The following is a 142,045-nucleotide window of genomic DNA, read 5'->3' on the forward strand; positions in this document are numbered from 1 at the left end:
TTTATTTTGCTAGTTTTCAAAATGTTTTTAAGGAAATCTATTTTTTCACCTGCTATTTATTACAGAGTATATTTTGCATATTTTCCTGTATAAATTATTTTCTTGTATGCCATTTAATAAAATAGATACCATAAGCAGACAAGCTGCCATCGCATTTTTTACTATGCTTTGCTGTAATACAACAGCAGAGGTATTGCACACACATCCTTGCAAGGACATTGTCCAAATGAAACCTCATTCCGTTTAATCTGGGGACAGGGAGGGAGAAATGCCTGGATGTTGGGCTCTTTGGGGAGCTTTAGTAGATTTTATCTCCTGGCCATGCCCCATCTGCTGCCACCTGATGACAGGAGCAGCACCTGAGGCAATGAAAACCCATCAGGAGGGAAATGCCCTTGGGCCAACACTACAGACAGGCAGGGAAAGCCCCAGAGGTGTGTCTGGAATTGCACATGGACTCCTGGATTTGGTTACAGTGAGGCACAGCTAATCTCTCAAAAACAGCTGCACCAGTGTTTTGCCTGTGTGGCCACAGATTCCCAGGAACAGGAGGATGCCATCAGTGCCTGTTTGGGATCCAATCCCCTGACCCTGCTCGCTATTTGACCCCTCGGTTTTGAAGTCTTGCAAGAAATCCCATTCTCTGGAGCCTATGTATAGTCAACATCTGGCAGGGGAGGTTGTTTCTAGAATATTTCTGGACTAAAGTGCTGTGCTGTGATAGCCAAACAATACATGGATCTGGAGAGAAAAGCCTAAGGAGGCAAGATGGTGTTTATTCATCCTCCAAAATAGATGTATTTAGGTTGTCCTGCTCTCACTGAGGTATCTATCAAGGCATTGTTCCTTTTGCCAGGCAAAGGCTGTAGGCTGTAGTGATGGGGCAGCCAGGCTCCTCAGGAGCTGGGAGCAGGAGTGGTGGGGACAGCTGGGAAGTGCAGCTGGCCAGCATTAGCCTAATGCCCCTGCCAGCTTTTTGTAGCTCAGGGTAAGTCCTCTGTTTTTCCTGGAGGGTGACTGGAGGTGGGCAAGGAGCACTTTAGCTTTCCCTGCAGACTCACAGAAGGAGTGCCAGGAGGGAAATACTGGGGAGTCAGAGCACTAAGCCAATTTAAGGCCTCTGAGTACGGATTCTATGCTGGTTTAACTAGATTTCAGTCAGCAAAATTCCAATTTCTTTTTGGGGAGGAGGTGGTGGTATCATTCCAGTGAAGGTTTAGGACACAGTGAGTATTTCAACAGCTGTCAGCCAAACATTCCTTGTGTTCGGTCTCCAGCTTTGCCTTATCACACCTTCTAACCTGGGTGCTGCTTTCATGCCTGGTTCCCTTATTTAATGGAAGTCACCAAATGGAAGAATTTAACTTTATGCACCTATTTTACAGGTGGAGGGGGCTGATCTAACACAATTGTTTAAGTTTCTAAAGATTTTGGTCGGTCTATTTATGATACCCAGGTAATTCACTCTCAATTACTAAATGTGCTCTTATGATCATTTTTTTACAGAGATTTCATCTGATTCAATGTTGCTCCCATTTGATTCACTATTGCTTCCATTAATCTGCTGCTGGAATGCACAAATAGTCTATTAATTTAAGCAGGCACTAAGGCAATGGTTGCAGCAAGCCTGGTTATGTTCCACTTGTGAAACCACCCTGACAGTTGTTGTTTTTTTCCCTTCTTGCTGTGTTGCTATTTGCCACAGACTCAGTGTAATTTATATTGTAACTGAATCACCGCCTTTTCCGCAGCTCTATGAGGGAACTATAAAATAATGGAATGTATTGGAATGGGCTGCCCAGGGAGGTGGCGGAGTCACCATTCCCTGGAGGTTTTTAAGGAAAGACTGGACGTCTAGGTGACACGGTGGTGTTGGGTCGTAGGTTGGACTCGATCATCTCACAGGTTTGGGGTTTTTTTTTTCCAACGTATTTGATTCTGTGATCCCAAATCTTCATTCGCGAAGCCTAGCCATGATGATGATGATTCTGTGATTCTGCTTACAAAAGGTGAGAAAATTGAGCCTGGGGACACATAACTCAGTCGGAAGACCTCAACTCCCCTCGGGGCACTGGGACACACCGCTCCCGCTGCCCCTGAGGGGGCGACCCAACATGGCGCCGCCCTCCCGGCGGACAGTGGCCGCCCAGCGCCGCCGCCACCGCCGCCAAATCTCGCGAGAACCCCGCGGGCGCACTGCCCGGCCCTACCTCGCTCTCGCGAGATCTCCGCTGAGGGAGGGAGGGAGGAGGAGGAGGGGAGGGAGAAGAAGGGAGAGAAGGAGGAGGAGGAAGAGGAAGAAAGAGTCCGAAGGAGCTGCCGCTCCTGCCCGGGCCGGCGCCGGGGATGGTGTTGGCCGCGGCAGCCGGGCCCTGACGCCGCGCTCAGGTACGTGCGAGCCGTCCCCCTTCCCTCAGCCCTCCCCGCCCGGGCCTGGCCCCTCCCGGCGCCCCCACAACTCCCGGGGCGGTCCCGGCCCGCCGGGCCTCGGGGCACACTTGTGTCCCCCGGCCCAGCTCTCCCGGCCCTCGGAACCCAGCGATCCCCCTGCCTCTGCGGAGGGGCTCCCGGGCCGCCGCTGCCTCCGCTCCCGGCGGAGCTGGGGAACTCCCGGGGCTCTTGCGCCCTTCCCTATAAATAAGCAGTCTCCCCTCCCTGGCCTGTTTCTCCGGGGTCTGCAGCGGGGAAGCTTTGCTTGAACTGTTGGGGGCTTCCTTGCCGTGCTCCGCTGGAATTTGGGGTATAGTTGAAGCGAATGATTTCTTTTTCACAGTGATCACGCTTCTCTTGGGTTTCCCGGTTTTCCGGGACAAGCTATAAAGATATTTGGACATTTAATGCCTGTCGGAATTGATTTAATTTGGAATTGGCACCTAAACGATGGGGGTTTTTTGGAGTGGAGAGGTTGCCGGCAATTTACAGATTTATTTCTTTTCATGTAGAACGCCGTTCAGTACTTCCCAGGCTCCCCTACTCCCCTCCCCTTTTTTTTTTTTTTTTTAAGCAGCTGTTGGTTTTCCCTCCTCCAAAGAAAAAAAGATCTGTGTTCTCTGCTTATTCTTCCTTTCTCTGGGGTAGCAGGATGAAAAAGCTTACTGTATGTTTCAGTTGAGCCAGCTGGATTTTACATTTACACCCTAACGTTACTTTTGTTTTTAAATATATTTTGCAGCTGACACACACATTTGTCAGCTCCAGAGAACTTGACCTCCTTGTAGATCTCACCAGAGTTTCATACTGTTAGGGACTATTGTGAAATATATGTTTTCCTTTTTTTAAGTCTTTTTGCTCAGTTATCTATTATGTGTTTCTCAACCCCCAGGTAAGGATTATACCGTGACTTTTTGCAATTTTTCCCCTTTATTTGGTTGAATTAATTAATATGATTTAAAGGATAAACATTTCTCCTACCATTTTAGTGGCAGTGGGGCCTGAAGGGTTTAGATCTTGTCAGCATTATGTTGGTTTTGCCAAACTTAAGAAGAATGAGTTGCCTTCAACTAAGAATAGTTACAAAATGTATTAAGCCATGACAGACTGGATGCTTTGGTTTAATGACTTTGGCATTCTGTCCACCTTTTATTGTAATTATTTATCATTGCAGTTATCTTCTAGAGTGGCTGGGTAACACAGCAAAAGTGTATCTTTATTTCACTTATTGAGTCTCAGAACTTTTTACACTGTGGAGAGTTCCTGTTGTGCAGCTGCGTGGATCATTGCACTGTTTGCAGCTTAAGTCTTTTTTCTGTGTCCTGGGAGCTGCCTCAGAGCTTGCTTCCCAGGGTTAGAGAACAGTTCCAGTGATCCCTCCCCTTTCTCTTTGTTATTTCTTATATTTTGGCCAACTGAAAAGCGGCTCTGAACACTGTCCTGGGAGGTGTGGATGAGGAGGCTGTAGCAGACTGTCTGGCAGGGGTATTTCCACAGCAGCTCTTAGGAAGGAGCAGTGTCAAGCAGTGAAATTGCATTGTGAACACTGATGTAAGCCTGACCTTTCTCCCCCTGCAAAACTGAGCTTCCCCTTGGCCTAACAAACTGTAGCTCTTTCAGTATTCGCAGCCCAAACAAAATCTTTCTCTGAGCCATCCTCATCTTTAATCCCAGTTGTGTGAGCTGTGTGCAGCGTACTCTGTGTTTGACTGCTGAGAGAGAATGTGATGGAAGTTCGCTCCTTATTCAACAGCTGTGAGTTGTTTTCATGCTGCACCCCCAGTGCTTCGTTTCTGGTGATGGGCTTTGCTCTCCCTCTGTGTTCCAGGTGGAAGCAGCAGGAATGCTAACACTGGCAAGCAAGCTGAAGCGGGATGATGGTGTCAGAGGACCCCGTGCGTCCAACCCGGCGTCGGACTCTACTCGGAGGGTGTCTGTGCGGGATAAATTGCTTGTTAAAGGTGAAAGGGACTTGTACTGAAATATTTTGGGGGTTACGGTTTGTGGGTGTGGTGCCAGTAAACAACACTAAATTGCACAGGAATTTCCAGAGGTGTTTTTGAAATGGCTTGTGACTTACCTCAGGTGATGTGACTTACCTCAGGATTGCTGCTGTAGGGTGTACATTGACATACATCTCATCTCCAGCAGCTCTTTGCCTGTAGGACACTTGTTTTCATTGAATAGTGAAAACCAAGACAAGTGTCCTCCTTACTCTGCTGAAAAATTGACACATTATAAGGAGCTCTGTCATCAATTAAAACGTGATAAAAATTGCCACATGAGTATCTAAACATGTAGGAGGAGAATATCAGCAATAGTATATTTGTCTTGATAGGAAGGTGTTTTTTGAGCAAAAACATAACTGCCTGTGACAGGAAAAAACATCCTAAGGGTAACAGCAGTGTTCCAGAGGTCTTTAATGGTACAGGTCATAGGCAGCAAAGTTTAAAAAAAGCAAGGCAGGGAGATATTTTTGTAGGCCTGGAGTCTCTAGAAGTTAAGGATGAAGCTGTGAGTTAAAAAAAACCAGTGCTCGTTTTTGTATTGCAGTAGGGTTTGTTCTAGGAGGGCTGCTGTAGGTTGTTACTGGTGGGGAAAAAAGCTCCAGACTTTCACTTTGTGGCAGTTCTGGATAAATGGGGTATAATTAAATAATTAAACTGTTTTATAGTGAAATCAGGGGCAGCTCTTTTTTGTACCTAATTTTTTTTTTCCTGTAACGTAGACAATATTAAAAATCCGTAGGTGCTGACACTTTGCAGTTACTGTGGCCTTAAACTCAGATTTACTCCCTCTGGTAGTAGTTGAGTGTTTTAATGCTCGAGCCGTGCAATGCTCTAGTGGCAAGGAGTGTATTGTTTAGGTGGATGTTTCTGCTAAAAATGATCAATAGCAAATATACTGCTGTTGATGTGTAAGCTGCCACTATTAGGGTTTGTGCCAGTCACAGGAAACTCACATTTCCTGGTCTTGTTTTAGAATGATTTGAGACTGACAAGGGTGTATTTACCTGACTGGTATTACCTAACTAGCATTGCCTATGTTGTTTTTTTTCAAATTAGGGTAAATTCTGTCATGTGACTTTGCTGGAGCAAGGTGTCACTGCAAATGCTGCTGCCTCAGTGCCCTGGGAAGTGCCACAGGTAGACTATAGCAATGGTATATTCACCATTTTTTCTCTGTACAGTTGTAAGGACAGGGACTTTTAATAACTCTGATGTGATCGTTCTTGAAAAGAAATTGCTTTAGACTTCCAGTTTGGAAATCCTTAGTGAACTTCAGTTCTGAGGGAGGAAGATTCAGGTAGAAGAAATAAGCTCTTTAACCAGGCTAAGCTACAAAGCCAAATGACTAAATAATCTGAGATTTTTGCTAAACCTACAGGTATAGACTCGAGAGGAAGAGAGCAGTGCAATATAAATGCACTTCCAACTGCAATGATTGGTGTAGTGTGAGGTGCCATAAGACATTTTACTGTACCCTTAGAGCAGTCATGTTTTTCATTTTTAGAGCTAAAACCTTCCCAAAGTCTGCAGGGAGGAAGAGAACATGAGCTATAGAAAATTAGTATTGACACTGTAATTGCTATGGCTGCATTAGCAAACCAGCACAGACTTGAGTATTGAACGAGCTGAGTCCCAAACTGACAAATGGTGAAAGCAGGTCACTGCTCATGTGCCTCTGACAAGTGCTGGGTGCTGGATCCTCCTCTGATTGTGCATGGAAGTTGTATCCCTGCTGTGGAATGTGTGGCTTATGCCACTTAAAGAGTCACTGTCAAAGGTACAGTGAAAACGTCCTTAAATATAAATTTGCAGAAGAAGTTTGGGAAGGTTTCTGCTGCTTCTTACTGCTTGGATAATGCATATAAAGGGAAATCAAGTTAGAATCAATTAAGAGTTATTTCTGCAGAGGCTGGAATGGAAAGAGTGAAGGGGGCAAGGAGACCCTTAGTTGAGTCAGTTGAGTCATGAGATTCAGAGTGAACCCCCTTTCATTCTGGACTCCTTTTCAGGGATGAGTCTCAGTGTGGCTGGGTCCAGTATTAGGGTTGGACTCAGTCAACAGTTTGTCTAAAGAATTTAGCAGCGCTTAATCATAAAAGCACTTAAATATTGGACTAATCACTAACCAACTGTAAACATAACAATATTCTAGATTCAAGATAATAACATGTATAGTATGTTATGGGGTGTTCAAGTCAATACACAGATACACAAAGATACAGAGAGAGAGGGACAAATGTGTAAAGGTAACACACACACGTATGGATATGTGTGCCTACAAGTATATTCCTATTGAAAAATTCCCCTCCAGAATCAGTGAAATACTCATGTTTAATGCCTTTTTGGGCACTACTGGAGTTGTCTGTCGTTCGAGTGAGGAGGATACCATTTCACTTGGACTATGATTCAGATAAGGAATGTTCCGAAGCTGGGGATGACTGATTGGTCATCCTCCTCTCAGCTCCCACCTTGTTGAGGCAGCAGGAGTTCCTGGTATGGTCAGTGCTGCTCCCACCTTGGCCTGGCAAGAGTTCCTAGAAGAGTTAAGGAATGCTTCACCACTGAGCTCTTGTGCAAAGGCCAAGGCCTGACAAGAGTTACTGAAATTGTAGAGCAGGCCAGAGGTAGGGCGGGGAGGGGAGGGTCTCCCAGTCCTGATGCTCTCCCAGAAGAATTGTAGGAACAACTGTCAGTGTGTTAGAATGGTTTCTGGACTCAAATGGGAACTGACAGTAGAAGCAGATCATCTTAGTACAACTCCACTGAAAGTGAGAGGGAAATTCAGTAGCTAGTGTGAAAGATTTATTGGGGATATTCTCTTTTAAGCTGCTTTTAGCTAAACGTGGACCATTTGTCTACAAAGTTTCTAGAATTTGCTCCAGCACTTTAAGATAGACCAACTGCAGCAGCATCTACGATGTTGAGAGGCTGAGGGAAGGTGAACTTGTGATGCTGACAGTGTTTTTAGGTCACATAAAGATGTGCAGGAATGAGTTTGGTAGGGAGGGCAGAGCTGTCTGCTCAAGGTGTGCATACAGCAGTGATACTCTGCATCTAGACTAGCACCAGTGCCTTTTATTGCCTGATTGTCTGGAACTGTAGTAGCCCAGCTGCACTTCAGGCTGCTGTTTTGCATCAACAAAGTTACAGGAGCCTGGAAGAGTAGCTGTAAGTACAAGTTGTTACTGGTGAGTGTTTAGGCCGGAGTTACCAAACAAACAGATGACAGTTGCAGAATGGGTGAAAGTCTCAATCAGTCTCCTGGCAATGGTGAATTAAAAAATAATCTGTTCTACATAAAAGAAGAGAAATCCTGGCTATCAGCAAGGGAAGAGGAGGAGATGAGAAGAGGCCCAAAGTGTTCTGTCAGCAGTGAAGCACCACTGTCCTATTCTTGATCCACAGTAAATTGGTGATAGTCTAATAAATTCTGCAGACAGATGCCTGCCAGCTTTGCTCGGGGTATTGTCCAGACACAGACAGTGGCTGGTTTTTCTCTGGAGTTAAGTTAAAGACAGCCTTGTTTGTGTTGATAGAGTCCAGTCCAGGAGGGCAGTGTGGGATCTCTTTGGAGGATGTGCTGTCATGCTGACAACCTTGCAGTGCTCAAATGTGTTGTGTGCAGAGACTGGTAAATAGATCAATGCCATTTGATGAAGGGTAGATGGCCATGACCCAGCCCCTGTTAGTGTTGATGATGCTTGCAAACCTTCAAAAATCTGGCACAGACCAACTCCATGCTGCCTTAAGGTAGGAAGAATAAGTAATAATTTAGGTATGATGTTGGCTGTTTGTACCATATGGATGTGAAGAAAATCTCAGTCAGCATCTGAAATAGTGTTGCCCGGTGCTGTCCTTGACTTTAGTGATGGCCTCAAGTTAAACAGGCTTTTTTACACTTCTGTGAAAAAGCTACTCTTAAAATACTGGCACCCTTTGTTAGTTTTTCTAAGCCAGTCCTTTGATTTTTGTCCAGTGTTGTGTTATATTCAGTTATCAATCACGGCTCAGGGCACTTGCTTTGTTGAGTTATTTCATGGGCATATTATGAATGGAAATATCTCTATTCTTAAAGTTTTGTTTAGGGAAGTAATTCTGAGGCAGCTGATTATTCTCTTCCAGCTGTTTTTCCTCTGGAGTGTTAAAATTGTGGCTGCTAAACAGGATTTGGCAGCAGCCTGTCCCCTGCAGGCTAACGGAGCACGTTTGGGAGTAGAGCAGGGCACATATGTCTGTGATGTGGAGTGTGCTGCTGGTTCTGATCTGAAACCCTGGGAAGGCACAGGAAAACATCCACCAGTTGGGAATCACTGAGGGCACGGGTTTCTGAGGGCGTGGGGGGGCAAGGACTGGTAATTCAAGCTGCCAGGTCATGGAGAGAGGCTTTGTGGCCCAGGACAGAGGGGTCTGGAGAGAGACCAAGCAGTGGCTAACATGTTTCAAGACAAGTCAAGTGGAGGACATGCAAACAACTGCAGAAGACAGAAAGCAAATGCTGATGAGAGGAAGAGGAGCAGACAGAAATGGTGCTTGAAGGGGCTCTGCTGCCTCTCTCACCTGGGAGAGAGGCTCTAACAAGGCACACCTTTGTTGAAAGTTCAGCGTGACTTATCTGTACGTCTCTTTTCACTGGGTTTTCCATATGGGCCCTGTGGGAGAGTAAGGCCTTAATTCTATAGACCTAGTACCCAAGTTAAAATAGAGCAAGCAGTTCACTTGCTTTAGCACCTTTCATTTTGTTCTGTGCTGCAGAGACAATTTTTGATGTTCTATTCATCTCTAAGGGGCACTTCATTAAGTTGAGAACAGGGGCCACATGACTGCTCCTCCAGGATGCTGAGAATGCAGTGCTGAACTTGAAAGGCAGATCCTTTCTGGAAATTTGAAAGAGACTGAGGACAAGCCAAAGTGGTATTTAAAATTAATATTGTGTAATGAAGGTGACTACGAAATTGAATTCAAGATAGAGAGTGTGCCAGGGTGGCAGGAGTAGTAATGCATGTGTGCTTATGGATCACAAAGGTTGTCCCTTAAGCTGTGGTTTTTGTAGTGCACCTGAACATCATCATTCAGTTTTAAATTATCAGTACTGTGACAGTTGGAAATTACTTAATATATAAGAAAATGAGTTAACGTGTTTTACTCCTCAGTTGTTTTCAGCATCTGTGGCTTTTCCAGCAGATTTCTGTAGTTGGAAAATGTTTCAGGTGTGCCTTCGTGTATAAGCCTGAGAGAATGGAAGTGGGAAGCTGATTATGAAAGTGAGTTTCATGTGCATTGAAACTAAAAATGAGGAGAATCCATGTATTTGCTTTCTTCAAACTATGAAAATTGAAGCTAATTTGAGAAGTTATTACTGAGACATTTTTCCAGGGCTTTGCTGACAAAGGGAGGTGCAAGGCATTGCTTCACTTATGCCTCAGGTTTTCAGCACACCTGAAATATGAAGTGATATATTGCAGACTTGGAGATTTCCAACCACAGTGGCTTTTGGTAGTTTTTGATGTCAGGATAATAAGCTTTGTTATAGCTTATGGAAGCTGAAGGTGTGATTTGATAGTGTCTTGTTTAAAATAAACATTTGGAAGCAGAAGGAGAATATACATCTTTTGCTCTATTGAAAAACTGGTGATATTAGTTGGCTTGTTTGACTTCTAATACTGGTCTGTGCAGTTCAGAGGAGCTAAGTAAGGAAAGCTATAAAGAGAGGTGAGAATTAGGAGGCATAGACCTGTAACAGGGCAGGAGTGTGCTCCTATTTCTGTCTTGAGAACTGTCAGGGGTAGGGAGAGTTATTGTTTGTGAAGTCATTTATAAATAGCTCTGGTTGCTTGTGTTAGGCTTAGCTTTTCTCTCTTCTGTAAAGTTCCTAGGCTGCTTCTGAGGCATAATCAGTTTGCATTCAACTCTTCCAAAGTTTGTGGTAGGTTTAACTTTAAGCCTTGCTTTTTTATTCTTTTTATGGTTTCAAATAGCATTTGGAACTGTTCAAGCAAGGGCATAGTGGGGCAAGAGCAGGACTCTGCAAGGATACCACTGAGGTGTGCTTCTGCACCAGATCACAGGGGGTTTTAAGAACACCAGACTGGCTGTTTGGGAGCTAATGATACTTCCTGAGACTTGGATTTTCTGGTTGGTTGTTTCATCTTAATGGTGTGAATTGAGACACAGATACTGATTTTCCACAAAATGACTGTGAAATGTAGTCAAGTTGAATTTTCTTTTCTGTTTATCTGTAGTGACAGTCATTTTTTGAAAGAGGAGGTCAGAAAAATTGTGATCTTAAGTTTATTCTTTAATTTAGTGAGGCTTTTTGAGCTCTTGGAAGTTCAGTGCATTGGAGCTCTAATTGTCACTTCCATGCTTTGCTTATTTACAGATCTGTTTAATAACTTGGCAGCCTGCACAAGGGGAGACTTCTTACAGAGAATGCTCTTGCCAAGGGTGTTGCTTTATGTAGAAAATGCATGACTTAAAACATCAGAATCTTAATGGGGTTTGAATGATGTGGCCAAAATATTTGCTTTTTGAGCAGCGACATACAAAAACGGTTTCTGTGTCATGACTGTCACTATCAAAGAGTCATAGAATTTGGAAAACTCACAAACACTGTAGCTTTGGCCCATTAAATGTGCATCTTAATTGGTTAATTACCAATGTTTATGTATATTTATATGGCACAGTTAATAGTAACATCTGTTGCCTTACTTGATACTACTTTAAACATTCAGGTTATTGAAGCAGGTCTTTACCTGCATTTCTGTCTTTATGAAGTTGTTGCATTCTTAGTTTGTGGTTTGTTGCAGAGGGGGTTAGAAACCTTGATTTTGGAGGACTTGCTTTTGTGTGGATTAATTAGCATAGCATTCCCACCTGTTTACACTCCTGTAAAGAAAGAGGGAGCTGTTCTCTTCTCCCAGGTGTAAGCATTTTGTTTTCATGTTTCCAGAAGAAAACCCAGTCATTCTTGTACCAGGACAGAGGGAAACACAGAAGTGTGAACCCATTACAGGAAACTTCCACACTTCAAAGGAATTATGGTGACAGTAAACTCTCTGAACCTCGCAGGAGGCAGAAGTGAGGCCTTGGCTCAGCAGAGCTGCTGCAGCTCAGCCACTGCTGGGACTCAATCTGCTCTGTCCTTGGGTGTCTCCCTTTTTTCACCATCGAAGCAAAGGGCAGGCAGGATTCATTAAGCTGAACAACACACAAGCAGAGAAAGCAATAAGGAAAGCAGTCAACACCTTCAAATAAGAGCCAGGTCCTAACCTTTAGCCTGTAGTGAAGGTTGGTAGTGCCTCCCACTATGACAGGCTGGTGAATTTAAAGAGAAAGAAAGGTTTGTATAACTGCAGCCTTCAGTTGTTGGTTGTCGTGTCTTCTTTTATCAATCAGGATGGAAAAGTAAAGATAAAGCCCTTGATTATAGCTGAAATTAGATTTATTTTTTTTTTATATTGTGAAGACAGTACTCTTTCAAAACTTCTATCAAAAGTATGGCCCCAGCACTGGGTGTCTTTTGGTGCACAGCTTTGTTAAATCAGCTCGGGCTGCTCCAGTGTGGCATTTTAAAGAGCGCAGTCGTGAACTTTTTAGGGAAGTGTGAAACATTGCTTCTCTTTTGGTGGTATTTTTCTCTTGGTGTTGTAGGCTGCAGGGACACCAGGGCTGTGCCAGGCAAAAGGGAGGTGGAAGTCAAATAACTATCATGCCCCCTGCAGAGACCAGCCAGGTTCGGTAAGCATGGATGCAGAAAAAGTTCTGGAGAGTTATTGTGATGAGCAGTTTGGATTCAGTGCCAAAAAATCTGAATTACAGTTTTCTTTACATGTATGTTTTTGAGAGTTAGTACTGAAATCCCTTACACGTTGTTAGCCCAAATAAATGGTCTGTCTCTCTGCAGGCCTGAAAGCAAAGTTAGAAGTGGAAAAGAAAGACTACAGGAAGTGCAAAAAATAGATTTGATGAGATTTTCTAGAACTCTATAAGTGAAAGGGGGAGGTATCTTCATGCATCTCATTCATACTTCTGTGAAATACAGGTAGTTGAGATTAAGACTTCAATAAAATACACAAAAGAGAGACAAAGCAGGGGCTCTTCCAGAGAAGGTAACTTGACAGGAAAAGGTCTGAGGGGCTATGCAACTGAATTAGGTTGCTTCCTTTCTTTTAATAATTACTTTTAAGCTTTATTCTTGGGAAATAAATAAAAAGAAATTTTAATTGAGCAGGAGTGTGTATGTATATATAGCAGACTGTGCTTTGGAAATGCCAGTGCTCTGTGTGTGAGCAGCCCTGGCAGAGCTGAAGTCCCCATCACAGTAGGATGTGTTTGCAGCATCTTTGGGGCAGGTTTCTAGTAACAAATTGAGTGGCTTAAAGAGGAATTTCAAGGTAAACTTCCACTGCAGCTTAATTATATTTTTAGGTAAAATTGGATTTACAGGGCGGTTTCAATTAGATCTGCCAATCTGGACTTCAAGAATGGCTTTATGCTTGTATAAATAATGTATTGTTTTGTTTTTTTTTTTCTTTCAACAGAGGTTGCAGAGCTTGAAGCTAATTTACCTTGTAAGTATAGCATTTAATGGTATGCATTTTAAGGGGAAAAGGACCATTGAACTGAATGTTTTTACTGAAGTATGAATGCTAATGATATTTGTTAACTTTAGGGAAACCTGTGCAAAACTCCACCACTTGAGCTTGAACAGGTTTTCTTTGTTGCTCCCTCTTAAGGGGTTGTAGAGAGGTGGACCCTCATTATTGTCCTTTGGAAGGAGAATTGATAATTCGCCTCCAGAATTTGATTGTTGGGGAGTGGAAGCTTAACTTCCATAAAACACCCAAAAGGTTTGTGGGACTGAAGGGTGCATTTGTTGCCTCACACCTGTTTTTCCTCCATTCTCTCCTTTCCAAAACAGGAGATTCTGATTTAGGGGCAAAGAAAAATAGCTCAGTTCTCAGGAAATGTATTAAGTTAACCTGCTGTTTCTCTGCATCACATGCAAGATGTAACCCGATATGTTTGTTAATAGTGAACATACTAAAGAAAATTAGTTTTGCAAAATTGATCCATATTCCTTAAAACAAAAAAGGCAAATTAATGTGGTTTTAGCTCTGGAGTCTTACTTATGATATAAGCAATAAACAGCTGAAAATATTAATGGCTACTTTAAAATAGGCTTTAAGTGGGTAAGTGGCTTGTGGCTTCTAAAGCTTAGAAAGCCTAGTTCTGCGAAGGGCAGCAAAACACAAAGCACTTTTACAAGAGGAGTAGAGTTCCTCCTGCTCTGTATTTGTTGCTCAGGGTGGGTGTTGGCAGCAAAGCCAAGTTGTTGCTGAGCTCTTTGCTTCAGGTATTGGCCAGAACAGCATCATTCTGCCATGAGCTCTTAGAGCACAGGCAAGCACAGCACGTTACTGCCTGGTGAGCTCAGAGGGACGTTCAGAGCTCATCACTGGCCCTGCATAGCTTCCTGTGGTGCACATTCCTCTCTGTCATCTCAGACGTTTTGCTGCAGGGAAGGAGGTGTGAGTTGTGTGCAGTGGGCTGAGAGTGTATGTGCAGGTGGTTCCTGTGCTGTGCATCCATACTGACTTGTCCATATGCTTATCCTGCAAAGAAAAGCGGTGAATGTTTGAAGGATTATGTTTGAAGCTTTGACTATATTTTTTTCTCTCCAGGTTAAACTTCTGAGTGCTGGTTGTGATGAGCATCTGCTATTTGCTGATGATTCTAAATCCAGATAAATGCTCAGATTTAAAAAGTCAGGCTTTTCAGTATACAGACTGCCTGATGGGAGGAAAAATGCAGAACAGAAACAGGAAAAAGGGAGGGCAGGAAGAGGCATTATTTTAACTCTTCCTTTCTGTATGCTCTTCTTTCTTAAAGGTGATTACAGAGAATTTACACAGTAATTTTTATTTTGGGTAAACTTTTTTCTGTAGATTCTTCTATAGGATGACAAGCACATGGGAAATGTGTATTTTTAGTTACTACAATGTGAGTGCATTACTAGGGCTTCTGCACAGTTCTAGTTGATTTTTTTCAGGCAAATAAGGTTTATGTCTCTGATACTGTTTAGCTCCTTGACTACAGGAAAAGAACAACCAGCTTGATGGGTTAAGAAGCTAAGGACTACCCAGGGTGGATAGCAACATATCTGTGGATATACATATCTTCTCGTGCCAGCTTGACAGCTTGTCTCTGCCACAGTCATGAAAGGCCAGTTTTGTGCATGGGAAAGCAACTTGGTTTCATAGAATCAGCTGGGTTGGAAGGGGCCTCTGAGATCATCAAATCCAACCCTTGATCCACTACTGCCGTGGTTACTTGTTTGTGTCATCAAATGCAAACAAAGGGCTGTTATGCTGTGAACTGAAACTATTTTCCCCCATACTTGTTCTTCATTCTCACTGTTCTCATTACATTCATCTCTTCTGAGAATAAACCCATCGTGTTTGGTTTATGCTGCCCCATAACCTCTGCTGTTAAAGCACATAGTTGGTTATGCAGCAGAAACTTGTACAATGTGGCAGCTGAACAGAGACTCGCTGGCATTTGGATGAGGCTTTCAGGAAAGCTTGTATCTCATTGTACCTTAAAGGTGTTAATAATCCCCTGTCACCACATCTCCCTGTGGTGACTTCATGCAGGTCACAGTGTGTGATCAAATGTTAATACACAGATTATTATTAATAATGTTACAGAAGCTTGGAAGGCAGAGATGCTCCTCTGCATGCTGTCACCTTCACATGTAGCTACTATGCAGGAGAGCAAATCCTTTGGATTTTTAAGACCTTTGAGACAGTATGGTTTGCTGAAAGGGAATGACCTTCTTCTTTACAGCTGAAAGAAGTAGAATTTCCAGGTGACTCATAACTATTGTATAGAGTGGAGATGCTCAAAGTGTAGGAGGAAATCACTTGACTGAAAGGTGGGGATTAATGAGAGAGGCAATTTGAAGAGTATAAAGGATGATACACTTGCTTTCCCAAGAGTGGAGAACTAATTGTCTGATGTAAATTATTCTTTTGCTTCACAGGTACATGTAAAGTGAATTTTCCTGACCCAAACAAGCTTCATTACTTTCAGCTAACTGTAACCCCAGGTAATTTTTTAAAGCACATTATTTTTCTTCGTGTTGGTGTTTAGGAAACTAATTCCAAGAGATTGCTTGGACTCCAGTAAAGTTTCTACTCAAAGATTGGTTATAATACAGTGATTATTTTGTTAGTGGGATGGAGAAACTGGGCTGGACTTTGACAATCAGATTCCAATAAAAAGACCATTAAAATTGAGAATGTTTAGGAAATATTCAAATCTTGTTTGCTTACTTTGATTGAAAGCTTTTTTTTTTTTTTCTCTCAGCCAGTTTCAAACCATCTTGTTTTATTTGCTGAGAAAAATCTTGGTCTGTGTCTGGACAAGTTATTGTATTACAGCCCTGTTATGTGCATGTGTAGTGTGTTCTACTAATTGCTTGATTCTGCAGAGGTGAAGAGATAGGTGACACATCACTGGTGGAAATGTTCAAATCTGTGCATGAGTGAAGATGCTTAATGAGTAGGGGTCTTAGTCTTTGAATATTCAAGTATGAGAAGGATCTTTTACTATTAATACAATTGTACTGTGAAGCTCCTGCTGGCACGCTGGTCAATGGAAACATTTTCAGAATTTATAATTTCCACCAAATTGTCTTAATAGCCACCTGACATTACAGAGTTTGCTCACATAGCTGTCCATTTTAGAATAAAAAGTTGTGTTTTATGGATGAATTTGCTTTTGGAATATTATTTAAATTTCACGTGCGCTTGGTTATGTTTGAGACTGTGCAAGGGCTTAACTGAGGACATTGCCATGTGCAGTACACTGAGCTGTTTGAGTTAGATGTGCTGGGATTGGTGTCTCCCTGCCAACTGATCCTCCCAAATACATGTTTTCTGTATTTGACAACAGCACTTGGGTGAGCTGTCAGTCATGCAGATGTATTACCTGGAGAAACAGTGGTTTGCACTGATCAGTGTGGTAGGAGCGTCTCTGCTAATCCCGGATTTTGAAGTCAGGGAGGCACTAGATGTCACTGTTGCTGCTTATTAGCCAAAATCGACTGGCCCTTCCTTGAACTAGAAAATCTTGGGTGGTCCTTGTTAACATGTCCATTCATGTGTCTCCTTTTTGTGATGGAAAAGTGAGTGTAATTAAAAATAAATGCAAGTGCTATTCTAGAACTTTTAACCTCTCATTCTGTGAAGATGTGCTCATGTTTACTCAGTGGGTGTTAGTCTGCTTGCACCAAATGTCCTTCAGTTTATATGATACTGCTTTATTATGTTTTGGAAATGAGTTGACTTTACAAGAGCATCATTGTGTGAGTTAGGAATGTCTTGAATGTGAAGCAGTGGTAGCTTCTTCGTGCTGATTCCAAGATGTCTAAATCACAGTACTGGTTTTGTCTGTTCACTGCTGTGCAGCAAGGTGCTGCAGGCAGAGTGTGGTTTTTGTGCTGGCTTCGTTGCTGAAATGATCTTGAAAATGAGATGGTCTTAATTAACATTTTGTTACTCTAAATATAGCTGCACAGCTGAAGTCTCTGCAGTTGCAGTCTGACCCCAAGTAAACATCTATTTTCAGCTGTGCATAATTCAGGTATAGAATCTTGTGATCAGCTGCAGCTCAGCACAGCTCTCTAAAGGCAGAACATAACACAGACCAAGAAAATCTTTGTAGTTTTCTGATTCTCTTAAAGACTGAGGTTTTCTTTACGGTGTGCTAAATCTTAGTTTCCTCTGGGATAGCAAAGAGGCAGCTAAGTGGTTGTCAGAGAATTTTTACAGCTCAAGTGGGCTCGAGCCAACTATTCTTGTAGTGTCTAAACATTATTGGGTGAAACTTGACAGTCTGGAGGAAGAGCCAGTTTTCCTTCTCCTGCCTAGAACTGTCTCTTGCATTTGGAGCTGAGTTACTTCTAGAAATCCTGCTTGTGCTTTTGGCTTTGCAAATCTCCCTGCAGCTTTTTTTGTGGAGCAAGGGCTGTGCTCAGCTAGGGAATATCCAGCACTGCCTTGTGGGTCGCCCTGTTAGGACTGATGAGGTGCATAAACAGGAGTGGGAGCCTGCACAGCAAAGGGCTTCATGGGCTCACTTCTTAAGGCTCTCAGTTTAAGTTCTCTTATTTTCTAACATTAGAGCTTTAAATTCTGCAGTGCACCATCAGTGGAAATATAGTAGTGCCTGCTAGAAAATGGGCAAGCCTTAGATTTTACTGCCGCAGTGGACAAAACTCTGTGTTCCCAAGGCACACACTGCTGGCTTTCTGTGCTGTCTGAAGCTTCTTTTTCCTTTTGTCATCTGAAACAATTGTTCTGTCATTGAAAAATGCCCTTGTGCCACACTTGCCTCTGTTCTTATTTTTCACCAGTACCACATTGGATTAAAATCTAGGGAAAATAAGGAGATATATGCTTGTAACACAGGCAGAGTCCTGCCTGCTGCACTGATATTTGGAGCACAAAATTGGAAGCTGAGACTAAAACATGGTAATGACCTGGAAAAAAGTAAAGGAGGTGAGTTTAGGTGGCTTACACATGAAGAACACTAGAAGAGTGTGTGTGGTTAATGCAATTTTCCTGCAGTTCCCAGGCAGCTGGAGCAGTGTAGGGTTAGTGTAGTTATTTTAGAGTCCCATTCTGGGGGGATTAATAAAGAGCCTGTTTTCTGGTTTGCATGCCGTAGAATGAGAAATGTCTGTGAGCATGGCTGAGCATTTCAATGCTGCTGGTTCAAGGAGCAGCTATCCCAAGTGCATTCTTTGTGGCCTGTCCTAATTATCTTGCATTTTCTTTTAATGTGGTGAAATAATTTGGTTTAGTATCTTCCACAGCACTTTCAGGCATCAAAACACCTTACAAATGCAAACTAAGATTAGAGTCTGGTTGTTGGTAATGAAAATTGAGGCTGAAGTGTGTGGGATGCTTGCTCTGCTAATGCAGAGCAAAAAGACAAAAATTTAAGCAGTAGGAGGAAGACTGGAACTCAGATATATTCCCTTTTAGCAAAAGACTCTCAGTGGCTAACTTCCTAAGTTATGTGCTAAAGCTGTTTCAGTTGATGGTTTTATTTATAGCGCTTTCCTCATTGGTAACTCTGCCAGAACTTCAGTTTTTCCCACCACTTCTCTCTGCCTAAGAAAGCTGAGGGTCTTTGTCCCAGTCTGAGAACTTATTTCCTTGCTTGAGATGCCATAAGATGACTTTATCATGAAAGCTTATCCTGTTAATGCAGTGCAAGATTTCTGGCTGAGTACTGAGGCCCTCCAAAGTATGAATTGTTGATACACATTTGAGTGATTGGTAATGAGTAGCTTTATTGGTACTTTGGTGAAAAGATCACTAACATAAAGGGAGAACTGTAAAAGGAGGGAGGAGAGATGCCTTGCTCTCCCAATTGGGTAAATATGTCCTTGCTTATTTTACAACGAGATCAGTAATGTGACCAGTGTAATTTTTGGTTAGTGCTAGCATGGATTGATGTCCAGGTAAAACCAAAACAGAAAATGAGTTGTAAGGCAAGGCACTGATGAGTATTGTATGGTCTTTGAGGGAGACTTGATCTGAAAGGATGTAGAAGTGGCCTGCAGCGTGAGGCACACACAACATGTAAGGTGCTCCAGCTCTTCCAGAGATTTCTCAGCCTTACAGAGAACACGGGAAAACAAATACAAGAAAGCTGAGTTAATAGATGAGGTATCTCTTAGAGCCTGTGGAGGTGTAAATATACAGTTTTGAAAGTGCTTGACCTCACCTAAAATATGTTTTTAAGGAAAACGGGTGTTCTTTCACCATCTGGTCCTGCTGCTTCTATTCTGCTGACACCAGTTACATCCTGCACATGGACACAGGGAGTTTCTCCTGTGACTGGGTGGTATTGGAGCTATCCTGAGCTAGGTCTGCATGGTGGAGAAGGGCAGAGAAAATGAAAACCAACTGTTCAGCTTTTTTTCCCCACCCCATGTGTCTCTTGAGCAGTGTCAGGCTGATCTTGTTGTCTGTGCTCGGAGCCAAGGACGTACCTTGCTGTTCCTGCACTCTGCAGTGGCTGTGGGCCTGGTGTCTCCAGTGTGCAGACCCACGTGGAGCGTGGCTTTGCTTTTGCTGCTTGACTGGCAGGAATCTGACAGTCTTTTGGCCAGCTCTCCTCCCTTGGAGCTGTTCTTGGATGTTTCTTTGGACAGCTGAGGATTCATTAAACCGGAGTATTTACTTTGACATAAGGCACATGTAGATACATCCCTCAGCAGGCATCTATTCCATTTTAGCAGGGGTGCAATGTGAAGAGCTGCAGCACACTTTGCTCCAGGCCCACAAGATCAAGGAACTAGTAAAATTAAGCCAAGGAAAATAACTTTTGTCCTAGGAAATAGTTAGAATTCCTGACAGTTGGTTAAAATGCTATTACAGTGCTGTTATAATGTGCTAGACAGTGGATAAAGTGCTGTTAGCTGTGTTCTGTGGGATAAATGGTGGTGTTTGAGCTCCTAGGGGGTATTAACTCACCTTTCACTTCTCATTCTTCAGTAATGGCTTTCTTTACTGATTTTTATCTCAGTATATATGAAAACAAAAGATACATAGAATCACAGAATCAACCGAGTTGGAAAAGACCTCTGAGATCATCAAGTCCAACCCTTGATCCACTACCACCACATACTTTTATCTTGTTTTTTTTTCCTGTAAAAATCAGTGCATGTCCATTGATTTTCTGGTAAAGCATAATGTACCTGAGCAGGCTGATCAATAAATCCACCACACTTCAAAATTGAATTGGAGTGGAAATGCAGAATGGATTTGAAAAGTGTGTGTTCTGGACAGGTTATTCCAGGGAGATTTGCAGAGGCTGAGGGCTGCAGCTCTGCTGTGCAGCTCAGCGTGGAGGCAGCTGCCAGCAGTGCTGGGTGGGGTGGGGAAGCCAACCATCTTCTTTTTCCATACTCTGAACCTGTCCCAGAGCTCTGGGGAGAAGCTGGGCCGTGATGGACTTCCCAGCTTCAGGCACAGTCCTTTGGAGGGGCGCCCTGGACATAGTGTGCAAGTTGGGGGTGATCTCTGGCAGCATCAGCTTTTACTGGCTCGCCCCTCTCCAGCTGAGGGTTTGCCTTATTGAATAGGATGATGTCCTCTCCTTTTCTGTTGGTCAGCTGCTAAAAGATGGCAAAGAGCAGGAGGGTAGGAACTGACTGTTCTCCTGTGATTATAGCAGTGTGGAGGCTACAGGCTGAAACCAGAGCATGTGGTTGTGGTGCATGGGTTGGTAGGAGAAGACAAAAGATCTGTGTAGGAATGGGGGAGGCAGCAAGTCCAGGAGACAGCATCTGGAAAGAAGATTTTGACCTACAGTAGAGAAGCTAGTTTTTTGTAGTTTGGAACAAGCTGGATAGATTAAAAAGCGTTCCCTTATTTTCTGGAAACTATGGATTTCTTCACAGAACATTCCTTTGCAATGTTGGTTTAAAAAATATAATTCCTACAATGCTAACCAGCCCTCCTGGCCTTCAGGCCTGCACTGTGGCTGGACCGTGTGGTACAGAGAGCGAGAGTACTCAAAGTGGTTTGAGCCTGAGCATTCCTGACATGTCCCAGACCCCCAGAGCTGGGTGTGGGCTAGGTACCTGTTTCCCTTTATTTAATGAAAAGCAGTGGCAGTGCCAGGCAGACATTTCAGATCACTTTGCAAGCATTTCAGCTTCGAAGGACAGCTGCCTCAAGAGTTGCAGGCTGATTGTTACCCGATTATATTATTTCTGGTTCAATGTAACTAGATATTTTAAGATGTCATATTATAAAATGTAGCCATTTTAATAATTCGGTATTGAGTCTGAGATTGACAGAGAGGCAGACATATTTTCCTAGCTGATGTATCATCCTAAGATAATTACAATAAAAGAACCTGCTTGCTCTTTTATTGTAGTGCACTGAAACATGCTCTTGCACACATTATTCATACAGCTCATGATACATGATTGCTAGCATAAGTTTGGGAAGATGTGCAAAGTCCTGGAGCAGGATTTAGCATGCACTAGCAAGTGAAGTATTTCTCCAGCTCATTGCAAGGGTTGGTAAGGTGGTGCTGTGTGCCACATGGCAGGATGTTCTTCATACAGATATGAGAAGCTCAATCCAAGGTTTCTCTAACTTGGTATCACCTGTTACTCTGCTCAGGATGGTGGATTTTTATGGGACTGTTGACACTGACTTCAAATTTCTGCTGTAAAAATGTTGGGAGGGGAGGAAAACACTGCTCACACGCTGTTTGGATTAGGTGGCAGCTAGTGGTGTGGTGTAACTAGGTTAAGTGTTTGATAACCCTCTGCCATTATTTTAGTCTTTGTAGTTTTTTCTTATTTAACTGTTTTCCTTGTTTTTCCTTTTCTAGATGAGGGCTATTACCAAGGTGGAAAGTTTCAGTTTGAAACTGAAGTTCCTGATGCCTACAATATGGTGGTGAGTATTTGTCATTAGTCTAATGGTTGTCAGTTTAGATTTTCTTTCCAGGTGATGGGACTTCAGAGAGAACTTGGCATTGAGACTGAGAAAGGATCTTGTGTCTGTTACTAAAGTACCATGGGTTTATAGAAAAATCTTTGTTGCCTGGAGGTCATCTGAACTCCTGCTCAAATTTGGGCTAGTGTATAAAGCTGGGTTTGGTGGCTCAAGGCCTGGGCCAGTTGGCATTTCAAAATCTCCTAGGATGGAGATCTCACTGCTTCTCTGGGCCTCTGTTCCAGTGCTTAATTACCTTTGTTGTGATTTTTTTTTTTTTTCCTATATCAGGTCAGAATTTTCCTTTTTGTCTGTGGGCCTCTTGCTTTTATCACTGTGCACCTCTAAGAAGAGCCTGACTCAGTCTCCTCTCTACTCTCCCATCAGGTAGTTGCAGACAGCAGTAGGGTCCCTTCAGCCTTCTCTTCTCCAGGCTGAACAAATCCCTGTCCTTGACTCCTTGCCCTGTGTGTGTTAATCCCTCTGGGACCATACAGTGAGGATGTGGAATGCACAGATACAGTGACAAGTGGCAACTCCAACAGTTTTACTCTCCCAGGCTGTTAAGTATCTTTAAAAAATAACAATTTCAATGGTTATTAAGCAAGCAGCTTTTCAGGGGACCAGGAAATAATTGCGATATCTTCTTGTAGGTAAATGGAAAGCTCCAGACAGCTCGGCCTTTTCAAGTCTGAGACTCAATATTTCATGATTGTACTTTACTAAAATTGCAGAACCTTGCAAGGGAGGAGAGATGCAATTACAATAAAAATAACTTCAGTCATTGTTTTCAGAGTTTAGCTATCAAAAGAACAAGATTGTCCCCCAAAATGGAAAACAATTAAGGCACATCTCCGATTCTCTGGAATTACAGCTGCTGTTATGTATCCTGATAGCTTGATACATAAGGAAACTAGACTCATTTGAGCAACTGAGTTGCAATATTTGCAAGTTAGGTATATGAATTTCAGGAGGAAGGAAGTGTCATTTTCTTTTAGTTTGAATGCTTTTGATAATTTTGTAATTTTTTTCCCCATCCTTCTGCTTTGTTTCCTTACTTTTGGTGTTGATAGTTCAGACCCCTTTTGCTTTCAGAGAGGCTGAAGAATGTATAGGTGAGGATCCTAGGGAAATGTTTTTGGGAAGACCTTTGGCTCATGTTCAGCTGCACCAGGCCTAAATTCAGCATTATGTATATGTAAGAGTCGCAGTCACAGCATTGTTTGTGTAAAAGTATGAAGGAGGTGTGGTGGCCTGGAAGGTAATAGCTTGAGTTCCCAGGCTGAGCTTGGAGAACAGTGCATTAGCACTGCTAGTAGAGTAGAAAGGTTATGTTTCTGAAAGCATGGTTGGCATTCCAGAAGATGCCTTCAAGTTCCTGATATTCCTTTATAATCTATGGATAAATGGGATGTATACTGTATCTTATGTATAAAGTTCATGCTTGCAGAGGACTATAGCATTTCTGAAACAGCTTTGAATTTTCCCTTTCATTATTTTGATCGCTTTTCTCTCCTTTTGTAGTAGAATTGGTCAAGAATTATCTGCTCAAGCTGTTTTGTTTTTACAGTGTTTAGGATCGTGTCTGTCTTTATTGATACACTTCTGCTAGTACATGTAGGTGCTTTAGGTAGTGTTTGCAGTGGGATGGTTTTGGTTGTGGGGTGTTTTAAGTCCCCCTTACCCTCACCAAAGACTTTCAGACTATGATACAGGCCACCCTTAGTAGCTTGTTGTGGTTATGCTCATATATAATAAATACAAAGGTGGTCATTTAAGGTTCACTGCATCCTTGTTCTAACTTGAATAAATAGTGTCATGGCCAACATGACCTTCAAATAAAGGGGGAAACCTTCTCAGATTCTCTGCTGTCTAATTTTTTAGTCATCTTCAATAATAACAGTTTAACCCCCTGTGGTAATTTTAGGCACAGGGGAACACACACAATATATACTAGTTTTATTTTCTTAAATTACTGTATTTCAGTTGTTCACCTGAAAAACACTGCTTTAGAAAAGTATTTGCTATGTATAACTGGAGAGCCAAATCTTAATTTTGGTCTGACTATTTTGATTCTTAAATTCCAGAATTAAAAAGTCTCTGGTTTATGATGGGTTTCCTGCTCAATACTGGCAGAAAAATCTACAGCAACTGTTAATTAGATATTTTACAATTCTAACACCTCTCATCCAGTACAAAAGAATGCTTTGGAACTAGCTAGTGTTTAGAGAAAATATTCCAAATAACATAGATTCCAAATTTCTCTTAGGAACCACATCCTTTCTCTAGGGAAAAGATTGTGAATTGAAGAACTGGAGTTACAGGACAGATACCTCTAAGTACACGTGTCCTTTTTAGAGTGCCAAATTATCAGGATCTGAAACTGCCAATTAAGTTCATTCATTGATTAGCAGTTTATAATCAGTCTGTCATTTGGGGAGAACAGTGGAAGGGAGAGATTATTTATTACTTTCATTTTTCAAGAAATGAGACAAACTTAAACTGAAGCTTGCTCTGCAAAGCTTCCACCAAAACTGAAGTTGGAATATGCAGAATTCTCAAACACCTGCAAAGCTTTCTTGTACCTTCAGCATGTGTTCATGGGTATGTTGAAGTGGCCCGAGGATGGATGGGAAAGGCAGACAGTTTCCACTGCCAAAACTAAAGAGGGATCCCAAAACATTGGGCTGCTTGGAAATGGAGGAGGGAACTGATGCAGTCACTGCTGTGCCCCCCATTTGAGATTGGATCTACCTGTGCAACTTCTGGTGTCTGAGGTGAAGGAGGAGTTTGAGCAGTGAAATAAATGGATTTTGTGAGCTTTGTTGTGCAAAGTGTCACATGTGTGACCTGGAGATGGTTGGAGGTGTTGAAATGAAACATCATCTTGAGGAAATCTTGTGGGGATTTGTTGGGCTAAGGAGATTTGGAACAAGCTCGAAGGAGAAGTTTTGTCTGAAGATGTATTTTATGACAGTGCTCCACATTGTCCTGTCTGTCTAACAGGGGAAAAGGAGAAGGGAGAGAGAAAACCTTTGTCTTACTGTCAAAAGTGGGTTTTTCTAATTTTCAGCAATGAAAAAGACTTTGAAAGGATAAAGAAATTCTTTTGTTTTCATGATACAAAAAAATGAGACACCAGTTAATTCACTATGACTGTGAAGATTTGGGGATTTCATTTTTTTTTTTTAAAGAGTTTCTATAAATCTTTTTTCCTACTCATCAACACACTCCCTGTTTGAAGGTACATATGGTAGAAATTCACTCTTTTATCTTGATCTACTGGCATGGGATAAATACTGCTGCTTTCCTTTACTTGAGAACCAGGCATAATCTTTCAAAACAATGTGAAGGTGTAGCTAATATAAAGCTGTGCTGTTAGGAAACTTCTAAAACCAGCATTTGTTTTGAAAGGAAAGAGTTTGAGACTTTTTTCAGTCAAAATCTGTTACAACTTGCGGATGAGTTGTGGTGATGGGTGTTTCTTCTTTTAGAAGATATTTTTTGGATGTTTTTTTGGTGTCTCAGTGCCATGTGTATTTTCTTACCTCTTTTTCCAAGGAGTCTTAATTAAAAAAATATTTAATTAAAAAGATAATTGGAAAATTGAGAACAAAATGGTGACACAAAACACATCATGCTGCAAGTATAACTGTTTGGCTGTTTTGTCTCTTGACTGAAGACTTTATGGGACACAGTGGAGGAAAATAGCTCCACATCTATAATATGTGATTTAATTGAAATTATGCAAGGTGCTGGTCTGTGCTGATGTACTCCAGTGCACTTCCTATAAGGAATAATCTGCCTGATGGAAAGCTGCAAATCCTAATGGGGAGAGCATGGATGGAACAACGTGCTGTTGCTAAGCTACTGAAATTTTTATGACCCACTCTTTATTTACTTCACAAAACTAGAGCAAATGAGACTGTATTTTAAGAATCTGTGTTCCAAAACCCACTATGTAATTCACAAATTTGGTGATCTTGCCTGAAAATAAGTTTGGTAGCTTTTTCTTTTAGTGTCTTAAATTTGAATATGACCAACTGTGAACAGGAAGGTCTCTGTTCAAAAGAAGTTGTTCTTTTTATGTAGTTATCATCATAGCATTCTCTCTGGTTTAACAAACCCCTGACCTGGATATGCCATCCAGGAAAACACTTTGCAGTTTCTTGGTTTAAATTTTTGTCTTACTGGTTGAGTGTTAAGAATGTTGAGTGTTAAGAATGACTTAGAATGTTTTCTTTCCACTGACAGAGTTAGGAGAAGAGAGTAAATTTTCTTGCCTTTCTTTAAAGTTATGTTTTTCTGAGGAAAAGCCTAATAATACCAGCCTAGCTCTTGTAAAGAGTTGAGAGAAGCTGAAAGGGGAGAGAAATCTAGTTTGACTCCTGTAGGTTATGTATCAGTGCCTTTAACATCCAGACCTCGACTGTGAGTATCAAATATATTTGCATTTCTCAGTTGTGTGAGTTGTAACAGTGATAGAGTTTTATTTCAAGGGATAACATGATAATTTGTTTTCTCTCCTGGCAGCCTCCAAAGGTGAAGTGTTTGACAAGGATCTGGCATCCCAACATTACAGAGACGGGAGAAATCTGCCTAAGGTAGCACCAGCATGTGGTTTGGGTTTTTTTAACCTTGGAGGTTTATCTGCTTGATAAAATATTGTATGGAATTGTCATGGTGGTGTTGTTTTCCACAGATTCTGCAAATCAGTGGCATGTATAGGAATATAGGAATCTGCTGAAGGGATCATTCTTGCTGTGCATTAGAGGCCTTGTAGAGCCAGGTTTAGACTTAATGCTTTGTTTTACTTGGGGTAAAAATGTAAACTCCAATCTAAACAAAATTTTGTTTTGTTTTGGTTTTTTTCTCCCTTATAACTGAATATCCTCAGGCCCTGATGGGACTCAAGGCTTTACTGTTTAATGCCTGAGTGTGTAAAGTGCTTGAAAAGCCTTCATATTTCACAAATGTTCCTTAAACTTTGACAGTAGCTCTTCTATACTTGTCATTTGATTATTTTAACATTTAATGTCCACTAAGACGACACATGTACCAGTTATAACAAAGAAGATTTGGGGTCAAGATAAGTCTGAAAGCTTTACTTTACCAAAATGAGAGGCTTCTGTTGCTGGGTAGTTTTCCTTGATAGTAGATGTTTCCTCTCAAAAATCGGTTTCTGAAACTTTGATTTCAGTGTTTCATCACCAGTACCTGATGGTGAAAGTGGCCAGGAGCCAACCATAAACAGAAGTGAGAAACATAACTGTCATTTTTCAAGTTAGTGGCTCGTAAAAGAAAATGTAGATGAAGCAGATGCAATGACAATGTGAGATTGAAAGCTGTTCTGAAGATCCAGAATGGTTGTTGACATGTGTAGCAAATTAGCACTTAAAAGAAAAAAGCTGTATTTTTTCTGTAGATTTAAAATCATTTTAGTGCCGTGTTCAAGATCCTGGTGAAAGTGAAGTTTTCAGAGGGCAATCTCTCACACTTTTTAGGCAGGTCAGGCTCGTCAGCCTTAAGAGAACTTAGATTCTTTGAGTCAGGTAGTGCAAGTAAGGGAACAAACAAGTGAGCTTTGTGGAACCAGAAGTACTAGACACTAAACAATAGCTGAAGTTGAAGTTCCTCTACAAAATCTTCCGATTAAATAAAGCATCACATCCACGTAATCCCAGAATGGTTTGGGTTGGAAAGGACCTTAAAGCCCATCTCGTTCCAACCCCCTGCCATGGGCAGGGACACCTTCCACTATCCCAGGTTGCTCCAAGCCCTGTCCAGCCTGACCTTGGACACTTCCAGGGATGAGGCAGCCACAGCTTCTCTGAACACACTCTTCTGGGTATTTCACTGTTTCCTGCCTTTAAATGGTTCTAATTATGAGAGATGAATGTAGTGTTGGAACACTGTAGTTCTAATGAAGTGAAACAGTTTTTTCAGCATCTGCACTGAAACATCATCTTTATTTGATTGTTAGGTACCTTAACATATCAAACCATTTAGATGGAAAAACTAAAATAACTTAGATTGATTTATGCCTGTTATAATGGAGAATGCATTCTATATATAGTACCTGCAATCAACTTACACAGGAATCTTTGCATTAAAATAGCTTCAGTTATTTTTAAAAGCAGGGAAAAAAATCTTCATCAGTGTCTTTCCCAACTACCTTTTGCTAAACATACATCATGGTGTTGCTTTGATAATCATCCCTGGATTAAAACATACCAAATGGTTAAGATTGGGGTCAAGTGTAATAGTTTTGGGTAGGAGAAGTGTTATTTCTCTGTGCTTTATGATTGCAGTTACTCTGGACCATATTATTAATAGATCATATTAATTAGGTCTGGACCACACTTGTGGATATTGCATCCACTGCACATGTGGATAGAAAAAGTCAAGGTTTCTCCAGGACTGATCTCCTCCCCATTACAGGAATTTTTAGTCACTTAAGCTGTAAGTCAGGTCATGTCAACTGGAGTTTCAGAAGGTTCCCAGGTCAGTAGATGTTTTTGCAAGATCTCTTTAGGGTGCTCTGTATTTAACATGAAAAAATTCTTTAAAGCCTTCTTCCATGCAGGAATTACAAACTGAGAAATACTTGATGGGGTGAAAGCTGAGCAGCTGACTGGTCATATCAGTGATGATTTTTGCTACCATAGCTTCAAAATGGTGATTTTGCAATCTTCCCACAGGAACCCAAATATAAGGATTTGAAATTGTATCCTGGGAGGTCTCTGTAGATACAAACCCCACATGGTGAGGCGTGGTTATAAGTGCCAGTCCCCCGTGACTGAGGACACACTGGTCTTTTCTTAGCTCCTTCTACAGCTGAAGACAAAGCAAACTAGATGATCTTTAAGGTCCCTTCCAACTCAAACTGTTCTATGATTCAAATGGAAGTGCTGTTTTATTGTTCTTCCCTCTTCCTGGTGAAGTCCCCCCCTGACAAACTCACCCTCCTGTCAGCCCAGCTCCCCTGTGGCAGCAGGATCCATGGATGGCAGGTCTTTGAACAGGAGCTACATGCAGATGCCTCTTCATTCAGCAGACTAATTCGTGTTTTTTGTGTGTTTCTGCTCATTTGGATGTTCATTCTGTGTGTGTGATGCTGAGAGAGCCTCTCACTATTCAGACCTGCTTGGCTGGCTCTTATATCTGGGTCATCCCTGTGGAGAGCACGGGATGCAGCTTCTCTAGTCACCAGGTTGTGGGAAAAGGTTCTGATTAGGGGCTTAATGAGCATTGCCAATCTGTAGGAAGAAAGAGGATACTGCTCTATAAATTACTTATATCAGCAAATGAGGAATGACTATTGAGCTGAGGGACACTTACCTGTCTTCACTGCTTTCCTGCCAGAGCTCTAGGAGTGGTATGAGTGTCTCCTCAAGTCCTGGCTGCAGGTGTCCCCCACTGGAGAGAGAGCTCTGAGGGCTTGGGAAGCTGCAGAGCTGTTAATGAGGCTTAACTGATACGCTCAGGCACTCTGAGCTCTGTCAGTGAATATTTTTATGATTTTTTGTGTGTGTTAGCCTACTCCTCGCTTTTAAGTTCCCAGTGAGTTATATGAAGAGACAAAGGGGAGTACTGCAGCACAATTTTGTAGGGAACAGTCTTCTTCACTTTCACTTTTGTTATATGAACAAAAATTTCAGCCACAAGATGTTATTTTTAGTGTTCTTGAAATGAGTTTTGAGCTGCACTGGTGGCAATGGCATATTTTACCTTTTTAAAGGCACAGAAATGAGATTAGCAGCACGGTTAAGGTGGAATGGTCTTGTCTGGTGTGATCATCCTGTTCCTAGCCTCTCTAGGAGGACAAGGGGTCAGTGGACGAAGAGTGTATTTCCTTGGATTAAAAACTCTGTGCATTCAATAAAAACTACCTGGATAGCTTGTATGGTCTAGTGGTCTGCTGTGATTTTTTAAATTACTTAATACATGTCACCCTGAAAATTGGTAAAACCTAATGGTTTAAGACTAGTGGGTTTCACTTTAACCCTGTCATTTCAGTAGCAGAAGCTGCTGCTGGTGGTGAATTTTTGTGCTTTGCCACTTTGCTGTGTTGAGATTTCAGTTTTATATTGCTTCTTACAAAGGAAGGTATGGTTGTGGAATCCAGACTTTCTCATTCATATTATTACTTTTGTGAGCAAAACTTCAGCTTATTTCTCCACTATTCCCTGGTCTCCAGTAGTTTTCCTTCTCGTAACTGCTGAGGTTTGGACTGGAAAGGTCCCGAAATACCTGAAGAGCTGAACACACCTCTATGATTTCAACTTGTAAATAGGTCAGCAGCTTCACTGACTTAATATGCAGCATAATATGCTGGTCATATAAATTTCCATGCTGGATATCTGCATATAGGGAAGTCTGTATCTTATTTTATGTATTCATATGTGTTTATACCAGAATTCAAGAGCATGTATTACAGTTAATAAGGAATTTTTTCCTCCTGAGCAGATAGACTAAAACTATTTCACTTTCCTATCCCTGCCTCTAGGAAGCTAAAGTCTTCTCAGAGAAGAGAGGATGATAATCCTCTTTTTGCTAATTAGATATCCCTCCCAAATACCCTTTTCTGGATTGGATTGTGCTAGTTTTGGTGAGAGATGCATTGCTCTGCAAGTTTGTCTCTCCACCAAAGTTTACCGTGTTCTAAAATGTATCTGTGTGCTCAGTGAATAAAAAAAATGTTCAACGTAGAGACTGTCACAAGGATTTCTGTCACACTTACTGTGCTCGAGGAAAATTTATTCAGGTGTTTTGACAAAGGTTTTGCTCAGGTCGGGAGTTCTGTTATGACACTGTGTGGAATGTAATTTTAGGAAGACATGCCAGCTCCTGTGGTTTAAAATTCCACTATATACAGTGAAAGAAGTAGATCTTCTTTTGCAATTACTTCCTAAGTTCCTAATGTTTTCTGAGAAGATTTCTGACACAGTTTAACTAGAAGTTGCACTGTATAATATGTGTGTCTTTTTTTTTCCCAGTTTATTGAGAGAACACTCAATCGATGGCACTGGCTGGGCTCCAACTAGAACATTAAAGGTACTGTTTCATTTTAGATGCGTCCATTGAACTAGATATAGTTTAAAAATCCTTTTATGGACTTGGAAAGAGACAGATAATGTGGTTTGCTCTGGAAACAACTGAGATTTTTGTCTTTTAACACGTACTGGTGGCAATACTAGAACAAGTACAGTACTGACTGATCAAAGAAACATTTGCCAGTTTTAGTGTAGCTGCACAAATCCTGCTGTGACTGCTAAAAGGGTTTGCAGCTTGGTGGGACTGCAGATGACCCTGAGACCCCATGGTTGGTAAGGGGGTCTGTTGTTTTTTTGCCCAGGCAGCAGTTGCCAAGAGCAAGAGGATGATGTGAGCAAGACCAGCAGTAATGTCTGCTAATTTCCATTGATATTCCTGACAAATCAGTGCAGAGCACTGAGCTCTTCCTGTTGCTGGAATTGTGCTGTTTATGGACAGTATGACCACACGGTCCAGTTACTTGTCAGTGCATTAAAGATTGTGGTGGGTGTGAGTTCACTACAGAGCACAGAATTCCATGGAATGGGGAGTGACCGACAGCAAACGAGAGCCATGAGCTGGGACCCAGGTTCCTTTTGTCTCTTTGTGCTAGCTGCCCCCACTAATCCAGCCTTCCTGAATCCTTTGTTTCCAACCCCCTGGATGGGGCTTTGAGCAGGAGCCTGGTTTAGTGGAAGGTGTCTCTTCCCATGGCAGCAGGGTGGGACTAGATGAGCTTTAAGGTCCCATTGAACCCAGACCTCTGTTGAACATTTGGAAACTGTGACTTGGAGCACCTGCTCGTCTCCATAATACTGTGTGAGTTTGCACAGTAGCACTGTGCATGGCATCCATTCTTGGCCAGTGATGGACTTGTAAATTAGTATTTCGTATTCCTCTCATCAGTAATATGAAGGCAGACTGGTTTTCTGGAGGAATAGTACCCAAATTTGTCCGATAAACACTGAACCACTGCTAAGATATTGAATTTGAGAATGGGCATGTACTGTACTTCTGCAACAAAAATTCCCAGGAATTACTAATGCAGCCATTTCCATGGTTAGTAAAACCATTCCAATTAGATAACACACATCAAAAGCCACATGCACAAACCAACTCTGCTTTATGCTGCTGCGTGCATGGAGCTTGTGTGCTTAAACCTTTAGAAGGCTGAAGTTTCACATTATGTCTCATCTTCTGAATCCTTGTGGTGGCAGCAGAGCTCTTACACGAAAAATCCTTCAAAATAAACTGCTGTGACCTTTTTGGTAATTGGTTTCGGTATCAAATGGGTAGAAACTTGAAGAAGCTTTTTGAAATAAAAGCAAAACTCTGTTAAATAATCTGTAGAAATTATCTGATAAAATGTATTTTAACAGTGTAGAGAATTCTTAATTGTTAACCTGGTTATGAGTTAGCAACAGGAGCTTATTTATCTTTCAGTCTCCATTCTGTTATGTCCTGCATCATTTTATTGTATACTTTCCTCTCCAAAACAGATAATTCTTATGAATTAAGGCTGAAGCTGAAGACTGTTGCGTTATTTTGAGCCTCTGCTCAGAGTGTCTGAACTTGCTTTTCTCCTGCTTTTAGGTTTGATGATCAAAATGGAAGTTTTCCAGACAGAAAGCAAATAATGGCTTTAATTCCAATTCTGTTCTCAGATTTTATGTCACTGGAAATACCAGCTTTTAAATATCTCATATGAATTAACACAGTTGCTGTTACACTGATACTCTGCTTCTTCCCCTTCTGTAATCCCAATTTCACACTCAAAAGTGCTTTAGTAGCTTCTGTTATTCCTCAACATTCACTTCTTTGTATCCTGTTTGCCATGACTATGACCTGCCTGGTTAAGATACTCCTTGGTATTCTCCAGCTTTCTCCTAAATGCCCCTTTTCACTTTGCCATAAAAATATCTGGAGTGATTGATTTTAAAAACGGAAGAAGTGGATCTGTGTATTGTGATTGCAGAATTGGTTCTAAAAGTCAAGCTGTTCCTTCTGCAATGACCTCTAACCAACTGCAGCTGGAAATAGGTCCATAAATAAGTGGCTGTTGCTGCTGTCAGGAGACACAGGAGCAGGAATGGGAAGTGTCAAGGTGGTCTTAGACTGTAGATCTGCAGACAGCTTTTCATACCCACCTATAGGAAAGCGCTGTTTTTTTCAGGAATTTGTCTCCCATAACTTCAGATACAAGGTTAATAAGTATCTGCCTGTGCTATTAGATTATCTAATCTAAAAGGAATTAACTCATTTTCAATAAACTATTGCTGTTTGGAGTTTATCCTTAAGAGGCTTGCTTATTTAATTAGTGTTTAATACTAAATGGGAAAATTTTGCCCTCTTTGTTGCAGTAGTTCTGCTGTTGTCTTCAGGCAGTAAAATTACTTTATTTGAAATCATGCAAATGCCAAACCTAATCTCTTGGAGAAATAAATCAGAGGGTTGTGACTTAACTTTTCCAGTTAACTTTACCTCCATGTTTAAGCATCAACCTGAGTAGTTTTGAAAGTACAAAACTTTGATCCATCATCTTAAGGAAAATAGGTGGTCTGCTGTCAAAACCATATGTAATCAGTGCAGAGGAGTATTTTAAACAGACAATAACTGTCACTGTCTTCAGGATGAAGGGAAAAAAGAAAACCTGTATGTTCTGTGTCATTCACATTAATTCTTGTTGCTCGTTTTTTCTTAGTGTTATGGTGCCATTGTACAGCTATTGATTTATTCAAGTTCTGTTTTGGAATGGGTCTCTTTGTCTTTCTTCTCCACCTCTAAAAATTGAATAAGACCCAGACAAAAAAACTTCAGACCTACTATTTTGTGAAGAGAAGATGTAAGCCACTAAAGACAATCTTCTGTGTAGATCTGACATTCTGTTTTCTCTGAAAATAAGCTTCAGGAAATTTTTTCTGCAGCATTCTACTGTGTTGTATTTTGATTTATAAATTGGCTTTATCAGTTCTGTAAGAAGTGATTTATTTCTTTCCCCTCTGTACCTGCCCAGGCTGGTGAAAACACACAGCTTATCGTAGCCTTTGCTTCATAAAACATTTGCAAAAGTTTTCATTTTCTCTCTTTTATATCTTTCTCTCTTTAGTATCTTCTGGTAAAACCAAATCTTTGGTTTAGGTATAGTAGCTGTTATTGCTGGCATGTGAGTCAGGAGAGCAGGGCAGTACATTAGTAAGTCTGATTAAACAGTGGTTGTTTTCACCAAATTGTTGATTTCTGAATATGCAATTTGTGTCAACTTTAATCAGTTGAGTAGACTGGTCTCCTGAGGGCATGGCTTTAGTGTTCCTAATCACTGCAGTGTAGTTCATTAGGGAGCTATCACAGAATTCCCCAGGGAACAATTTATACAAGACTATCTGCCTGCCCTGAAGTACCCTCGAGGACAAATGTCAAGGAGGCAGTGACAAAAGTGAGGGATTTTACAGGAGTGCTCCTGCATACTTGGCAATTCGCAGCTGGCTTGGTCTGGGAGAGGAACAGACTGGAATTGTTCCTCTTTTCTTCCTTCTCATATATTTAAGCACAGAAGAAGTCGTTTTCCAGCCTTCCTCCTTTTTTTGTGTTTGCTAACTGGAGCAGTTCATGCCATTTAAGTTCCCCCAAGCCCTCTGTAAGCTGCTGCTGTGCTTGGGTGGGAAGCATGGGCTGGGATGGCAGGCACATGAGAATTGAGATGCCCTTTGTGGGTGACTTATTCCAGGTGGAAATAGTGTTTTTCCTCCTGCAGGAATTCTCCGAGATGGGAGAGGAAACACAAAACAGAATTTTATTTGGGAGAAGACTGTTTTGGAGGGAAGAGATTTTTTCACAAGCTAAAAAGTACCTACATCTCTGGAAAGAAAACTTTTTTTTTTTTAATCCCAGGATCAGTGATAAATTTTGTGTACTCAGGTACATTTTAGGGGTTGCAGAGAGGTGGTTACTCCATGGGGGGAAATTCCAGGTGTTTGAGGAGGAGAAGCATGACAGAGCCTGGTTTGGTGGGATGAAGAGTGCTTGGCTTTCTAGGCTGCAGTGAAGGGAGGAAGAAGCTGGACTTGTTTTCAAGGTATGATGGAAGAGGAAAATCACTTGGAGCTGGTGCATAGGCAGACAGGATAGCAGAGAGCTGCTCCAGGACGCTTCTTTTATCGTTGTTGTTGCTTCAGTTTATAAAGCAAACCAAAAAAACTTGCTTCAGACATCTTGTATAAATGACTACTGCTCCTTTCGTTCATCTGAGTGGCTTAAATTGTTTGTTTATAAAAAGTGGTTTAGCAACGAGCTTTGATTTAATCAATCTATTAGATCTGAAATGCTCCTTGGATCTCTAAAGGAGTTTCTTTAATTGGAAGTTCATTAGCTGCTTTTGTCTGGCTTTCTCTCTGCTTAAATTAATGTATTAAATATAGTTTGCTTGTTAAAGGAAAATCTTAATTTGCAATTTACATGTCTGCCTTCTCTTGAAAAGAAGTGCTGTGGTTGTGTTTTTGAAACCCTTGTTTGTGTCATGGTTTCAGTGGCATTGCTTTTGTGAAGTGCTTGTGAGAACTGTCACTTGGGAAGGGCTGGTGACTGAATTAGGACCTCCTGCAAATGCAAAGCTTTGAGACTCTCTGGCCTCTGGAGAGGCGACTTCAAAAGCTGTATTGAGGATTTTGATTCATTGCTTCTGAACTTTAAACACTGCTGCAGTGGCAGGTCTTTTTCTCCTCATTTGGCATGCTGTAAATAAATCTGTGGGCAGGGGTTTGATGTAACTTTTCACTCAAGTGCAACACAAAAATACTCCAGAACGAAAAGGGACCATTATAAAGGGTTATTTACAATTGTCTGATCTTCTGACTTGCTTGTGTTGACTTCCCCACTCTCGACCTCAAACAGGTGATATTGCCATGGAGCAGAGTGTGTTTCCCTCTATTCCCTCTTCCACTTGCTGTGGATTTAGCCAGGTAGTGCTCTGCTTGGGAACCCTGGTTATTTAGCTCAAGTATCGTACTTAAATCCTCTGAACTAACAAAGTAGATGTTAATTAAACTCACTTGCCTTCCCGAGACCTGCTGTTGACTCCCAAAAGCATCTAACCCCATGGGTGTCATCTGTGCTTATGCAAAGCCTCTGGGACACTGGACAGAGAATAGGGACCAGGGCTGCCTGGGCAAGGCTGGAGCTGGAGCCAGGTAAAGCAGCTCAGGCAATTCAGCAGCTTTGCCTGCAGGGTCCAGCCTGGGCAGACCTGAGTGCTTCGGTCCAAAAAGCACAGGAGGTTCTCAGCTGTGCTCTGAAGTGACCCCTCAGCAGTGGGTGCACTTGTACTCTCACTTGGATGTCAAGCACGGAGAAGAAAGTTGATAAAAAGCAGCTTTTTAAAGGAAAAAGCCTTGTCAGGTGTTACCTTGTCAGGTAGAGATGTCTGATGCTCCTCTTACAAGGGAGTTCTCATTGAGGTGCAGCAGCATCAAGGTGTGCACTTTTAGCATTTTAAGTTGCCATCTGTCCTGCTCCTGCCTGTGGAGATAACCTTTAAAAGTCCTTGTACTATGCCCAACTTTCAGTTTTCAGAGTATTTAAGCAGAAGTTTGGTAAATGTTTGAAACCAAGGCTGATGCTTTATTACACTGAAAGAGAATAGAAGTTTTTGAACTGTTAAATCTGACAGGATCTTTGGTGGCTCGTGCATCCTTTAGTTCCATCAGAAAATGCATTCAGACCAGTGCTTATCTGCATGCAGCAGGCAGCTCTGCAGTCAGTAATGCAAAGGCATTCTTTCTGCAATGCAACAGTGTCAAGTTTCTCAAATACAAAGTATTTGTTTCGCTCTTGTTCCATCCCATTTCCCTTTCTCAATATCCTAGATTTAAACCCAAGCTAGCCTCAAACTCATTACAAAAAGCGTTGCCCTCTGGTAGGAATTTAGCATTATTTTTTTATGGAGCCGTGCAAGGATATAAAATGAATCCAGCAAGTCATAAAAGTTGAATAGGTGGAAACATCAAAAATTATATTAAGAATTTCACACATAAGTTATTCAGTAGTAATAATAATAATAATCCCGTTATGCGTTTTGGTGTCTAGAATGGCAGTGAAAATGTACAGCATTCTGACAACTTGTGACCTTACAAAGTTTTGCTGGGTTTTTTTCTTTTTGTGTTTGTCATTTTATTTTTTTTTTAATTAATCTCTGTGCAAAGCCAGACTGAACGAGTCAAGCATCCCAAAGCCCTAAAACCAGGGCTCAGCAAATAAGAATTTGGGAGCAATTTATTATGTAATGGGAAAACAATTTGGTATCACATTTCTATTACCACCACCCCCAAAACATCCCTGGAGGGCAGTAAAGCCTCTGAGGGCAGCAGTGGAAGGGGCTCCTTGTAATTCAGTGTCTGGGTCATTCCTTTCATGCAGTTTGTGTCTGTGCTGCCACTGAAGGTCATGAGTACCTTTAAAAGTTGCTGGTTTTGCCACACATGTCAAGGTGCTGAAACTGGAAACACAATGTCAGCTGTGCTGGGCAGATTCACATTTTTAAAGCAAATAAACTGAGTAAGGTTATTTGTGCAAGATCAAAAGGAAATTGGATCATGAGAGGCTGTTTTCCACATAATGCTGACATCATGTCTTTTTCATTAAGACATAATTGCATGGTGTCCTTAAGGGATATGGATTTCTGTGATCCACCACTCAGCAGAGGGCCCAGAACAGGAAACAAGCTGAAATGCACTCAGTTATTGAAGTTCTTTACCATGGATAGGAAGTTTTAACTTTCAGGCTTTATCTTTATTGTAAAAGGCGCATTTTAGCCATGAAATTATTAATGGGCAGCCTTTGTCCCACGGGTGGAAATGAGGCAGTGTGGTTTCCATGGGCAGGCAGTCCAGTGCTCGCAGGCTGTCACGAGATCAGCCCTGATCTTTACTGAATTATCTGGTAGGTGTGAGCTCCAATGCCCACACTGCAGTGGAATTTTGCAGTAGGGAGCCTGGTTATGTTGCTCCTAAAAGAAATAATATTTTCTGTAGGTAGAAAAGTGTAGCCTCTGAGTTGGTGGTAGATGATTCTTTTAGATCTCCTTCTGTAGTAATATTTGGATGTTGTGCGTTTTCTTCCTCTTTGAAGGTTGTCAATGGACTCTGAGGTCAGAACCCCAAAATAAGCTGCTTGGTAACACTATTTGGAGGCAGGTTCCCCTGAAACTTCCTGTTTGCAGAAATTGCAAACCCTCTCTATTCAGTGTGTTTAAATAGGTACTTAAAGGTAATAGAATTATCTGAGACATATTCTTATGTAAGAACAGTATTTTTTCATACTCATACTACACCTAACTCTCTTTTCTCTGATATTTTGACAGTTTCAAGTATTTGTCTGACACCATTTTAATTTTTTCATTTTAAGAAGGCATTGCTGAATTAAGTTTTATAGCCATCCTTTAAACTAAGGAATGCAGTTTTCAGTTGGTGACATATACTAAGGTATTATTTCTGTCCTTGAGTGGAGAAGCAACAGGAGTAAGGCTCCTGTACACACAGATCTGAACTGTTATTTGAATATGCAATATTCGGTTTTTGCTGACTCCTAAATATCAAGTGTCCATGAAATGGGAAAGCTTTTTCAATATTTTGATGTAAATTAGTTAAACATCACCCTTAATCTAGATTTAATTTCCAGTAATTTAGTGATTAATATAAAAATTAAGTATGTGAATGTGTTCAAAACACCTGAAATGCACGTCTAACTGACTGTGTTTTTCCTTTGCAGGATGTTGTCTGGGGATTAAACTCCTTATTTACTGTAAGTAAAGGAATATTTTGCATATCCACTTTTCTTTTTCCTGCCTGGTTTAGCTTGAGCATCTGCTAATGTGAACCCTGTGTGTTGCCTCTAAAAGTTTAGGTCATTATTTCCCTCGACTTCAGTGGAGGGTGTACAAGTATGAAATCAGTTTGTGCTTTTTTTTTTGTGTCTAACTGCAAGACTAGTACAGATGGTCTGAAGTGCCAGCTTTTTGTACATCCATTTTACTGTTGGTTAGAAATATTGTGGGACATTTTGATAACATGTTACTTGATATCTTCCATGCAGTATGAAATTCCTTCCTTGAAAATGGAGGAGAGGGCAGGAAGCTGTAAGAGGCAGGCAGGATGCAACAGTTGCTTTTGTCCTAAAAGTGGAGAAGCTAAGTCTTTACTGTAAAAAGTTGCCTCTTTTAGGGGTTCCAGGGTTATGGTCCCTTTCCACAGCCATTGCTGCTGGGTAGGAAGGTCAGGAGAAAGCAAAGAGCGGCACTACCTTGGGGGCCACATTTGTCATGCCCTCTGGCTCCCCCAGCCACTCCAGGATGTAGAAAGGAGGCTGTGAAAAGCTTTGGATGAGGAGCATTGCTGTGGGCTTCCCTTGTCTCAGCCTGTTTTTGGAGAGAGGAATTCCTTCCACCACTGCCTGCAGGGACAGAGGGGTGACTGTGCTTCCAGTGCTGTCGCTGGGATCGTGGAGAGTTTCTGAAACTCCAGCATAGCCCAGGCCAGTGACTGACTACAATTTGCTGGGATTTCCTGGCACCCCAAGGCTTGATTTGTTTCAACAACTTCTCTGGTAAATTGATTTTAGGAGATTGGAGAGCATTTGCCTTTTTAATAAAAGGTAATTGCATTTCACAGTCAGTCTCCCACTGCATGATGAGTAACTGGAAGGGAGTAAAATCCACTGGAAGTACAAAGGAATGCCTTCAGGGGCAGAACTGCACATAAAAATAATCTGTAGGGCAAACAGCTGCAGAGAGTGATGGTTGTGTGTTGGAGACCACAGGGATTTGTCATGACCAGTAAGAGCCGTGCTTCCCAGCTTCCCTCTTGGATTTCCCCCACAGCCACCTTCTTATAAATAAGTAGGCTTCAGAAAGCTGGCACTGGGATCACATGGGTCTTCCAGGTTCTTTTGGGACTTTCTGGAAGAAAGAGAGGGGAAAATGAGGTGGATAGGTGTGGTGCCTTGGCTGCTGCCTGAAAATGAGTCGGAGACTGACAGGAACCTTTCACACTTGTGGAACAGCAGTATTCCACTCTGTCATAGACTGAACTAAACTGGGGAAAGGATCTGGGCTGCAGGCAGAATACGGATTTGTGGTTCAGTATTATTTTTAATGACGATTCTCTTTCCAGCAGCATCGTGTTCTCCGTTGTTTTTAACCCTAGACCCTCTCTCCTTCCAAAGTTAGTATTTGAGATTAAACTGAGAAATAGGAGGTTTATTTTGACTTTCTGCTCCCTGACCCCACATGCCTTTAGTTCCTGGGCTCTTTGCAGTTCTTTTCCTCTTGTTTTTCTCATACTGCTAGAACATCCCTATTTCTCATGCTCTAGGTTACATAGTTTCTTCACAGGAGGGAATTAAATTGCTTTTCTATGGAGATGGCATTAAGGAAACTTCTACCTTATCACCATGATGTTTGCAGAGTTTTTTGAAGGGTTTACCTTTGAGCAAAAATCAACAAGAATTGTGCCTCCTGAAAATTTGAATGTTCCTTCAAAATTGGGCTTAAAACTGTCTCAGTTTTCAAATAGAAATGCGTCACTGCCAGGGAGGAGTGTCACAGGGCCATGTGTGGCCTGCCACCAGAAGGGCTCAAATGCCTTGCTGCTGTTGTCCTTTAATTGTCTTATGATTTGGTTTGCAGTCATCAGACTCATTTGCGGTTTCCTTTGGCAGGGACACCACCAAGGTAGTGAGAAAATGGCACTGGGGTTGCTGGTCCTCTTTGCTTTGTTTTGTTCCGTTCTTCACTGGGAATTTGGGTTCTGCGTGTGATGCAGTGAGTGGGAAACCTGTCATGTTCTCTGTTTTTTTTCCCAGGATCTTTTGAATTTTGACGATCCCTTGAATATTGAGGCTGCAGAGCATCATCTGCGTGACAAGGTGAGTCAGTGGTTTATTTAAAGCCCGTTGTTCCTAAACAAATACACGTTCTGTACTCGGATTCCCAGTCAGTCCCTTTAAAGCGCTCGCGCTGGTACTTCAGGCAGTCGAGTGACTCATTGTATCAGCAACCAGTTACTCAAACAAAAAGTGCTTTCTCTGGGAAGGTAAACTCCACACAGTAGTGTTAGTCACCATATGCTGGAATTGTTGACCATAATGTAGTCATGTCCCCAAAATAGATGATCTTTTCCTTCTCGTTTCTGAGATTGTTTCCCTGAAGTTGTACATGTTCTGTGCAGCAAGTGACAGTGGGTTGGTTTGTCTCAGTGACGTGAGTAGCCTTTACCTTAAAACACCTGTGAAAAGATCTCTTTTTCTATCTCTTTCCAAAGGCAACTTTTTTCTTCACAGCTCTTACATCTGTCGTGCTTTTATAAAGCCAGGAAAACCTGGGCATATTTAAAGGCCAGGAGAGGAGTGGAAGCTTTATTTTCTTGTTACTGCTCCTAATTTTAACGTGTGCATTACGGACTGGGTCAAAACGTGTTCTTGCTTAGTGGCCTGGTGAAAATGTACTGCTCAGCTTGAGAGGGTGTCTGGAGGTAGAGATGAACAAAAGTGCTAACTTCTTCCTTGTATCAATGTCCAGAATGGCATCACATTTTATTATATAGATTAATTCCTCAAGCACACAGAACTTACACTTGGCATGCTCAAGATCTCCTGTTTTAATTAAATCCTTCTGATACTTTTGTGGGGGTTAACCTCTAAGATGGAAGAAAGCTTCCAGGTAAGTGTTGATTTGAAGAGTTCATTGAAAATGCAGTCAGGCAGTGCACCTAATTTATCTCATTTTTTCAAGAGGAAATATCAGGATTGCAAGTTCCATCTTTCCAGCTGTTTTTTGATTAATGAAATGTTGTAGCTATTCTGGTATTTATCAAGGTTTGTAGGGCTGGGATGAGACTGTAAACATATATTGAGAAAAAATTTCTAGAAACCTACCTTGAAAGAGAGGGTTTTTTGTGGCTTTGTTTTATCATAGAATTGTTTGGGTTGGAAGGGGCTTTAAAGACCATCTTGTTCCAACTTCCCTGCCATGGGCAGGGATACCTCCCCGTAGACCAGGTTGCTCCAAGCTCACGAGAGCAGAGTAGAGGGGGAGAATCACCTCTAGGACCCCTTCCAAACCATAAAACACTGAACTGGTCACTGAGGGGGTACAACAAAAACCAGTGTAGGGAAACAAAACCAGTGTAGGGAAGGCTGAATAATTTTCTTTGGTTGCATTGTTAGCCTGAATTATTCTCCAGTCTCTTGCTGGGAAAATTTGTAGCTTATCAGTGCTTTGAGTAAATTGTTACACCTCAGAGTAGCCAGACTACTTCCCAAAGTGTCCACTCCCCAGAGGGTGATGAAATGCTATGAAATTGCTGTCTTGCACCTCTCAGCCTTGCTCAGATGTTGGAAATTTTGGGAATCCACAGGAAGGAAGAATGTTACCCGATTTGTAAAACACACCTCCCTCAAAAACAGAGGTGAGTGCTCAAAATAGGTCCTGCTACACTGATAGCATGAGAGTTGTTTGGCTTTTTCAGGTAACAGCAGCTGCGGAAGAAATGAGAAGGAAATTGAGTGGGTTTTTGACACTCTTCTGAATTACAAATATTTTTGGAACGAGCACTTCTTATTTAGTAAACTCTAAGGGTTCTCCTCCCAGGCATCTGTAAAATTCATATTCTGCCAAGTTAACTCTTTTTGGGAGCTTATTTGAATTTAGTGGAGGTGTTTCATTGGTAGTGACAGCACCAGGTAGTGCTTGGTTTTCTGTAGTACGTCTTACAGCAACATCAATAAAAACCAGTGATGCCTGTGTGGAGAGAATAAATTATGCAAGGGAGAGAAGAGGCCGCTCAGAGGATGCAATTGCAGCCTGAGTTAGCATGTTGTCTTTCTCTGGTATAGATGTCATGTAGCATATAAACACTTTGTTGTAGAGTCAGACTGCAGTGGTCCCATCCTGGCTCTTAAGAAAATACTTGAAATGCTCCATATGATTAATATGGGAATGCTAATTAATTTTCTTTTCCCTGAGGTGTTTTTACATGTGTAATCAATGACAGAAATAGTGTATATGTAATGCATGTGCTCACATGCACAGTGTCTGTGCAAAGATATGTGCAAATGTATCTATATACAAATAGTTTTGTACAGAGACATCTGTGTCTGACAGATCCTGCAGGAGAACCTTGACAGCACGGGAGTGTGTGGCATGGAACAGCCAAACCACGTGTACCTCAAGCTGTCTCCTGTGTTCCTCCCAGAGGAGATGACTCAGTGTTTCACTGAAGTCATTTCAGATTTGAAATTGTGGAGTCCCTCTGCTGACATTCCAGGCTAAATGTGGCTGCCCCAGAGGTTAACAGTTAATCCAAGGCCTTGCCTCTGGCTATTGAAAATGCTGGGTTTTGTTCAGTTGCACAGGCTGGTTTTAAGTCATCACAAATGACTCCTGCCTTGCAGATGCTGGAAGAAGTCACATCAGAAATATCAAATCCTTATTACTGATTCTTAGAAAACAGCTGTGCTGGGAATGTTTGTGTTAGATCAGGCTAGAAGGGACACTTGTGATCCCTTCCTGTGTAAGGGACCTCTTCATTTTTACATTAAATCTGTGGCTTATAACTGAACTCACAGTTGTGACTTTTGGGAGAGCAACCTTGTTCTAAGATGTAAAAATGATGCAAAATTCAGAACTTGAGTTTTATATTGCATTAACCTCTCTCACCTGAGATCTGAGTACACCTTCAGCTTCCAGCCCTCCAGGATCAACTTCAGCTCCAGTTACTGAACTTGGTCCCTTCCAGCTTCCTTCAACCAGGGAGCATCAAGTCTTTTATACAAATTATTTTTTAAAGTACGTGTGATTGTTTATGTAGCTTTAGTCATAAACTTTTTTGCCAGGTACCAGTGACTTTTTGGAAGGCTGTACAACAAATTTGGGCAGAGTCATCAACATTTGTTTTCACAAATGTTGGACAAAGAGGTTATCTCAACATTCAGACTTCCTAGCCCTCTGTATCCAAAAAAACTACCTTCTTATCAGAAGTGTTCTAGAGACCTATGTTGTAACTGGTTGTTTTTGTCAAAAAGCCTTTTTGGTGACAGCTGGTGTTATCTGCCATTTTGTGTGGCAGAGTTTTGCAGAGGTAGGACTCTAGTTGTCTGCATTCAGTGGGACTGGTCAGGTGATTTCCTCATCATTGAGATCCAGTTTGTAAGGCTTCAGTTTTGCCCATTGTGAGCTTATTTTATGGTTGTCATCGAGGAATATTGGTGTTCCAGAGTTTAGGTACCCACATGGTAATATTTCTCCATGTAGGCAGTGACATGTCCCCCCTTCCAGCTTATGAACTCCACCTCATGTTCTCTTGTCATCTTCTCATGTCTCTTGGTAACTGTCTCATCACTACAGGGGGGCTGTTTTTCAGGTCCCCCCCAGCCCTTCTCCTCTTTACCACCAAGCCCTGTTGCTTCAGCCTCTCCTAGTGCTGAGGATAGAGCCTTCCTTAATCTTTGTTCACGAAGCCTAACCATGAAAGTGCCAAGGCCTTCCCAGCAGTGCTGGTCCCAGCCCAAGCATGTGGGACTGTCCCCATGCAGGCTCTGGGTGTGTCCCAGCAGTGGGCCTTTATCTTTGGCCTTGCTGGGCCTCCTGTGGTGGCTGTTGGCCTTTCTTCCAGCCCATGCAGGCCCCTCTGGAGAGTGGATTTGCCCTCTGACGTGTTGACTGCATCCTCTTTAGCAGATCTGTATTTCTGCAGATCTGCTGCCAATTTCCACACTCAACCAGTTTTTAAGCTGAAATCTTCTTGCAAACTCATTCACTGTGACTTTTGGCATTTAATAAAGCATTCAGATAAAATTGTAGGTTCCCCTTGTTTGGTTTTTTCCCCCCTCTGCCTTCATTTAACTCATAATTGTTTCCAGCTTAGGGGAAGTTTGCATTGTTCATTTTTGCAGCACTACTTTTTAGAACATTCCTGGTACCCACATTGCTCTGCAGTTAGGCCACAATCGCTGGAAGATGATCAATCATCCTCTCTTGGTTTAGAGCTCAGTAAATTGAAATAAAGGATGACCGATGTCTCTGTGTAAACTAATCACGGTGTTTCCCAGTGTTCAGTCTTCTCACACTGATACAATCTCAGCAGTTTGGTGGTATGAGTGTTTTTGTTGAATTTAAAGAAGCTGTTACTAGTTAATGAGCTGAGACTGCTTTGGATTTAGCAGAGACATCAGCCTATCAGTAATTAGATGGATGACCAGAGCCATTAATTGTCAGTCGAATCAATTCCACGAATTCCAAAGCAATGAGCAAGTGCTGAAGTTTTAGTGACTACTCATTTAAAAACAATGAGCTAAAAATTGTAGGATTTGCAGTTTTATACAGTGAACAAATAGAACTTTTATTGATTTGCTCTCTGTGGCAGCCAGGTAGGCTGAATACTGAAGGAACAGGGATTATAACTTGGTCATGCAGAATCAAATGAGCTTAGTAGTTCAGGACTTGTGTATTCCTGAGCTAGAGGTTCTGTGGGTGCAGTGTCTGTGATTTGTTAGCTGAAATCTGGAGAATACTTTCCATATGTCCATCTGTCATGGTTGTTTTGAGATACTACCTCAGGACATTGCAATTCTCTGGGGCCCTTAAAAGCCCTTACATTTCCTAGTAGTGTTTACTTTGGCCAAAAAACATTTCAGAGCCATATGTACAACACACAACAGGAAGATTCATTGCATTCTTCATGTGGCTTAAAGTAGAAATGTGTTTTCAAATACTCTTTAGCTTTCTTTTTCACCTAGACCTGCCATATGAGGAATGCTAATGCTGTGTCCTGTTTTGCTTGTATTTACCTTGTATTTGGTGCAATTTAAAAGGCTAAAGCACGTTTGGTCATGCTGCAGATGAGCAGATACTGATTTACTTGTTCATCCATGTGATCTGGAGTTGTTTCAGTAGGAGAAGCTGAGTAACATCACCCTGTGCTGTTTCCCTGCATGACCTTCCCATCTTCTCGGTGAAACTCATCTGTCAGCATTCAGTGCCTAGAAACACTTCGTACCATGTCCTTGGGAATGAGTAAGGTAGATTGCACTCCAGGAGGAGTTTTTTTACCCTTGAGAAAATCCAGCTTGTTGTATTTACCTGCAGCTCTGAAGTGCCAAAGCTGAGAAGTCTAATGGGAATAAGTGTGTGCTTGCCAAGAATCCATCTTAAAGTTTTTACTTAGTTCAGTGAGTCCTGATTTTATTTGCATGCTCCTTGGAAAGCAGTGACATAAATTTCCAATTTTTAAGTTCAGGAATGCACTAAAGGGTAGGTGTTCATTGCTGCCTCCAGGGCTCTGGTGATCATTAGATCAAAGAAGGTCATTAACGCCTCACTTTTGTGGCCATCGGTTTGCTCATCCCAGCCAGAGGAGTGGGAGCTGTTGTGAGACTCGTCATTAATTGGCTCTGGAAACATCGAGTTGCTCTTGGATGTGGAGGGGTCATTTTGCTGCTTCCAGCATGCAGTCCAGGTGCCAGCTGTCCTGATCTGTACCTGCTTTGATGCATTTCCCAGTTTCTGCCTGGTTTTAAAAGACATGTGGCACACCAACCCTGTGCAAAAAAGGGGTCTTGGTTTTGCCTTTCCCCCCTCTGTCTTCTGCTCGTGTCAGGAAAGGGAGTATTAATTGCTTCCCTGCCTTTTTCACTGCTACTTTAGTAGCCAAGCTTGGAGCTGTTGTTTTGATACTTTAACACTGAATTATTTTGCATAGATTTGTGTGGAGGAGTTTGATTCTGGATTGACTTTTGTGATTCTTTTTTTTTTTTACTTTTTTTTTTTAATTAAAGGTTTCTCTTGGTAATAAAGAAAATAAGGGGGTTTTTTCAGGGTTATTTCTGTGGAGATGAATTTATAATGTTCATGGTATTATGAAATCTGAAGCTGCCTCTTAAGGTTTCCTCTTAGGGTTTTAATTGCCCTATATAGCCTCAGTTCCTTAGGAAACTAGGCTTAAAAAAAAAAAATCTCCTTTCAATTGCTTGCAGTCTTTGGAGGTTGTTTTAATGAATCTTCTGGGATGAACGTTTTCCTTGAATTACTTGAGGAGTGTCGCCTTGTCTTTACTAGTGAGAGCACTAATCTAATTCCATTAGAAATTCCATTCATAATTAGGAACAGTTACTGTCTACGTATTTCATATTTCACTGAAGAGCTTTTATAACCTTTCATAATTGTGTGCAGTTTTTTTAGAGTCCTTAAACAGCACACAGTTCAGGATTTTTTTATAGAACAATCTTAATTTCTCAAACATTTGCCCTGTGACTGCCCCATCCCTGGAAATGTTCAAGACCAGGTTGGACTGGGCTTGGAGCAACCTGGTCTAGTGGAAGGTGTTCCTGCCTGTGGCAGGGGGGTGGGAGAGATGAACTTTATGGTTCCTTCCAACCCAAACCATTCTGTGAAACCCTTCCTTGGGCAACTGGGCAAGAACCAGCAGTGACAATTTGCAGTGCCTGGACCAGATACCTTCTGAAAACAAGTGAGTCATTGAAGGAGAAGGTTGTCATCAACAGGTCTGTAAGTAAGTAATGAGCATAAATAAGGAACAAATACAAATGTGTCTGTAGAAGATCTTTAGGCATCCCTTTGGAAGTACAGTGAGCTGAATTGCCCCCAGAATTGTCCCTCTGCAACTGTCATTTCCCAGGATAACCTCTTTAGTTCTGGAGCCACCAAAACCCAGCAACAACTTGGAATGGTAAAACTTCTTTTGCACCAAGAATGATCTCATCCTGAGTTGGTTGTGTTTTTTTTTCTTTTGCTTGTGGGTTTGGTCTTTTTCCATCAGAAGCTAAGTCTACTAAGAGCCTACTAAGTTTTCTGAGTCTGGCCTGGGAAGCACATTCTCAAAGTGGAAGGGGATTTCTGTTCTTGTGTCTCACTGCAGGTTTTATCTAACACTATAAACCAATCTGCCACGCAGACTGGGAGCCCTGTGCTTTCCTTTCCAAGCTATCCCACGAGGTGCTAAATACAGGAGCTGGCAGATTTGGGATCTTTTATCTCTGAGTAATTTTGTCCTCAGACTGATTATTCCTTCAGACAGTTGAAAAGTGCCAGAGCTCACCGCCTGTGTATGATTTCAGATCTGCTTCTTCTAAAAGCTCTTCCAGAATAATGTCATGCCCAGCTGTACTTTTATCCTCCTGGCTTTTTATTTCTGTGCTTGTACATAATAAGGGCATAATTACATTTAGATTTAAGTCTTCCTTGAAAATCCATTTTTCTAGGTAGCTCAAGAAATGCATTTGAAACTAAATAATGTCTTCAAATTTGGATTCTTCTTTATCTCTTGTCATTGGTCACTTTGAAGTTAGTCATCTTCTATTAATGTAGTTTCATATCTCAGAAGATCTGTCTGTTTGAAATGCTCTTTGGTGCATCTGAATGGAAAGCACAGTATAAATGCTGGGATGTCAGAGGTGTGTTGGATCCTCTAAGGAGAAAAACAGTAACACAAAATAAAATTAAACTCGAAAGTTTGGAGAAAAAAAATATTTGCTATCTGTGTTTCTTCACCAGGTCTTCTGGTTTAAAGTAATTCATTTAAGTGATCTTACAGTAACTTTTCTGTTTCTCTGTCATACTAGCTCTTTGCTATCATTTTTACATCAAAGGCATTCAGGTAGGCATTTGAGCACTTAGCTTCTGCAGAGATTCTTTCTATTCAGAAGAGAGCAGGTCTTTTCCCTTGCCACTTTTCCAGAGCCATCCCAAACTTAACAGAAATAGAAGGAGCAGCTGGCAGTGGCTGTTACAGGTCTTCAGTGTAGACCTTTGCTGATTGAAACAACCCAGTACTGTGAACTGCTGCCCTTCACTTGAGACACCAGTTCAATATCTGTGGTGGAAAGGAATGAAGCATCCGCAGGAGGATTCTTATTTATAACTTGCTTATTTTCTTCCTTACCTCCAAACTGCTTAGACTGATTTTCTGGGGGTTTTATCTTTGACTTAGTGTAAAACTCAGTGTGGTTTAATTCCTTTAGGCTGCAGAGCCCGAGGGCAGAGGTACCGTGACCGCTGTAGGGAGGGCATCACTTAGTGAGTTAACTTCCCTTGCTTTAAGCTTTTGGGTTGGTTCACCTCTTCATAAATGGAGACTGAGTGACCTGCAAGAACATTTCTTCAGCTTTAAATTAATTGCGTTTGTGTAGCTGGAAGCAAAATCTTTCCTGCAGATGTTCTTCATGGGTTTTCTGCTTGCTGGATCTGTTAGCAGTTAAATGTCTTGAAGTAAATCTGTCTGGGAATTAGAAATATTAACCACTGATCTGTAGTGATCATTGGCCAATTTGGGTGCAAAACAGTTTGTTTGGATAGTAGTCACCAAAATTATCCAAGATTCTGTAAAAGGCACTTCAATGTAAGACACATTATATAAAATATAATGAATAAAATTTCATGGTCCATGGATGCTGCATCTTGTCACTGTACATTTCAGAGGAGATAATATTTGTGGTAAAAAGCACTGGAAATAACTCTAAAAAAGCACTTTATTTTTCAGATAATTATGAATTATGTGAAGTTATGTGTTCCTGTGATGGGCAGTGTTCCTTAAACTGAGAACGGTTGAAATGGTTTTATTTTGCAGAGTAGCAAAAGCATGTGGGTGGGTCAGAAGTCAAATACCAGCTCTCTATTACCCAAGTTTTTAACATGTTTCCATCGGAATGCTTGTCTCGTTATTGGATTGGGTCCAGGGAATGCACTCCAAAGGTTTTTAGTGGCAAACTGTTTTCTTTAATGCCTTCCCTGAGGAATTTTTAAAAAATAATGCTCACTTAATTCATTCATGCATTATGTTTAACCCAGTTCTCTTTGTCAGGCTTTTCGCCCTTGCAAATAGTTTCACAGCTAGCTGGAAATTTTTCCAGTTTCCAGACATATCCCTATAAAATTTTGTATTCAAACAGTGACAATGATATATGGAGAATTCTGATCGTTACTTTTATTATTATTAAGTTCAAACACTAAGGGTTTAGTGATGACTCAAGACAGCTGGAAAATTTGCCTTGGAACAGAGAAACTATTTCAAAAGCATTTACTTGAATTTATTTTAAGGTGCTCTTTAAAAATTTTATTTAATTATTAATGTGTTTGAGCTGGTGCTGGAGGAGCAGTGGTGTCAGTTGTGCCAGGTGCTCGTAAGTGATGAGCAGATTTTACTGAAGAGCCTTCTGACTAAATTATCTTTCACACTTGACAGTTCCGTTGGCTGAAAGTATTTTTGATTAAAGTGTAAATTTTTGAGTTTGCAGGTTGGCTACAGAGGCTTCTTGGTAGCTCTTCTATCCTGTGCTGTGCTCGCTGCTTCTTCACCAAGTGGTGTTTCCTGCACACATGGTCCAGGTGAAGCCCACTCTGGGTTGTGGGAACATCTGGCTGAGTACTCGTGTTTAGAAGGGAGCCTTTGCAGTGCCCCTGTGTCCGATCTGGAAACCATCACTGCAGCACATGTGTTTGCAAGTGCAGAGCTCTGTGAGTTCAGAGTCCACAACTATTGTCTCTTTTAGTTCTGTGCAGGCTTTATCCTACTCATGGGACACAAATGGGGATTTAAAAGGTCAGTACTCTTTTGTGATCCTCCCCTCAGCTTTACAAGCTTAATGTATTTTGACCTGTGTAGCTGAAGTCCATCTCCCAAGAGGTGTCACTTAGCTGAATGCCAGTTCTGCCCTCTAGTCCCTCACTGAATACACCCAACTGTTAGATGCTTTGAGGTTGTACTCAGTTATTTTTAAGGGCTTAAAAAACAGGCACATTCTTGTATCAAAGTTTGTTCCCTAAAGCCTGGCTGGTAACATAATAAGGAACTGAAAGCCGAAAAAGTTTTAGTAATAAACCCCTGCTTTCATCTGTCAAGCCAACCAAATGAAGAATGTAGGTGATCAAAGCATTATTTGACAGCCTCTTCAGGATATTGAGAAAGCATCTTTATCAATTATTGGCATAGCAGAAGGATCAGGTTGGAGTGGAACACTTAGTGGTAGCTTGGAAAACACAAGTAAAATCATACAGTGCATCTAAATATGCAAAGTTCCGGGTGCCCTGGGCTTCTCCTTCAGTTGAAAAAGAATTGAGACCACTCAGAGTTTCTCAGGATGGATCTTTAGTTTTGCACTGATCTTTCAGCAGCTGTTCCAGAAAACAGCATTAGCTATTGCCCTTCCTCCCTGTCATCCTGGCACGTGAAAATGTATTTACTGTTCCTGCAGGCCCCAGGGGGGTAATGAGGTGCGAATACAGATTGTCTGCTGCTCACAGGAACAAAGGCTGACCGAGGGTTGCAGAGGGATGGCAGCTGTTGGAGGCTGCTGGGTTAACTGCACCCTAATGTAATCCTGCATAAATGAGTGGAGATAAAACAAACTGGACCTTGCTGTTACTGGAGGCATGTAATATAATATCGAGCTCCAATGTGAACCTGGTATTTTGCTAATTGTGCAGAGTTCTGGGATCTGGTGTGTCACGTTGCCGGCCTGGTGGCTGCTGCGTGATCGTCAGGAACCTCCAATCCACGACTGACAGCTCTGTGCTGCTTGCTTGAATCTCTGCTTTCATCTGATTTGTTTTGTAATTTATTGAGACAGAGTAGCTTCCTGCTCTAGAACAGCTCAGAGAGACGCATGCGGGCACACCTGTCACTCAAAAGCTGCACACGAGAATTTTGGTATGAACACATCAAAAACTGGAGTCAAGAAGCATCTTCCACCTTGTGTGGAGTACCTGGTGGTGCTGGCTGTTCCTTGATTAAAGGCAGGGATTTTGTGGCACTTGGTCACACTCTTCTGCAGCCAGAGCAAAAGCCCCCTGCTAGTGTTTTTGGGTCTGCTGGCTCTCTTAGCACAATGTGAAGTCTGACAGCATCCTGCTTGTTTGTGTTCTTAGCCACAAAGCCAGTTTGCACACACATCAGTCAAGCACACTGAACTTGTGTCAAGAGTGGAGTTTCATTTGATGACCTCTTGAATCTGGCATAAGGGAGTGGCAGATCAGCAATATACAGAATTTTCTGGAATTTCTTTCCAGCACCAGGTTGGTGCTTGACTTCAAATATTACCTTGGTTAGCCCTGCATTCATTTTGGCAAAGTAAATGGAGAAAAGGGGATTAGTTACAGCTGCCAAATGAAGTGTTGTCAGGGAGTGGGTCTTTTCTATGGATTCTAGCCCTGTGTTGGCAGACTTTAGAGGAAACTTCAACTTGAAAGACTTGAAAAATCTTGGACTGCCTGCCTTGTCAGTAGTGTGAATAATTCAGTAACAAAATCTACAAAGCCAGAATATTTTTTCCTGCTGTCTTGAAAGATCTTTATTTCTGTAGTAAAATATTTACCATGTAACTTCCAAATTACTTTCCATGTCATATCACAGAATGGTTTGGGCTGGAAGAGGACCTTCAAGACCATCTTCTTCCACCCCCCTGCCACAGGCAGGGAGACCTTCCACTAGACTAGGTTGCTCTGAGCCCTGTCCAGCCTGGCCTTGAGCACTTCCATGGATGGGGCAGCCATGTTAATTTTAGCACTGTTTTAGCACTGGAAGAAAATCAGGCTCTCTGTGAGTTCTCTAGGAACAGTTCAACAGCCATGTCTATTCAGAGCCCCCTATTCAAGCATCCCACTGGATTTCCTCATGTGGGGATATCGTAAGGATGCTGGTTATTACATGACTACTTCTCTGATTAGATGGTGCTCTCCACAATGTCAGGCACTCTAAGTGGTACTTGGATTACAGACACTTATCCTGGAGCATTGGACAATTGTTTTTACTGTGTTTTATTTGGCTGCATCAACAGAAGCAACTTTTAATGGTTCTGCTGGCCAGAAGAGCCTGTTGGGGTCTGTACTCCCCAGCAGTGAAATGTGAGCTGGAGGGAGCTGGGTTTCTTGCATTACTGCACCCATCTGACACTGCCTGAGGTATTGCCATATCCCTCAAGTCAAAATAAGTCCTTTATAACTTGCACAGCACTTACAGTGCTTGTCAGAGAAAACAACAGCTGCTTTTGATTCTTCAGTATCATTGAGCATATGAACCCCTGAGCTGAAATCCCTCTAGAAAAAGAAATAGGGATTACATTTTATAGGGGGACGAGTAAACCAGGTTTGGACATGCTTTTAGATATTCTCTTTATTGCTGAAAATTCACAGATGTTTGTCAAACATTAGTTTAAATAGGTAGATAACCCTGAAAGATGTAACAAGTGGCAACAAAGATGATCTTTTGGTTTCAGGCTCTTCTTTGCTTCATCAGGAATGACAATGAACATTTCACCACTGCAAATTTGGGGTTTTTCTCCATTGACTGCACTCAAGCCAAACTTTTCACCTTCTATTGATTTTCCTTATAATGATTTCAGTCATTGTAAATAGTTTCATTTTGATATCTTTAATCATAAACTGAAAAATGGGTCTAAAGAAAAATAGGTTTGTTTTTTTTTTTTAATTCCAATATCATTAAGTGGTTAATTTTGGTTTACAATAGAATTTGTAGATATGTTTGACACTTATGTTTGTGTGAATAGAATGGGATCTGGTGTCTACAAATCTAGTTTGGCCAGGCAACATTGCAATTTTGAGCATAGTTTCTTGTGGCGGGGACTTAGTTATCCAAGTTGCTGGAGCCTTGAAGCAGATGAGGACATTATCACCTCTCTCTGCTCAGGTAGCAAGGGCCAGAGATTTTTGGGTATTCTCAGTTCACTCTAAATCAATTTGAGTCAGTTAACTGTAAATTAAGTTTGAAATCTAATGCCTAGCTCTTATTTAGGGCATTTCATCAGTGGAAACAAGCATGCTGATGGAGAGCTCATTGTGATTTTCGGTACTCTGCTGTTGAGAATTGCAGTGATGTAGAGAAGAAAATGGTTCTCTCTGGGTAGGACAATAGAGCAGTGGGGGCTGGGCATTCATTTGGATCCTCTTAGTCCTGCATTAATACCCTGACATTTAAATTACATTCTGTTCCTTATCCTTTCCTTAATTTTGACGTGAATGTCTCAGTCTTTCTGTAATGTTCCTACACAGATAGCCTTTCTCACCTGTTTTATCTCTGCTCTGACAAGTTCAGTTTTGAAGGAGTAAAGACAGACTGCTTTTCTCTGCTGTGCTGCCCTTTGTACTTGTAGGTGCCAAAGGTTCCCGTTACACAGATAAGCTAAAATGCACAAGGGAAGAAGCAGCCAATTTTTTAATTTAAGTTTGACATTCTGCTTTTTTTTATTTGCCTGCAAAATAAATTCTTTTTCTGATTTTCAGGACTGAGCTTGGCCTGTGGCTTAAATCAGCATTGGACTGCACTGACTGCAGTCACAGCTGAGACTTATCCTGGCTCTTTTCTCTCTTATGTCTTACAAACTCCAACCCTGCAGGCAGCCCGTGGTTGTGATAAACAGAGTGAAGAACATTTGGCGAGGAAATCAGTGCAAGACTTAAGTCTGAGTCCCTGGCAGTAATTCCTGTGGCTGAAGGAGTCACATACCCTCCCTGGAGGAGCCTCTGGCACTGCCTCACGCTGACAAAAAGAGGCTCTGCCAGGGTGTTTGAAACCATTTCCCCTGTGCTGCTGAGGGGAGAGTTGCTCTGAGTGGCTTGGCAGTGGCTTATGATGGGTGGCCACTCATCCATGATGTATTGACTCTATTCTACAGGCAGTCTCAGCTATAATTCCTGGGCTGAAAGGAAATTTTTTTCTTGTGTGTGATTAAATGCCCATCTTTTTAAAAATAAAAACAAAGATTGCCATCAGGAGGGTAATTTCCTGAACAAGGCAGTACACTACAGATAGCTACTAAAATAGGTGAAAAGGGAAAGGAAGCTTTTGCCTTATCCTTAAAAGCAATCAATTTAATGTGAATAAGGTAAGTTGCTGTAAGTGGGGAGAGATTCAGAACTGCGAGGCGCGTCAGGTTTAAAGTAATTTTTCGATTAAAGATTCCTAGACTGTAAAACTGTAATTGGGTAGAGGAAAGAGGGGATTCCATTCATATATTTTAAACTGAACAATCTGGTGTTTTACATATTGGAATATGAGATAATAGTAATTAGGTGTAGAACAAAAGAGTTTCTGTGGATCTGAGCATAAAGGAATTACTGAGTTGACAAGCCTGACGCTTTCCTCCTCCCTTCCCCAAGATTAAAAATTATACTTTTTAACAAAATGTTCCTATGTTTGGTGTGTCACTGTGGTATGGATAGATGTGTCAACCTCAGTGCCACTCTTGTTTTTGAAGGATTTCTGTTTTCTATCCTTTCACTTCTCTGATAAAAGTTGAATATCATTTTCGAGTCTGTCAGTTTGATATTCTAATAACAGCAGCAGAATAATTTGAAGAAATATAAAATGATGGATGATGATAAAACTGAGTAAAGAGACTCTGGAAAATTTTGCAAGACAGCTCTCAGGCTGCATGAAAATAATCTTGTGTTTTTAATGTAACTGCAAGTTAAAGGTCTTGATGAAAACATTTCTGTGTTCTTTCTTGCTTATGCTCAGTGTAACACTCCATTTGTGTCTCATCAGACCTGAGTGGAGTGCAAGGATCACCTCCCTTGACCTGCTGCCACTGCTCAGTGTGGCCCAGGATGGTAGTGGTTGTCTTTGGTGGTTCATGGTCAGCTCGGTGACCATCGGAACCTCAAGGTCCTTCTCTGCAGAGCTGCCTGCCAGTCCCCAGCGGGTGCTGGTGGGTGGCGTTGTTGGTGGGCAAGACTTCGCATTTCCTTTGTTGAACCTCCTGAAGTTCTGCTCTCTCTGGTTCTGCCTGTTGAGGTCCTTCTGGATGGTGTATCAGCCACACCTCCCACTTTTATATCATCAGCAAGCTCTGTCCCTTCATCCAGGTCATTAATGAAGATACTGAACAGTGCTGGCCCCTTGAGTGCTCTGCTGGGACTCTGTGCTGCTGAGCAGTTCAGCAGGTTCAGTCCCCTTGCTGCCCATTTATCTGACCTGTCCTGAATCAGCTTGTCTTAGAGCTTCCCTCAAGTGAACCTTTAGCAATTGCTTTGCTTTTTAGTCTTTCTTTGGTAAAGGAATAAGGCTTCTGCAGTGATACCATCCATCTATCCCCTCATCCCAGCCTCCCCCTCAATCCCTGTAGCTTTTAAACACACACACCGATTTCCATCAGATTTGACAGAGCAGCAGAGTCTTTACATGCAGTTGCTGTAGCTGTCACAAAAACTGTCAGCAGCAGCAGCAAAGAGAGTGAGCCTCCAGGAAAGCCTCCCATGCCAGCTCTGCCAGGCCCCGCTCTGGGTGGGCTCCGCAGGCATGTCCAGCTTGGAGCAGACCCTGAGCTTTGCCCTTCATCAGCTGGTGCCAAGGAGACCTGGGTGAAACCCAAGGGGGCTGGAGGAGGCTGAGGGAACTACAGTTCTTGCTGGGAGGGAGGAGGTGATGAAAGGTATCAAAAGGTGGAGGGGGCAAGGATGGCAGTAATGATATTTGCAAGTCTGGAAGTGGCCAGATTTTGCTGTCTTTGCTTGCTAAATGTGTGTCTTGTAAAGCCCTTTCTGGTTATGCTTGACATTCACAAGTAGGAGGGCTTGCAAACAGACTCTTGCACACTAAGAACTTTATTCTGGTAAAGAGAACTACCCACAAACCACTCAAACACCACAGGGAGTTCCATTGCTTCCTACTGATCATGAGATCTGCATACTTTTACTTGCAGTTGTCTTTTTTCCTCTTCCATATTTAGCCACATTGGAAGTACTTAGGGAGCACACTGCTGAATACATGAATTTTTAGGGGATTTTGTACAACTCTGATTTTTTCATTTTCAGTGCTGCTGGCTCTTACTCCCAACAATGGAAAGATACATGCTGTTAAAATTGGTAAAGAAGTAATTGAGGTCAAGGCTTTGAAGCTACTGCTTCATCATCATCTTGCATTATTAATTCTCAAGGTTTACAGAAAGAGTGGCATTGTAAAACCCATTATAAAACTGTATACAGTGTCATGCTGGCTGCTCTGCTTGCGTGCATTCTGCTCTCCTTTTTGTAGCATCTCACTGGATTACCTCTTACCATTTTTAGTTGTTTTCATCTGTAAAGTGGATTTCTCCTTCTCTACTTTCACCTCTTCCACGTGATCTTTGAATTACTCTGATGTGAAGTTTGTGAGGTCGCAGTCTTTCTTGGCAAGAAATTACGGTGAAAAAGAAAGTTCCCAAGAGTTTACTGTGGGATCCAGGGCTGTGTCAGAGGAACAGTTTGAGGTGATATAGCTACTTCTATACCCTTAGAAACAGTAAAAAGATAATACTTTTAAAACAGTGTAAGAAATGTTTTGCCAAATGTGGTGATTTCTACAGTACTTCAGGAATCCCTTGGTCTTTGCTGGGTTTCCTGATGCTGCATCTGCAGTTGAGGTATGTCAGGAGATTTCAGGACAGCTCTCCAGACAGTGCTTTCCCATGAATCTTTGTAAAATCAGTGCATTGTAAAAATGCATGTGTTGCTTCAATTAGCATAGTCTTATCCTTGCTGTGCTGTTTACTTACTCCTGTTTGAGCTTCATTTGGACTTGGACCCATTTCTGTCCATTGTCTAATATGGGGTTTTCCACTTAACCTCATCCCCTTGTTTAAATTGATAGCCCTGCACCAGGCCTTGACATCTTGAAATCTCTCTTCCCAGTAGGAAATAGCTGCTTCCAGACATTTTCAACAACACTGCTTTTTATTTCTAAAGGTACAAAACTATGATGTGATGAAAGTGTTCTTAACCTTCTTAAGGTAAAATAACTCACACTTATTCCTGGCTACTGAATCAAATATCTATTTCCTGATTTATTTTATAGGGGTTACAAAATGTTGAAGGATTGTTCTAATTAAATGCACCCACAAGGTATATCTGAGGAACTGAAGTATATCTTCATGTTAGGTCAGGCAAACCTGGCAACTCTGGTGTAAGGAAGCTTTTTTCCCCCCCACATTTGTAATGAATCCCAAAGTACTGGTAACTGAACTTGCAACCTGGCTTTCCTGCCACTCAGACATCAGCTGCTCCACACACCAACAGGGTTTCAAGCAGAAGGAGCTTCTCAAGGGAAGAACTTGATCTGCTGCCTTAGAGGCAAACCTCAGCTTTCCAAGCTTTTACCACACTGGAAAAGAATTTAGCCCCAAAAGGCTTTCAGAAGGCTTGATGTGGGTTTTTTGGAAGCTATTTAATATTTGTTGTGGGGTTTTTATTACTCTCTGATTGCAGCTTAATGTCTTATTAAGAACAACAGTTCCATCCCAGTCCAAAAACATCTTTTCATAACAATTCTCCCTGTGAGTCATTACATTTATTTATCTCCGTATTTATCGCAGTAAATCCTTCACTTCCTCTGCACCCCCAACCACCCTGTTTGGTGTTTGTTGTTCTCACTGAAACTGAGGCAGCCACAGTAGAATACATATTTGTTTTTCTGCAATATTCCTGCATTTACAGAGCTGCACTGGGGTTTTTCTTGGATTGCCTTCTCATTTTATGTTCCGTGTCCTTGTTACAGCCTTTGAGGCCTCTTCCCAGTGAGCAAAAAGTACATTAAGCAGCGTGTGCAAATGAGCAACAGCACAGCTGCTAATTGTGCTAACAGATGTAAATATGAAAAACATTATTTTTCTAATGCTACAAGTATTCATAGAAATCATTACCCATCTTCCATAACACTTTGATTGTGGATGGAGCCTCTCTCAGGTTCAGCAAAGTTGATTAAGCTTTTGCAGATGGTTTGATTTGCTGAGGTAATGGTAGAAATGTGGGAGAAATGCAGATGTTTTAAAGCTTTTGTTTTAGGTGCTTTAGGCAACTAAGTGACTTAAAAGGAAAGCTTTTGCTTTGCATCCTTTGGAGACATTCATGACTCTTGAACAGGAACATATGGGAGAGTTGCTGAATGCCAACAAGGAGTCTGAACTCTTGGAGCTGAGTTCCCCCTGTGCCTCACCTGCCTGGTCAGGTTTGTTTGAACATCATTTGCCTTGAGTAGAGTATGACTTGCAAAAACCCTCTGGCCAGACCCAGGCAGCTCCTATTTCCTCTGTGCTTGTAATTTATCCATTAAGATCTCAGATCCCAAGGACATAACGTCTCTTGGGAATGAGTGGCGTCCTCCTGTGTGGAAGTGCATTTGCCGCTCAGAGAAGGTTAACGTCAGTGTAATTGGGATAATTCAGGTAATTTTCTTGAAGGGCTTTTCTATAACTCTTTCCAACTGACAAAGTGACCAGTGTGCCTGGCACCAGCCTTGGGAGCCTTGGAGGAGACCAGCTCCTGACATGAGGCACTGAGTGACCAAGCAGTCTCTGTGCCCCCTGGCTTAACTCTGGGGAGGTTTTCTTTGTTTTCAGCAACATGGGCAGGCAAAATCAGAAATGGTAACAAGGAATCAGTCAGTCCTGGCAAATCCTGAGCCATTTGGCACCGCGGCCGTAGGACCAGACTACTCACAAAGTCTCCACCGTCTGCTTCCAGCCAAGCTGCTCCAAAAGCCAAAGGGTGGATTTGGCAGGACTCAGGACCTACGTCAGATTTGATCCAGGGAACAATTTTTCTTTGGGAAGCTGCATTGCCCTCCTCATCTGGCTCCATTCCCTCGCCTTTGCACAAACAGGATTTAGATGTCGTTATCCCTGGCTACCACAGCAGCATTCACACTCTGCCTCCCTTTCCTCTTCCAGTAACTTCAGAGAGTGCTTTTCTTCCTTTGTCTTTGCTCCACTGGGAGACAACTGGAAGTTTGTGGAGGCATGATGGAAGTGGTTCCTATAGGAGATGTGAAATCTCAAACAGCCTTGCTGCTCCATGTTCAGCATGTTAATGCTTTGCTCTGTCTTTGCAGCACATCTTCAGCTTCCCTGTGTCCTGGCAGGCAGGTCACTGCTCTCCACATCGAGTCTCTAACCTACCTCTGAGTAAAGGTGTTTTTCAGAAAAAAGGTCCAAAACTTAGTGTTTCTCTTCTTCCCCACAATGCTGCTCTTTTCCAAATTGCTGCAGTGGTGTAATTTGTATTTGGTTGTTGTTTTTTTACCCCTTGGAGTAAAAAGTCACCATTTTTTCCTTTTAGAACTTAGCTGCTAAGAAATCTACTGAAGCATTTTCTCACCATTTTGCAAAACGATAATTGCTTGATGTCTAGAAACAATTATAAAATCTGAAGTAGAGATCACAGGCCATGAAAATTGATGTAGCTTTGATTGCACCTGCTAAGCACAGGAGCTTGTGGGAGAGACCTCTCTATAAGTTTTTCACCCCCCACTCTTCTCTTTCTTCATAGAACTAAAATTTAATTACAGAGCTTGGAAAAATCTTCAGATCATGTAGAGACTGAGCTAAATAAAACAATGACAGGGAAATGAGAGCAAGGCAGGAATATGAATTGAAAAAACACCTCACACTTGAGATTTTTGTATTACTCAAAAGTTTTATTCAGCTCCTTTTTAAATGGGAGGGGACGTGTGGGAGCTGATGGGTGTGAATACTGATTTCCTGCAAAGTGGAAAAGAAAGAAAAGGTGGATTTAAATATAATTTATAGGGCTAATGGGTAAATCTAACTGGTTATTATATCTTCCTCCTTAAGCTTTGGCTGAGCTGAGTAATGTTGGTTTAGTGGTGCTCAGAAGACCTCTTTCCTAAAAACTTTGAGGAAAACTACAAGGTCCTGGCAGAAGTTGTTTGGAATTTAACCTTGGTGAGAAATGTTGGATTCCAATGGTGTTCTGTTAAAGTAGTGCTTTTTTAATTATTATTGTTTTCTTTAACACAAAAGAGGGAAGGGCAGCAGCAATTGATTATTTTTATGATCTTTTTCTGTTTCCATTTGAATTTTACAGGATTGTAGATCTAAAGGATGTGAATCTGCTTTAGTTTGGTGTAGAGTTTTTTTATTTTGTTTGTTTGTGGGATTTTTCTTCGGTTTCATTTTGTTTTATTTTTATTATTATTACTACTATTTTTGGGTAATTCTTACATATACATTCATTTTAAATAAATAAAAAAAAAAAGATTCCCAAGAGAAAGTTTCCATTACAACTTTTCCAGACTTCTCTGGTAGCTGTCACAGAAGTATTGTGTTTGTTTTGGATTACTGAGCAGATCTTCTTTGGATTAGAAATAAAAGCTTAAATAAAACATTAGCAGTTAATCAGTATAACTTAGTGCAATATAAACAGTTGAAAAGATAAAGGCTTTTCTCTCAGAGCTGCCAAATCAGGTCAAACCCCAGTTTTTGAAACAGCAACTCATTCTTGAGTGTGTGCTTCCATGTGCTTCTAGAAATGGCAGGATGTAATTCTCTTCTGGGATTTGGGGCTCTACAGATCCTCTCCCAAGTGCTCTTCAGTAGAATCACAGAATGATTTGGGTTGGGATGGACCTTAAAGTTCATCTCCTTTCAACCCCCTGCCATGGGCAGGGACACCTTCCACTAGACCAGGTTGCTCCAAGCCCTGTCCAACCTGGCCTTGGACACTTCCAGAGATGGGGTAGCCACAGCTGCTCTGGGCAGCCTGTGCCAGGGCCTCACCACCCTCACAACCAAGAATTTCTTCCTAATACCTCATCTAACCCTGCTCTCTGTCAGTTTAAAACCATCGCTTCTTGTCCTGTTTATTATATATATTTGGTATTTGCTTATTTACTAAACGTCTTTGTTGAAATACAAAGGACAATTTCTGTGGGATATGTTTTAGCTTTACAGTCTCTACTGTAGCCAGTTCTCAGCTCAGAAATATGCCATGATTTATATTTCATATTCTTCCTCCACTGATGATTTTTGAGTTTCCCTTTGATTGATTGTCCCCATCTGATTTTCATCAACTGAAGCAAGGATTTGGCCAGCATTACTCATGTAGCAAATACTTCCCACAGGGTATTGATGTACTGCTGTGTTCTCCCTCTCACCTCTCACAGCTCAGGGTGCTGCAGAGCTGCTTTGGTTCTGGTCCAAACCAGACCTGTTTGGAACAGGTCCTGTTCTGTTTCTGTGCTGTCCTGGGGTGACCATCATTCTGATGGGTTTGTTTCCCATCCTGCCCACGAGGCCAGTGTCTAATTTCTGTCCCCAAATCCCAGGGCTGTGTTGCACAGAGGAGGTCTGGCTCAGGCACAGACCTCTCCACCCCTAAGGCAGTGTGGCAGGTATTGCTCCCAGACAGAAACCCAAGCCTCATTCCTCCTTGGCACATCTCCAGAGAACCCAAGGGCAGCTTTATCCTCCCTTACAGTACAGTGAGATTGATGAAGGGCAAATGCTGGTAGTTTAAAATTAGATTTCCCCTTTGAAAAGCTCCTCCATGTGGTGTTTCCAGGACTCACTGATGGTCCATGTCAGGGTTTAATGACTGGCTGAGTCGTTTCTGGTGAAGTTTCATGTGTTCCACCATCAGTGCTTCTGTTCTACAGGGACAGTCAGCCCTCTGCCCTTCATCAGTATTTGGCCTGATGGCTCTGATGGCATGGGAAACTACTTGGTGTAGAGGCAGGCAGCTGTGCCTCCAGCCAGGCTAGCAGTGGGATGTGATCCAGGTCCAGAGGGATGTGTCAGGAGCCCCACTGGGCACAGCGACCACCCCCTCAGCCGTGGTCAGTGAGGGTCAAGAGTCATGTCAGTGACCATTTCTGCTCAGGGTCTGGCAGGAGCAGAAATGGCCACTGACAAGAGCTGCTTTGATGGGGGGGAGTTCCAGCAGCAAACCTCCTGACTCTTCTCCCTCTCACCATCAGACCACAGGACTTTATGCTTTTCTCATCTGTCTTGGCATCAAAGGATGCTTGGGCTCTAGGGCACTAATGCAGAGCCGGGCTTGGGTACAGTTCCTTGGAGTCTCCCACAGGATACAAGCTCCATTCAAGGAGGAGGATTTGTTTTTTTCATAAGAGCAGATATTTCGGGCAACCTGCCTTCTAGCCTGTCTTTCTAGTGGTCGTACACTTAGGATCTGCCCTTGAAGGGATGAGTCCTTTTTCTTTCCCTGAGCATTCCTAGCAGGATTTTGTATGCACCTCTTTATAATGCAAGATATGTGCTGCTTTGATTAATTTTTTTGCATTTGATTATTCAGTGCTGCACATAAACAGATGTGCACAGAGAGAAGTGCTCCCTATTAATCAGGAGCTGCTGAGCCATATGGCACGTGAAGATGGAGTGTCAGCTCTGGGATGAGCACCTTCTGTTCAGCAGCCAGGTTCACATCCAGGGATTACTGTGTTAATATATTCCTGCCAACACTAGATCCTTCATCCCAGGCTGCCTGAGTGACAGCGTGGACTTCTGGAGCCTTCCTCCTTTACTGAGGTCTTGTGTTCGTTAAATCACTGCTGAGAGCCCCTCTTCATGTTTACTAACCTCATAAAGGTACAGATGAAAAAGCAGAGGGTGCTGAGCTGTCTGCACTGCTCTCAGATACTGCACACAGAGGAAGGTGCAGTTGGCCCTGTTGCATGTCCAGTGGTATTTCTTATTCTTGTTCCCAATTTCTTTTAGTGACCCATCTCTTGGAGAGACACAAGAGTAGGAAATAACGTACAGTAAGCCCTCAGTTAATTAATTAAGTTTCCACAACACTGGGAATTGTAACTGCAAGTGTTAGAGACCCTGGATGGTTGTAAAACGAGGAAAAAACTACTAGGAAGTGTCACTATTTTGGTTATTGTAAAAAATCAACGTTATTCCCAAGGTGGATCTTACTGCCTTTATGGCTGGCACTCTGATATTTAGCTCTGTACCCCAGTAATGAATAGATTCACAGAATGGTTTGGATTGGAAAGGACCTTAAAGCTCATCCAGTCCCACTCCCTGCCATGGGCAGAGACACCTTCCACTAGCCCAAGTTGCTCCAAGCCCAGTCCAACCTGGCCACGGACACTTCCAGGGATGGGACAGGCACAGCTTCTCTGGGCAACCTGTGCCAGGGCAAGAATTTCTTCCTAATATCCAACCTAAATCTACCCTCTTCCAACTTAAAGCCAGTAAGCCATTGAGGAGTCCGGAAGGTTTCATCTGTCAGGTGCAGTGTTGTGACCAACATGCTCCAATGTTGAGTGCCCCAGACCAGGCACAAATAACCAGTAAATGAGTGTTCCTGCATTGTTTGCCATGATGAGTTAGTTTGTATCCACAATGTACCACAATGTTAGTGGTAGTCCACAATGTACCAGAGCTGAAAACAAATTCAAAAGGTCAATTTTCTTTTTGTTTGGGTGGTATTTTAACAGACTCGAGGTACGTAGAGGTGGTTCTTGCCTGGGGCAGCCAGACATCTGTGACACTTTAATGTGATACTCAGCTATCATAACTTTCTTTCATCTATAGCTTGAAATTGCCTGGTATTAGAAATTTCATTTAAAATGAAGATGGTATTAGCTCTGTAGTGTTAGGTTTTTAATGCACTTAACAGTTGTACAAGCGTGGAAATATGTGTGCTTGCAGCAGAGTGTAAAAGTCACTACACAGAATATTGCCTTTCGTAGGTGCCATATTGTGCCAAAATAGGTGCTCCTTTCTCCTAAGAAGGGCAGGCAGCCTGTCCCTAAGGAGGAAAGGGATTTCTGCAGCCCTGGCTTCTATCAGCAGTCAGTGCTTGCAGGGCTGCTCACCACACCTAGAGCTCTTGGTGCCAAGGTGTCAGGCATCTCCAGGTGATTTCTTCTCACTTCTGCTCTCTGCATTTATTTCTGCCAAAGCTCAGATCCATAACTCTCCTGAGAAGAGCCTTTAGCAGAGGGGGTTTTTCCCCTAAACTGCATTTATATTTTTGATACAATATTTTTGGCCTTAAACTGCATTTTAAACTTCTTTGAGATTCAGAGCACTTTGCATATAGTTCATGGGAATCTCTGCGATGCACTATATCAGCTGGCAATTGAAATTGTGAACAGCTTTTCTGGTGGATCATAGTTCTTTGATCCTGTGATTTGGGACTTTAACCATAGGATAAACTATCTTTTCACTGGTAGAAAAACTCAGTGGCTGAAAACCAAACTGCCATAAAGGGAACTGACGTGTAGGTGTTTGAAGCGTGGTGTTGGAGCCAAGGAAGTATAGATGCATTCAAGGCTTATTAAGGCAAAAAGGCCATATTACTGCTTTGTCCTGGTGTTATGTGCAGTTCTTTGCTGAGTGATCTGTACCAGAACAGTTTGTGTTCAAAGAGTGTCATTTTACATGTCAGCAAACCTGGAGCTGAGAAGTGACACTGAAGCAGGACCATGCCTTGTGATTCCACAGGTTTGTGCCCTTTTTAGTAAAAGCAGAGCCTTGGCTCTGCTCACCAGGCAGCTCCAGCGCACCAGGACAGTGTTCAAAACCTCTTAATCTGTTGCATACATTGGTTTTTTTAGGTTTTTTTTAAACAGATGTGAGTACATAAATTTCCCAGGTTTTCCTGCTTTATATTCTAGCAGCACACAAAATGGGGAACTGAAAACAAAGCAAAATGCACTTTGCTGTGAAAGCCCCACTTGACTCTGGAGCACGGGTGCCTCAGTGTGTTTGGGTGGAACATACTTAATACGAGGTTGTAGGCACAGAAGGCAAGGTTCAGGCTCGGAATAACATACCAGGAATGTGGCATCGGCCTGACATCCCAGTTTGGACAGGGATCACATCATGCCAGAATTTCTCATGCTCGGCATCTCTGTGCTTTATGAAGTACCAGAACTGTGTGTTTTCCCCTGGATACAGAGGTTATAGAACAGTCAGACCCCGTTTCCATGGGAAACTCTTTGCCCAGTGCATTCCCCAGAGGATCCCTGTCAGAACGTGGACACCCGTTAGCAAGGACTGGACCGTCAGAACCTGGGTCTCTGGGAGAGCAGTGGGCCTTTCCCTTGGAGGCAGTTTCACCCTACCAGTGCCAGTGTGGGAATGCACCCGTGCACAGTCCCACAGGAATCCATCTCTGCTGTGCTCGGGGTAACTGTGCCTGTGCTTCCCTCTAGGAGGACTTTCGGAATAAAGTTGAAGATTACATTAAGCGCTACGCGAGATGATGAAGGGAGAAGGATGGCAGGACCATGGCTTCCACACTAGAGTTGTCCTTAACTTCAACAACAACAATAAACCAGCCCGGATTGTACTAGTCCTGTGTCCATGTTGTACTGAAGAAGAAAAACTAACTTCATAACCTGTCCATGTTCAAAGGAGAGTTCAGCATAAATACAGCAAGAAATTGTGTCTGTTGGTTGAAAAAGTTGTTTGCTTCCTTTTAAAAAATGTTTACTCTTCTGAACTGTACTGTATATCCTGTTGATGAGATATGCTTGAGAAGTTAAAGAAATCACTATTGAAATTGTAATTACACTTTTTTTTTTTTAACTCTTGCCTAGTCTGGAGGGGGGAAGGAAAACAAACCCAAACAGAAAAGGTGGCGTGTTTTTGGAACACTCGGAGTTGGCAATAAATGGTCTCCTGTGAACCAAATCACAAAACTGTTGCCTTCGATGAGCAGAAACAATATGAGCTTTTCCCAGGAGTCGCTCAGCTGAGGCTTAGAGCTTGCCAGAATGCAAGTGCAAAATGAGATTCTACTTCTGGTATTGAAATTCTCAATGCTATTTAATGTAAGTATGTTTTTGTCACAGTTTGGAATTTTTACATTATTAATTTCAGCCCCTGTTTGGGCTACAGTATTTTTTTTTGTTTCTATTCATTGTGTGAAGTAGTTAAAAGAAATACAGGCTAATGGGTAACTTAAGTAAATGTTTAGTATTAGTAAAAATTACATATATATTATATATTTCTGTAAAAATTTAATGGAAGGGAGATTTTTTTTTTTTTTAAGAAATCTACCTTTGGCTTTCTGGTCTGGATGTGGTGAGGGAGCATGAGATGCTGTTTGATCTGACAACAGTAAATTCAGGCACCATTACCTGGAGAACACCTAATTGTGTTCTCCAGACTCCTGCACTGGAAGGGAATGATGGAGCTGGGACCCATAATACACCACACCCCATCCGTGCACGCTTGGCTTTCTCAGTGACTGGAAAGGATGTTGATGCTGTAATTGCCTTTTCTGTGAGGAGCTGTGTGGCAGACACAGTGTGTGTGAGCAGGGAGCCTGCAGGAGAGAGTAGCATGTACCTCAGGAATCACTTCAGTCCGTGTGCCAGAGCTCCCTGGGCATCGTCCGGGATTGAGATCACGCAGAGGGAGGTGATGGAACCGACTCGAGCTTTTATAAACCATAGAAATAAATGTTTGTGTGGTTTTTTACAGAGCAGGTGTGTGTGTGACACTTGGGCATCGACTGTTGGGTTTTTACCCCCTTCATTCTTTCCTGCTGTTCCTCTGCAGATGCTGAAAGAAATCAAAATAATCTCCGTTGTGAGAGATGGTGGCAGAGCTGGGGTGCAAACTGTAAGCACAGTACAACTTTTCATGTTTTAAGTTTTCCCTGTGCCTTTTCCCTTACAGCTCCACAGGCTCCTGTAGCTGTTACTGGAGGTCTGGGAAAGCAGGGAGATGAAATGCAGGGATTGGGATGCAGGAGAGCTTCGCCTGAGGATAATAGTGGCACCCTGTCTGTTCACAGTGAAACATGGATCAGCCTATTATTTTAAGCAGGCAACTGCAGTGAGAGATCTTTGCTGCCCAAACAGAAATGTCAGGGAAGGTAAGAAGTAAAACACTCACAAAAATAGAAAGGTTGGGAAATACATCCAGAAATACATCAGAAGAATTCTCTTGTTTTTGAGCTGAAAACTCTGAACCAGTTTTCTGTAATGAAGATGAGTAATCCTTGCTGTAGTGGCACCCTGGTAGTGTTATCACCTTCCATCTTTCAGGAAAAGGGGTCAAACTGCCCATTTCTTGGGCTGTCATCCATGCCTAGCTCCCAACTTGTCCCGGGAAGCCGCTGCAGATGCGCCAGGGCAGAGCAACTCCAGGGTGCTGCTCCAGGAGCCAGGAAAGCTGTGCCAGGGTGGGCAGCAGGTTTGGGGTATCAGAGAATAGAGCTAGAGCTGCAGCTCTCAAAGCCCATCCCCACCTCCAGAACAATCCTGCTGTTAAAATCCTTCCCTGTGTTTTTGCTTGCCTGGAGAAGATGAGCAGAATAATAAAGTTTGGACACTGTTAAATACTATTAGAGTAAGGTGTTTTGTGCATTGTGCCTTCTAGCCTGTCCTTCTAGTGGTCCTACACTTAGAATCTTTTCTTTGAAGGAATGTTAAGAGTCCTCCTTTCCCTGAGCAGGAAGACCTGAGCATTGATTTGTGCCTATGCAGGATGCACAAGGCCAGGAAACTGTTACACCTCATCCTCATCCTACAAGAGCCCATCACCTCACCATCCAGGAAAATAAACTGAATTAATTTTTCCTGAACACAAGGAGCTGGGGGGGGGGTGTTATAAATTTATAAATATATGTGTATTTATATGTATTTCTGTGTATATTGGTAGAATCATAGACTGCTTTGGGTTAGAAGGCTGGGTGGGTTAGGCAGAGGGCTGTGTGTCCCACTGCCTGGCTTGTCCATTTGGGAGGGCTTTTTGGGAAATGTGAGAGCCAGTGGTAAATAGCAGTTGGGTCTCCCCAGGGAACCCCGAGCCAGCAAGGTACTGAAGGGGTCTGGGGTGGTCTAGACCTGTTGGGGATGGTGGAGACCAGTGGTAGGGTTGGGGGTCCCACCCCATCCCAGGTGCTGCCCAGTCTCCCACTAAGGTATGTGACTCTACTCCTGGATGCTGCCAAAGGGGTGGACCCCTGACCTGCCCACCCACACCCAGGAACCCCCCTCTAGGGATCCCCAGGGACCCTGCTGGCTCAGGGGCAGCCCTTCCATCCCCCTCCCTGGGCCCCCCTGTGCTACCCAGTGTCCACGGGGTGGGGATCAACACTTGGGGTGGCCTCTGGGCATTAAGGGAGGGCCTTTGACTTCAGCCTTCACAGAAGGGGTGAGAGCTGAGGACTTGCACCAGAGACAGGCACCTGGTTTATGTAGGTATTTATTTATTTAGATAGGAAAAGCACCTTATTCCCATTCCTCATTAGCCCCCTGGGGCATTGCCACGGTCACCACCAGTGCCACCAGCTCCCAGTGCCAACTTTCACCACTGCCTGTCATCCAGGCAAAACCCACCCTGTGCAGGCCTTGTCCTTGGGCTGGGGGCTGGGGGAAAAGATGCCTTTCCAAGTGTGCTGAACAGAAAAAAAAGGGACAAAAAGAGGAAGCCGTGGAGGTTTCTCTGCACCCAGACCTGCCGGCCTCGCGGTTACACGTCGATGCTGCACCGGCTCTGCGGGAACAGTAGGATTTCAACTCCCCACACCCCCTTTCCTTGTACTTTTTTTTTTTTCCCCTTTAAAATTTCTCTCTTGGCACACGATGCCAGGGGTTGCCAGGGAGGAAGCAGTTGGGAAAGGCGGAGCAGAGCAGTGCTGATGCCTGGGGTGAGTGGTGCTCCCCGGTATCCCAGGAGGACTCCCAGCTGCCTGGGCAGTCCATGACAGCCTCCCTGGCCCCCAGAATCCCATTTTGCCCAACAACCCTGTCTTAAATGATGCATTCATTGGGAAACCGCCGGGGGTGTGGCACAGAGGGTACTGGTGAAGAGGAGCAGTGGCGATGCTGTCTCTGCTTCCAGCGCTTGGTACCCTCCGTGATGCTCCTCTGCCAGGGTCTTCCCAAAAAAACAGGCACGTTCCAGGGGAGATCCCCCCGTCCCTCCCCTGGGCTGGCCGCGGGGCGTTCCCTACACGATGCCCTCGCTGCGTTTGCTCCTCCACACCACCAGCGCGGTCATGAGCAGGGTGACGAGCACGGGCAGCAGGATGAAGGGGCACAGGACGGCGTTGGGGGGGTCGTGCAGCGCCCGCCCGGACGGGGAGCAGTTCCTGAAGTACTGTCTGTGCACGGCCACGAAGAACTCGTCCACCTGCCGGTTGGGCCAGTAGCAGTCGAGCCTCTCGGCGATCAGCACCGTGCAGTTGGTCAGCTCCCCGTACGTGCTGCAACACAGGCAAGGGCACCGCCTGGCACCGGGGGGGCACCGGGGACCAGCACCCGGACACAGGCACACCACCTCCCCACACACAGCCAAAAATATTGTATACATCATATATAATATTATATAGCATTAAATATATCATTTATAGATAATATACAGTACATAATATATATTATCTATTATCCATTATATAATGTTTATATTATTATATAACAATAATCTTATTAATATTCAATAATATATTACTGTGTTATAGTATAATATACATAATATATAATATTCATATTATCGTTATATTTTGTATTATATTTTATTTATATTATATATTATATAACATATATGCTATTATACATTATATATTATATGCTATATATGTTATATAATAAGGAATTATTATAATAATTACATATATAGACAATATATTTCATTATTTACATTACATATAATGTATAATATAAAATTATGGAATACATAATATACACTATATAATTTGAATATAAAATATGTAATAAAAAGTATATACTATTTAATTTATAATGCATAACATATAAAAGCCATATAATATATAATATATATGATATATAAAATATATCCTTGTGCAACATATTATACACTTTCTATGACAAAGGTGTGATATTTGAGATTGTATTTGAGTTATTACTTATTAAATTTTTTAGCTTTTTTTTTTGAGGTTGTAGCTAGATAGACATATCTGGCCCTATAAAAATATGTTGGGGTTTTTTTTTTAATTTATATAACCTGTATAAAACTATATGGTTGTTTTTTGGTTTTTTTTTAACTAGAGTGGTATAAAGATATATGGGGGTTTTTTTACATTCTAGTCAGATTTTGCTACTTTGGTGGCACTTCTGAGTGCTCACCCACAGCCAAAAGCAGAAGTGGTTTTCATTTACAGAAAGACATGAAAACAGAAATAATATTTACAGAAATAACAGGTTTGGGGTGGTTTTGTTTGGTTTGTGGTAATTTTTATGGGATTTCATGGCTGAACCAGTGCTATTAGAAAATACAGGATGGACCCAGATTTTAAGCAAAGACCTTCAGGAAACCCATGCCAGCTTGTCTGGCTGCTGGCCTTTGGAGCACCATCCTCCAGCTTGTGCAGATTCAACCAAAGGGGGACAGAAGTAATTACATCAAATCTACTTAAAATTCTCCTTCTAATTGCCTAAAAATTAGGAGATTGCATAGGAACCAGCTGCCTGCTTTGAAGCTGTGCAGGACCACAACCCATCCCACCACTATGGCCAGCAAGTCCATTTTTCCTTTTTTTTTTTCCTTTTAAACATTTAGAAAACCAGGAGCAGCCTTGAACCAGAGGCACTGTCCCTGTGCTGGGCCATCCAGCCATCCTCTGGAAGGACAGGTATTACAGTGCCTTTCAAACCCTCCCTGCTTTAAAACTGGCTATGCATAAAAATACTTAATTTTTTCCCCCATCCCAATTAGTCACATCTAATCCGAGAGAAGCAAAGCAAACCAAACCCCGGCTCGCCAATTAAAAACCCGCCTGGGGGAAGAAATATTTTATAAGCAGCTTCCCAGCCAGTCTCCACAGCTGCTGTGCAGCTCCTCAGCCCGGTTTCGGGGCAGGCTGTGCCAACGGGCACACGGCAACACCACTGGGAGCCCCTGCCGAGCCCGGTGATTTAATTAATGGGGTGCCTGCAGCTGCTAAAAGCAGGTTCTGCTCAGCATCCCAATGTGCAAAATTACCATTTCCCGTTCATCAGCATCCTTAGGAGATCTCGGGAGCCGAAGCATCTTCAGGAACCAGAGGGACAGTGTTAACAGAGAGGCGAATAAAAGCTATTTTTAAAGCTGAAGGGCCATACAGCAGCTGGCTGAGCCCTTCCCCGGCTCCGACCGACCGTGCTTCCGTGGAGATAAATAGCTGCTCCCATCATTAGACGTGAAGACATTCAGGGAACCAAAGCCAAATGGTGCCAGCAATGAAAGGACAAATTGTAACTGCCCTTTGCACGGAGGCAGCAGCCGAATTGCAGCGCTCAGCCGGCTCCGTACGCGAGGACAGAGTTGAGGAGTTGAGCTGAGCAGCTCCAGCCCCACGAGCAGCACTGGGAGGGGGCTGTGGGGCTACAAGTGCCTGTCCTGGAGTGGAGGGAAGTCCCCCCATCCCAATGGGGTGCCTTACGGTACCCTACATCTTTTGTCCCTTTCATTTTTGCTTAGTTAAAGCCCCCCTGCTCTGGATGGGATGGCATTCCCAGCACCATAGAGGGATCCCAAAGGGATCCATTCGCTGGGATTGGATAAACCAGACCAGCTGGATCCAGGCTGCTTGCAATGCCTTGTCAGACAGGATCAAGATCCCACTGGAGAGCAGCAGTGTTGATGCCCGGGGCTGAGCACGCTCTTCCCTGCCACAGCCATGGCAAACATTTATCCCACTGCATCTCCAAATCGGCATCTGCTTCTCTCTCCCCACGAGCAGAGCCACATTATTGTATTAGCACCATGCCAGCATCATCCCACCGGGAATTCATCCCAGGCTGACGGTGAAATATCTTGTTTTCCTGCCCAGCTCTGCCCTCCCTCCCCTTGCCAGTGAGGTCCCCTGCCATACCAGGCGAAGCTGAGCTGAGCTCCAGGAGCTGCAAGGATGATCATAGTATTCCTGGTGTCCACAGTTGTAACCCTCAGTCACAGAGTTAAAATTCTGGAGAGAAAGTTGTAGCAGGATTCTCTGCCTAAGTGGGGGTAAAGCAGCTTGAACTGTACCCTATTTGCAAAAGTTACCAGGGATGGATGGAGAAGGGCGAGGGTGAGGGAGGTTCAGGATTTACCCACAGCCATTGCTATGGGTGAGTAACTTCAATCTCTACTTAATAATTATTTTGCTTGCTTTAATAGCATTGCTTCAATATTGCTTCAGTAAATAGGGCACCGTATTCATAGTTATAATTATCTGTATTGTGTAGTAAATAATTCTGAGTAAGGTCTTTTAGTCTAATAGTTACCATCATTAATAAAATAACTCATTTATTCATAAAATATACTTGGTTTGCCAAGACAAAGTCACACATTCAATTCCATATATATAATCCTTTAAACATAAACTGCTGCCAAAGTCTGGGGCTAAGACTGGATGCAGCCACACCCTGACTCCTTTTCATTCCATTAGTCAACTTCTGACAGCATCCACATAGAGAGATCAAAAAGTGAACCCAAAAAGTGAATAAAATGTCAGGTTTGATATATTTAAAAAGAAAGGCTGCATTTCTTTTTAAGCCAGTTGACAGTAAACGCCCACAATATAAACCCAGCAGCACAGCTAAATGTATGGAACTGATACAGGAACGTGGCTGCTTCACACCCATCTGGGATGGACACCAGTGCCCCATGCTGGGAACTGCACTGCATTTACTCCTGGTGTGCCTGCAGAGGTACAAGGGGTTGGGAAGAAATTCATTGCATTCTGTTACAGTAAATAAAACACTGTTCTGGTGTCACTTTGGGGGGTTCACACCTTGCGGTGCCTCTGTCGGGGCGTCCCGGGGTGGGGGCAAACCCGGACTGGATTTCCACTGGAAAACGGAATGGGGGAAAATACGAGTGGGATTTTTCCGGAGTACGGAATGGACTTCAAAAAAAAAAAAAAAAAAGGGTTGGACTTGATGATCTCAGAGGCCCTTTCCAACCCGGCTGATTCTATGATCCTATGACTTGCCTGTCTATCTGTCTAACCTCTTCCAGCTGGAAAAACCCAACTGCTATTAAAGTTGACAAAAGACAATGATATTATTAATGAAAGTAGCTACACCATGTTAGACTGTTCATTACAGGCTCCTAGCCAACTTCAATTAATTGCATGGCTGCTATGCCTAAAAAGACTGCCCACAGAAAGAAGGCTTGGGGGGGGGGGAAGGAGGTATTTTTAACTTTTTGCTGTGAGGTGCTCAATCCATCGTTTTCCTCCTCAGTTGTAAATAAAATATTGCTTAAGAAAATCCCCTTTTAGATTAGCTGTGTGTTTTCTTCTAAGCACAACCTATATTAAATTACACATCTGTATTTGCCTTTTCAGACAGCTTCTGATACAATGAAGGTTTATATCCTGTCTTCAACAATACTGTGTTTGGTTAACAGATTTAATTTTACACAAAGCATTTCTGAACAGAATACAGAAATAGCAATGCCATCACAACCCACTGCTTAGGCACCCTTCTCCTGCCCTGCTGTTTCCAGGCTGCTCTCCCTCCTACCCCCAAACCTGCAGAACCAGCCTGTGCAGTTGAGTTAAATGTCTCCAAGGACTCTCAAGGAATTGACTCCCTCCTGGCTTTCTGACCACTTTCTCTTCATCTGAAACTGCAACAGCCTCTCCTGTTTGACTGAGCTGTTCCTAAACTATTAATAATTCACACTTTAAGTCCTCTTTCTCACCCAGGATATCTCCCTATGAATGCTTTCCATACACTGAGCTTTGTGCTCCCTGTGAACATCTACCTTTGCAATTCATACAGGCATGTAAATGGAATGAACTGTTGCACTTCATTAGAGACTCTTCATTACTGACACATCCAAACACAACTGCACTTTAAAACTCCTGGCCTTCTGTCCCAGCTTTGAGATTTAGCAACAGATCCCCAAGAGAAACCACAGCTTTGCCCGACACAACAGTCACACGCCTTTTTATACCAGTTCCTGACATCTAATATCTTGCTCTCTTCCAGCCCAAATTTAGGTAAAGGCTGAAGAAATTCAAGTTGTTTCTTGTAATAAGTTATTCTATCCTATTCCTACCAACACTAAACCCAATAGTCTCTCAAGTACAGCAAAGCAGGGAAGCTTGAGTTGCTCCCAAGAGCCCTATTCCTTCCTTCACTTCACCTCACTTGTAGGTTTTTGCTAATTCAGAAAACTCCAGCTGAATTTTGCTTTTTCTGCCAGTATGATCTCATGCCTCATGATCTTGCCGTGACCTCAGACCATCCTCTGTGTTGTACTGTTACATGGTTTTTACATTGGTGTTACCTTTGACTGAGAGTTTCAGGCCCTGAACAATTTATTGACAGAGCTACAGCTTCTGTCCCAAACAACTTGTGTGAGCAAGTCACAAATTCTGGCTTTCTTCTCTATATCTTCTAACATTCATCCCACTTGGAGAAGGCCTTTTCTCCCTTGTTGTGATTACTGAGCTGCTGTAGGATAGTACTAGGAGCAGGGCAGATTTTGCCAAACGATCCCACCACTGCAGGGAGACAGGCAGCTGGCCCTGAAAAGTACAGCCTAGCTTACTTCTCAATATTTTTCCTTACCCAATGTGAACTGCAATTAAAACTGTTTTCCTTGTCATCTTGGAAAAGGTTTGGGTTTAAAGGACGCTATGGGGATGAATGGGGATGGGGCCAGGCTGCTGGTGGGAAGCAGTCAAGGACTGATTAAGGGTTTGATGGCATCCAAATGCTTACACTGCTATAAATCCCAAGGAATTCCTCTGTGTTTTTACCACTGCAAACAAGACTAGAATTGGATCTGGCATTTATTCCTTGACCGCACCTGGATGAGGGTGGTGTTACACTGTGGTTCACAGGACTGACAGCTCTCTCTTCTGCCACAAGTACGAAGATATTTCCTATCCTACCCAAATTCCATGCTTCAGAAGAGAAAAACACCACAAGGCTTTCCTTTTGCTTTGTAAATTAAAAGAAAACACTGATTTCCTCCTCTGCAGGGCAAGCTCGGAGACAGGATGAAGGGGTATCCAGTGGGACCTGGCAAGCTGAAGATAAATAAGTAGATAATGAGATAATAAGGGAATGGATCAATCTGTTTTGTGTAAATAACGGACAAATAACGTGAAGGCACAGCGTGAGTGAGCCGGGAGCGGGCAGCTCCACCCCTGGCTGCAGCTGTCGGACCAGCACGCTCCCGCCGGGGAGCTCCTTCCCCGCAGGATGCCCGCGGCGAGGGGAAAGCATTCCCTGCAGATATTTAGGCATGCCGCGGGGTGGATATATTTGGGATGAGGATGCCTTGCTTGGCTGGAGTGACACCCGCAGCTGCGTCCCCCCGTCCTGCTGCGCCGACGGCGTGCACGGACCGTCAGGCAAATCCATTCCCTGGCCACGGCCAGAGCCGAGCAGGAAAAATAGCTGCAAGTCACCAGCTCCTGCTGACGCATTCGTGGGTGGGCGGCCGGCACCCGACCCCTCCAGCAGCCCCAGCTCTGCCAGCAGCGCTCCACATCCCCAAAATAGCTGCCCCCAGGGAGACCTCAGCTAATCCCCCGGCTCAATCACCATGCCGATGAATTTGGACCTGGAATCAAAACAGCCAAGCTGGTCTTTGGGAGAATTCATCCTGCACAGCTGAGCTCCTGGCTAAAGCAGCTCGGCCACCACCATGGAGTGGAGGAGCCCATGGCATGGAGGAGCCCCTGCTGCAGCTCCAGTCTGGCTTTTAAATCCCAAGGCAGCTGCAAGCCCTGGAAAACAAAACACCAGAATGCTGAGGATCCAAGGAGCACCCGAGGCCATGCTGGAATGCTCGGCCTTTGGGGAAGAGGACAGGGAAGAACACCAGATGACCCAAGGGAAAACACCTCTCAATGTGGAAGGACACTCCAGTCCTTCTCCCTTCCCAGGAGACACTGTTCATGGCCAGCTTCTGGAATGAATTATTAAATTAAAAATCACCCGGCATCCCATTCCCAAAGTGTGTAGCAGCTCACACGAGTTCCCCTGGTCCACGATAAAGACTTGCATATCCAGAAACATCGACCTTCCCTAAATAAGCATGGCTAAGGAAGCCAGCAGAGCTCAATGGTGTTGGACAAATCTTCCCAGAGAGCTGGTGCTTGCCCACATGGTCCAAGCCCAACCTGACCAAACACTCCTGGTGCCGAGAGACCCCTCGGTTGCATTGGAATGCTGCAGCATCAGTGAGGCCAGAGCTCAGGTAATGCCTCTGAGGGTAAGATGGGAGCAGCATCTGCAGCCAATAAACGGGACCAATGAACCACAATTACAAACTCTGCTGAGACAATTCATTTATCCAGATGTTCCCATCGTGTCACCCTCAATTGAGCAGGAAATGATGGGCCTTAACAGGCTCTTTCCTGCTCAATGCTGCTGTACAGGAAATCACAGCTCCAAACCTGAAGCTGTGCAGGCCCTGGCAGAGGCAAAACCTCACAGCATTTCTCCTTGCTTCAGACAGGTTTCAAGCATCAAAATTCCTTGCTTTGGGGGAAGATACAGAAAGAACAGGCCTAGGCAAAAGGTGGGTTATTTCCATTTCTTCATCTCACACCTGGAGGAAGTCAAATCCTTCCCCTTAAGCCAGAGGGGTGACCAGCCACCTATGGCACCCCTGCCCACTCCTGCTTATTGTCCGAAAGGGGTTGGTGATTCCCACACACACTCAGGGAGCAAAGGCTGCTGAGCAAGGCAGACGACCAAACCCCATATCCTTGCAGCTTATTTACTGCAGTAGCTGAGCTATTTCTGCCTGATTTTTCCCAGTGTCCTGAGGGCACAAGAGGATCAGAGGAATGTCACCTCTTAAGTGACCCCAAGCCATGTGTTCACAGGGAGCAAATGGACTCAGGCAATCAAATTAAACACTGCAAGCTTATCAACATTTCCTCCACGAGCCTCAAGGATAACAAGTTTAGTTGAAGCTATTTAGGAGAAAAACAGCATGTTGGAGGTAACAAGCTCTTCTAAACACCTCTGCTCCCTGGGCAGTGGCTTTGCTGGGGGAGAAGATGGATTGAGCTCATCAAGCCTGCAGACAGCACTGAACCAGGACCAAAAGCAAAGTCCTGCCCCTGGGGGACACTCAGCACACCCAGTATGTATGTTTAGAATCACAGAATAGAACATAGAACCATTAAAGTTGGAAAAGACCTCTAAGATCATTGAGTCCAACCTCTGACTGAAAAATACATAAACACAGGTGTGTGTAGTTTTTAATCTGGCACAGAAGAAAGGGCCATGAAGCAGGAAATCAACCAAAATCTTGCAAAACCTCTAATTTTTGGGCAAAACAGCTCATGGCACACAGCACCACCTGCTCGCTGTTTCCAGCTGACCTCCATCCCCACTGGTGTCCCAAGAGCTCATTTCTGTCCTTTGCTTCATTTTCCCAGGGAAAGGCCATGGCCCAACAACGCTGTACAATATGGAAAGTCAGCTAAGGGTGGAAAAAGGGGTTTTATTTTCTCTTTTCAAGCCCTCATGATGACAAGTGGCCACCCCTGACTGGTCTTCACAACTTCAATCAAAACCCTCTCATCAGGAGAATGATTTACTCCATGGTAGTACAGAGAAAACTCTGCTGATTCTAAATGGGAAAGAGCTAATCCAAAGAAAGTGCTGTTTGGGTGGTTTGCAATAAAAATAAACTGAAAGAAATTCCCCCCAAATCAAACATGCTTCCCATAAACAACATCCCTGCTCTCCCTGATGGGGCTGCACTGAGCAGGGTTCCCTTATCACCCTCATTATCCCCCAAAGATGCTCCTCTAGGGAAGCTGCATCTCTGCTTCTCCCAAGTCATAAATCACCACTGACTCCCTGACACTGATTACAAACAGGAGGCTTAGCAGAGGACTGCCATGCCATACCATTCCAGCCTCTCCCTCTAGTTGCTTAGAAAAATCAACACACAACTCCTGGAAGCAGGGGGTGAGCCAGCAGGTCCAGTGGGACAGCCTGGGATTTTCTCACAGAAAGGGTCTGAGGGCCTCTCAGTGGGTTATGGGGTTTTCAAGCTGAGTTTTGGACTGACTGGAGAACCAGAGTGCTGAGAAAAAAATTAAAAATCTCATGGAAAATATGTCCATCAAGCTGTGAGTCACCAGAAGCTGTGACAGGGGTCCCAATCTGCTGCTTTATTAACCCACTGATTCCCAGACAGTTGTAGTCTTCTCTGACTGAAGCTCCATTGCTGAGCCACGTGGTTGAGCACAACCACCATCCTGACTTCCAGACACTGCTCAGGTTCGGCTCCCTGAAAGCCTCTTTAACCATGGAATGGCTGAGCTTGGAGACAACCTCTGGAGACCCATCTCCCCTTTTCCAAACCCCCCTGCTCAAGCAGGGCCACCTACAGCTGGTTGCTCATGACAATGTCCAGCTGCTTTTTTAGTATCTCCAAGGATGGAGATTCCACATCCTCCCTGGGCGATCAGTGCCACTGCCTGGCCACCCTCACAGAGAAACAGCATTTCCTGGTGTTCAGAGGGAACCTCCCATGCCTCAGTTTGTGCCCATTCCCTTCTTTGCCACAAGGACACGTTTCTGGCTCATGCTCAGCCTGGTGCCCACCAGGACCCCCAGGTCCTTTTCTGCCACGCTGGTTTCTATCTGGGCAGCCTATTTGTGGGGATCTTACAGGAGATGGTGCCAAAAGCCTCACTGAAGTCTGGGCAGACAATGCCCAGTGCTCTCCCCTCCAAGCTCACCTTGTGGCCCCACAGGATGGAGAAGCCCCAGCAGGGGCTGGACCCAGGAGGGGTGGAGCCAGGGCAGCCCCAGCAGCAGAGTGAAACAGCACGTTGTTCATCCCCTGCCAGGAAATAAAACCCCAAACCCAAAGGCAGGTGCAGGTGGTCTCGGGGTGCCAGGACCAGAGGGACGAGCAGAGAGGCCTCACTTACCCCACGGTTTCATCCCAGTCGCACCAGAGCCGCTGGCCAATGCCCTCCATGCTGAGCTGGAACTGCTTCAGGCAGTAGTGCCGGATCATCCAGCCGTAGTCCGGCTCCTGGCACGCCGTCGCTGCGATGAAGTGCTGGGCTGGAAGACAGGCCAGGGGCAGGTGGGGTCAGGCTCTGCTGTGGTGGGTCATGGCACAATCATGGCCCCAGCCCCCCGCAGAGGGCACCCACCACAGCAGAGCTGAGACCAAAGCAACCCCGCTCTCAACCAGCTGCTCCAAAACCGCCTTGAGGTTGATCTCCCTCCTCACACCCTGGGACCCTGCAGCACCAGCCTCCATTCCCCTCCCCAGTGCCTGATGCTGATAAATCCATTATTCAAGACATGCCAGGTAAGTCAGAAGTAAGGACACGGATTCATTCTCTGCTGATCACTCAGCACACGCCTTTGGACTTTAAATGCCCAGGTTTTTGGTTTACAAAACGAGTAAGGGCCTTGGGGAAGGTGGGGAATAACCCCATGGCTCCCAGTCAGATTCCTGCTGGAGCAAAGCACCTGCACAGGGCCACGTTTGGGAACAAATGTCCACCTGTGATGGAGCACAAGGTCTGGCACAGGGAAATTCATCCCTGGTGCACGGCGCTGATTTAATCCATGTCTGGGAACGTGTCCCTGCCACATGGTGCCTTCTGGTTTGGGAGCAGGGAAGGAAAGGATCTGCCTACAGGCTGGAGCACAATCAGTGCCATGTTGCTAGTGGGGGGAAAGGGAAAGGGACAGTGATGCTACAAAAGGAAGGGGAAACAAACCTTCAAAAGAATGATTTACTGAGCCTGGCTATAAATAATACCTTTCCCTTGGTTCCAGAGAGCCAGTTCATGCCTTTTCAGCTCCTGGAGTACACTACAGGCAGGCATCACATACCAGCTCTATTTTTTGCCAAGTGTGAATAACTCTGTGCTTTATTTTTATCTTATTTTTTTTAACACAACAGAATTTAGCTGCTTTTATTTAGCAGCCAAGGGACATCACCACGGGACATCATCCCTCTGCAGCCTCTGAAATGCTCAGAGCACAAAGGTACCAGCATCCTATGGCAACGGGTGGGAACTCAGGGAATTTGGGTGATGTTTCTGGTTGGCTGCAGGGCTCCCACACTGCCTCCCACCACCAACTGTGAGTAAATGAGCCAAGAGAAGTTAAGGAGTGTTAAACCCTCACTGTTGCAATAATAAAAAAATTGAGTTTATCAAAATCTAAAGCTCTCCCCAGCTGATACCAGCCAGGGGCTCACCTAACAGCACCTCAGCCAGAGATAAGCCCTGTTCAGAAATGGGAGGGTTTGAGATGCTGAAGCAAAGCACGGAGGGAGGAGGAGAAGGTGGAGGAGGAACGGTACAATAATTTTATGTGAGGCCTGGACTGCAAATCTCAGTCTGGGCAGGCTCAAGGATGATTGATGGCTGGGAGGCTTCTCCCCCCTTCCCATCCCTCAGTTGAGCGAGCACCAGCATCCAAGGGAGGCTCAGGTGCCGCCCCAAGGGGTCACCCCTCGGTGAGGTCTGTGCACTGGACTGTAAAGGACAAGGGCCCTGTAAATATTATGCCCATCACACGTCTGGACAAGCAGCTGCAGAGAAAATGCCTCCAGGGATCACGTCAAGTGCAGAGCAGAACAAGAGGGAGGAAGGGAGAGCAGGGGAGGAGAACAGACCAAAAGGCAGATGGATGAGGGGCCGAGGGGGTTGAGGAGCGAAGGAGGAAACAGAGCCAGGAAGAAATGAGTGAGACATGCAAAGCACAGGGAGAAATTGAGGAAGACAAAGCCACTTTAGGGAATTCAACAGTGATGCGGCACAGGGAAAAAGAAAAGTAGGAGTTAACCGAGCACAGTCAGGCTGCACTTCACCTGGCTTTGCTCCTCCCCACCCTCAGCATGGGAGAGCCCAGAGACAAGTCCTTTGCACCACAACTATCCTTTGGGATGCCCAAATGTTTCCTGACAACCACACAGCTGCTTGGAGGAAAACACCTTAAGAGGCAGCTCCACCTTGGGTGGAGAGAGGAGAAACACTGAATAAACCATGGGGATGAAGCAATTGAGACCCACAAAGTGGCTGCAAGGAGCTGCAAGCCACATACAGCTGGTAGTCAGCAGGAAAACCAGACCCATCAGCCAGTGACCAAGACCCTTGACATGGACATTTGGTTTTTAACACGGTGAAGGGCTCTTTTGTCTTACACATCAGAAGCAAACAGAATCCAAGAGGAACGAGGCCCAACAGAGCCCACTGTGTAAGTGCTGCCAGGATGGAGCCGGACACAGCAAGGCAAAAAAGCCCTTTTGTTTTCAGCTGACTGGGGAGAACCAACTTGAGCTGTAATTACACATTTTAAGGTCGAAGTGAGGAGAAGCTCCTGCCGTGTTTCCACATGGTCCCTACCTAAACCCCCAGATCCCTGCTGCTTTACAGATTTCCCCCAAACCTGTGTCAGGCTGGGATGGGCTCAGGGTTTGTAACAGCAGGGGAAAAAAAAAAAGCAGGGAGAGAGTTTTTTTATCTCCTGGCTCTCATTCCAGAAGGCTTTCCTTCTGCCCTCAGCCCTGCTGATGGAGATGGGGTAAGTCAGCTGCAGTGAGCTGTAAATAACCGAGCTCTGGAGCGGTCACGTCTCTGTACTTAGCAGCATCCATTTGTGAAGGCCACAAGGAGCTGCTGAATAAATGAGCTCCAAAACACAACTATACCAAGGCTGAGCCTCCAAAGAGCTCCCCTCTCACAGGCCCCCTCACTCCCATTCCCTCAGGAAAAATAGCATCGGGAGCTGTGGGAACACAGTGGTCCTCTGGGAGCATCCCACTGGAGCCATGCAGTACCTCCAAAGCTCTGCTTGGTCTTTAGGTGCCACCTCAACATTGAGAATCACAGAATCCCAAAATAGTTTGAGTTGGAAGGGACCTTAAAGCTCATCTCATTCCACTCCCCTGTCATGGGCAGGGACACCTTCCACTAGACCAGGTTGCTCCAAGCCCTGTCCAAACTGGCCTTGAACACTTCCAGAGATGGGGCAGCCACAGCTTCTCTGGGCAACCTGTGCCAGGGCCTCCCCACCCTCACAGCCAAGAATTTCTTCCTAATATCCAATCTAACCCTGCCCTCTGTCAGTGTGAAACCCTTCTCCCTTCTCATATCACTGGAACTGTTGATGAACAACCTTCCCTGCGGAGAGGATCCCTGATTGCCTGCTAAAAGATGTAAGCTTAAGGATCCTTCATTTGCCTCCTCACAGGAAACATCTGGAGAGCAGCAGTGGGGAGGTGATTGGAGGGACAGCTTTTGCAGGCATCCCAGATCCTCCTGATTGCCCTGGGATTGATGACCTGGAGAGTTCCAGCAAGCATCTACCAGGATTCTTGAGAGTTAGCTGCAAAAAACCTGCCACACATTTATTTCTGCAGAAAAGTAGTGTTGGTCCTGAACTTTAACCAAAATTTCAGGAAAACAACGAGACTTTCTGGGTCACCCCTCCAGAAACAGCTCAGTGGGTACCACCCACTCCTCCTGCCACCATTGTGAGCCCACACACTTGTCACCGTGACGGTTCGCCAGCAGAAATCTCTGAGCTTTCTCCACAGGGAAAGTTTTGCATTTTACATGTGTCCCCTCTGCACAATTCCTTGGTCTCTGGCCACATTCTCCTCAGTTTTCCAGGAATTCTTGGTCTTGTCTTGCTGGAACGTGTAACTAACCCCATGGGGAAGTAGATGCAGGGAGGACCACGGAGCCCAAGAACAGATTTGAGCATTTCAAACTGGTATAGCACGGGATGTTCCCAGTTCCCAGGCATTTTTGCAAGCCTTGCCACTCCAGCTCTCTGCCATTCGACCTGTGGATGCTGCCCAAGGCGTGTGTGCACTGGGAGACTCTGGGGCAGCAAGTCTCAAGTAAGGCAGTTTCATTTTTGGGGAGATCCCACCAAGGTGGACTCAAAACCACTCCAACTCTCACCTCTCATGAGGGGCTGTATAAAATTAACTCAGGGAGTGAACTGGGTGGGACTCCACCACCTCCAAGAATCCCAGAGCACTGAATGGATCCAGTTGCTGGATCCACAGTGGTGACTATCTTATTTTGGGAGGAAACTGCTTTGCTTCATAGCAAAGAGAAGGAACTAGCCATGTGTTCATCAAAGAGCTTGGAAGTCTCATTAAACCCCAAAGATGGCAGAGAACTGCAAAGTGACACTCACAGGAGGGCTGGCAACGAACAAGGCACATGTAGCACCAGCAAAGCTCTGGGTTCTAAGAACAAACACCTCAGTATCTTCCTCTGGGCTTCTCCCAGATGCTGTAACCCCCACTGTGAAATGATTAGTGCCCTCAACACACCCGAGACAAAAACAGTCTGTTTTCCCCTCCTTTTCAGGGTGGTGGCTTTGCTGTTTGATTGAAAACAACCCTTGTGGTTTGGACTCAATTGCAGAATAAAACCCAGCAAGAGCTGGGTATCTGGTGTTTGTTCACTGAGCGTGATCCGAGCCCTGCACTCAGCACAGCCCCATCCAGTGGGATGAATCCTGCCTCAGCAGGTACGAACCTGTGAGATTAAACCAGGTACAGCCTAACCAGACAGACGTACTCCATGCTGCCAACCTGTCTACTCACCAGCTGAGAAGGAGGTGGTCTCTTGGGGCTAACCCCAAACCTGATTTTGTCCCCCTTTCTCATGGCCAACAACCCCCAGACTCACAGCTGTCCCTTCCAGGCCACTCATCCTGGTTACAAAAACCTCCAGTGGGGATCACAGCTCCATATCCCTGCTGGAGGTACCACATGGCTCTAGTAGAGCAGATTTTCAGCAGGGAGATTTTGCAGGCACAGCCCTGAGAAACCCTGAAAGCACATGTTCATTCCCTCAGGCCGCCTCATTTTCCTTTCCAATCCTTCTCTTGGTGTTGGGACCCCCATTTACTCACAGACCAGCTGGGCTGGTCCTCAGCAAGTGCATTTCTCAGCATCTTCCCTTTCACTCAGCAGAACCAAAAAAAAAAAAAAAAAGATGGAAAAATTGGCCCTTCCAGTATCTGCAGACCCTTGGGAAGGGTCTGATTCCCTCTGCTTAAAAATACACCTCCCTCCAGGGCTGCATCGGGCAGCCGCCAGCTCAGCAGAGCCTTCAGAGCTTGCAAACACTCCCTTGGTTCACCAGGAAAAACTAAGCTGGTGCTTAGCAAAGCTGTGTCCCACTTTGGCTGGAGCTGGGGGACAGAAAACTGCAGATGCTGGGAGTTGGGAAGGGCAGGGTGGCCGGCTCAAGGCCGTGTGTTCCTCTTTGAGAAAGGAGGGAGCCATCTGCTCACACCTCCTCTTGCTGACAGCCCAGGATGTGCCCCCACAGTCAAACGAAACCTCTGAGCCCTGACAAGGCTATTTCTGTCCTGGTTTTACATGAGGAATGTATTTTTAAAGCCTCTCCTCCCTGGCTGAGTCAGACTGGGGGCACTGGCCCCCACCCCGAGCTGCTGGGATCTGGCAGAGACTCTGGGGGCTGTCAAGGCTGTGCAGCAGCTTGGGAATGGAGATGGACGGAGGGGCCCAAACCCTGTAGGTGTTTGTGGGGGAGGGAGAGACTTGCACAGAATCATCCCATCCCAAACCTGCTCAGGGATGCTTCTGAAGTATCCTAAGGTGCCAAAACCAGGCAGACTCTGCCTCCCCTGCCCACTTCACTCCTGTTCACTGAGTGAACAAGACAGTTGTGGCACTGTCCCTTAATCCTCAGGATTTTCTCTCCCAGCATAACCACTCAGGACGTAAACCAAGAGGGAACTCATGGGATTTTTGGGTCTTCATGTGCTGAAAGGGAGTGGGGATTTTTCAACACGCTGCTGAGTCATGGCACAGTGAGGATTTCAGCGGCAGAGCAGATGCTGGGAGGTGGGGGGAGATCTGCCTGTCTTCCAGGACCTGGGAAGGCTGATCCCAGGATGTCTCGGACACGCTGCCACTGCCCTCTTCGGAGAAGAGAAGGAGCAGTCCCCTCTCCCTGCCTGCCCCTCTGCTCCAGGGGGTGCAGATGGAGCAGCAGAAGGAAACTACTCAGCTACTTCTTAAACAAAGCAGTCTGTAAGCACGGCCTGGACACAGTTACAAAGCCCAGCTGGAGCTCCCCTTTAGCTCTGCAGATGGAGGGTTCACCCCAAATTCTGCCTGTCCAACAGCCTCACTGCCATGAAGCCATACAAAAGCTTTCAGAGCACTCAAGGACTCGGGAAACTTGGACGGGGGAGAAGTCACTCAGGCTCAGAGGGGGGAAAAAAGCCTCACAGCAGGGAAAAATTGCCAAATGAAAAGGCAGGGCTAGGAAAGCTCAATGGTAGGAAAACGGATATTCCCCCTGGAAAACACACATGGGGCTGTGGCTGTGCTGCTCTGGGGAGCGAGCTGCAGACACTGCAGCCCCAGGGAAGAGCATGGTCATGGGCCTCTCCCTGGCTCCCAAGGACACAGGATCATAGAATGTTTCAGCTGGAAAGGCCCTGTAAGACCAGCAAGTCCCACCCTGAACCCAGCACTGCCAAGCCCACCATTAAACCATGTCCCCAAGCACTACATTCACACGGCTTTTAAGTGCCTCCAGGGATGGGGAAGCCACCACTGCCCTGGGCAGCCCTTTGAGTAAAGAAATTTTTCCTAATATCCAATTTAAATCTCCTCTGACAAGACTTGATGATGCTTCCTCTTGTTCTATGGCTTGTTCCCTGGGAGAGGAGCCTGACCCCCACCTGCCAAGGAGTTGCAGAGAGTGAAGAAGGTCCCCCCTGAGCCTCCTTTGCTCCAGGCTGAGCCCCCCCAGATCCCTCAGCTGTTCCCGGTGCTCCAGACCCTTCCTCAGCTCCATTCCCTTCTCTGGACACACTCCAGCTCCTCGATGCCTTTCTTGTCCTAAGGGGCCCAAAGCTGAACCCAGAATTTGAGATGTGGCCTCAGCAGTGCCCAGCACAGGGGGACAATCACTTCCCTGGTCCTGCTGGCCACACTATTCCTGATACAGGCCAAGTGCCATTGGCTTTCTGCCCCCCTGGGCACACTGATGGCTCATGTTCAGTTGCTGTCACTCAGCACCCCCAGATCCTTTTCCTCTGCGCCACTTTCCAGCCACTCTGCCCCAACCCTGGAGCTGCTGGGGGTTGTTGTGACCAAGAACAACCCAAAGTCTCTGTGCTGCATCTCTCTCCATCTGGGCCTGCTCACAAAACAGCCTCCCCTGACACCAAATAAACACTTGCTGACCAATCCCATTAAATCCCAGCAAAATGAGATCTCTGTGCCAAGTACAGACCGTGGCAGGAGGGGCCATGGTTTAAGTGCTGTGCCAGGGGTGTAAGAAGAGGTGAGGGGCAGTGTAAAACCCTGGCAGTGTAAAACCCTGCTGGCCTGGGAGACAGCAGACACCAGAATGCAGAATTGGCACAGAAAGTCACTTCCCAGTCAGTCAGGCTGGGGACAGTCCCCTGCCAGGGACCTGGCCATGTGGAAAGCTCGGGCTGCAGATGCCCTCCAAAGGGGCCAAAGGCTTCCACATCCTAGGGAATGGAGCACAAGACGTGGTGGGTCAGAGGAGCACGCTGGGGCCCATCCCCAGAAGTCCCATTTCTGATGGACACGGCTTAGACGAGTGCAGGAGCAGAGCCAGCAAGGGCTGTGCTTCACCAAAGCCAGGTTGGATGCTCCAGAAACACTCTGGGGGATAAACATCCCCGGGCATGAAGACTTACAGTAAAAGGCAGTAACGAGAGAAGGTCAAGCGGAAACAAGCGGATCCCAAACAGCCGTCAGCTCCGGCTCAGCACGCTGGCTGCCGGACACGGCTCCCAGCACAGGCGCCAGCACAGGGACCTTTGGCTTCACCCCTATTTTTTTGGCAGCCTGATGATCTTTTGATAACACACCCGAGCCTGTGACCTGCTCTGAAGCAATACAGGGCACCAGGTTTCACCACAGCACGTCCCATCCAAGCGCTGCGATTGCTCTCCCCCACCGCGGTGAGGGGCAACGGGAGCAGCTCCAGTCCCTCTCCCTGGACCCAGCACTTGGACCCTGACACCCATCCCAGCTCTGTGGCCCCACAGGGTGACAGCTCTTCAGGGAGGCAAACAATCTGGGAGACTGAAATGAAAACCACCCTGGCCTTCATCCTGCCCACACAGGGTTTCACCTCTGCTGATGACACTGCCCAGCTCCTGCCTGGTCCCCAGTATCCATGGGTGACCCATGCACCCTGTCCCCTGAACTCACAGCCCGACCCAAGCGGGAAGCCCAATCCCTAGTTAACAAAAATATCATCAAATCCACTGGTTGCAAGGGTCTCATCAGCTTAACATGGCACTTGCTTACAAAAATTATAAAATTAGGAGAAACGCCCTCAAACAGACATTGCTTCCAGGCAGCTGGCTCCTACCACTTCAACTAAAAATTCCCTGGCAATTATTTTTAGGGAGCTTATTGTGTGCCCTCTTGGAATAGCTATAAAACGACAGCAAAAACTCAAACACCCCCATCCTGGCAAAAAGTAAATGCCTACAGATCATCAAAGTACCATCTCGATGGATAAATCATTTCCTTCCTTCACAGGCTCAACAGGATGCCAAATTGAAAACCTCTGAGATCCTTTTGGGTTTCATGATTATGTTCAGCTGTATGCAAAATACCTCATTAGTGCTGGCTGGGAAAAAAAAAAAGGCTACCTCTTTATCTTGCTTTGTGTAATAAAATGAAACAAATCAGAATTCCAGGAGCAGGGATGAAGTTCTCCTTTCCTACACCGAGTTAAAAAATCAGATTAAAGGCCTTTAGGTTCTGAGTGTTCACCTGTATTAGCATGAGTTACAGAATGTCCTTGTTATCCATTAGAGGCTGCCAAGCACCTTTCCAGAAACACATCCCTAGACTTGATTCTGCAGAGGGCAGAATGGCAAATACTTTTATTTCCCCCCCCCCCAATTAATTCAGTAAGCAAAATAAAATCAAAACTAGCCGAAAAGGGAGGAAAGAGAAATGAATTCCAAACCCTGCCATGCTGAAATCCAATTGCTGCCTGATTGCAAACCAGGGGAGGGAAAAATCTGTCATGAGCTGTTAGTTACAAAGATAATTATATCCTTAATGAATAGCGGGGTCTTTTGGAAAATAATTCTCCCTGACTGAATTAATGGAGGAAAAACACAGGTTTTAGACACGTGCTGGCAATGTGTGCACAGCCCTGACTTCACTGGCTTCACCCACTCCGAGTTCAAACGATCTCTGCCTGTGACCACTGCCAAAACCTGCTCCCAGAAGGAGGGTGAAAGAAACCAGGGATCCCTGTGGAATTCTGTGCATCCCTCTTTTGCAAACAGCCCACAAGGTTGGCAGCAAGCAACCAGGGGTTGAAGGGATGCCAGCCCTGAGAACAAGCCACCTCTCTCCGGCCTACCAGGGGAGGACTGTGGTTTCCAGCTTGGCCATCCCAACACCTTAACCCAGCTTAGACCCGGGCTTTAGAGCTATTTTTAGAACATCAACAAAGCTTGGGACGCCACAGGAGGCCAGATGTCAGTCAGCTCTGTCTCAAACCCAGGCTGGTCTGGCTGCAGAAAGCCAGGGAAAAACCAGCAGCCACCACACTCAAGATTTCAGGAATGTGCTAAAGGCAAATGCACTCTCCTCCCACCCCCGAGAGTATTTTCTCCTTCAGCTATTTCAGTTGACTGAGGCTAAAATAAGAACAGGGAATGTAACTCCAAGGTTAAAAGTGCTTGGCCGTGGCTTGTAGACAACACTGCGATTCTGCTGGCTCAGGTTTCAAGGGGTTTGAGTGTATTAAACATGGACTATTCTGCTACATGGGACCATCTACCATTTGACTGAACTACCTTTGAGATAAAAAAAACTGCTGACAGATCACCTATAGGGAAGCACATAGTGAGTAAATACAAAAAATTTGTTAGGGAGAACACCAAAATAAATAGTCTCACTGTCTTGTTGGTGCATTCACCACAGGCTGCACAGAACAGCAGCTTGACTAAATACTTTCAATGCAGAGTTTCCAGACTAAAACCTGTTGCTGAGCCATGTGAGCAGCCCAGAAGTAATTTATTGTCCCTTTTAACGGAGATTTCTCGATGCAGTTTTCTTTCTTTCCAGCTGAACAGCACACAGACATTGCACCTCTCTGCAACTCACACACACAGAGCGCTGCCCCTTTCCCAACAACATTACCTAAAGGATAGAGGGAAGCCCAGAGACCAAAATCTGGAGGTTTTCAACCAGGCTGCTGCCCACTTCCCCACTGGGATGCTTTCTTGAAGCGCCAGGATGTGCTTTTAAAACCTCAAAAGCTCACGTTGTAGAAGCACAGAGACAAGGGACTGAGACCATTAAGCAGGTTCATTACTGGGTTTGATGATTAGAAGCAGCCAGCTCGCAGGCAGCACCCACAGCAGCACAACAGCAGACAGGGACAAGGATTCTCTGGGATTCACCCACCCACAGCGGGAATTAGCCTGGTAAACCCTAGCCACAGATATATTTTAGAAGAGAAAAAGGCATTTAGCTATTTGACCAAGCTAAAACATGCTCTGTTTCCCCTGTAAGGGGTTTTCAATGCTATTCTCCCTCCAAGCCAGTGGTGGTTTTGGTCCTCTCCTGGTGCAGGGTCTGTGCCGGGAAGGGCTGTCACCACAACCATCGCTGCAGGGCCCAAACCTCCCCCAAACACCCACTAACACTGACAGAGCCAGACTTCACAGAGGGCCAGAGAAGCAGAATGAACCTGCCAGTGCAGAGCAATAACTCCAGAATCCCACCTGCAGCTTTCCAAGACCTCCCTTAACTCTGCACTGATCTGATATTGACTCCCAGCCTCATGAAAACATAAAGGATGCCAACCCCATTTTTAGCCATTATGAGGTCTCTAATTTCATTCCAACCAGGTCACAGCATTTATATTTTCATTATCCACAACCTCCCAGGTCATCACAATTAGGAGATCACGGCGCCAGTGCTTGATGGCTCTTTAATTCAAGAGCATTTCAGAGTTAATAAATGCAATTCAATTTCTCAAATCCAAGTGGCTTCCTGACCAGATAACACAGCCTCCATCCACCCTACCAAATCCATAGGCCATTGGTTTCTGCAGGAATAGAACTGGCACATATGGGAGCATATAAGAAATTACAGGGTGGAGGCAATTTGTTCTTCCCTACCCACATACTTTTAATGTTTAGGAAGTTTCAAGTCCTCTCCATCTCCAGAAACGCTCTGAGAAGGAGGAGGACATTTTAGTTTATTGTTGGGGATTTCTAACATGGTAAGCTCTAAATACTGAGGAGGACTTCTCCAGAGATGCAATAGCCTTCAATTAGATTTTAAAGGAAGTCTTAGCACTTTTATAAAAGAAGCACTCAAATCACTGGCAGGCATTACTGAGTATGCTTTGTGCTGAGAGAAAACATAAATATACTCCCAAAATTTAGCAGTAATGGTGCAGCTGCCTGACTCACAAAGCTGTTCCTGCAGAGGTTTCCTTTTCTCATTATTTTACTGCTCATCATTTATTATTATTATTATTATTTTTGAGTCCAGCAAATTCAAGTGATGAGATGACCACAGCCTGCAAAGCTCCAAGCTTTGGTATCAAGGTGTAAGGGACAACAGTTTAAGGATGGTTACAGGGCAACAGGAATATAGAATCACAGAATGGTTTGGGTTGGAAGTGACCTCAAAGACCATCTCATTCCAACCCTCTGCCATGGGCTTCCACTAGCCCGGGGTTGCTCAGAGCTCCACCCAACCTGACCTTGAACACTTCCAGGGATGGGGCAGCCACAGCTTCTCTGGGCAAACCTGTGCCAGGGCCTCACCACCCTCATAAAGAAGAATTTCTTCCTAATATGCAATCCAACCTTGCCCTTTGTCAGTGTGAAGCCATTCCCCCTTCTTTCATACATGCTCTCATAAAAAGTTCCTCTGTATCCTTCTCATAGGCTCACAGGCACCCAAGCATGTGCAGAAAAGCCAAAGCATCTCCTCTCATTGCCACATCTTTTCCCAGAGGCATCTTGGACCACAGATCAAAGTCATGTTGTTCATACACACAGTTAAGACAATTAAAGACACTCTGAAAAACTTCAAAGGTTTCTACCTTTTCTCCTGACTCCAGAGGTGCCAGCAGCTGAAGAGAAGATACAAATGGACTTAAAATTTCCTGTTTTCCAGGAGAGGTCATAAACAGTGCCAAAACCTTTATTTTCAAGAAAGCGTCATTTTCTGCAGAATATGCAAACACAGTGCTGTACAGCATAGGCAGAAGATGGAGGGAGTCAATGATATATTAATGTTTTACCAGCCTTATTTGCAATGCAGCTTTCTAAATCCAAAAGAAATCCAAGTAGCACAGCCCAGCACTGCCTTTAAACAGTGAAATACAGTGCAGAGCTGATGTGGTGCCAATCATTACTGTCCCAGTAACAATGAGCAAGACCACGGCTCATCCCCTCCTGAGAAGCCTCTGTAGGGAGCTGTGGCCAAAAAACAGAAAAAGCCTAACTTTACCTTAATGGAAGTGGTTACCTTGGGATACAGCTGGCTCTCAGGCCTGCTGAATGAGACCAAGGTTATTTTTAGGATGGTCGATTCCCTGATCATCATCGCTTTTGAAAGACTCTGCAGTAAAGGTGGGAAGTTACCTAAAGCTTTAAGAGAAAGGCTTTTCTGGCACAGGAGGAATGCTTGGCCAATCCTGCCAGGATTTGGACTGTGGCTTTGGTACAGCCAGGGGTTTATGGTGATGGGGAGAGGGCCTGTGTCATCCCATCCTCTCACGGCCCACACCACAAAATTCAGTACAGCTCGCCCAGCTTTAGGCCAGGGACTTGTTCCCCACCTCCAAGGAGCCCTGCAGAGGCTGTGGTCACAGAGCACAGAGGATGTTACCAGCTAGCAGCAGAAGCTGGATCTCAGACAGTATCTACTTCTTCTGAAACAGAAAACCACTTCTGCATCCTGCTGTGGGCTGCAGCAGCAGAGCACGGCTGAACACAGCGAGCAGGAGCTGGGGCAGGACCAGCCCCACTGAAAGCCCCCAAGCTCAGGCTAAGTTGCCTACAGAGGTGGACACATCTCCAGAAACCCAGCTCTGGGGAGGAGACCACTATAAACCACACCCAGTGTTCATAAAACTCTCTACAGTTTACAAGGGAAGGTGTGTTAGTGACAGAAGAAGCCTCCAAGAGCGTGTCCCAAGGCAGCGGCCGGGCCCACAAGCTGGCAGTGAAAACACCAACACAGAGCCATAAAACTCACCTCACCCTCCCTCCCTGCTGCTGGCCCAAAGAGGCTCTGAAACGGAGTGTGGCAAGATTTACAGGCACAGAGATGATGCTCTCCACACAAGTGTCAGACCTGGTGTCAAGCAGAGGCACTCCAGGTCTGCCAGCAGGATCATTAGCAGGATCCTGGCAAATACAGTAGCAGAGCTTTTTCCACACCTTTTGTATCCTCCCCTTTTCAAAATATTCTTTTCATTTTAAAACACCTGCTTCCTCAGAAGCATCAGTGACCTCAAAATTCATGACTCTACCACAATTTCTGGGCACTCAGTTGTCACTTGCAATTTCCGTGCAGCCCTGTCTGTGTGCAGGGCTGTGAAGCAGAAAGGCACAAAAAGGTTGGTTTTTTGTTAAACAGCACAGAGTACGCTCAAAAATAAAAATAAATAATCCCACAAGAAGGCTGTAGGTAAAGACAAACACATCCACAGCATCATGATTAGCTGCCATCAGGCAGAGGCAGCGTCCTGCTGCTTCCAAGCCCACTGTAGGTGGAAAGGAGCAGCCTGGAGTACCAGCAACTCCTGCTTGCTTCGCTTTCAGCAGTTACAGTGCCCAAACCAAGAGAAGGAAGGGTCAGGAAAATGAGACTGACTGGGAAAAGAAAGCAGAGAGAAATCCTAACCAGCAGGAGTTAGTGCTCGCTGGCAGGCACAGGTTTCTGCACAGGTTTCTGCACTGACCACTCACTCCTCAGCCAGGGACCCGCAGCCTTTCCCTGCAACCCGGCACGGAGAACGTGCCTCGTCCAAGGGCACAGCTTTCTCCTGCCCCTGCACAGCTGAGGAGAGGTAAATAGTTAATCAGGGGGTATGGGTAAGCCCATTACCTGCAGCATAGCTCAGTGTTTGGAGGGGAAAACCAGTACGGGAGAAAGAAGGGAAAGAAGGAGAAATCTGTGCATCCTCAAGGAGCACTTTGATTTCATGGAAGATCAGCGTTAGGACGAGAGTGCATGGTTTAAGTACCTTAAATAAACACACTTCTAGACAGCACAAGTACACGATCTCTCGGTGCTTTCTGCTGCAGGTACACAGGTGACAAGCATGGCACAAGTTTCTACCTGTTGCAGCTGAAATGTCAGGAGCAGCAAAGAAACCAGGGCACGCTGCACCCAAGAAAACAACTGGGCAACAAGAACTTCCAACCCGATCGCCGGTAAAACCCGAAACATCTGACCTCACCTGAGAGAAGCCTGTTTGAACGAGCACTTCTGGCTGCCTGCTCTCCCTGCGGCTCAGGAACGGGAAGAGAGACTCCTAAAGCAGTAATTAAAAATGTGCAGCAAAAGGCAAGGACGGCTGCCAGCGGAGCACGGCTCAGTACATCTCACCTACCAAGCGGGGAATCCCACACAAAGCAGGCTGTGTCCAACAGCATCATCGCCTCAGACTCCCAGGCCAAGCGCGATGTGTCCCGGCGTTCTGGGATAATTTCTCCTTTTGATTCCCACCCGCCGTCTGTGTCGCCAGCGACGCCAGGCTGGTGCCTCCCCGGGTTTCAGGGAAGAAGGGTGTGAGCGGTGAAGCCCGGGAGGAGGCGGCAGGGGCTGCACGCCCGTTCCCAACGCAGAGGGGCTTCCAGGGAGCCTCTCCCGCCGCCCACCGGCCCCGGGGAGTTGTGTCCCGGCGCCGCACTTACCAGGACGAAGCAGAGGAAGCGCCGCGGAGCAGGGCCATGGCCCGCGGCAGGAGCGGCTCCGCTCCGCCGGGCGGCTCCGCGCCCGCGGCGCCGAGCGCAGGGCGACCCGGGGCGCGCCGGGCCCGCCCGCTACACGGGGCTCGCTCGTCCGCAACACCCCCTTCTCCCCAGAGACCGGGGGAACCTCTCCCGAGGCGCCTGCAGAATGTAGCCGAGGCTCTCGTTACCTCCGACTCCGCAGCCGTAGCCCGGAGCCGCGGGAAAGGGAGCGAACAGTTCAGAAGGAAAGCGTCGAGAAGTCCTTCTTCCCCACGCGGTTTCCTTAGCCCTGCTTCTATCGCCACCGAAGGAATTTCTCCCTAGCCTGAGGGTGAAAATTTAGCCTTCCCCCTTTTATGTGTTGGATATGAACACAGAGGATGCAGTGCAACCTTAGGGAGAAGGTAAATGTTTTGGTTTTTTTTTTAACCGAGTGGAACATCACTACTGAGCTCCTACAGCTCCACCTGCAGCTCATTACCGAATCATGTCTGAACAGCAGTGCCTGCCTGGGCTCCTCAGGGTAAGCCATTAGGAGCAGGTGAGGGCTCCAGCTGCAGCGAGGTCACTGGCCCGCAGATCGCTTCTCTCACATTTTAAGTCAGCTCTCCCTTTCAAAGGGAGAACAATAAACAAGGAAACCTGGTGGAACGCCACAGTGCACTCATTTGAGTGTTTCACACTGCAGACACTTCTGCTTTCCCAACAGAAACAAAACAGCCTGCACGCCAGAGCCAGTTCTTCCTAAACTATTAACACCTGCCTAATTACAGAGTCAAGTTCAGGGAACAGAAACAGCAACAGCTGCAATTAATAATGTGGCACAGTAAAGCCTAGGCCTCCCTTCATCTTTACAGGACCAGGACAAAAACCAAAACCTCACCTGCAGCAGCAGGACCAAGGAAGGTACAGTACAAAGCTAGGCTTTGACAGCGTTACCGACAGCAGTTCTGCTACGAGGAGAGGGACTGGATGAGATCTGAAAACAACACTGGCACAACTTTTTGAAGAACAGATTTTAACCTTTATTGACCACAGATCAGTTCTCTCACATTTTAAGTCAGCTCTGCCTTTCTAAGGGAGAACAGTGAACAATGAAACCTGAAGGAAAGCCACAGTGCATTTGAGTGTTTCACTTTATAGACACTTCTGCTTTCCCGACAGAAACAAAATGGCCTGCATGCCAGAGAGACAGTTCTTCCTACACTATTAACACCTTCCTAATTACAGTCAAGTTCAGGGGACAGAAACAGCAAGAGCTGCTACTAATCTGAAAACAGCACAACACTGGCACAACTTTTTGAAGAAAAAATTTTAACCTTTATTAGTAACCATGGCTGCTCTTTCCAGTAGCAATTACAGCAGGATCTAGAACAAAGTACAACAGGGAGTGAGTTAGGATAGATGAGCTTTGAGCCCAATCACCTTTTCTTAAATGCATTACTTACTTTTTTCTTACTATGGAAAGATGGGAATTATTTTTCTCTCTTATTTACTAATGACTTGGCTATTTCACACCTCCCTCATGATCGAAATAAAAATTATGTCATTACCTCTTTTGCAAAGCAACACAAAAAAATACAGTAATAGGAACAATTATGACTGCAAAGCCCACACACCATTTAAAAAATAAATAATCACTTGACAAGGAAAGCAGAACACGTTTTGAGGCTGTTAAAACTTACTACTGACTGACAACGCTCTCAAGTGTAAAATTTTATATTTTAGGCATGAGTTCGTGTCAGTCCAGTGGAATTCAGTCAGCAGACTAACACTTTTTGCAGAAAATCTGGCAGTGGCACTGCTAGCAGGTTCCTAAAGGCATCCATAGGTACTCAAAGCAAACAGGGTACCAAGCTTAGTAACAGACTAAAACAAGGATGTCTCCTACAGCAGAACAGATACACACATCCCGGGAATTCTGGGCTGTGGTTACAGTATGTTCAGCTAGCTGCAGCTTCCTGCAGTGCTGTATCACCGTGCAAAGTGCTTAACATGAGAAAACTACAAGACACACAATCTAGTTCTGTCAGATTTCTACTCCAGAGCTGAACATCAGCCACCAGAGAGAAGTCACCATTTTTTCTGAACCAAAACTGATCCCGGGCTGGGATTTCTTTATGAAAGGCTACGCAAGGGCCGGCCATTAGATGTCACCTTTGTGCAGAGTATGTGTGACAACACCCTCCACAAAGTTAATCGGTAAAGCAGTTTAGTAGTTAACCCCCAGTAGTTAACACCAAGTTCTACAGGTGTGCTGTGAGACAGCTCCCAATGCTTAGAAACCAGTGTTTCAGTGGATTCACTTCGGTACTTCTTGTAGAGCTGATAATCTAGTCAGGTTATAGAGCTATGCAAATTCAAGTGGGTTTATTTTGATTGTATTTCTGCAGGCTGGAATACTCACTGTTTTTCACTGCTTTTCCTGCCCACAATTGGGCATTGATTTCCTCAGAATGGCAGAGGTCCTTTCCTCAATAGTACTGATGGCCAAGCCACATAGCATACCTTTGTTGTTTTTCCTCACCTGCTGAATAGCCTCCACAATTTGGTCTCTATGGAAATGAAAGAAATAACTGTTTACACATCACATTTTGTGCAATACATTTAGCACTTAGTTACCATGGATATTGGCTCCATTACAAGCCAGAGCAGAAAGGAAACCCCAGAACTCTCACCTGCTAGCCTCTGGATGGGTTGCTTGAAGTCTCTTAATCAGCTTGGTAAAGCTACTCAAGTTCAGTGCATAAGGAGAATTAAAGATATCACCTGGTTCAATGCTGTAAGAATAAGATGTTTTCTGCAGGGAATTTTCTCCAGTATCCTACAATTGCATCAAAATAAGGAAAAAGTGAATGGGTTAAGTATTGTACAGGTCATACAACAAATCTTTCCTACAAATAAATATAAAGTCATAGAAACACAGAAGGATTCAGGTTGGAAGGGACATTATAAAGTCCATCCAGTTCCACCTCCCTGCCATGGGCAGGGAACACCTTCCACTAGCCCAGGTTGCTCAGAGCCCCATCCAACATGGCCTTGGACACTTCCAAGGATGGGGCAGCCACAGCTTCTCTGGGCAACCTGTGCCAGGGCCTCACCACCCTCACAGGGAAGGATTTCTTTCTAATATCTAACCTAAACCTGCTCTCTTTCATTTTGATGCCAGTTTGAATAAGAAAAAACTCAAATGATACAGACTCAGATCAGTAAGTTATTCCAATACAACCACTTGTGTTATCCAATCTGTAAATTAGAAATAAAACTACTACATGCATTTATGAGTAACTTACATTCCTGCTACTTTAAATTAGATCCAATTACCATTTCCCAAAGGACTAGCATGTTTAAAGAGAAATCCCCAAAGACAGCAAATCTATGCAGTTTATGAGAGCAATACCAGCAAGTACTAATTTGGCGTTTACTGTCCAAGGGCCAAGCTGAGCCAAGACAAAATCCTGTATTTGTACAGATATTTCTTAGATTTCTACTAAAAAAATCCTACAATTTCTTTCCAATCCAGTACCCCAAAATCTTTCCTGTATAAAATCTCAGGACATTCACATTAAAAAAAGGTGTTACTCAAAAGGGGAGAAAAACAAGATGAAAAATCTAGTGCAAATGGGTAAGTTCCCAACTGTCTTAAGAAAAGTCACAATTTGATGCAGCAATAGAGCTCTCACTCTTCTGTCACATGCCAGAAATTTACTACCAATACATAACACATTTTCCTATCCTAACCTCATTCTCTACATATTAAATGTAACATTTGATGAGACAAGAAGTTTTGAGGCTCTTAGTCTGTCACAGAGAGGAGCTTTGGTAATTATTATTTACCTTTTGATTATCTCCAAGCACAGAATGTACCAACTCTTCAGTAGGTGATTTCATATCAGGGAACTTGACAGCAAATGTATGGATGAACTCATTAAAGAGGCAAGACATTACTACTACAACATAACTAAGAACAGACATACCTCCAACACGGAAGAACCTGGGCCACCAACATGAACAGCAGAATGTTCATTCCCACTCTGCACTGTCTTAGCTTCTAATAATAAATGTAAGAAAGCAAACAGTTACAATTATTCTTGTTTCAGTTCTAGCTGACATATTCTCTGTAAATTTTGGAATGCCTAGGGAGAAAACCTTTCAAAAAAACCTAAGAGAATGAAGAGGATCTTCTAACAGAAAATGAGTCTCCTGGGAAGCACAACAGTTCAGTTTGTGAAATATCTTTTCCCTGAGTGTTTCCTGAGGTTTGAAAAGGCAAAAGAGGCAGAGAAAACACTGCTCTGAACTAACAGGTACCACTGCTGAAGGCTGGGCAGGGGAGCCCCCGAGCTCTCTGCCTTCAACACACAGGGACTTCTCACCATGCCAGTCACCGTGACCCAAGTGTCCAAACACAGACCATTCTCAGCTAACTCTTAGTAATCCAGCATGGGAAGGAAGGAGAGGAGGAGAAAAAAAATAAAGGTTTCTACCTATGTGATTGGCTGGACATTTACTAATTTGAGTTTAACCACTGCAGGTAAAGTTTTCAAGGAAAAATATGGATGAAAACAGCTGAGTTATCTACAAGGATTCACCGTAAGTCGATGAAATAATAAGTCTGAAAACCCAGCTGGCATTTTTCCAGGTTTACTTATGCTTGTAGAAGGAACAGACTACTCAAATAATAAAAAACCACCATTACTAGGAATGTCAGCTTAAAGCACACGACTCTTAAATCACCCGTGCCTTGCTTTTCTTGTTGCTTTTTCGTTTCTTCAGGTATTACTGGAAAATCTGACATTGTCAGCTCTTCTTTAGCATCAAACCAATATTCAGTCCCTTCCTCAGTTTTCATACGGCCTTGACAATTGAAATAAAATTCAGGGTGTTAAAATTCAAACCATGTTATGTCATATGAACATCAAATTTCTATACTTAAGAGGATTCCAGCTACCTACATGACTTAGTACTACATTTAAAAGGTGACACAGACTAGTTTTCACTTCTAATTTAAGTAGCAATGTAAATAATAATATAGAGCTCTACACTATTACCACTAATATAAATTATTATTAAAAATAAATTATGATAGCTGATATATAAGCATTCCACCACAGAAAGAACAGCTGAGTATCCATGTATATGTTTTACACAGGGTTTGTTTTTTTCCCCAACAACTTAACTCACAACTAACGTGGTACTTTCACTAGATGCAGATTGCTTACCATGTTTCAGATCCCGGCCTTTATGTTGTCCTTCCCGTGCCTCAGGGGCAGAGTCCCTTGGCTGACCACCTTCAGTCTGTGACTTGTCCTACAAACATGTTTCAGTTTACATCACAGCACTTGCACCTGATTATACCTTATTTTTCTAAGCTTCAGAATGTAAGTTGATTAAACAGATAAATTTTATGAAGTTATCCTATGGATTGTCTTCAAGAATCCCCAACTTATTTCGAATGGGCAGTCAAAATTGTGGACACATCAGCTGCATTTGTGACTAGTGGCAGAGGATCTCAGGCTGAGCCCTGAAAACTGTGATTGTATTTGCAGGTAAAAGGAGACCCTGCTCCACAACATTAACACCTATGAAACTCAGCAGTGAAGAAGTCCCTACCCTATTGACAGAAGTCTGCTCTTGCATTTCTGGTGCTTCAACATCAGCTTTTTCTTCACCTGGAAGACCACTAAAACAGACCCAAGAATTTCATAAAAATATGGCACAACAATTTTAAATTCTACAATTACTTCTGCAAGTACTCTGACACATTAATTTAAATATTACCAAAAGCTCACAGTAAAATAAACTTACTTAGTAAATCTTAGCTTTTTTTGATTATATCTAAATGGCTTTCTGGGGGATGTTTTGATGTATGTCCTTATAATTCAAAATATCTCTACAATTTTTACTAATTAATTATAAAACAACTAAAACTAACTGCCCTTTTTTTTTCTTCAATTGATTTTACTTATGCTTAAAAAGAAATTTCAAAAAGGTCTCCAGCTGTTTACCTAATTCAGTAAAACTTATTGCCAAATTTGGTTTTTTATCTCCACTTAAAGTCACTGGGCATGGTTCCTGACTATGCAATACCATGTATCTGAAATATGAAGTTATTTTTCTATCATTCTTCATAACTGAATGACAATCTTAGCAGAACAGATGTTTATATACTCAATATTTATCTCTGTTGGCAGCAAAGTCCTTTTGGGTTTTTGTGGCTGCTTGGTTTTTAAGACAGATCCCATCATGACTGGAGACAAAGATTTTTAGCAGTGGAAGTAGGGAACCAGGAAAATGACCTGTAAATTGAAAACTTTTGAAGTTTTTTAAGATAGTGAAGATATAACTCCCTCGTTTGCATAGTAGAACACTGCAGAGTAAAAATGCCCTTAAAATAAAATCCTTGTACCCAAAGGGCAATGCTGGTCTTTCAGCTAAACAGTCTGAAACAACAAGATACATTCTGAAATCAAGAAATTTTAAGTTTAACATCTTATAAACTCATTCCTCATTTATTTTTAGGAAGTACAACAAGAAATGAAACTACTTACTCAGAGCCAAGAGACTTTCTGAAAAACTGTCAAAAAAAGAAAGATTTGTCTTACTTTTCTGAATAAACCCATTTATATTAAAAACCATACAGCAATTAAGAAATTACCTCGCCAGGGACGTAAAAGGAAGAGATTGGGGGTAACTTCACTTCAACTGACAGTGGTGGGAGAGCATTTAAAGGTATGCCCATGTTTATTTCCATTCTCATATTGTTGTAATTATTTTCTAGCTCTTCCAAAACCAACAGCAGAGATGAATGTAATTCAGTCTTCTCATCACATCTACTGAAATATAGATAAGAAAATAACACCAACTGAGGAAGATATTTTCTTTATTTTACTGCTTCCAGGAACCCCAAAGATTTTACAAGAGTCCTCCAAGTTGTACAGAAACACAAGTTAGCAACTATATTGTGCATCACTTGTTTCACTTGGGTTTTATTCCTGGAAACAAGGTATTTTGGGTCTTTGAATGCTACAAAAAAATTAAAGCTGGAAATAAGACTTGGCAGTTACTTTTCTGGGCAACAGCACCAACCATAAAGACTCTTACAGGCTAGGGATAGACTATATCAGTACCATTTCACAATTAATGCCTGATAACCAGTTATCCACTTCATTTAAAAGGACATGAAAGTACGTGCCTCCCAAAAGCTGTGTTCTCCTCAAAAGCCAGCTGATAAACCGTCAAGCAGTGCTGATAGCACATCTTATAATGGATGGCCAGAAGCTGCAGCTCTGCCTCAGTTGCTCTCTGCAGAGTGTTTTGACAGCAGCTTGACACAGAATTCTTCACGGTTTGCTTGTTGAGATGTACTGGCCTTTAAAAGGATAATAACAATAACAGAATATTGATTCCAGGGCTTCCACTGTTTTGTTTACATTCATTACTTTTTATTTTGAAACAAGGAGATTTCCAGAAGCTATTTCTGATATGATTTAAGGAAAAAAAAAAAAAAAAGTTAGTTCCTCCAATTTACCCCACAGAAAGAATAATGCTTTACAGTTGCTTTCACATTACATTCAGCCTCAATTCAGAGGAGGGAACTGAACCAGCACTATAATAATTTCTATCGAAAAAGTGAAGCCTTAAGAATAAAAAAGAAATTTAGCAACTCTATAAATCTGCAAACACACTTATTTTGTTTCCACAGTCATGGAATAATTTAGGTTGGAAAGGATCTCAGGAGGTCAGCACCTGCAGTCCAAGGCTGCTTTGGTCTCTGTTCAACTTCTGGAGGTTTTCAGCTCACTTTTCTCCCCTCCAGGTCCCTTCCTACCCTCCAGTGCAGAAGCTGCTGCCCAGCAATCTTTTAATACCATCAGTTTTGCCAAGTCAGAGAGAATCTTTCCATCATGAAAAACCCTCTTATCCAGCATCTAGAATTCCAAACCAAGAACGACTCAACCCACCTGTCAGTGCTCATCTTCCAATCACAGGTACACAGCTGATTCTTTGATTCCCACTGCTCCTAAACAAAAAGAAAACCATTTTAAAAAGTTACAGATTAACATTCACACAAGTTCTGAGCAACTCCAAGTTAAAGAAAGTTCTGCATATCGAAATGGTTTGGCGGGTTGTTTTATTTTTTTTTTAAATTACCTGAACGTGTGAGCTGTGGGCTCCGAACGACCATTCTGTGTTGGAAGCAGCATCCACACAGTTTTGACGGGGCCATCCCACCGGTCGAGATTTGTTCATCATTGTTATCTCTGTGTTAATTGCCCTGGAGCAGAGGCAAACCTGAGCACTGCTGCTCCTGCTCGTTGTAAAGCAAGCTCTGAAATCAGAGCTGGCATCGACAGCCTGTGTGACCGCAGAGACACCGGCCATGCTTTTCGGGCTTCCACGGCACTCCGAGTTCACACAGCGGGGACTTCCACCGGAGGATTCATCTGCAACTTCCACGCCAAAATCAGGATTCTTACTAGTGGGAATTTCAGAGACAGGAAATTGGGTTTCAGCATCCTCTGCAGTGCTGTCAACACGGATGGTACCAGGTTTTTCACAGCTGTAGAAATCAGAGGACTCTGCATGTTCGCAGAACCGCACAGCTACTTTAGGGGCCCTTTCCCTTGGTGACAAGAAAGGGCCCTCTGGCTTCACTGAGATGCTGTGAGTGTGCCTGTTGCTGTCCCCAGACACTTCTTCCCCTGTACTGATGTGGGGTGGCACCTTGTCACCTTGTGGTATGTCCTTCACCTCTCCAATTTCCCTCTCCTCAAAGAATTCACTTGAACTATTCGTATCATCAGCATATTCCTCGTGAGCACTGAGATACTCCAGATGGGAGTCTTCACCTAAAAGGCTTCCTTCACCTGGATCTTCACCTGGAAAGAAGCCCTGAGTGACAGAACTCCTTTTGCTGTTAACATGGCTGCTCTTTCCCACTTCCATGGTACCAACATGCCCTCTTCCTCAGAAGTAATCCACACAACTCACTTCCACTGCAACCTCTCTGGCTCTTCCTACCAGGTTCTCCCCTTAATAAAAATCAAGAGAAGTTAAAGATGCTCCATGGTACTCAAGAGGACATTACAGTTAAAAAAATATGTTAAACTAACCATCCTACTTTTACTTACTGCATGCTAGTACAGAAGGTAGCAATGCTATGTTATGTTCTCAAAGAAATCCTAAGAGGTCATGGAAGACCATTACAAGAATTTGCTGTCCTTGACTGTGTGATTTCACTTGAGTAAAAGCATCCTCAGAGACCAACCATCCCTATTTTCTTAAACTCCTGGGCAAAGCTTCCATCCCCTTAACATGGAAGCATTTCTTGGCTGAAGCATCAGAATCCCTGTTGACACACAGTGTACTATTTTACATCATACAGCACACAAGGGGTTCAGATGCACGTACTGACTCTGAACCATAAAGTTTTACATAAAATCAGAAAACTGTCAAGTTTTTTAAAACTACTCATATTAAGAAAGAGGTGAACTTCAAGCTTTGTGCCTCCCAAGAACTAAAAACCCCCCAGGTGCTGGACTGAGGGAAGTTAAAGCACATACCTTTTAATTCTGCAGAAGCAAGAAACAGTTATCAAGGACAAAACCATAAGAAAACCTGAGAACCTTTAAAACCAGAAAGTCTAAGTCATAAAGGAACACAGGAAGACAATTTCTTGCAGCAGAGCCCTTCTTTTAGCAGCAGAAGGAAGCTGGACAATACACTAAAACCAAAGCAATGCAACAAACCCAGTTTTGTGAAGAACATGAACAAAAAGCAGAGAAAAAGCACATAGGGATGGAGGATGCTCTTTGTGAAGCTTGTTTATTATAAACACTTGTCAATTCTTCTCTGCCTTCCCTCAGAAGCTTCTAACGAATTAAAGAGTACATAAAAACACTAGACATGTTCCTATTAGGTCTGCTTTCTAAACTACTTAAATGACACATCACAATCTTTGTCACCAGTACATGAGAGCCCTTTCTCAGGGGGGAAAAATGCCTTATCTGTCCAATCTGCATCCATTGATGCTTCTCCACTAGGGATTTCAATTCAAATGGCATAATTTTAAAACACTTCATTAAAATGCTTTAAATCTTTTACAGAAGTGATTGATAGAAGTCATTCATCCTTCAAAGACAATCATGGAATGGTTTGGGTTGGAAGAGATCTTAAAAGTCATCTCCCTCCACCCCCCTGCCGTGGGTAGGGACACCTTCCACTAGACCAGGTGGCTCCAAGCTCCTGGCCTTGAACACTTCCATGGTTTCATTATGCACTTCTACAGTTATTTTTCCTTCAAAAACGTTGTCTTTTCTTACTACATTAACTTTACCTTCACCTCCTAACCGAAGCTTTGAGTGACTCGGTGGAATTCAAAGCCGAACGCTGCCACAGCACATCCCAGACGCCTGTACGTAAATCACAATGTTATTAACACGGCGAAGTGACTTCACCCACTCTTGCTTAAGAACAAGCCAAGAAACGAGAGCCAAAACACCTCCACGCCCCAGGTAAGTTACAGTAACCTTGCTGCCGCCGCTATGACACAACAGACGCTGACGACAGCCGAGCCAGTCCCAGCCGCGGCGCTGGGTCAGGGCGGGGGGAGCCTGGTGCTCCCGCTCGCCCAGGGGGAACCCTCAGGCGGCAGAACAGCGACTTACCGCAGCTCCAGGGCAGGCTGAGCCGCTGTCCCGCTGCCCAGACGAAGCCCCGCTGCCCAGACGAGCCCCGTGCCCAGACAAGCCCCGCGGCCGAGCCGGCCGCCCCAGTTACGGCCGCCCCACCCCGCCCTGCGACCGGCCGCACAGCCGCGGCCGCCGGACACGCGCTCAACTCCCTCCGGCCCCGCGGCCCCCGCTTTCCCATTGGCTGCGGCGGGGGACTGCGCCGCCGCCTGATTGGCCGGCGCTGAGCCCGCGCTCGCCGCGTGCCACCAGCCCTTCCTTCAGAGGCGGTGCCGCCATGTTCTTCCTTCGGCGGTGCTGCGGTGTCCCCTCAGAGGCGGTGTCACCACGTTCCCCCAGAGACAGTACCGCCATGTGCCCTCAGAGGCGGTGCCGAGGTGGCCCCTGAGAAGCGGCCAGTCCCTTCTCTTCCCTCACGACTCTCCTGCCGCTGGGCACAAAGCCCAAACTGCAGCCAGCGGGGAGGAGCAGCAGCATCCCTTGTACAGTCATTACATAATAAAAGTAAAAGAATAAAAGAATATCCTGAGCTGGAAGGGACCCACAAGGATCATTGAGTCCAGCTCCTGGCCCTGCCAGGACACCCCAGCAATCCCACCCTGTCCCTGAGAGTGTTGTCCAAGTGCTCCTTGAGCTCTGGCGCCTTGGGGCCGTGACCACTGGCCCTGGGGAGCCTGTTCAGTGCCCCGTCAACCTCTGGGGGAAGAACCTTTTCCTAATATCCAACCTAAACCTCCCCTGAGACATACTAAAACTTACCTGAAAGTTTCCAGCCTGAAGGAGCATGTTACAGGGGTGGAAGCAGATGCAGGTTACATACCTGCCACACAGGTACATGTTACTTTTAAAAGGGGCTCTGCTCCTTCCTTTAAACACATGCACGTAAAGGTCTTAATAAAGTGTGGAAAATATCACTCAGCTGCCTAAAACAACCTCCCAAACACATACTATTGTTTGGAGCATCTAAAGCAGAGACAAACACTACCCTCCTCCTCAGTCTCTTTCACGGAAGCAGCATCTCTGGCAACACCCACGATCAGGGCAAGATGAAATTTCATACTAAAATAACACTTCTTTGATGAACAAAGCTGCCTCCTGTTGTGAAGGATTCTTCCAGGGAAAGTTTCTATGTGTTACCTCTATGTTCACCAGAAAGAAAGTAGAGAATTCATCCAATTAGCAATACCATTCAAATTTCTCTTGCTGGGAGGCTGTCCCCGTCCTCTCCCTGCCCAAGTGCACATGGCCACTAAAAGTTCAATATTTGGAGATATATGTGCACCTGATATTAAAAATATTACTATTTGGAGGTATATGTGTGCCCTGCCATTAAAACTGTTAATATCTAGAGGTATGTCTCACACCAGCGCCCTCAGTCACACAAGCTCCTGAATTTGTACATTTTACAACCAGCGTTGCTCATGTTTGTGTGATCCTACAGCAACGTATTAAAAAGGAAAATGGGCTGCTACACTGGTATTATCCCAAAACTCTGTATTTTCCAAGAGAACTTTTTGTGGTAATATCACCATGACAGACCACTCCATAAAAACTACCCAAACAAGTGACATTTTATTGGCGAGTTCTGCTCATAATGAATTTCCTTTTCCACGCTCACATTCCCTAACAGAGCGCTTGGAAAAAAGCCAAACAAACAAAACAAAAAACCAACATTTTGGGTAACATTCCATTTGCAAACAATAAAATTATTTAACAATTTAAAATAGAGGATAACAAATTCACTTAAGTTCTAGGAAAACCCATCCTGGTTCCCCAGGAGCTGTTCCTCGCCAGGCTGCTGCCACCTCAGCTCCACTCTAGGTCCCGAGGCGCTCTCGTTTGGAGCTCAGTTAAAAAGGACTGGGACATGTGCTATTATTACCATTAAAAGCCCTGTTGTTGTACATTCTTCACAGAAAAACATAAAACAGTTTGCAGTAAACCAACCAGTTCTTTTTCTTCCATTATTCTAAAGCTAAGTCATACTGAAAGTTAGGGGGAGAAAACATGTGTCTTCAACATTCATCTACTTTACCACACACAAAGATTTCTACTAAGAGCATATCCAGGTTGAAATAACACATCTGATTTCCGTCATGAGGTTAATGCTTATGGGGTGCGAGATGAAAACGACTTTGAAATAATAAACACATCCCTTTTTGATGAGCAAAGCATTATTTTTAGCCTTTTGGACCAATGCTTAGTTGCTGAGTTGTTTCTCCTGAATCTTGCCAGGAGAGACAGCTTTCACCACTACCACAAATGAAAAGATGACTGGTGGCAATCACACACCTTATCATTACTAAGATGTTGTATTTAGCATGTTTGCATTCTGAAAATCCCTTAGCTCATTTTTTAGGCCCCAGAGGCTTTGTACACCAGAAATTATACAAGTCGAGCACAGAAAATTGTAAATTGGTATCCACAGTGATTTTGAGGTATTCCACAAGAAACCTGGCTCTGCACCTGAACGTTCCTCTCGAAAAACAAACAAACAAACAAAGACCCCAAAGCCCTAGCTGGAGCGAAAATTTAATTTAAGAAGATTCCTTCCATCTCCATGTTTCACCACATTTGATGAACAAGGACCTTCCCCACCAAGGCACAGGAAGGTCCTTCAGCTGGCACCTTTGCACGGCAGGCAGCTCCTCCCAGACCCTGCCCTAGCCATGAGGGACAAGGAAAACAAAAAACTAAGTGGATTTTACAGACCACAAAAGGGGGACTGAGAAACATTTATTGGAGATCTTAAAAAGTGGGAAACAGTCCCCTTGGCTGAAACAATTCCTGATGTATAGAAAATATGTGCCCTGCATAGAAACATTCCTTGAAGATGAAGACCAGTTGGACACGGTTGTTCATTATCTGCAGGAAGTATATGCCAAGATGGACAAGACAAACTTCCAACACCTCCTTGGGGACAGCATCAGATTCACAACTGATGTCCTCTTTCTGGAGGTGAGTGAACATGAAACTGTGGAAAAAGCAACTGTAAAGTAATAAATAACATGAATTATTGTACTGCAGGCAGTTTGCAGAAAGCCTGATTGTTTCAGTATCCTATTGCTTCACTAGAGGTTTGCCTAAAATCAAGCTTGCTTGGAAGAAGTTTGCCATGACTTTCCCATTACCAGGTAATGCAGTGCTGAATTACTGGTATAATTCATAGAATCCCAGAATCCCAGAATGGTTTGGATTGGAAGGGACCTTAGAGATCTCATTCCACCTCCCCTGTCATGGGCAGGGACACCTTCCACTAGACCACGTTGCTCCAAGCCCTGTCCAACCTGGCCTTAAACACTTCCACGTATGGGGCAGCCACAGCTTCCCTGGGCAGTGTGTCCAATTCAGTATGTTTATATCTAGAAACAGATAATTTGAGGACTTTGAAAAGGATGCATATTTTAAATACACTTCTCAAAATTGCACCTAGTCGGTATGGTCACGTGTTATGCATCAGGACAGAGCCAATCATTGAATTTAAGGGTTTTATCTCTTGGGGCCAATACACAACCCAGGGACTGCATCTGCCTCCGGAGACATTTCCTTTCACTCTGAAGTGGTTGGGAGCTTGCAGGAGCAGAAGTTTCTTGAAGTAAACAGCTACTAGGCTTTCCCCGTGGAGTAGTGATGCAAGTGTTGATGGCTTCATTTCATGTACACATCCAGTCTTAGGCTAAAACAAGGAATGCGAAGGACATGGAGGTGCTGGAGCGTGTCCAGAGAAGGGAGTGGAGCTGGGGAAGGGTCTGGAGCACAAGTCTGATGAGGAGCAGCTGAGGGAGCTGGGGGGGCTCAGCCTGGAGAAGAGCAGGCTCGGGGGAACCTTCTCGCTCTCTGCAACTCCCTGACAGGCGGGTGGAGCCGGGGGAGGAGTTAGGCTCTTCTGCCACATCTCAAATGGAAGGACGAGAGGAAATGGCCTTAAGTTGCATCGGGGAGGTTCAGATTAGATATTAGAAAACATTTTTTCACTGCAAGAATGGTCAGACATTGGAATAAGTTGCCCAGGGAGGTGGTGGAATCACCCTCTCTGGAAGTGTTCCCCAGGAGCATAAAAAAAGCCTTCTTCATCCTTTTCCTGGGATATTAATTTCAGTACTTCATTCCTAAATTTCCTTGTGCACTCAGAAGAGATGAAGAAGAAGGTGTTGTTTCCTAGCCAAACCAGAGAAACACATTCAGACACTGTTTTTGGTTTATTTAGTGAAGGTGCTCTAAGAAGATACCAGCGATTCCCTTGCGTTGAAAATAGCAGCAGTCTGTACTGTAACCTCCCGTCTGCAAGGAAGAGGCTGGGGAAAGACCTGGATCAGAGAGTCTGAAGACTAAGTTAAGAAGAAATGTGGTCTCCCGGGTCTGGATTTGGCTTGACAGAACCATATCTATTGATGCAGCATGGACAGAGGGTTGCTCCTGTGGAACAGCAGATGCTGCTTCACAGCATGAGCAGATTCCAAAGGGATCAGTCGCCTGCCTCAGGCTCTTCCCTGTAAGGGCCGAAAGGGGACAGGCAACTTTATCCCTCGGGTAACTGCTGTTCTCCTTTGAGTAGTACATTCAGAATGATTTCCAATAAACCAGAGCTGTAGTGCTAGTCATATATAATTTTTGTACACACAATAATTGCCTGCAACATCTTAATTGGTTACGCTGATTTTCAGGAAAAGTGGAAAACCTTCATAATGACCTAAGAAGGAAAGAAGTCGCTACTTCTGTATTTGTAGAAAACCCATAGGCAGTAATATTTTCTAAAGTGCTTCTTTACTTATCAGTTACTCTTTTAAAAATCAGACTTTTATTTTGTAGCGGCATCGTTTCCTAGTGGTTCATGGACCAGTAGATAGTTTCTGATGTAAAAAACCCATTTCATATTTTGTTTAAGCAAATGACACTTGCTTTGACAAATGCACCAAAGAGAATGATCTAAGTGCAAAACCCACCATTTCTGAAAACACGGCCTTATGCTGGTTTACTAAAGCAACTTTACATCCTTTAAAAGTCATTTACTTCAACTCCAAGAGCAGGGATTAAATAATACAAATAAAAGTTGAAAATTCAATGAAGCTATTGCCTATTTACCCTGAAATAAAAGAGTCTCATGATTCCACTGGTGCAAAAATCCCTCCAGACACCTTTGTTTTATTGGCAAAGTCATTTAAGGTCACTTTTGCTTCCAAGACCATCTTCTTCCATGGTTTCCACTGAAGGAGTTTTGCTTTGTAATGGCTTGTGGTTCCACAGTGATTTGTAAATGAAAAACCTACTATGAATAACTCTACCGTAGTCACTAAATTACAGATACTGTCACGAGAAAAGTCCAAAACTTACAGTGTTTCTTTTAAAATTTTCAGCAAGACACAAAATTCCAGTCAAATTGTTTTCTTTGAATACCATTTTAAATGGCAATAAATGGCTGCTGTGCCCCTCTGGATGGAGAACTTAATGTGCTTCTTACGTGGTCGACTGATACGGTACTTCGAATGTCCCCAGCGCTCAGTGTGGAAGGGCTCCCACAGGCACAGCCATTTGGATCAGCTACTCCTATGGGTATAGTGCAGTAGGTTTGAATCTGCGCAGAGAGACCCACAGCTGGGTGGCACGTAGCAAATGTTGGGGTTGTCTGTTCTCAGAAGGCATGACACAAAGCATCCCGGGCAGCAAGAGACAGAAGCAGCTGCAGCGTCGTTCCGATTCCGTCAAGTAGTAGTGGTTTCCATCGGGAGGTGGTGGTTATTGCTGCGACAGTAAAGCACTCCGGTTGGCTTTCATCTTCTCCAAACGTTTCACTAGGTGCCCATTGCTCACCTCGAGCTCTTCAGTTTTATCCAGTGCTGAACGAAGCTGAAGGAAGGAAGCAGAAAAAAAAAAAAAAAAAAAAAGGTGACTTTCACAGTGTTTTCAGTTTCCCAAGAAAAGCAAGGTTTGTAGCTACCAACGCCAACTGACCATATTGCTGGAATTTCCTTCTAACATAAAGCCGTTGAAAATTCCTTTTTGTAGAGTTAAAAGTAAATGTTGTGTAACTGCTTTGAAAGCCACACACACAGGTATTTTCTAAGCATGCCAAGAATCCAAGGTATTTACAGAATGTTGAACAACTGGCTCAGAATTTTCCTCAACTCCAGAGGCATGAGGGTCAGAGGTATCTGCTGGGTGATGTACACCTGTCTCACCGCTCAGCTTTTATATTTCTGGTTCCCAGAACTACATCCACAGCCTTAGTTTCCCATAAAACCCATCACAGGATGGGGGTAGGGGGAGAGAGCTGGACTGCACATAGCAGTACTTATAGGCAGTAGAGCAGAAGGAGTATTCAGAAAAAGCTAAGAGCCACACTGAAAAAAAATCAAACACCTCAGGAGGCAGGAGTGAGAGAAGCTGATGAAGGTATTCAGGCTGGTTGTGGGCAGCTACTTGGAAAGAACGTGAAGTTTGGAAAGAAAAACAAGGTGAAAATTACTGATGACTTGAAGATGCAACGCTTTTAAAAGACAGAAACATGGAGAGAATCTGTGGACAGCCACACTACAGCAAACAGGCATGAAGAGATTGACAGAGCAAGAAAAACAAGCTCACAGACAACGACTCACATCCATTTAGCCTTCGAATTTAGGCTCTGAGCTTGAAAGTTTAGACTGTCATTCCTGGCAAGGTGTGGCACTGTTCTTAAATAATGAAGCACCCAACCTAAGTTTACAGCAGAGTTTGCAGCTTTCTACTGCTGTAATTTCTGAACCACATGTTCTCAAGAGACCAGTGATGTGTGTTTACAAACCCAGAATTTATACATCCCAAAGTAATGAGCCTTCAGGTACAATCGATGACAAGGACAGCAAAGCAGAAATAGGAACTTTTCAGCTTGATGAATGTGGAACCACAGGAACACTCACAGCTGCAAACCTGAGCATTTGGAGGCTGCTTCCAGGTTCATGTTGTACAAATGGAACTTGAGTTTGCTCCAGAGAACCAGTTCTGGTACAAATCAAGGCACAGCAAGCAAGTTTAGGAAGGAATGATGAAACAGCAGTGGGAGTTCACAGTTGAGACTGTTACTCCAGTCTGAGCACCAAAAGTTTGGTTGTACATTTAGAATTAATAGCTAAATCAATTAAAAAAATTAGATGTTTATTCTTTGCTATGCCAATAAGGGTGGTTCCTCCTCTAAAACACACCAGGGGGGCAGGTCTCCCCCCACCCAGAGCAGGCTGACTGCTGGCCTGTGACAGCCTGCAGCTGGAGTTACCTCTCTCTGTAGTTTGCGTTTCTCTGCTTTCAGTTCATCTTCTACTCTTTCAGCATTTTCAGCAGCAGTTTTGTATCGGGCTACCTGACCTTCCAGTCGTATTACCTAAGGTGAAGGCAAAGTTTCTGAATTAAAAGCTGCACCAGGAAGTTACTCTGAAGGTTTACTCTCCCACTAGTACTCAAGGAATAACCAGAGAGATGCTCACTCCTCATTAATAAAATAAGGCACATTTTCAGAAAAAAAATATACCAAAGAAACATGGCCACAGTAACCTACTGCAGACCTTTTACACATATCCATATTTAATATGCTTCCAGCAACAAAAAAATACAGTCCATTGGCTAAAATTCTCTTTGCAAGAGCATCACTGATGTAGTCTGGACAAGAGCAAACAATCAAAATTGAACAGTTGTGTATCAAATCCATACATACACATCATATGCCAGGAGCCATTTAAGACTTGTCAATAGCTGGGCATAAGGAAGTGTTCTGCAGAGTTCAGCAAGTGCTCTCAATATACCTTTGTCTTTGAATGTTTTTCCTTCATTTCAGATGAATAATATATTCCCTCTTTCCCAAACATAAATGAAAGCATTTCAGTCCTAGTAGCCCCAATGCTCCAACACTCCTGTTTCTTATTTGAAGGGAAAATCACAGTAATCATAATTTCATTTAACATATAACAAAATACACTTTCTCTTTGCATTCTCACCGTGCCTAAACAAACAGAACAAGCCAAAAACTTACATTCTGCTCCAATGCTGTTATCTCTTGCTCAGACTTTGCTAGTTTAAATTTGAGATCACTGATCTGTCTGTTGGCATCTCCTAAAAAAATTGCAGATTTATCAGAGATGTCAGAACATGTGTTAGCAGTTTCTAACAAGTCTGTCATAAAATTTCCATGCATCAGGGATCTGCAGCAGTAGAGTAGTTCTCTGTCAAAAAGTGCCCAGCTATAGATAGGCACTATTCCCATTCTTGCCTGATTCCCTTACAACCACTCTGAAAGCGGAATTATCCTGAATTCACCCCAGCTCTCCTGAGGAGCAATAATACAGATTCCCAACTGCAATCTTACTCCAACAAAGGCTCCTAATTCCCTCACCTCTATAGAGGTGCATAGCTGAAGCTCCCTAAGAACTGAGGGCTCACTTTTACTCAGTCATGTGGTTATACATTTTCTCACCCGCATGCAGGGCACAAAATTCCCTTAAAATCAAAATGCAGCTCACTTTGGAGATCAATCATGTGCATATCTGTCCCATTTTCCAGAACTTCATCTTCTGACTGTGTGTTATCCATCTTGCCATTCTTTTGCTTTTCTTCCAGTTGTCCCTTTAATTTTTTAATCTGAAGAACACAAAATAGTTATTAAAGTCACTGAGAAAAATTGTGGCTCAGTACTCAAAATCACTCAAGTATTATAAAACAAACTATATTTTTTTTTAAACTTAAATTCCAGAAAATCTGGAATGTCCTAGAAATTCTTTTGGCAAATGACTCATCATATTTTACACATCAGTGCTTACGTATAAATTCAGGACCAAACACAATGAGTGGAAGAAGGCTATTTTACTAGAAAAGGCATAAATGTTCTGCAGGCACATTCATGTAAAACATTCTTAAAAACTCCCCAAACTGTGTTTGGGTGTGTGCAAGTCTCAAGGTCAAGGATCTAGAGCGCAAATGAAAGCAGAGAGTGACCTGCAGAGAAACAGATCAGCTGAAGTTTTCTGAATAAACTTTATATCCTCCATGGAATATCATGGAACCAGCAAAAATCACTTTAATTGCTATTTACCCATCTACGGCAATTCTTCCACCATTTCTTTCCGAATGGCCCATAACCCACAGACCCAGCAATCCGGAGGGCTGACTCTTGGAAACGAAATTTGCTGAGCCATGCTTGTTTTACCCTTGGGCTTGGCCAATGTGAAGTACTATTTTTCAGAAATAATCCTCAGTCAGGTGACTGAGGACACTGAACGTGACAGGTTAGCAGTGTGGAATGGGCACACTGGGTGGCATTGCTCTTTATCCTGAATTAATGTGCAGGAGAAACGTTTCAGAGGAAGAATTAAGTGGCCAGCAAGGCAGCAAGTGCCCAGCAAGAGCAACCCAGCACACGTTCTGCGAGGCAGCAGCGCTGCTGCCCCACACCTTGCCTGGGGGCTGTTTTCTTAATCCCTGTTGTTCTTATTAAAGATTTTGTAAATAGCATTTCCCTTTCCCTGTGCTTACCTGGTCTAGGAGGGATTCTCGTTCATCAATGAGCCTTTTCAGCCTGTCTGAAAGATAAGAGCGAAGGTTCAGTGCTGATGTGATCGCGCGGCACGTTCCGGAGCGCATCTGATAGATGTGATGAACCATTAAGGTTAGTGGAACTACTGGAGGAGGGAGTTATGCACGTACCACAGGAAATGAGGCCACAGACAGGGCTGGGAAGGGGCTGCAGCCAGGGGAGGTTATGTCATTCTCACAGAACATGCTTGTCACGGCAGTAGCTGCATGCAAAGAGGCTAATCTTCTACGTTAGGTTAGCATGCAAGAACTCTAGGGTCAAACACAACTGCAACACAAAATCTCACAAATCTTTACAGTTTAGCACAATGAAAATACTGTAAAAACCTATAATCATAGCTAAGCACGTTCCCAGCACTTTAAATCTTCCCTTCTTTTACATGGCAATGACATTTCGTCTTCAATATTATAACCAGAAAAACATTTGCCCGTCAAATTATTTGTGTTTTGAATGCAGCAGTCTGGTAAAACCTTCTTTTCTCTTCACAGTCAGTTCTCCATGTCAGACATCAAGAGGCCATGGGCAATCTGGGCCAGCTGTTGTGCTACACTTGCACTTGGAAGTGCCACACAGTCAGCACATGGATATGTGTGGCTTTCATTAATGAAGGTCACTCTACAAACTGAGACAACTGGAAAAAAGAACTACAAATTAAGTGACCAAATTGCTCGTGTTTTTTCCTTCCCTGTTAAGGGGTGCAAAACATGAAAGCATTTTATCAGGTACTCACACATTCTCTTATCACTAAAATTATCTCTTTAATTAACAACCTCTGTTCAGGTACCCCTCAAGCAGAAGTGCACTGGAACATAGCACTCAAATGCACTTCTTAGAAGAGGCTCTGTTGACCTCAGCCGAGTCTTAGTCCCCAAGTCTGACGTGGGTGTTCACTGCAGGTTTATTTAGCCTGCCTCCCTTGCCAGCAGGCAGCCACCTGGGCAGAACCCAGGGTGTTCAGAGCTCAGCTCCACAGCTAAGGTCTTAAGTGGTTAAAATCCAAAGGTCACTCAAGAAAAAGGTCTTTTTGTAAACTTAAGGAAAGCAAATTGACAAATTACAGGTAAGAGCCTGGTGGGCTTTTACCAGGTAAATTCTGTTGACAGAGTGACTTAAATGTTTTTGAAGAGCTTTAAAAATGCCAGTCCTCCTTTGTCCTTAAATCTTGAACAGGCCAAAGTCTTGTGGTTCTTGTGGTTCTCCCTTTTTTCTTGTTAGTACGCCCAGTTAAAGGGAATAAAGAGTCTGCATTTAATCAAATCATGGGGAAAACTGGTTTTCAAATGAAAGTCCCTCTGTGCAGCAGACATATACAGTCCATTAGCTAGCAATAATGTGGTATGTCATTCCCCTCCTGGCTATACAAATTCCCATACACCAGCAGTCATATCAGAGCATGGAATAAAACCTTTACCTTGGCTTCTGATGCAATACCCCAATACAGATCTTAACGTGACATCCCAGTGCAGCTACTCTGTGCCATCATTTTAATCCTTCTCAAGTCCTATCTTTTTTTTTTTTAACTCAACTGTTACACCTGAGCATTTCTAGGGAAAAACAAAATAAACAAAACCAACAGAAACCTCACATTTTCATCAACCATCAAGAGTAACCAAAATTTACAGGTATAAACCCCTTCAAAACAATACTTTCACAGATCTATATGGGAAGGAAAGGAAACTTACAGAAATTCTGCAAAAGATGAAAGATAAAGAAAAATAAAGGACAATGAAGAAAACAAGGAGAGCAAACAGTAAAAGACAGGTTGAAGATACTAGGAGATAGTTTTGGGAGTCACAGGTCAGCAAAGATTGAGAAGTGGAGTTCTAAGGACTGGAAGGAGAATGAGGACTGAGGCAGCAGGAAACCTCTGGGCCACTACAAAATTAGCCCAAACTTACTGACTCTAAAGGAGCCAAATAATCCACCTTGATCCTGAAAATAATTTAGTTGTAACTTTCATTAACACAGCCACTGCTGTGGGGTGAAACACACCTGCCTGAAGAAAGGACACCTCCTCCAGCTTCCAGGAAGGAAGCATATCAGCTTCCCCCCAGCCCCTTCCCTGCAAAATGGATGTTAGCACTTTGGGATGAACCTTCAAATCCAATCTTACCATCAGTCCTCTCTTCCTTCATTATGGACATCTGTGCAGAATTTACAGGACCAGGGAGAAAATTAGTCTGGAAAATTGCTTTTTCTGTAGGAAAGTTTTCTACCCATAGAGATGAAGGTCTTTGAGATTTCATTTCTCTTTTAAGCCCCCACACTAACACAGAAAACTTACTTTATCTTTGCTATCTCTGCAGTCACCTTAATTTTGCATTTAGGAGACATTTTTCCAACAAATCAAGGATCTGAGGACTTTGAGAGCAGGTGAGCAGGAAAGAGCAATTTCCTGAATTAGGACACTGAAGCAGCTAATTGAAATTCCTATCTGTAACAGTCATTATCCTTATTTCACATACAAGGATACTAGAATGAATAATTAGAGTGTGACATTCACCTCATTTCACTTTGGAAAACATGATTCCCAGGATACTCAGTGCACCAGTTCATGGCTTTCACCCATATAGGAGTTTAACAGAGGACTGAAGGAGAAATGGGGCCTGTGAGGGAGCAGGACACAGGGGGGTGATGGTGACCAGTGTCTTCTGCTGTGGTTTGTGAATGAAATGACTGTTCTCATTGCCTTGGCACTGCAGGTGACCCAAGGCACTGCTAACCTGGGTGCTGCTTCAGTGGCACCATTGACCAAACATCCTCAAATCAGCCACAGATCCTCCATGGCTCTTCCCACTTGGAGGGGTGGGATGGAGCTTCCCATGGGATGGGAAGGAGCTGTTTTTATCTGCACGACTTACATGATGTGTGGCCCACAAAGTAATTAATCATTATGCAAATGAAAGATAAATTCTACTTAGAGGATGGAAAGATAAATTCTACTTAGAGGATGGAAAGACATTCCATGAAATCACAGCAGCAGCCCCAAGCAGCTGTTCTGAACAGCCTGCAGGAATACAACTCTGGGATCATTAGCAGGTTAGACAATACTCCTTTCTCCAGATTTGGCCATTTATTCGGATCATGAGAAAACAACATAAAATACTGAGAAATGCCTTCCTGTCTTTCTCAGAAGAGGGATACTGTTGGGGACAGCACAGGATTTGGAAAACACCAGCTTGCAATACTGATTTTGAAGGGAACAGGAGGACTGTTCTTTTCTGTAGTAAAGGAAATACTGACAAAGACCTTTTCATTATTTTTGTTTCCTTTTTCATCAGGTACTTTTCTTCAGCTATTGCTTTTGAAAGCATTTCAGGCCAGCTCTGAACGTGCAGTTATGCACGAACCGAGGCTACAGCCTACACGTGGCACTAGGTGCTGAACAGAAAACCCAGCAAACATTTGGGGCTATTCTGAAAGAAAAGTCTCATCCTTGGGTCACATACTCATATTTGAAAGTCAAAACCACCAAAGAAAGTGAGAAGCCAGGTGTTTTCTTCTATCTGTTACCTGTTGCAGGGGAAATGCCAAAAACTGTTTTCAATTGTGTAACTTCACAAGAGATGCATTTTCTAGGTAATTCCTCCTGAGACACTGCCTCCTCTCCCTCTCTAATGGCACACATTTCACTCAATGCTGGCTGACATAAAATGCTGAAATTATTAAGTTTTGAATATAACATCGAGTAGTTCCCTTTCCCATCAAGGTAATTTACCTGGGAGACCTCCTCCTCTCCCTCGATGTGCAAATACTCAAGCAAAACCAAAGAGGTAAAACAATACCATGACCTTCTCTTCCACGGTACTTGCCCAATTCCAGACGTCAGGGACCAGGTGCCAACAGGAGTAACAAGCAGCTAATGTTCCAGGATGCATTTCTGGCACATCAACTACTCTGCACTGCCTGTCCATGTTCTTGCTCCTGCCCTATTTACACTGAGAGTGCGATAAAAGCTGGTATGTGGACAGGCAAGATTGGAGTTGTTTCTCCTTCTGTGACCTGGCTTTAAAAAGGAATTATCTTACAGATGCTTTGTTTTATGAAGTTAAAAAACTCGTTAAAAATCAGCTCATCAGTGATTCCCTCAACCACCCAGACACCTTTCGATTAGAAATCAACTTGGATAAAAAATTCAGGAAATTACCATGTGGCTAATTTAACTCAGATAGATCCATCCACATGTACAGGTGAAGCCTGGGAAGCACATTTAATGATGTATTTAAATGTATTTAACATTTAAAAAGTACTTTCAACACTAAACCAGATATTACTGTTGAGAGTATAGCAGAGCCAGATCTTTAAATAAACACTGCTACATGTTAATAAGAAATGCTCTTAAGATCTATGACTTTTTGGATTAGCATTTAGTGTAAACCCTTTAAGAACAACTGCTGATACTTACAGAAACCATGGTGGATCTGCTGTAAGGTGGAGAGAAGCCATATGAAAGGAGTTACAGGGTTACAGACCTGTTAGAGGTTTACAGTTAAGGGTGCCATCATTTATTCAAGGTCCTCAAACCCCGAGGCTGCCCCGTCCTAGGAAGATCGCTCTTCCAGCTATGTAGCACAACGCAATAAACTGAACAAAGCTGCAGAAAAATGTGTTTGGAATGATACAGATTTAAATAACTACTTATGCAGGTTTAGAAACAGTGCTCTGGACAGGTAATTTAGAGTATAAAATATGTTTATTTAAATTATATACAGCAGCACATTTCGATATACATCTTGAAATTTTGCATTCTGTCTGTACTCTATCAGCTTTGTAACATCAATACAAACACAGCCTTCCATAGCCCCCACCCCCCTCAATTTGCATTTTCTTGTGACGCTCATTGCTTAAAACAACTTTAAATGAATATTTATGTATGCAAAACATGCTCTTCCTCCCAAGCACTAGCAAAGATGCAAGAAAAAAATACAGCAATGGAGTCCAAGTGTCTAATTTTATGCCAGGAATTCAAAGCAATCCAGCTTTTCCAAAAAGCACGGGGGCTAGTACACAGAACAACAGTCATCTTTGGTCTGATACCCAATAAGAGTTAAGACATGCAAACTTATCTTCTTTCCAGAACGGAGGAGGTAAGATTGTTTCAGAGATAAAAACATTCTTTCAGAATCATAGTTAGCAAAAAATATAATGCAGTAAAAGCAAATGCAATTTTAGACAAAAATCTTCTTGGAAAAATAGATATTTCATACATTCATATCTAGACAGTACTTAAGAGCAGACCTAAGCACACATTACAGTGTGTATTGACACTTTCTCTGGAAAAAATAAAAAAACCCATGTGAGACATGGTGTGAAAGGCCTATTGTGGTGCAAAGTGCCTAGATGAAGTAAACATGTATATATTTTTTCCTTTCAGCAAACTAAGACCTGTATGTTGCACTTTCTTCAAACTGTATATTGTTCTTCCAAAGTGCTTAGACTAAGCAGATTCACAGTGATCCTACTGTATTTTGGAATGTGACCATATTAGAAATACACAAAGTGGAATGAAAATATCTTTTTTTTTCCATATTAAAAAAATAAGATTAGTTCATAGATTTTTATCATTCTGAAAGAAGTTTCAACATCAGTGTGGTTGATCTGATGAGTTCCTTCATGAAGTGTTAATGTACTTACTGCAGATCTAAGCAGAAGTAAGCATGTGCATAAGTTCACAAAGGTCCCATGCACATATGTACATTCAGGACATCTGACATCTAGCCTAGAATAAAAAAATGCCTACAGAAATTCCTCAGTAGCAGTTATCCACACTAGAGGTATGATAGTCTGCATGGTCAATTTGTGAAGCTCATCTAGTGATAAAACTTTTAACCTGAGACACAGCAAAACAAAGCCCACTCATGACTTCTTGTGGCCAGGTATGTCAGCGAATAACTTAATACTTGCATCACTACCACGTACATACATTGCATTAGGATGAGTTACCTATAAGGAAAAAGCTGTAAGAGTATTCCTAGGGTCTGGTGTCTTGTGCAAAGTGCATGTTTCTGTCCTGGGACTGGTCACATGGCATGTAACTTGTTCAGGTTTGAGATCCTGAACTTAGGATATTGTACAGTCATCTCTGGATCTACCTCTACCTTTTCTACTACCCTGCAAATCCTCCTTGCTTTCAGCCCTGTTAATGACAGCACTTTCCAAATCTTGTTCCAAAACACTTTCACCCTGTTTCATTTTTTCCACTGAATTAGAATCTGATGCTTTGATTTCATCTTCCATCACATCAGCCTTCTCATCAGCATTCCACAATGCTTCCCCTTGCAAGCACCCTGTTTCTTCAGGCTCATCTTGTTTATGCTGCAAGCTGTCGTCTTTGGTCAAGGCATCTTTGGTTCCCATTTGGTCTGTTCCCCCTCCAGCTTTGTCTGTGTGGGCAGTTTTTCCAACAGCATCATTTGCTCCATCACCCTCTTCTTTCTCTGCTTGAGTTTTCTCTCCATCACAATTTTCATCAGATTCTAGTATTTGATTTGACTCTTCATCAAAATCAAATGCATCGCCATCATCTTCCAGGCTTTCCTCTGCTTGATCCTCCAATTTAACTTGTTCACTAACTTCTTCATCCTGCTCAGCTTTCTGTGCCAGGGAATTATTTGCACATTCCTCAGAAGCAAGTTCCTCACCATGGTGGTCTGTAAGCTCTAATTCTTGCTCATTTTCTTTCAGTGTTTCTTTATCAGCTTTGTTTTCAGTAGTTACACTAACACCTACACTTGACTCCTCTTTAGATTCATCTTTCTCTTGTTTGACCACCTTCTGCACTTCACCTTCTAAAGGAATATTTTTCTCTGCTTCTGTACTACCTGCTGTTTCTTCACTACACTGAACTGTTTGAACTTCTACCTCTGGCTTTAAGTCTTCTACCCATTCTGTCCTACTTTCCTTTCCTTTCTCAGATTCATCCCCTGTTTCCAATTCTGACTCCTTAATTTTATCATCTGAAAGACTTGGGTCTAAACTGGTTTCCTGAGCCATCACCTCTTTCACAACATCAGTGCCTGGCTGTGCCTGCTGCAGCACACTTCCTTCTACCTCAGGAATACAGCCCTCTGCCTCCACAGATGCCTTATCTTGCTCCCCTGTTTCTGCAGAACCTGAACACTTCTTCAGCTCTTCCATAGATTCTTCCTCCTGTCTGTCCTTCTCAGCTGTAGCATTTTCAAGTTCAGTTTTATCTTGTGTACTTTGTTCCTCTGATGATGTTGAAGGACTGTCCTCTGATGAAACTGGCTGGGTGAATGCCTGATGTCCTCCACATTCCTTTTCAAGTGATTCTGCTGGGACACTCCTTTCACAGGACCCCATCCCCTCCACACCCACAGACTCAGTTTCCCTTGGCTGACCCTCAACTGCGTTCCCAACCTCATTTCCTTCTTCAGCTCTATCCCCTCCTGTTTCATCAGTTCTTCCATCGGTGCAGTCTTTGCTTTCAACAAACTTTTCCTCCAAGACATTTGTAACCTTGTTTTCAGCACTTTCTTCTGAGTGCTGGAGTTCCTCTGGAGTGGAACTCTCCACATTTCCCTCTTCCCTAAGCAAGCCTCCCACTGCACCCTCTGGTAGCCCTGCCTGGTTAAAAACCAGCTCACTGCTCTCACTTGTACTGTTGGCTTCTTGACCCATTTCATTATCACTTAGGTCATGGCTAGTTTTAAGATCCTCTTGTTCTTCCTGCTTGGGTGCAGCTTCTCCCAGTTCCTGCTCTGTACCTAAGTCATAAAGCATTTCCTGAGAAGTCTCAGAAATCTGATGGCCTTGCAGAGAGCCCACCTCCGAGTTCTCGTCTGTCCCTGCGCTCGAGTCACGGTGTTCAGCCTCCGTACTATCAGGCTGCTGGGCCAGCGTGCCTGTGGGCTCTGTCACCTTTCTCAGATCATCTGTGTCACTACCATTGTTGGAAGAAGTGCTCTCTGACACAGGTTCTGTAAGGCTTTGAGCTTGCTCTGCAAACCTACTGTCTGGGAGCATCACTGTTGACAGGGCGTCACGTTCTTCAACCATTTTTTCTGCCTTTGCATTTTCAGCAGCATGCAATGTCTGTACTTCCTGCTCCTCAGACTCCTCTTTGTGTTCCTCATGCTCAGTATTCTGCATGATTTCTCTTTTCCCCACATCCTCCAAAATCTCATTTTTCATCTCCACTTCATTGGCTTTGCCTAAAAGACCATTGAGAAAGTTGAAGGGACCACACCACAGCACTTACCTCCCCATTTAAAACCCGAAAGAGAGAATGAATCAAAGAACAGGTTAATAAGAGATCAGCTTTTGCCAATTACGTGAGGCAAAGCAGCAATTGAATTAGTAAGGGTCTGGAGATTTTGATCAGTGAAACTCACCACTGCCCTCTCAAAGCAAGAAGTCTCTGGTGCTGGCTTGTGTTTTTGGAAAGGAGATTTATGCTCTTGGCTGTGTGAATTACAGCTTTCGTTGAGGAGGACAACTGTTTGAAGCAGTGCAGTTTAACAGCAATACTTGCAGATGTACCTTTAAAGATTGTATTTCCTCAGCAATATTCTCTACAACTTCAGTCCTGACACCCCTCTATGCATGCAGGGGTCTGATGCCATTACAATGAAGTCATGAAGGATTATTCAGTAATATTTTACTTTTAATACCACAAACAGGCATCATCATCAGTGTGCATGACAGACACTGAATGTAAAATCTGATTGGCAAGCAAGTGGTTTGGCTGTTCAGCACTCCCAACACAGAGCAGAGCTCAGGTACTCTGTGCCCCTTACAGCCACCCAAAGGGATGGGGACTTCTCTGGTTTTTTGAAAGGCGTTTGGTCTTTTTTTGTTGTAACAATTTTTCTTCCAACTTATATTTAGAAGCAACAGGTATTAAAACAATAGTGTTTGTGGTTAGTTAGCTTTTGGGTCTATGTTGTACCTATTTCCCCCCCCCAAAAAAAAAAAATAACAGAATTAGGAGATATAGAAAACATACTGCATTTAAAAATACACCCTTACCTCGGTTTTTGGTGTTCCATATTGTTTCCATACAGAAACTGAGTGAGGAAAAAGCAGCCAAAAGCTCAAAGCAAGAAAACTTGCACTTGGAACAGTTGGCTGCCTGATGCTATTTATGCATGTTCATTTAGAACAAAAAAACCCAACAAACCAAAAATATGACTTCCTTTCCTTACACTAGTACAATAGTTCTCTGAGTGGCCATTCATCACAACTGTGTAAGAAGATTTTTGCCAACCAGATTTCTCCTTCCTAACACTATCCATGTCAATTATATTCTTTCAATTAAATGTTAATCTAACAAGTTAAAATGTTGAAGTGTTAAATTAACTGCTCAATAGTACAGGATTGCCAGGGACAAAGAATTCATCCTTTAGTATGGTGTAATAGTGCCCAGCACTGTTGTTCAAGCAGACACTTCCAGTTCACAGGGATATAAATGAACCAACATACAAGTTCTTTATAGAAAACTAAAATGCTTTTTGTTTCCTTATCAGAATTATCCTGGGACAGCTTTCAAATTCAGGGTTTAAATAGTAATGTGAATGGCTGCTACTTATCTGTAATGTACTGTTTGTATTCTCGTCCTTTGCCGCCTTGGAAGGGAAATGAAGTTTGCCCTTGCTGGAAACTGCACAACATACTAGGAGTGATAATCAATATTAAGCAGAAAAATGCATAGGAAGTGATTTGACAAGTAGCATGCTGCGTGATGTGTTAATTGTCCCACTAACAAATGCCCAAATTCAAGCAAAGATGGATGAATGAATGACAGACAGGCAGGAAGATCTGAAAGGACATACAGCACTTACCTAGCATCCCCTCCCCTCCTGTCTTTAATGCCTGAGTTGTGCCTGGAACGGTTCTGGAAGAATCCAGGTGTCCTTCGTTATCAAGAATGTCTGATGTCTCCCCATTGGTGGCTACATCAGAGTCAGGGATTATTCCATGTTTCTGTAGAGAAGGGAAAGCAATGCTTTAGAGTCTGCTGCTCAGAAAGAGAGGGATTGTTAAGTGTTCTTGTCCGTGACACTCTGAATAAACAATTGCTTCAATTAAACATGGCTGGAAGTCAGGACAGAGAACAGATATTGCAGTTCTCAGTTTAGCCATTCTGACAGGAAGCATGTCATCCCAGCTCTTTTTTTTTAAACAAAAATCTGCAGCATAAAATGTTCCTCAGAGAAGCATCTCCTACAAAAGCAAGTCCTTATTACTCTCGTCTACACTAAGAAGTCACAATCAATAGTAGGGGGAAGGACTTAATAAAGAAAATTCCTGAAATGGCAACTTACAGGCAACATGAAAATCAAGTTATTGCTACTGAGGTAGATTTAAATTTTCTGCCAGAATGTACAGGAGAAAAAGGTCAGCAGTTGATTACAAATTTCTTCTATTCCTCTTGCATACCTTCAGTTGCTCCTTCAGCACAAGCACTTCATCTCTAAGGTCATCCCGCTCACTCCTTATGGAATCAAAGAAATCTTTCTGCCTCTCTAGTGCCTGAGTTCCCAACAGAGACAGAGAGCAGAGGAGGTGTGAAGAAAGGAAGGTAGACAAGTAAAGGCCATGAAAAGCAAGTGCAAACAAGAATGAGTAGATTTAAGATATTCAGAGACTGATGGAAGGGGCATGGATGGAAAAAGGTCAAGTTTACAGATTACAGGACCGAGTTTACAGACAGAGAGATAAACTCCAAATCCAAGAAACGCACAGCTTATTCAATAACCAGACATTCAGAGCCCAATCCTTCATTAGGGATCCTTCAAATGAGGATCCATGTGTTATTCTTATCTGCTAGACAGGTTAATCCATATCCATATTACTTCCACATGCACACTGAACATATGTTAACAGAAGGGCATAGAAGCAGGCCCCCTGGATTTCAGGAGTCTTTTTATTCCATGGGTTAGCATCATGGGTGCAGTACATTTCAATTAATTTGAAAGCTGCCACTATGTCATCCTTAGTCTGGGATGCACCATGTGCAAATGCATATTTTGCCACAGCCCCCCCCCCCCAATATTTCTATGTAAGTACAAGTAGAACCATAAAAAAATTGGACCATTTTCAATTTCAAGCTGATACGAATTATTGGACATCACAAGCACGGGCAAGCTGCCAGATTTCTTCCTCCTATATTCAGAAAGTCTTTCACAGTGTTCAGTTGGAAAAGAAAGCCAGGCTGTTCTTTAAGAGTGGGTTTCCATGTGGCTTTGACAAGGGGTGGTGGGAAGGGATAAGAAGCATGGGAGACTTTCATCCCAATAGCCTATAAATAGCTCTCTTACCTCTTTATCCCACTCCAGTTTCTGCTCAGTCCACAGATTAAATCTGAATAAGCGAAAATTCAATGCTGATGGAATTGCATTATAAATAGCACTTCCTTTCTCGATATGGCAAATGCAAATGGTGCAGCACAGCAAATAAACTACCCTTGGTCTGCAATCAGACCAGCTGCTAGATTTTTCTTGGATTTTATGATACTGGCCAAAGACAAAACTTGCTATTTGCTAGTCACACCAAGCAAAGGCACTAAGGAAGGTTTTATTCATGGGGTTTTACAGAAGCAGAATCAGGTGGAGAATGACACTCTGAAGACATTTCAGGAGTTGACAAGTCCTACCCCTATTTTTTTGTCTTTCCACTCTATTGTCTCCTGAAGGTCGGAAATTTCCCTGACATAGCTCTGCTGTTTCTGTTGCAGCTGTTGGATTTCCTGAGGGACAGGAGCAAAGCAAGAAGACAGAAAGCAGGTAACAGGTTAACAAAGAAGGTCAAGATCGCAGTGATGCCAAAGAAAGAAAAAAGTCAGGCGCTAAAGTAAAAAGAGTATCTACATGCACAGCTTCTGACATCTCAACTGAACCTGTGCTCCTGAAGACAATCTTATTATCCACGAGATGACTTAATACAAGTTATACAGTTCTGTTATTTTCCTCTGCATCTCCACAAACAGCTGTCCAAAATATAATACTTGGGAAGAATGAGATAATGTTTAGGAAAGTACTATTTCCATTAGTCAGCTCCGAACCTGTTTGGCCTGAAACACTAATATTTCTTCAGGTGAGAAACTTGAGTAGGCAATAAAATTCTCCATGCCTCACCTTCTCTGCTTCTAGTGCTTACTGGGAATGTACCAAACAAAGAAACCATTAAAAAAAAAAAGTTACTTACTGCAAGCATTTCTTCCCTTTGCTTCAAAGCCTCTTTGATTTCCATGAACTGAAACTGCAATATGCTATGAGCATGCTTCTCCCTCTCAAATTCCTACAAATAATGAAATATTCATGAAATTATTATTAATCAAAAATAGTTTCCCATAAAAAAGGGGGAAACAAGCCCAAACACAAAGGAAATGCTTACTGCAATGTAATTCTTGAATATCCCTCTAATCACAATCCCACAAGAGTACAATTTTTATCTTATTTGTCCTTTTTCCAAGACCAAATATAGAAGTGACAATCATCATTTAGCCCATTTCATAAATTGAGCAGCAGGCTGGCAGTGAAGACCTTTTACACTCCAGTCCTACAGACTGAAAGGATGGGAATTTAACCCATTCTTTCCACGTGGCCACATACTAAAAGTTAACTGGACTTATTAAAATAAAAAGAAAAAAACACACTGTACCTTCCAGGAGCAGTGTTTTGAGGTGCACTGTAGTCAAATGCCATAAGCTAAAAAGTCAGTTCTGAAAAACTAACCCAAGCCCCAGTTTTACCATTTAACACCAAATCACTAGCTGTCAGATGCTGAATTCATGTAAAACTTAATTCAGCACTTAACCATGGAGCTGCCTTAACTGTCTGAACTGCACAACTCTCCCATGGCCTGTCTGGAGACACCTTTGTGTGTAACAATGCTCCAGAAGTCCCTACAGACAAACCCCCTGAACTTAAAGATGAAATATAAAATAGAGATGTGATAATACCAATATGGCCTTTGCCATCTAAAACATTTCTTCCCTTTTTCAGAAATTGCTTTATAAGACAGAAACTCAGGAAAATTCCCATTTGTAGGACACAAGGACATAATATGCTGCTATTCCACTTGCCTTAACAGTAATTAAAACAGTAACTTATTAAAAAATTTGAATAGTAATTTGGTTGCCTCCTCACAAAGGTCTCTGCCCACCTCCAAATCTTCCCCTGTTATTTACCATGCCATACATATACATATACATACTTTACTTTTTTCTTCATATTGCCTCCTGGATTCTGCCAGCTGTTCTTCTAACTCTAGGAGTGCATCCTTCAGGGTGTCTACTTGGTACATAAAATTGGTTTTTTCATTGTCTAGTTGAGCATTTGACACCATAGCCTTTTTGTATTTCTCTTCAACTTCAGCTAGAGAGTCCTGAAAAGAATAACCAACCCCAGTCAGAGCCAGAAATAAAGGACACTTCACCAAGCAAGACTTCCAATGAGAAAAATAAAGTACCAAAATACAAGCATGCCAAGTCTGCCTATGGAAACCAGCACTATTCATGTACTGGAGGCTTCCCAACTGTCCCAAGGTGAGGATAACCTCCTGTGTTCCCACCACACTGGTGACTACAAGCAAGGAGCCTTACCTCAGGACAGATCAAATCCTTCCTGTTCTGTGCTGCATCAGCTTCTGCCTTCCCAGTTTTCTTCCTTCTCCCTCCTCCCCCTGCCCCTGCACATTGGCAGCTCAAAGCAGCTGCTGAAGATGACAAATTGGGATTTTTTTTTTTTAAAGGTAAACTGGCCTTGATTTAAGATCATTTCAGGAGATCTGAGGCCTTAAATTAAGGCAGCTTAACAGCCACTTCACACTAATTTAAGGGATCCTTGCAGTGTGGGAACCCCTAAATATACTGAGTCAGGCATTAGAATTAACTGTGAAAGAGAAATCTGCAGCTTTTGTGACCTGATGTATCATTTTCTATTAGGTTTCCCATATCATATCCCTTCTTTACAAATTTACTCTGTAAGATATAGTTCTCAGTATTTTGAAAACCCCTCCTTAACAGCCTGACCTGAATATAAGATACTGAGATATTTATAACAACAAATGATACCAAAATAAAGATTAGCATAATTTTCCATGTTGTGCAGACAAACTTTGCACTATTTGATTTTAATACTGAAATAAAAGAGTTACATAAACAAAACAGAGTAAATGTGAAAACAAGGAGGACACACATGTCAACATTTTAGTTTACAGATCAAACAATTTCTCTTGGAACTTGTGTAATACCAATAATTTCAACTGAATTACGGGTGAGTTTCATATACTTCCTTTTTCAGCCAGTAAGTGGAACTGAGGACGATAGTGGCAAAATCTGAATAATTTTAGTTTACATTTCTATTGACAAATGAGATGATTTGTCTCTCAGGACATGAATTTGTACAGTTCCAAACACTTAACTATGTTTAGGTGCACTTTCCACCCTGAGATGAGAAATACCAGGCACAGGAAAGCCACTAGGATTTGAAAACTGTGGTAGGACCAAACCACATAAATGAGCTGGAAAGGAAGTATATGCAAGGAAGAAGTTAAGGAAGTTGCTGTTCCACACCTTTGGCATGCTACATTTTGGTTTCTTAGCATCAAGCAGTGCAGCTTAGGTGCAAATCAACCCAAAAGCAGTCTAAGGGACAGGAATTGAAAAATTACCTACATTTTTTATGCCATGTGATTATTTTGCTTACGCCAGCTACTCAGTGATCAGGGAAAAAAAGATTTTACAAGAAAAGGGCCAAACTACTCCTCTTTCATTGTCAACTCACTTAAGATGGCAGCATCTTCACCTGTCACAGCACTGAGCCAATGATGCAATCAGCAATTAATGCTGATAAATGTTGTATTAGATATCTACCTGCAAGACTGCCTTTTCCAAAAAAAGCCACAGCTCACATTGCTGCTCATTTGTGAGGTGGGTCATACACAGACATAAAAGTTAGTTGTTGCACCAAAATCTGTTTATGGCTTCATGGAAGTGGCAAGAGCTTCAGCATTCATTCTTCATGTAACAAGCTCTATTACACAGAGTTTTGTTAGAAGGATTATTTTAAGGGTGTCTTCTAAACCAAAATGACAGAAAAGAAACCAAAAAACAAACCAAAGAAAAGAAACCAAAATGACAGTCACCACCTCACAGGACCTTAAAAAAATAAAAACATACAAGCTTTTAAACTCTCGTTTTTAATAGTATTGTAGGACATGAGTTCTAGTTCATCTTCCAATATTGGAAGGTTTCTTGAATTAGGAGACTATTAAAAAAAACAACCCTAATAGTTTTAATTTGCTAGTAAAATGATTACCTCCTCAAACCAGCAAAGACAACATGCAATGGCAATCAGCAGACTTTTCAGTTAACATTTGGAAGCATTTCTCACCACAATCAATCCAGGTCAGAACAGATACTTTTCCAGTTAATTAAACACTTTCCACACAGTTTCCAACCTCTCCAGAAGAACAGCATGCAAGGTCAGCTCTAGGGCTCACACTGGGGCTCTGAATGCTTAGCCAGGGTTAATGATCACACTCTCGGTCTGCAGCAAACCAGTACCTTCAATTCTTTCAGTCCCTGCATGTATTTGCCTTCTACATCCTGAATCTGGTCCTTTAACTCATAGATATCCTGAGGGAAATGGTGAGAAAGGTGAATGACGCCACAGAAACTAACAGGTAGAAGCACAGCTGGTAGGGACAAGCAAGTATTCAAAGTTCTCCTTTATATATCTCTACCACACAGGTTAAGGGGTCTGATCCTAAGCTGAAGTCTTGCCAGACAACCAGATTTATTGGTTAGAAGTTTATAATAATTCTGCTTTTCTTGACTGGAAAAAATGAAATCTTCAACGTTATGGACAAGACACAGACACAGGTTCAAAGGCTCCAACCCCAGCCCACAGCCCTTCTCTGCTCCTTTCACTGATGACCACCCTCTGCCACAGCCTCCCTCCTCTTCTCTCCAGTAAGTCCACTGCTTCTTGCATTATTTCTACCCTCCTATCAGTGGGCTTTATTGAGCCCATTCCCTATCTCAGGATCACGACTAGTTTCCTGCAACACACACCAGCTCCCCACAGCACCTCTAACAAAGCTGATCGCTTCTCATTCACTGCACCCAACTGCCAGGAGGGACAGACAAGCCAGTTTCTTCTTGGGAAGGGAGTCTGAAGGATATTTAAACCTTTATGCTGGTTTTAAGTATTTCTCACCTTGATTTCTCTAATGGATGCCTCTGTATCGACTGAGATGGATGTGTCCCCACTGCCTCTCCGTGAAGAAGTCCCGCCCAGAGAAGCCAAGGTAGCTGCTGATAAACTTGAGACAGTACGTGCTCCCTACAATCACATCACACCCAGGTAAACATGGTTAGAACATTTTTTGTCCCAGATATATTGTGAGTTTGTAGTTTTTTCCCTTTTTTTTTTCCACATGTATTACACCAACCCTTCCACTTCTAAATTATGCAGATTTGATTCAAATGTAATTTTCTAAGAAAGAAAAAAATCAAACTCAAGATTTAACAAGGGATAATAATGAGAAAAGGCAGATCAGATGTATTTAAATACTACTGCAATAGGAGTTTGCATGATTTAGCTTCTAACTAATAATTCTTAATTAGACAAAGTCTCAAGGAGCTAATATCAACTTGCCAGACATTTTTCTAAACTTGTAATAATACATTTCTAGGATGGTTTTGACAACTTCTCAAACTCCTTTCCTTTAATGGGTATTTATCTACTCTACAGCAGTAGCCATATGAACTGTTCTCCTGTATTGAGGGTTCTGCATTAAGCCAATTTCTCACTACTGCAGTAGCCTCCTCTTTTATTACTATGATTTATTTATTTTTACATAATACCATAATTAAGATCTAATAAATAAATATTCATGTGGCTTAGCCTAAAGCAGTTTCAGCCAACTGCTGAAGATCAGCATCTGAGTGAGCAGAGTGAACATCTGAGTGAGCAGAGGCTGAAAAGTTCAGCTTCAAAAATGTAGTAGTAGAAGGCTCCAGCAATTAAAATTTTTGCCCCACAATGGATTTTATAGATTTTTGTGCTCATGACAAGTTCTACCTACCAAGAAGAACGAAGAAAGCACTATTGTCAGAATAATTCATCAGATCCTTCTTACCTTCTCAAAGTCTTTTTCTGGCCTTTCTTCTATCTGTAAGAAACAAAGATTGAGAAGGATTCATTAATATAATAAATAAAGGATAAGAGAAGGCAGTAATATACCAGAAAGAGAATTCTTAAAGCTGTAAAAGACTTCTCATTAGCAATTTCTACCCACTCAAAAGGCAGCCAGCTCTCTCAGAACAGCAGTGTCGTGGCTGGTACCTCAGGGCATAAGGCTGGACAATCCACCTCCAATTTCTAGGCAGAGTGTAATTAAGTGAAATATGCTTATTGATAAAAAACTACTTGGTCTATTAAATAAGGCAGAGGAATACATTTTTCTATACTCTGCATCACAGTGTTTCAAACATGAAGATGACACACGATCTATGAGTTGGCAATGCAGGAGTACAAAGGTCTAGTTGGGAATGAACTCGAAGTTCCAGATGTCTTTCCCTGGACATAAACAGCTGTATGCAACTGCTGTCCTGACAAATGCAGCTGCTCCTATTTACTTTACAACAACTTAAAAATATGCCTGAAATGAACCCCAAATAGTAATTTATTTAAAGAGAGAAGGGAAGGTTTTTTTTTTTAATTGGAAGATCAACAGATTTCCAGACCAAGGCAGCTTCTTGAAAGTTGCATTTTTTATGGACCTTAACTAAAAAAGGCTCCTCTGAAGCCTGCCACTTCATCCTCCCTGGTCCCAAAAAACAAGGTATCAAGTTAAGACTTGAAATCTACACCTTAAAAACCTCTGGTAAATATTCCCCACTCAAGAAAAACAGCAACTGCAACTTCAAGCAAAGATCCAAGACTACAAAACTGATCCTCAAGTCAAATATCATGAGATCAGCTCAAAGTGTAAATAAACAGCTCTTTTAGGGTTTCAGTACTGCACTGCAATTTTCTAATTCGGAAGAGATCCTGCACTAAAACTAGTCTAGAAGAAACAAAACAAAATATTATTTAGGAGTACAGAAAATTAGCATGGATACAAACAGCTTAAACGTTTAAAAGAAAGTTAAAGAACAAGACCCACGTACAACACCAGTAGGAATTTTTTTCTTGATAGGAACCATCTTATCAACTTTTTCCTGTTCTGAAATGAAATGAAATATACACTTTACTAAGAACTAAATGTAAAAAAGGACTGAATGAAATGAAAAGCTTAGCAGAATGCAAGAACTCCCGAACTTGTCAAATTCTTCTGGGAACATTTCAGCATCAGAGTCAAGATGGTTTCCCAAAGGAATCCTAGAAACTAAGGGCTTCTCCAGAACAAGAGACTAAGAGCCAAAGGCAATAATGGTTTTGAAATTACTGGAAAAATAATCAGGATAGACCCTATTCAGGGGAAGGCAGGGGACAGTTGTGGTTTAACTGGCAATTTCCATTGACAACACACTCAAAAACTACCTCTCCTTCCAATCAGTTCACAGCGGGGGTTTTATCTGAATTATGCAGAATAATATGGGAATGATCCAACTCATTATTTTTTTATATTATCCATGGTACCCTATTAAAAAAAAAATCTGAGAACTGAGAGGTATCTATTACAAATCAGCTTCTTACACTTACAATACATCTCGTAGCATAAATGCCCTACGAATTAGCATTAAAAAGTTTAAGTCTGAGGCTTGGAAGTAAAATAAGCCAGACTTAAAGCTCTAGGTCTAAACTTTGCAAAGACGCTGAATACACAAAATACTTAAGAAAAAACCCTCAAATCTCTGAATTTGGATGCAGTAAGAGAAGGTAACTAATGAAGGCAGATACTTCAGTTCAGACCCCATAAACAAGATGGACTGAATTGTGCAAACAGCCTTTTATTTTCATGACAGACAGCTCCAAGTGCTGGATTTGGCAGCCTTTTAGCCTGGCCAAGCACTATGTGGTTGTTTATCAAGAGAGTTGTGGCAGTGTCAATACTGGCATGTGACAAAAGATTAGTGTGCACACACACACGCAAATCTACCTCCAGGAGTTTTTGTACAGCCTTTGCAAAATCTGCCTTTACAGGTTCAGGGCACAACTCAAAACATTTATTTTCCTTAAGCCATCTGCAGAATGGCCTCTATTTTCTGAAATTATGTGCAATCTCAGTTTTTAGTAAAATAAAGAAGGGAGCAAATATTGATATTGTTTTAATGGTGCACCACGTGAGTCAAATAAAAGCTTCCATTTACAAAGGGGAAAATGTTGAAGACAACATAGTGAGAGAAGTGACTACAGTGAATATTTGTACTCAGAGCACTCACAACCACACCTGTGAAGCCTGCTACACCTTTATTGCAAAACAATCTTAAATAATAACTCTAATGGAGCATAATCTGTTATAATTAAAGCTATTAAGTAACATCTAAAATTGAGGTAGTTTGAAAAAACAAACCAGGAGATTTCGTTTTCCCTAGTGATGCTCCTGCACACATCCATTTGGTGCCCTGAATGGCATACTCAGAGCATTTTCCCCTCAGAGCCAGTAATTACTACTACTAACTTATTTAAATATTAACACTTAAAAAATGTAAAATGTCTTGAGAAATGCCAGTTCCTCATTCCAAAATAATATCCTTACATTACAAAGATGCCTCCTGCTACACAACAGTTCTCTAAGCAAAAGGTCAGTCTGAAACAAGCAGCATTGAATTTTATGGTTACATGGCAGTGAAACACCAAAACCTGTCTTCTAGAAAGACAGTAGATTAATATTTTATACAGTTTTCATTCTGCTCATGTTTAGATTAATGTATTCACAGTATCACTTCTATAAAGAGATAATTTTGCTTTTCAACAGCAGTTAGCCACCAGAGGGAACTAACTCCAGGTTTCCAGCCTTCATCCAGTCCCCCACAAGCCCTTTGGCAGTTGATTCAGCACGAAATCAGAGAAAGGTCAGGGAATAAATGTTTGGTTTTATTTGAAGTTGTTCAGAATTCTTGCCCAAAATACTTACCTTCTATTTTAGCGTTCAATCAAGAACATGACAATTATTAAACAGTTTGAAAATAACTTCTTCACCTTCAAAGCACAGCTGTTCAAAAAAAACATTCTGGCTTTGGGACTTTTCCCACACAGAGGACTGAGAGAATACTTGCTAAAAAGGAGATTTAAAGAGGGATTCACCTAATGATACTTTACAGAACACTGCACCATTTTTCATTTGCACAAGGGTACGGGTCTGTCTCTGATCACAGATTATCTTCCTCTTCACCAACAACTTGGGCAATTTGTTCCTTATTGCGTAAAAAAGCAGGAAAAGGAAGCAATTTTCCGAGGAGCTCCAGCACGCATATCTTTGTTTTGGCAAAGGGAATAGGTTGCTGTCTGCAAAATAAGTGCAATGGGATCAGAGTTCAGCCTCTTCTGACAGGGGTTTCGGAATAAATCCAGAGCCACGTTACAAAAATGTCAGCAGTATCAAAGGCTTACTGCAGCTGGAAGTGTAACAGGAGCAAAATCATCCCACAAGCCTGTATATGGATACAGTGCCTATTTTTCATAGATAATAAATACATTTTAGTGCAACATTTGAGAAAGTATTTCTCTGTACTCTGCAGTCGGTTAGTGCGTTAACCCTTGAAGCTCTTTGCCACCAGGGAGTGTCCAGGCCAAAATTAGAGTCCCTGCAGCACTATCAGAGAGCATCCAACAAAACAACTCCTAAATAAAGAGCTCTTAAAATCAACAAAAGGAACAGGATTAAGGCACAATTTCCAGCTTCCAGGCTCCTGAACAAGGCTAGAGAAGAAGGGAAATCTGGAACACTTGCTGACTGGTTGTGCTACATACCACTCTCGGGTATCAGAACAACTTCAGTGTGTTCAGTATGTGGCTGTCACTGCTCAGCCCCATCTAAGATCCTGCACTTAGATCAACTTTCTCAGGAAAGCAAGGGGTTTTTTATGGTGACAAATCAAATTAAGTCATTTCCTGCTCTCTTAAAGTAGTACAGCACAGTTTGAAATGAAAACATGGTCAACAATGAAGAAAAATTTTTACAATAGGTAGTGCTGAACACAGGGATGGTACCTACAAAACCTGGAATTAAAAAAGACAAAAGAGGTACTGCAGGCAGTATAACCCCTCCTAAAATCCCCATCTTACCAGTCTGATCGGCTGGGCTGGGCCAGGCAGTAACACAGAGTCCCTGCGTGTTTTTCCAAGGAGAGCCACCTTAACACTAGCAATTAGCAACAAGCCTTTCAAAGTCAGCAGGGGAAATCCACTGCTGAAAATTTTTCAGGTCTGAAGCTGGTTTGTGAGAAGAATCCTCGCTCAGGAATGAGTGCTATGCCAAACGTCATTGCTTAAACAAACTTATCAGCCTCTGAAATGCAAGTCAGTGCTGCAGCAAATCCTCACTCTGGAGGGGCCCAAAGCACATCCAGACTGTCAGAGGCCAGGCTTGGATAAACCTTCAGGTGTAGAGGAGGGAAGGCAAAACCTGATAAGAGCCTATGTCAAAATTAAGTCTGTCACTGTCTTAATTTTATTTCTGGTGAGAACATGAGCTTCTTCCAATGAACAAAGCTGTTCTCAACAATGCACAATCAATGTGACCTGAGCACCGTGTGTATGACCTGGACATATGGACAGACTGGGAACGAGATGTTGGAAATCGGTGTCACGGGAAGGGATCTGAGGTCCTCACTGATGGTGAGCTGAATATGAGTCAGCAGTGCCCTGGTAGCCAGGAGGGACATCGGTGTCCTGAGGGGCATCAGGCAAAGAAAGCATTGCCAGACGGTTGAGAGAGGAGATTGTCTCGCCCTGCTCTGGGGCAGCCTCCCCTGGAATACTGTGTGCAGTTCTGAGCACTGCAATGTAACAAACATCTAAAGCTGTTAGAGAGCATTCAAAGGAGGGAAATGAAGATGATGAAGGGTCTGGAGGGGCCATATGAGGAGCAGCTGAAGGCACTTGGCTTGTTCAGCCTGGAGAAGATGAGACTGAGGTCAGACTTCACCATGGTCTGCAGCTCCCTCACGAGGAGCAGCTCGGATCTCTGTTCTCTGTGACCATTAACAGGACTGGAGGAAATGGCTGGAGTTGAGTCAGGGGAGGTTTAGGCTGGATGTCAGGAAGAGGTTCTTCCCCCAGAGGGTGACTGGGCATTGGAACAGGCTCCACGGGGCAGTGGTCACCGCCTCAGGGCTGCCAGAGCTCAAGAAGCATTTGGACAATGCTTTCAGGGACATGTTGGGACTGTTGGGGTGTCCTGTGCAGGGCCAGGAGCTGGACTCGATAATCCTTGTGAGTCCCTGCCAACTCAGGATATTCCATGATTCTACACACGCTCACACTGCTGTCGGTACCAGCCCATCTGATGCCAACTGCTCGTGCCCACTGCCTGAGCCTCCTCAGGAAGGGAGAGAGCCAGGATAAACCATCATCTTCTCAGGGTAGCAAAATGTGCCCTCTCCTATTATTTTGCCTGCCTTTGCTCAGAAAGCCTTCAGATAAATACTCCTGCACTCCGAGTCTATTCAGCTTTTTAATTTTAAAACCCCCAAACTTCTACAATTCATACTAAAAGCCCGTCTCAGTCAAAACATGCCGATAGCTCAGGCACAAGATTTACCTCCATCTGCACAAAAGGACCTGCTGTTTGCTCTTGGTAGTCTTGAGATCTGTATTTTTTATAAGGATAATTCTTTAGTATTAAACAGCACATTTGCATAGCTGCAGTGACTGCAAGGACAGCAGATGATTACTCCTGGGGTAACAGGCAAAATGTTAAAGAAAAATAAACACACAGCAAACTTCATGCAGATACAGTGAATTTGTAAAAATAACTACAAAGACAAATATTCACATGTTATGTTTAAGTACCTTCCTGCTTTTTCCTGTATTACCAACATGGTAGCACAGAGAACACAAGCTGGCAAAGTTCTGCACAGCAGGAAAACTACTGTTTTGCTGAAATCTTAGTGAACAATGATAGAAGGAGGTAACAAAATTCTGAGAAAAAAATTTAAGGGCTGCAGTGACTAGCTGTTGTATGCTTTAATTTAGAAAGGTCAATGGAATCATTCTCCATTCCCCAAGTATAATTTCTCATGGTAGTTGGTAGGCTTGGGAACAGCTCAGTTTTGGTTTTCTGCCTAATAATGCCCATAATCATAAGAAAATCATGTGTTAAGCATGCATGATCAGAGTACATGATTTTGTAAACTGTCCCGCTCTAAACTGACACAAGCATGCTGGAAACAGCTTTTCAACCCAACAGATATTCCCCTTTTCTTTCTCCTCCACCAACCATTTAAAAAGTAAACTTGGAATCGAATTTTTACGTGTGTAAATCCCAGAAAATGTATAAAGCAAAATCAAGAAACCATATGATTAAGGCAGGAAACAACTCGGTGTTGTGGTTTAGTGATGTTGAAACAAAAAGTTCTAATGTTGACTAATGATATAAACAAAACCAGCCCTTTTTTCCCTCTCAGGTTATCACTGTCGTCCAAGGAGATCTTTATTCTTCCTTCAGGAATTCCCAGCAGCTGACATTTCAGGAGTGGAAGCCATGCACTGCTGAGCCTGCTGAGAAGACAGGGCTCTATCTCAGCATCTTTACTGCCAAGATCAAGTATACAACCGAAAACATTATTGAAATGCTTTGAAACCTCTGTTAGTAAAAGGCAAGTGATTCCTCAATGTGAGTTCAGGTAAAGCAATGTCTGTTTAATACAGGGGGAAGAAAGGGAAAATAATATTATTATCACAAGGTGCTGCTGTATTGACCCCGTGTAGTAATAAAGACTTTGAGGATCAACTAGACTCACTATGGCATTAACTCTCAGCTCTTTTTCAAGGCCATGGAGATAAGGCAAGCTCTTCACACCCTGCAGTAAACCACTAATTAAAAAAAAAAAATAGTTTAAGAAGTGCCTATTGTCTCCCTGTAGAGCAGATTCAGCTTGGCACCTTGGTGCTGACACAGCAAACCATCCCCAGCCACTTGCATACCAACAGGCCAAAGTGTATGTAGAGAATTAAAATTTTAAAATAGAAAACCTCTTGTGCAGCTCCCAGGAGGGGCAAACTGCATCCTGTGATTCCCATAAGCAACTTGCACGGATTACTTGGTTTGCATACCAAAAACACCTAATGGAAACCAACAGCAGCATATGGGTACCCAGCTCCTTACCCTTAAAGAATTTTAATGGAATCTCTGTTTATTCTGATTAACTTTTGCTTTGGGGATAATTGAAATTCAGTTTGCAAAGACATTTAAGAAGTATTACTAATGTAAGTTATATACTGCAAGAACTCATAGCTCAGGGACTCAGGTTCAGGGACTAATTGAAATACTGATTTATTTATAGCTCACCGGCTGCCATACATTATCTGGTGAAAATAATTTTCTTTTTTAATTAATTTTTACCCTCGTCTTTAAGAAACACCAATATTTCAGAGCACATAGTTTTGTTCTATCAGTATTCAAATTGCAGACTACATTTTAAGGGGGAACCAGCACAGAATCACAGTCCCTTGGGTTGGAAGGGACTTTAAAGCTCAGCTCATTCCGGCCCCCTGCCATGGGCAGGGACACCTTCCACCAGACCAGGTTGCTCCAAGCCCTGTCCAACCTGGCCTGGGACACTTCCAGGGGTGGGGCAGCCACAGCTTCTCTGGGCAACCTGTGCCAGGGCCTCACCACCCTTACAGGGAGGAGTTTCTTTCTAATATCCCATCTAACCCTGCCCTCTGTCAGGGAGAAGCCATTCCCCTTCTCCTGTTAGGACATGCCCTTGTCCAAAGTCCCTCTCCAGCTCTGCTGCAGGTTCCCACGATGGGGACATTGAACACAAAGCAATTCCTTTCTGCAGCCTGCATGTGTTTCCCAAAGAGGAACACCCCAAGTGTCCGTGCTACAGCTCAGCTGTTGCTGTGGCAGCTTTCTTGCCGATCCAGATACTCCTTTTTAATTAGTCCTTAAGGCAACATTTACAGCATTAAAGTTCCAGCTCCTCAGCAAAGGCAGCGGGATGTTATGACTAGAGCAGCATGCTGTGTGTGTTAATTTACACCCTCCTCACCCCTTTTTCTTGGGGATGTGGCAGGTAACACATGACAGGTCCCAGGAGAAAGAGCACAGTAAAACTTCCCTAAAAGGAAGGTTTCCATGAAGCAAAGCCAGTTTATTGAAACTCAGTGCAACGCTTCAAAACCCACTCTCTATGGAAAATTAATGTTGTTATAGACCTTAAGCTGCACATTTCCTCTCAGAGACATCCTGCTGCACTCTGCTATTGTCACCACACTATCAGCTCGTGCTCGGGAATTAATCAGGGAAGATACTCAGTTGTAAACAGCAAAATGGAAACAACCACAAAGAGAAAGCACAGCATGCCACAAAAAAAATCAAAGACAGTTACTTCGTATCAAAGAACAGCAGATGCTGGACAAGCCTTTAGTATTTCAGCCCTGCTCAGCCACAATTTAGGAATTCATGCTGGGTACACGTTATCCTTCTAGAACTTCACCATGCTCAAGGGTCTTCAGCGCCTGGTACTCTACAGACCCATAAACATGTCCAAATTCAACCTCTGGAGCACCCTGCAGCTTTGCAGCAACACAACACTAAAATAACTACTCGATGTAGAGAAACTAAACTGCATAAATGCTGCAGTAAGATTTAGAGTTTCCTGATTTTAATCCACGAAGGAGATGCAGTACTAGCACCAGTCTTTTTCATAATACCCTTGCCAGTGTGCTTCATGCCCAACTTAAAATAAATTTAGCACTGTCACACAAGTCCAAACTGTACTTTCTGTTGTAAAAACACGTGCATCTGCACCGAAATTACTTTGGTTCTGTAACATCTCATCTGGTTCACCCCTTCTTTGTCTTAAGCGTTGCCCAGAAGGTCCAATTGATACCGTAAGAAACTGTCTCATGAGGGACAGTGACCCCTTAGCACAAAACAGACCTTGAAGAACAGAGGAATGAAACAGTTCAGGGACAAAGATAAACAGAGGAGCTCACCACTGGACTGGCCCGAGCAGAGCTGGCTCTTGAGGATGCCCGAGATCCCGAACCAAGGTAGCAGCTGTACTCGGAAGGCTGCCGCAGGTAAACCAGGAACAGCAAGCAGAGAAAAGAGAAAGGCATTAGAACTGGGAAGAGAAGCAAGAGAGGATGTAGAGCATTACATCTGAAGTTAGTTACGAAAATGGTTTCATGCAGCTGGACAAAGGAATAGCAGTGAAAGAGAGCAGACACCTCAAGTGTTAATTTAAAATTTAAGGCAAGTAGTAAGTCCATTGACGGATCAGGCAGAGTTTTGGTTAAATTATTTGAATGACAGAATACTAATGATTCATTTATATCTCTTAAGGTACCAGTCACAAGTAAACAACCCTCAGTTTCTATACAAAAGGCTCCATCCTACTTTCCAAGAGCTCTGAGGTTCTCTGGTGAATCTTTTTCCCGTGTTTCCAACATTGTGCACATATAAAATGAATCCATGCTCCACAGGCCAAAGCAAGAAATATCCATCCATCCGGGATTAAAGCAAAAACTGAGACCATCTCAGAGACTGAGTATCTCTCCTGCTTTTCCAGCATCTGCAGTCTTCATCTCCTGCCAAAGAAAGTCTAAGCCCTTCTTAAAAGCAAACATCTAAGCAGTGATGCAGAACACACAGGGCTGGCTTGTTGCTGACAAGCACAAAGAATGTGTCTATACTGTTTTATTTCCAGAGGTTATAATGCAATGGAAGTAGAGAAGGGAAATTAAAGTGCCAGAGAAATAAAACTAAAACTTATTCTGGAAATAATGAGTTTATTTTATAGGTGATTAAGACTTTTCCTCAGATACAAAAATGGAGAAACCTAAGGAATTATAATACTTTTAAGATGCATATACTCTGTCTTTTCTTAAGGTTTCTTTTATTATGTTACCTGATCACTACAGGAATCTCTGTACTTCTCAGCTGCAGAGACAACCAGGCCTTCACCAAGCTACTGGAGGGCTGTTTCAGCACACTGTTT

The 142,045-nt window shown here is 43.2% G+C and overlaps 5 protein-coding genes across 8 annotated transcripts in view; 1 reads left to right on the forward strand and 4 right to left on the reverse strand.

The window, feature by feature from the left end:
- Positions 1–2,231: 2,231 nt before the first annotated feature.
- On the forward strand, positions 2,232–68,132 carry UBE2F (ubiquitin conjugating enzyme E2 F (putative)). Of its 3 annotated transcripts, XR_001920570.3 has the most exons (11): positions 2,232–2,388; positions 4,259–4,391; positions 12,980–13,009; positions 15,484–15,549; positions 21,870–21,937; positions 26,510–26,580; positions 30,976–31,033; positions 38,771–38,803; positions 40,862–40,924; positions 65,989–66,609; positions 67,463–68,132. XR_001920570.3 is itself a non-coding variant. In XM_018071877.3 (10 exons), exons 2-10 carry the CDS (start codon positions 4,274–4,276, stop codon positions 66,037–66,039), a joined length of 558 nt encoding a protein of 185 aa, XP_017927366.1. In that variant the 5' UTR covers positions 2,232–2,388; positions 4,259–4,273; the 3' UTR covers positions 66,040–68,132. The 3 variants fall into 3 exon arrangements, 2 of the variants coding, with proteins under 2 accessions (XP_017927366.1, XP_017927368.1); XM_018071877.3 differs by having other exon boundaries at positions 65,989–68,132; XM_018071879.3 differs by lacking the exon at positions 12,980–13,009 and having other exon boundaries at positions 65,989–68,132.
- An 845-nt stretch (positions 68,133–68,977) lies between these two features.
- Positions 68,978–94,444, reverse strand: RAMP1 (receptor activity modifying protein 1). Its single transcript, XM_018071939.1, has 3 exons — positions 94,359–94,444; positions 79,650–79,788; positions 68,978–69,998 (listed from the first exon to the last, which is right to left on the reverse strand). Exons 1-3 carry the CDS (start codon positions 94,402–94,404, stop codon positions 69,743–69,745), a joined length of 441 nt encoding a protein of 146 aa, XP_017927428.1. The 5' UTR covers positions 94,405–94,444; the 3' UTR covers positions 68,978–69,742.
- A 1,320-nt stretch (positions 94,445–95,764) lies between these two features.
- On the reverse strand, positions 95,765–105,180 carry RBM44 (RNA binding motif protein 44). Of its 2 annotated transcripts, none has more exons than XM_018071557.2 (13): positions 105,041–105,180; positions 102,856–103,736; positions 102,666–102,724; positions 101,897–102,073; positions 101,360–101,537; positions 101,253–101,278; positions 100,315–100,384; positions 99,924–100,011; positions 99,445–99,558; positions 98,679–98,752; positions 97,380–97,525; positions 97,109–97,256; positions 95,765–96,069 (listed from the first exon to the last, which is right to left on the reverse strand). In XM_018071557.2, the coding sequence occupies exons 2-12, from the start codon at positions 103,648–103,650 to the stop codon at positions 97,115–97,117; spliced, it is 1,869 nt and encodes a 622-aa protein (XP_017927046.1). In that variant the 5' UTR covers positions 103,651–103,736; positions 105,041–105,180; the 3' UTR covers positions 95,765–96,069; positions 97,109–97,114. The 2 variants fall into 2 exon arrangements, with proteins under 2 accessions (XP_017927046.1, XP_017927047.1); XM_018071558.1 differs by having other exon boundaries at positions 95,768–96,069; positions 101,360–101,534; positions 105,041–105,162.
- A 4,395-nt stretch (positions 105,181–109,575) lies between these two features.
- LOC115307438 (leucine-rich repeat flightless-interacting protein 2-like) lies at positions 109,576–117,281 on the reverse strand. The gene is made up of 6 exons (XM_029959527.1): positions 115,059–117,281; positions 114,888–114,934; positions 113,879–113,996; positions 113,392–113,471; positions 112,642–112,746; positions 109,576–111,239 (listed from the first exon to the last, which is right to left on the reverse strand). Exons 3-6 carry the CDS (start codon positions 113,946–113,948, stop codon positions 111,129–111,131), a joined length of 366 nt encoding a protein of 121 aa, XP_029815387.1. The 5' UTR covers positions 113,949–113,996; positions 114,888–114,934; positions 115,059–117,281; the 3' UTR covers positions 109,576–111,128.
- Positions 117,282–119,619: 2,338 nt separating this feature from the next.
- LOC103762354 (leucine-rich repeat flightless-interacting protein 1) overlaps positions 119,620–142,045 on the reverse strand; it is a 44,829-nt gene continuing 22,403 nt past the window's right edge. The window contains exons 10-16 of the mRNA XM_029959526.1: positions 141,039–141,116; positions 132,061–132,093; positions 131,136–131,261; positions 128,128–128,298; positions 127,117–127,209; positions 124,752–124,893; positions 119,620–123,122 (exon numbers count right to left, since the gene is read on the reverse strand). Of these exons, the coding sequence (XP_029815386.1) occupies positions 121,009–123,122; positions 124,752–124,893; positions 127,117–127,209; positions 128,128–128,298; positions 131,136–131,261; positions 132,061–132,093; positions 141,039–141,116 (2,757 nt within the window). The 3' untranslated portion in view covers positions 119,620–121,008. The remainder of the gene's footprint in view (positions 123,123–124,751; positions 124,894–127,116; positions 127,210–128,127; positions 128,299–131,135; positions 131,262–132,060; positions 132,094–141,038; positions 141,117–142,045) is intronic.

This window comes from Manacus vitellinus, unplaced genomic scaffold (assembly GCF_001715985.3).
Source record: "Manacus vitellinus isolate BGI_N305 unplaced genomic scaffold, ASM171598v3 scaffold_20_pilon, whole genome shotgun sequence".
Lineage (NCBI taxonomy): Eukaryota > Metazoa > Chordata > Aves > Passeriformes > Pipridae > Manacus > Manacus vitellinus.

Bases quoted from the DNA above. Each gene is read 5' to 3' on its own strand.
- UBE2F (XM_018071877.3), top strand. From the start codon at position 4,274: ATGCTAACACTGGCAAGCAAGCTGAAGCGGGATGATGGTGTCAGAGGA. The intron at 15,550-21,869 runs GTAATTTTTTAA...TTCCTTTTCTAG, and splicing joins TCAGCTAACTGTAACCCCAG to ATGAGGGCTATTACCAAGGT. The intron at 40,925-65,988 runs GTGAGTCAGTGG...GCTTCCCTCTAG, and splicing joins AGCATCATCTGCGTGACAAG to GAGGACTTTCGGAATAAAGT.
- RAMP1 (XM_018071939.1), bottom strand. From the start codon at position 94,404: ATGATGCTGTTGGACACAGCCTGCTTTGTGTGGGATTCCCCGCTTG. The intron at 79,789-94,358 runs GTAGGTGAGATG...CCTGTCTTCCAG, and splicing joins TGTGTGGGATTCCCCGCTTG to CCCAGCACTTCATCGCAGCG. The intron at 69,999-79,649 runs GTAAGTGAGGCC...CCTGTGTTGCAG, and splicing joins GACTGGGATGAAACCGTGGG to CACGTACGGGGAGCTGACCA.
- RBM44 (XM_018071557.2), bottom strand. From the start codon at position 103,650: ATGGAAGTGGGAAAGAGCAGCCATGTTAACAGCAAAAGGAGTTCTGTC. The intron at 101,538-101,896 runs GCACGTACTTTC...TCTATATTTCAG, and splicing joins GAGAACACAGCTTTTGGGAG to TAGATGTGATGAGAAGACTG. The intron at 98,753-99,444 runs GCACGGGTGATT...ATTTATTATTAG, and splicing joins AAAGCAACAAGAAAAGCAAG to AAGCTAAGACAGTGCAGAGT.
- LOC115307438 (XM_029959527.1), bottom strand. From the start codon at position 113,948: ATGGATAACACACAGTCAGAAGATGAAGTTCTGGAAAATGGGACAGAT. The intron at 112,747-113,391 runs GTAAGTTTTTGG...CCTTCACCTTAG, and splicing joins TAACAGCATTGGAGCAGAAT to GTAATACGACTGGAAGGTCA. The intron at 111,240-112,641 runs GTAACTCCAGCT...TCCTTCCTTCAG, and splicing joins AACGCAAACTACAGAGAGAG to CTTCGTTCAGCACTGGATAA.